The 141,444-nt window shown below is 49.6% G+C and overlaps 3 protein-coding genes across 9 annotated transcripts; 1 reads left to right on the top strand and 2 right to left on the bottom strand.

Annotated features, from left to right (window-relative positions):
- The first annotated feature begins 62,585 nt into the window (after positions 1–62,585).
- SOX13 (SRY-box transcription factor 13) lies at positions 62,586–107,145 on the top strand. Of its 6 annotated transcripts, none has more exons than XM_082612907.1 (14): positions 62,586–63,182; positions 95,287–95,485; positions 96,610–96,721; positions 96,807–96,893; positions 98,072–98,244; positions 98,703–98,771; positions 99,211–99,325; positions 101,765–101,850; positions 102,086–102,248; positions 102,659–102,768; positions 102,907–103,003; positions 103,321–103,464; positions 104,263–104,545; positions 105,215–107,144. In XM_082612907.1, the coding sequence occupies exons 2-14, from the start codon at positions 95,288–95,290 to the stop codon at positions 105,489–105,491; spliced, it is 1,914 nt and encodes a 637-aa protein (XP_082469033.1). In that variant the 5' UTR covers positions 62,586–63,182; position 95,287; the 3' UTR covers positions 105,492–107,144. The 6 variants fall into 6 exon arrangements, with proteins under 6 accessions (XP_082469033.1, XP_082469031.1, XP_082469032.1 ...); XM_082612905.1 differs by lacking the exon at positions 62,586–63,182 and adding an exon at positions 65,513–65,560 and having other exon boundaries at positions 105,215–107,145; XM_082612906.1 differs by lacking the exon at positions 62,586–63,182 and adding an exon at positions 65,513–65,560 and having other exon boundaries at positions 99,214–99,325.
- A 3,392-nt stretch (positions 107,146–110,537) lies between these two features.
- Positions 110,538–128,858, bottom strand: ETNK2 (ethanolamine kinase 2). Of its 2 annotated transcripts, XM_082614382.1 has the most exons (8): positions 128,391–128,851; positions 126,475–126,734; positions 123,375–123,497; positions 118,815–118,957; positions 118,137–118,220; positions 115,420–115,565; positions 113,660–113,733; positions 110,538–112,022 (listed from the first exon to the last, which is right to left on the bottom strand). In XM_082614382.1, exons 1-8 carry the CDS (start codon positions 128,646–128,648, stop codon positions 111,950–111,952), a joined length of 1,161 nt encoding a protein of 386 aa, XP_082470508.1. In that variant the 5' UTR covers positions 128,649–128,851; the 3' UTR covers positions 110,538–111,949. The 2 variants fall into 2 exon arrangements, with proteins under 2 accessions (XP_082470508.1, XP_082470509.1); XM_082614383.1 differs by lacking the exon at positions 123,375–123,497 and having other exon boundaries at positions 128,391–128,858.
- A 2,118-nt stretch (positions 128,859–130,976) lies between these two features.
- REN (renin) lies at positions 130,977–141,102 on the bottom strand (the record flags this gene model as incomplete). Its single annotated transcript, XM_082615157.1, has 9 exons — positions 130,977–131,138; positions 131,764–131,862; positions 132,152–132,296; positions 132,706–132,825; positions 135,204–135,400; positions 136,382–136,500; positions 137,111–137,234; positions 137,791–137,941; positions 141,023–141,102. The coding sequence occupies 9 exons, from the start codon at positions 141,100–141,102 to the stop codon at positions 130,977–130,979; spliced, it is 1,197 nt and encodes a 398-aa protein (XP_082471283.1).
- Positions 141,103–141,444: the final 342 nt, after the last annotated feature.

The raw sequence follows: 141,444 nt of genomic DNA, 5'->3' as shown, positions 1-141,444 counted from the left end.
GATCTCTTCCTTACTATCCCAGTAATCTAGGCAAGAAAAGATGATGGTAGCAGGGGAAGTAGCTGTAGGGGAGGAAAAAGTTTTCCTTGACTCTTTTAGGGTCCCTCGGTTGGGTCTGAAATTTAAACTGATAAAGATTAACAGGAGAAAATCATACATATTTATTTTACGTGACACAAGAGTATTCATAAGGAAATGAAGACCCGAAAAAATGGTTAAACCTGAGTGCCTTTAATGCTAGGTTTGTCGAGGAGTGGAAAGTCATGGAAAGATATGCTAGGACAAAGAGTCTGAGCTGCGCATAATAACCTGGAGAAAACTCAGCAAGTCTTGGTCATTCGGATTCTTCTTCATGTCCAAGTCCCTTCTCTTGGAGATAAGGACATTTCTTTCCTCTGGGTATAGGGAGAACACTTCTCACATGAGCATCTTGGGATCTGCCTCAGGGGGAAAGCGTGGGGGAGGCCAGAGTGACTTTCCCACTTCTGCTCTTTTCTCAAACCCCTTCAGCTTAAAATATTCAGTATGCCCAGGTGCCATATTTTGGAATAGTGTGTCCTAAACCCCATCATAGTGAAGATGGTTAGATTCTGGATACACTTTGAATATAAGCCCACTGAAAGAAATGGATATGGCATTTGAGATAAAAGAAGAAGTCAAAGATGACTCCACGGTTTTCTCTTGAACAACTGAACAGAGTTGCCATTGGCTGAGATGGGAGAGCCAATCTGAGGTGTATATTAGATTTCCAGGTGGAGAAGTTGAGCAAGCAGTTGGATATACAGTCAGGAGCTCAGGAGAGAGGTCTGTTGGCATATATAAAGTATTCAAAGCCCTGAAACTGAATGAGAGAGTGAGAGTAGAGAAAGACTAGAGGACTGAAGACTGAGTCCTGGGCACTCTGACATTTAGAGCAGTGCTGATGATAGAAATACAGTGTGAGTCAGGTCAGTTTTTTGTTTCGTAGCCCACATTTAGAAAAAGAAAAAGAAACAGGTGAAAGTAATTTTAAACTATATTTTATTTAACCTAAGATATCCAAAGTATTACCATTTCAACATGTGATCACTATAAAAATTATTAATGAAATATTTTGGATGCCCTTTTATCCTGGTAGTCTTTGAAATCTTGTATGTGTTGCATGCTTACATCAGTCTCCATTCAGGCTGACCACTTCTAGTGTTCTATAGCCCTGTGAGGCTAATAACTATGGTGTTGGACAGTGCAGATTTAGAGGTTTGGAAGAAGAGAGGCTAGCAAAGGAGACTGAGAGGGAAGAATCTATGAAGTAAAAGGAAGCTGAGACACCATGGCCTCCTGGAAGCCAGGTGAGTAGAAGTGGTGATAATCTGTAGAAGTGCTTTCATGAGAGTTTCAGTTTTCTTGGTGATGAAGCAAGCCAGGTTCACTGCCCAGGGTGAGAATGTGTGAGGAGGTGTTGGGGATATGAGGAGATGAGGGGAGAGAGTGGGAGAGGGAACAGATTAGGGGAGTAAAGGATGATTGCTGGACAGCATAAAGACTCACTGAAACTGATAATCATGAACTTAAAGTGAGAATAAGTCAGTGAGGTTGGGTGTTTTTCTCCAGTCACAAAGATTCAGGCAAGATAGACAGAGACCTGGATTTAACCAGGGTAATGGTTTATGTTCTCCATCTTGATGCCACTTTGTTTTGATTAAAGTTATTCTGATTGCAAATAACATAAATCAGCTCACATTAGGTAAATCAAAAAAGAAAGTTTGTTGGAAGAATTCTGGATAATTTTCAGAAATCAAAGTCTTCCAGGAGAGTCAGGAAGCAGACGGCAGTCAGGAACCACGTTCCGGGTATGGCTGCCTCGTCAGCCTCATCCAGCATGACTCCTCTCTTGCTTCTCTATCCACGATCCCACAGAGATGGTGACCCCACCAGTGCCACGTAGTTACCACCTCACCCCCAGCCTCAGAACTCACAAATGTCTTTGAATTTACATTACTAAGAGAGAGAATCTGATGGAACAAGCTTGGACCAAATGGGGTGTGAGTCAAGGAAAAAACCATGGGGAAAAGGCAATAATTAATCATTCAAAATATTATCCCATACCATACATTTGCAAAAACATATAGCATCAGAGACTGACTCCTAATAAATATTCATAACAAAGGAAGTTTTGTGGAATATTCACTGTTACAGGATAAATTTTTTAAAGATAAAATCATGATGCTCTTACAAATATAAAATGAACGCACCCAAAGATTTTATTTAACTCATTAATTAATGAAGAAATAAGTAATGTTTCAACAAGTTCAAAGGAGAATTCAAAGACCAGACATATATGTAGGCCCTAAAATGAATCTACAAATAGACGCAAAACTAGTTGTTGTTTTTTTTTTGTGGGGGGTGGGTAGGAAATCAAGTGTCCCTTCACTGGACAAGATTCACTTGCAACTGTATAAAGCAGAGTTATTGGTCTTCCCTGGTGGCGCAGTGGTTAAGAATCCGTCTGCCAATGCAGAAGACATGGGCTCAAGCCCTGGTCCTGGAAGATCCCACATGCCATGGAGCAACTAACCCCATGCACCACAACTACTGAAGCCTGTGCTCTAGAGCCCATGCTCCGCAAGAATAGAAGCCACCACAACGAGAAGCCTGTGCACCGCAAGGAAGAATAGCCCCCGCTCTCTGCAATTAGAGAAAGCCTGCGGGCAGCAGCGAAGACCCAATGCAGCCAAAAATAAATAAATAAAAATTTTAAAAACCAGAATTATTTGCATTGCTATGTTATCTACAACTTACATTGTTGTAAAATAGCTCAGAGAAAATGAAAGGTGCAAACCCCTTTCAAAGAGTCAGATAACCTAAAAGGGTGTGCTTTAGATAATGCATAGTTTCCAATTGAATACACCCAGTAACTCTTTGATCCATTTCAAAATTTTTCACAACTTTTCCTGAGAACTGAAAATGCCCAAATTGTTGGTAAACACATTTCTTCATGATTCTCTCATAGTCCAATATTTTTATGTGCTTAATATTATTTTGGTGCCCTTTCATTTTTAAAAATAAAGATTTACATTTAATTATTTAAAGTTATATGGTCCTCAGAATCATAATTACACACAATAAAACATCAGATACACAGATTCCTTGGGAAATGTGCATAAGTTGTAACCCTGTAAGTCCCAAAGTTCTATCATCTCATCTACTTTGGTTTTTCTAAGCCATATTAGATCTCTGCATCTAAAAAAGTATCAATGGGAGAACTATTAGTGATATGAGCAAATACTCCTGCAGATCAGAATATGCCACCCTAGGGTATGCCATTTTAGCATAAAGACTATTTTGAGCTGGAGGTAAGTGACAATCAACAGATGCAGAAAAAAGCCTTCTCAGAACTTTCTCTACTGACTAAAAGCAGACACTTCTGAGAAATGAGGACTGCTATAAATCTCTTTTTCTGGGAGTTTTACGGCCATGAAGAAGATGAAAAATCAGCACTGAGACAGGTCTGCAAACAAAGCTTATTGAAATAACCCTTATCTTCCATTCCTTTCTGTGTGTACTTACCTTCCCACAGTTTACCACTCTAAAAGCCTAAACTAATTTTCCTTTGTCTTATCACTTCTCTACAAATTTACTGTTCTTTGTTAAGGTGCTATACAAGCCCTGAGTTCTAACCATCCCTTTGAGTTACTCATCACTGAATTTCCCCTATGCGTATGCACTCTGCACATGTTAATAAACTGTTTTTCTATTGTTAATCTGTCTTTTGTCGGTTTAATTCCCAGGGCCCTGGCAGGAGAAAGGTCTTTTTCCTCCCCTCTGCTCACAAGATTAATGTTAAACTTTATTTTTTTAAATTAATTTATTTGGCTATGCCATGTCCTAGTTGTGGCATGTGGGATCTTCATTGTGGCATGTGGGATCTTTAGTTGCAGCATGCGAGATCTTTAGTTGCAGCATGCAGGATCTTTTTAGTTGTGGCATGCGGGATCTTTTTAGTTGTAGCATGTGGGATCTTTTAGTTGCAGCATGCAGAAACTAGTTCCCTGACCAAGGATCGAACCCCGGCTCCCTGTGTTGGGAGCATGAAGTCTTAACTGCTGGACCACCAGGGAAGTCCCTAATGTTAAACTTTAAAAAGCAGGATACAAAAGTGCTTATTCTAGTGGATCTAAACTTTTTCCTTTGTCTTCTTTTTTCATTTTGAGAACCTAAAAAATGCAGAATATAATTACCTATATTCTCCTCCCCAGAATTCATAGTTGCTAAAAGTCATGTTTTTCCAGTCGTTTGCCTCTTGTGGTAGATTATATTCCTGTTCCCAAATGATTCACCCCCTTTCCTGAGAGAATTATATGTAACTCCCCTCCTATTGCCATGTGAGTTTTAGGACACATCCCATGTATGGCAGGCTTGGCCACCTGACTTGTTTTGTGGGTTAAAGTCTATGTGCTACTCCCTAGCTGATGCTTTAATAACCATGGCACTCCACTTTTCTTTTCCCTCTGCTGAGAAATTAGTTTCTTCCCAATAGAAACTTTTGCTGCCACTTAAATCTCAGAATAAAGAAGCCATATAGAGCAGAGCCCTAGCCAATCTGCAGCTGAGCTGACATGAGCAAGAAATACACCTTTGTGATTATAAGCCATTGGGATTTGGGAATATTGTTCATTACTGTAGCATCACCTACCTATGCATTTCCTTTTTTAAAAATTACACATGTGCTCCCAGGGACGCAAGGATTTTTCAGTATATGCAAATCAATCAGTGTGATACACCACATTAACAAACTGAAGAACAAAAACCATATGATCATCTCAATAAATGCAGAAAAAGCTTCTGGCAAAATTCAACACCGATTTATGATAAAAACTCTCCAGAAAGTGGGCATAGAGGGAACCTACCTCAACATAATAAAAGCCATATACAACAAACCCACAGCTAACATCATTCTCAATGGTGAAAAACTGAAAGCATTTCATCTAAGATCAGGAACAAGACAAGGATGTCCACTCTCACCACTTTTATTCAATATAGTTTTGGATGTTCTAGCCATGGCTATCAGAGAAGAAAAAGAAATAAAAGGAATGCAAATTGGAAAAGAAGTAAAACTATCACTGTTTGCAGATGACATGATACTATACATAGAAAATCGTAAAGACACTACCAGAAAACTACTAGAGCTCATCAATGAATTTGGTAAAGTTGCAAGATACAAAATCAATACACAGAAATCTCTTGCATTCCTATACACTAACAATGGAAGATCAGAAAGAGAAACTAAGGAAACAATCCCATTTACCATCACATCAAATAGAATAAAATACCTCGGAATAAACCTTCCTAAGGAGGCAAAAGACTTGTACTCAGATAAGATGTTGATGAAAGAAATCAAAGATGACACAAACAAGTGGAGAGATATACCATGTTCTTGGATTGGAAGAATCAATATTGTGAAAATGACTATACTACCCAAAGCAATCTACAGATTCAGTGTAATCCCTATCAAATTACCAATGGCATTTTTCACAGAATTAGAACAAAAAGATTTACAATATGTATGGAAACACAGAAGACCTCGAATAGCCAAAGCAGATCTTGAGAAAGAAAAACAGAATCAGGCTCCCTGACTTCAGACTATACTACAAAGCTATAGAAATCAAAACAGTTTGGGAGACTTAACTGGTGGTGCAGTGGTTAAGAATCCACCTGCCAATGCAGGGGACATGGGTTCAATCCCTGGTCCGGGAAGATCCCACATGCCTTGGAGCAACTAAGCCCGTGCACCACAACTACTGAACCTGCGCTCTAGAGCCCGTGTGCCACAACTACTGAAGTCCACGTGCCTAGAGCCTATGCTCTGCAACAAGAGAAGCCATTGCAATGAGAAGCCTGTGCACCACAACAAAGAGTAACCCCCTCTCACCGCAACTAGACAAAAGCACATGCGTGACAATGAAAACCCAATGCAGCCAAAAATAAATAAATTAAGTTAAAAGAAAAAGAAATAAGGCCCTGATTGTTATAAAAAAAAAAAAAAACACAAAGAAACAAACAAAAAAAACAGTTTGGCACTGGCACAAAAACAGAAATATGGATCAATGGAACAGGATAGAAAGCCCAGAGATAAACCCATGCACCTATGGTCAACTAATCTATGACAAAGGAGGCAAGAATATACAATGGACAAAAGATAGTCACTTTAATAAGTGGTGCTGGGAAAACTAGACAGCTACATGTAAAAGAATGAAAATAGCACACTAGCACCATACACAAAAATAAACTTAAAATGGATTAAAGACCTAAATGTAAGGCCAGACACTATCAAACTCTTAGAGGAAAACATAGGCAGAACACTCTATGACATAAATCACAGCAAGATCCTTTTTGACCCACCTGCTAGAGAAATGGAAATAAAACAAAAATAAACAAATGGGACCTAATGAAACTTAAAAGCTTTCACACAGCAAAGGAAACCATCAACAAAATGAATAAACAACTCACAGAATGGGAGGAAATATTTGCAAATGAAGCTACCGACAAGGGATTAGTCTCCAAAATATACAAACAGCTCATGCAGCTCAACATCAAAAAAACAAACAACCCAATCAAAAATGGGCAGAAGATATAAATAGACATTTCTCCAAAGAAGATATACAGATGGCCAAAAAGCACATAAAAAGGTGCTCAACATCACTAATTCTTAGAGAAATGCAAATCAAAACTACAATGAGCTATCTCCTCAAACAAGTCAGAATGGCTATCATCAAAAAATCTACAAACAATAAGTGCTGGAGAGGATGTGGAGAAAAGGGAACCCTCCTACACTGTTGGTGGAAATGTAAATTGGTACAACCATTATGGAGAACAGTATGGTTGTTCCATAAGAAAATAAATATAGAACTATCATATGATCCAGCAATCCCACTCCTGGGCATATACCCAGAGAAAACCATAATTTGAAAAGATACATGCACCCCAATGTTCACTGTAGCACTATTTACAATAGCCAAGACATGGCAGCAACCTAAATGTCCATCAACAGAGGAATGGTTAAAGAACATGTGGTACATACACACAATGGAGTATTACTCAGCCATAAAAAAGAATGAAATAATGCCATTTGCAGCAACATGGATGGATCTAGAGATTGTCATACTGAGTGAAGTAAGTCAGACAGAGAAAGACAAATATCATATGGTATAGCTTATTTGTGGAATCTTAAAAAAATGGTAAAAAAAATTACACTTGTGCTATATGTAAAATCTTCTGCTAAACTTTGCATCCTACACTTTCTTTTTCAGGATTCACTTTTCTCCTTGTTGAAACAGTTCTTTCAGTGAGAGTCTGTGATACTAAAATTTCTGAGTTCTTTCATGCCTAAAGATGTCTTTATCTTTACTCTGGAATAATAGTCTCACTGGGCATAGAATTTTATATTTAACATTATTTTATTTCACCATTTTGATGATTTTATTCCATTGTTTTTTGGCATCTGCTGTTAAATATGAGAAAGTCTGGTATCAATCTGATTCATGTTTCTTGTTAAATAATCTGTTTTACCTCTTTGGTAGCTTTTAATATTTCCCTTTCTTGTTTTCAAGTGTGGCTATGAATTTTTAAATCTATTTTCTCCCTGATTTTATGTGTTTGGAGAAGGAGGAGGAAATTTCAACATTTGTTCCACCTCCTCTCTTGGCTCTTGCATTACTAAATGGAGTGAACTTGTTTTGATGACACATACTCATCATTTTGAATTGTCCATTTTTATATAATGTTGCAAAAGCCTGATTAATATTAATAAACAGTGTCTTTTTAGTTCTTGTATCTTCTTTTAGAGATTTCCCCCTTCTTCTCTTCTTTCAGGCTATCAGCTGCCAGTTCACTCTAATGTCCATATAACCATCCATAGCAATCTTCTGCATGTTGCTTGGCCTCTTCACTTCTCCCCAGCCACCTCAGAATGATTCCTCCTACTTTATTGTACAGAGCATTGTGTTCTCTCTAGCCCCTGCCTCCAAACTCAGCTTGCGACTTCACTTTGAAAACCTACAGTATTATTCACATGCTCTAGTACACAATGCGATATCTCTTTTGACTCCTTTTCTTTTTCCTAGCAGTTCAGCAAAGAAATGGTATAGAAATTTCTTTCCTCATTGATATAAATCATGCCACTGTATTAGTAAGACTTGTGTCTGAGTCCTATTAATAAAGACCCAAATTAAAGGGCTTAATCTAATAAAACTTTCTGTACCCCCCACCTAAATAAACCTCATAGGTAGGCATTTTGAGGCTAATATTGTAGTTCTTCAGTCATCAGGGACCCAAGCACTTTCTACTTTTCTCTTTGGCTTTCCTTAACAGGAACAGGGAGTCCTTTTCAAACTCCCTTCATGGTCCCTTCATGGTTTCAAGAAGGCTGCTAGATCGCCAGCCATCACAACCACATTCCAGCCAGGTCAAAGAGGAAGGTGGGAAGGGCAAAAAAGTATGCCCCTTTAGGAGAAGTTCCCAGATACCTCACCTCTTCTACTTATGTTTCATTGGCCATCCCTAGCTACAAGGGAAATATTTTAGTCTCGAGTAAATTGAATATATTGCCTGTATGCCATCACTTTTGGTTGCTCTACAGTGTACCTTAGCTTACAATGGTGGAACAGACTCAATTCTTTCCCTTAAGGAATGGGAAATTATTTTTGCTTCTCCTTATGCTTAAGAGTATTAAGAATTTAGAGATAATTTTGGCTGGAGAAAGGGAATGGAGAGAAAGGCAGGGCAAGAATCAGAACAAAAAAGAGCAGTCTTGGATTGAAAGTAGTGAAATCAGGAGGGCAAATTTGTCCTCAGGGTCCAGTAGTATTTTCGACTAACCCCAGACTGCCCCCTTATCTTCCTTTTCCCCTTCCTCCTCCTCCTCCTGTCTCCTCTCAGCCAAGCTTGGCTTCCATTCAAACTTTCCGGAAATCCCCTACCCAATTTCCAGCTTTTGAAACAATGACTCTCTGGAGACTATTCCCATTGTCCTTGGAACTAGAACAATGAGAGAGTAGAGGCTCCTCTCTGGCTTCAGGCTATGTCCCTGCTCCCAGCCTTCCCCCAAAGTAAAAGCTTCCTCAACTCTCCAATCACTGTCCTCTTCTGTATAGAGGCAGGAAGTTGGGGGAGGTAGACAAAAAGCACTTTCTATCAACAGCTTTTGATGACTGAAGTCAATGCCAGCCCCTTAAGTACAGCCGGGGGCCTGTCCCCTCTTAGCTGGAACTGAGAAGGAGGCTCTCTGCAGGGCTGCAGTTGGACAACCTGAGCATGCTGGGGGTTGGCAGGCAAACTCAGGACCTGAGTTCTGTATTTTCTAAGTCTCTTTTGATGCCTTAGTTTCCCCTGTCATTGAAGTGAGAGGACCAGAGGCCATTCTAAAGGAATTGGCAGTTCTGTCTCACTGCCAGCCTCTCTTGCACTCCCAACTCTGACCCTAGGAGACCCCGTCCCCTTCCTTACCCAGTTCTGCCAAAAGGGCTGTTAGGTGGGGGGAGGGGTGCAGGCGGGGCTTTTCCTGCACCATCCTGGCGCCTGACTGGATCGGGTTACTGGAGGCAGTCTGGATTTGAATGTGCAAATAAACAGAGGTCACTTTGATCCACGAGGCTGAGAGGGAGGGGGAAGAAAAGTGAGCGCCCTGGTCAGAGACGTGCATGCTGGGCACTTGGGAGAGGGCTTGGGGGAGGTGGAGTGTGAGCATGTCCTTATTACTCTGACTGGACCCAAAACCTATTTTTAAAAAAAGGGAAAAGGGAGAGAGATCCAGAAGGAGACAGGGACCCACTTTAGGCATTTCAGATTTCCTCCTGGAATCAAATACCCCACTGACCTTTCCTCACTGCTACCAGGAGGGGAATGGGTAGCTTGGACCCCACCCTCCCTCAAGGCCCTCCCACCTTTGGGATATCTTGGGTGCCACTTGGGAGAGGGAGAGCTAGAATGGAACCGTCTATACTATGGGGTGTGTGGTTCAGTGTGGGGCCATAGGTTGGGAGCTGTTGGGCCTATTGTCTCCTTGGGCACGAATCCACACCACAGGCAGGCTTAGAGAGGGAGAGACAAAGGAGGGAATGGGAGAGCACAAAGGAAGCAAGGAATGAAATGGTAAGTAAAGGCAAACAAAAGTGAACCGTGAACCGGGGGAGACAAAAGCCGGGAACAATATTCCCCAGGCAATAGGCTCAGGAACAATAGGGACACTGACAGCACCACAAAGACACCAGTGTCTCCAAGTAGACGTTATCTCAGGCAGTGGTTGGCAGCCCTTCTCTGGCTGCAGCTATTTTCAGTGCCGCTTTTGTGCCATGCTGAACAATATTCCTTGCATGGCTGCTGATAGAAAGATGAGAAGGTTTCTGTTTGATTCTCCTTTTCCTTCCCTCCCCCTTTCCCCAACCCCCACCAGCTCAGGCATTCTGAGCTCAAGCCACTGGCCTGGTTGGGGGGGGGGGGTTGTGTACATGTGTGTGTTTGTGTGTGTGTGTATAGGACCAAAGGGCAGGGTGGGGGGTGGGAAGGTCTCTATCAGGCTTTCCAGTTGCCCTCAACCTTACCAGGGCCACCATGGAAGGAAGAGAGTGGAGATTAGGGCTGGGCAAGTAGGGACTGGAGAACTGGGGTGTGTGGGGAGGACTGTTTGGGGAAGTGGATTCTGCTTTCACCAACAATCACAAGACCAGCCTGAGCTATTCACTGTAAAAAGGACAACTCAGCAAGTGTTTTCCTTGTTGTGGCCATCTAATCATTTCCTAGCCAAGGGGTCTCACCTGGTCCTTCTGCTGCTTTCCTCCTCTGGGCCAGCAAGTGTTCCCTGCCCCACCCCTCATAGACATTGCATTCTCCCATCTTTGTTTATAGTTACCAGTTTTTTGAGTACCTCTCAACTCCTCCCTCCCCCACCTTTGCCACTCCAAGTTGAACCTAAGGGATCAAGGTCCTTAGCTTGAAAGACTGTTTGGTAGCACTGGCCCTTCTGGAGGCCCTATGACTATTCCCATCTAAGCTCACATGACCCCAATCCACGGTGTTAGCCATTCCCTGCTAAGTATCTCCCCTATTCCTTCTTAGGGGAACTCTGACCCTAGATTATTGGGTCAGAGGTGTCCTTTCCCAGAGCTCCCTTGTGCATAAGGCTGTGTACTCTTAGTTTTCTCAGGGATGTAACCCAGTACAACTGACCTTGTGGGATTAGAAAGAACACTGCACTTTTTCATTGAACTGATTTTCTTCTTGTTCTTATTCTTATTCATCTGTTTCGGGTTAGTTTTCTAGGTGGCTAAACTACTACATTTCAGATTCCTGGCTTCCTCAAAAAAAAATTGAAATGAAACTTCTTGGGAAGGCATTGATATAAAAACTTCAGGTAGAATGCCTTCCTAGGAGTCCAGACACTCAGAGGTGGACCCAGAAGTTTGAGCCATCACTTAATTTGTGAGACTGTGGCTATTTGTTCAGATTTCTCAATATAAGTTAGCACTTTGAAGGCAGGAAACAAATTTTATACCTCTATTGGCTACCTCATAGCATCATGGCACACAATAAGTTCTTGATGAACACTTGCTGAATTGGACCAAATTTTGAGACTCAGAAGGGACCTTAAAGCTCATCTAGTACCTTGCTATTCGAAGTGTGATCCCTAGACCGGCAGCATAGCATCAGCTGGGAGTTTACTAGAAATGCAGAACCTCAAGCTCTACCGCAGAACTGCTGAATCAGGGTCTGCATTCTGATGAGCTACCCAAGTACTTCATATACTCCTAGAGAAGCACCGATCTAGCACAGCTTCTCCTTCCTTGCCTCCTCACAACTGCTGCCCAGTTCATGGCAGTGTTGCCATCCATAGCCTACAATCACTGAAACTGTGAGCTACACCATGCCATCCAGTCGGCATCTACAGGAAGACCTCTGTAGAGATGAACTTACCATCTGTGGTAACAATCTAGTCCACAGTTGGAATCAAGTCAGATTGAACAGAATTAAATTTGCATTCCAAGAGTCTTAGGAATGGGACCTTGTGCCTAGCGTAGACTCAGTCAAAGCTTGTTAAGGGAAAGGTTTAAAAAGTCTGTTATGACCTCCCTGGGTGATCCAGGTAGTAGGTAATTTTATGGACCAACTTGACTGGGACATGGGTACCCAGACATTTGGTCAAACGTTATTCTGGTTGTGTCTGTGAGGGTGTTTCTGGATGAGATTAACATTTCAATTGATAGACTAAGTAAAGCAGATTGCCCTTCCTAATGTGAGTGGACCTCATCCAATCAATTGAAAACCTGGATAGAACAAAAAAGTTGAATAAGAGGAAACTCCTTTTACCTGACAGTCTTGAGTTGGGACACTGGTCTTCTCCTGTCTTTGGACTTGAACTGAAACATCAGCTCTTCTTGGGTCTCAAGTCTGCCAGCTTTTGGACTGAAACTTACACCATCAACTCTCCTGGTTCTCAGGCCTTTGGACTTGGATTGGAACTTAAGGGAGATTCTGGTGAGATTTCAGATGGAAATGAGGAACATGTTATTGGAAACTAGGGGAAAGGTTATCCTTGTTATAAAGTGGCGAAGAGCTTGGCTAAACTTATGTTCTGATGTTTTGTGGAAGGTAGAACTTACGAACTATAAAATTGGATATTTAACTGAGGAGATTTTCAAGCAAGGTATTCAAGGAGTGGCTTGGTTCCTCCTGACTCATAGTAAAATGTAAAAGGAGAGAGATGAATTGAAGGAGGAATTATTAAGCAAAAAGGAACCAGAACTTGAAGATTTGGAAAATTATCAGCTTATTCATATTGTTAAAAAAAATGAGAAAGCTTGTGAAGAGAACACCAAGGGTGTGTGAACAACCATTTGATAAAGAGATCCTGGGCACAACTCATGGACTTAGCCATCTCAGTAAAAGCCAGGAATACAGATGTGATTATACCAGCAAAGACACTGCCAATGTGAACTAAAGGGGACAGAAAAAATGAGACAAAATGAAGGAAGGCTGTTGGATTTTTTAGGTTCTAAGAACAGGACCATAGAGCTGTTAGGCTGTAAATGTCTCCTATTTAGGGAAGAATGACTGCTCAGGTAATTCAAAGATCTTCAGGGCTGCCTCCTTGGTTTCAAATGGTGGGGCCATTGTCTTGGTTTCAACAGGCCAGACAGCCTCTGATTGAAGCCTCGAGGGTGGGGCTGCCAAGAGCCTTGGGGACAGGATCCCCAGTAGCAGAGCTGTGGAGGTGGGACCACTGCTCCAGTGGGTCCTGAAGGCAGGACAGCCACCTCAGTGGGTCTAGCAGACGGAGCATTGAGCCAAAGTGGATTATTCTCAAAACTTAAGAGCTAATGAATTTGACCTTGCTAGGTTTATACTTGCTTGGGACACATCAACAATTTCATCTTTTGGGTTTCTCCTATTTGGAATGGGAATGTCTATCTTACGCCTGCCCACCATTGTATTGAAGTGCATATTTTGGAAGTGCATAACTTGTCTGGTTTCACAAGATCACAGCTGGAGAAGAATTTTGCCTTAGGATGAATATACCCCTCAAGGGTCATGCATACCTGCTTTAGATGATATTTAGCTGAGACTTTAAACATCGGGGTTGACACTGGAAAGAGTTAAGACTTTGGGGGCTGTTGGGATGGAGTAAATGTATTTTGCAGGCAATAAGACATGAATCTGGGGGGCCAAGAGTGAAATGCTATGGGTCGAATTGTGTCTCCCCCAAATCATATGTCGAAGCCCTAACTCACAGTGTTTGGAGTAATGAAGTAATTAAGGTTAAATGAGATCATAGGGTGGGACCCTGATAAGTTTATATAAGAGGAGACACCAGAGAACTTGTTCTCTCTCCCCACCCTGTGAAGACACAGTGAGAAGGCAGTCATCTACAAGCCAGGGAGAGAGGCTTTATCAGAAACTGACCCTGCTGGACTTTGATCTGGGACTTCTCAGCTTTCAGAACTGTGAGAAAATATATTTCTGTCTAAGCCACCCAGGCTTTTGTTATGGCAGCCCGACTTGATTAATGCAATCGCTAGTGATGGGAGAAAGGAGAGGTCTCTAGGCCTGCACAGGGTGGACTGAAGGGCCCTGGAAGGGCCTCACAGTAGAGGACACACAGAATCTCATCATTCCTTCAAAGCGAGATGGTAACATCTCCTCGTTTCCTCTGATGTCCTCGGTGCAAACAGGACAAGAGCAAAGTGAGCTGTTTGGGGCTGCTGCATGCCCGACAACTCAAAGCAATTCCTGGGCAGAGGTGGGCACTCAAAACCATTATGATTATCCCTATTCAAAACTCTTTACTTAAAAAAAAAAACAACTCTTTACTTAGACTGAAAGATTTTGCTGCTGTTGTTCAGACAATGGTGCTATCTTCCCAATTTGCAGAAAGTTACAAAGGGATGAGTCAAATTTTTACAATTACAATTAAAAGTTTTTTCTCCCATTGGTTAGGAAAAAAAAAAACACCTTTGTTGGTGTCTACTTATAAAAAGCATTATTTACGTGGTTGTTTTAATCCTAGTATATTAAATTTCATCATCTTCTATAAGGATCATCATGACTCCTATGTACTCAACCAATTAAACAAATTTATAAACCATTGCAGAGAGTTTATTTGACGGTCTTACTCCACCAAACCCGTCAATTCCCTTCAATGAAATGAATAACAGTGTAATTTCTGATCTACGGGGAGTCAAGTGTTGGGAGGAGGGGAGAGTGGCTGGGGCTGGCAATCTACTGGCCAGCCAAACTGGAAAATCAGCTTTTCAGAAGTTTCCTCTTGACTTCTCCAGGCCATTTATCTCAGATATCCTCCGCCCCCCACTCCCCAGATTAGGGGAGGGCAGAGAAGAGAAAAAATATTAAGGTTTGGGATGAACTACCATTGAGCGTATTTATAATTAGTTCTGAATTCTCGGCAACAGAGGAAAGGAATAGAGGCATAATCATTTTTTTTTTCCAACACTCAGCAAATGGCAGCAACCGCAACAGCAGCTGTGTCCTAGCTCTTCTAATCCACACAGCACAGCCATCAGACAGGACTGAGATGAGAGCCCCAGGTGCTCTGTCATTCCTTCTGCATGTTGACGTGTGTCTTCTGATATGATCCGATCATCCCAGACCAGCTACCTGTGGTATATGGGAAGGTCCCCTGGCCAAAATGTACAGAGTGTGGGGACAAAGGATGACCTCATCTTCCAGAGTCTGAGAACAATCCTGTATGATCAAAGCAGCTGGTGCTAGGCGATGGCTCAGAGTCCCCAAAGAAGTTCAACAAAGTGGAAATTAAGTTACTCAGGTGGGACTTCCCTGGCAGTTCAGTGGTTAAAACTTCGCCTTCCAGTGCAGGGGGTGCAGGTTCCATCCCTGGTCAGGGAGTTAAGATCCCACATGCCTCAGGGCCAAAAAACCAAAACATAAAACAGAAGCAATATTGTAACAAATTCAAGACTTTAACAAATGATCCACATTAAAAAAAAAAAAAATCTTAAAAAAATAAAGTTACTGCAGGGATGACCTAGGATGGGGAAGTAGGGAGCCTACTCACAGAGTGTTAATGAAGTGTAGCAGAATATGCTGCCCGCAAATATGCCATATTGGCATAAGGATTATTTTGAACTGAAGGCAATTGAGAAGAAGCAGACATAAGAAAAGCTCTCTTTCCTCCCCTTATTTGCCTAAAAGCAGGACATACATTTGGAAAGGTGTCCCCACTCCCTGTTCTACCAAGAAGGGCAGAGGTAAATCACAACTCTAGACACTTATCAGCCCAGAGGTGGCACCAGAGGGATCTACATCACAAAACTTACTGAAACAACCCCTATCATGCATTAGTTTATTCCATATATTTACCTTCCCACCAATTGCTGCCTTAGAAGCTCAAAGCCCCTTTCCTTTGTCTTGTCACTTCTCCAAAAAGTTATTGTTAAGATGCTATATAAGCCCAAGTATTAACCACCTCTTTGAGTTACTCATCATTAAGAGCTCCCATGTGTATGTACCAAGCACATGTTAATAAACTTATTTGTTTTGTTAATCTGTCTTTTATCAGTCTAATTATAGGGCCCCAGGCAGTGAACCTAAAATAGGTAGACTTGAGAATGGACTTGAGGATATGGGGAGGGGGAAGGGTAAGCTGTGACAAAGCGAGAGAGAGGCATGGACATATATACACTACCAAATGTAAGGTAGATAGCTAGTGGGAAGCAGCCGCATAGCACAGGGAGATCAGCTCGGTGCTTTGTAACCGCCTGGAGGGGTGGGATAGGGAGGGTGGGAGGGAGGGAGACACTAGAGGGAAGGGATATGGGAACAGATGTATATGTATAACTGATTCACTTTGTTATAAAGCAGAAACTAACACACCATTGTGAAGCAATTATACTCCAATAAAGTTGTAAATAAATAAATAAATAAATAAATAAATAAATAAATAAATAAAATGGGTAGAGGGAAAACAGTTTTTCCGCTCCTACATTAAGGAAGTGCAAGGGCCTCTGGGGTCTTTAGGGAGATGATGGGAGGGTAAACCTACAAAAAATAAAAGAAAGAAAGAAAAAGCCTTCTGAGTTGTGGAAAGTGAAGAAGGGATTTCAGCTTCTGCTGATGAATACGTAAGACACATGTAAACTTGAGCTCTTATTTTTGAGTTAATAATGCAGGGTTTTGTTTGTTCATTTGTTTGTTTGTTTTGCCATAGACCCTAATTAGACTTCTAGAGCTAGTTCTAGCATTATATACTATCTGCAACTCCTCCGGCCCCCACACCTGATGCACACCTGGAAGCAGGGAGGTTGTCAGTCTCCCTTTTAAAGATTCATTTCAAGTGGTCTCACAGGAGAGTCACGGAGACTACCATCTAAATGATGCCTCCCAGAGTGAGCAGTGATGTGGCCTGACCCATTTTTGCTTCTCAAGTCAAGGCCCCATCAGTGAAGCACCAAAGTTACCCCACTCACTTCCCCAAACCATAACCTTTAGTGCCTAGATTGCTCTTATCACCTATTTTGTGGCTCTGCCTGCTGTCTTTGGAGAGAAGTATAATGTCAGCCCACCCTTCGCTTTTCAGGAGGTATTAATTTAGGCTGTGTTGGTGGACTAGGTGTCTAATACTAAGGACTATATTCCTTCTAGGTAAGAAGTTTTCAATTCTGAGTCAAAATGATCCTTTCTTCAAAATTCTGTCAAAACAGAATTAAATTCTAGAATTAAATCCCTGATTCAACCAGCCAGGCTGTGGTCACTGAACACTGCCCCTTTCTTGGGACTCATTACCTACTTAGCATCGCATTCATCTTTACTCTGAGGTTTTGGTTTCTCGTCCTCATTCCTGGTCTGAGTTTTCTTCTTGAGTGACCCTGCTGCTAGCATTAGGCGTTGAGCTATGAGATGAGAGCCCTCATCTAGTCCTGCCTCATGATAAAAATCAAATCAGCAAATAATTTTCAACAGCCACTGTATGCAAGAAACAGTCCTAGGATGAATACTGGAAGATGAGAAAAGAGATATTATGAGTTGGAGGCTACCCCCACCCTTACGTAGTTTATAGCTAGTTACAGAGATAGACATAATCACATGTAGAATGAACTGATATGAGATTTCAAGATGACAATAAAATAAAAGTGAGAGGGAAGCATAAGAATGTTCAAAGAAGATAAAGTCTATTTGGTAATAAAAGAGGCAATGGGAAATAAACCTTGAAGTAAAGGTGGAATTCGCCAAGCAAAGAAGACTATTATGGCCTTAGGAAATCACATAAACAAAGATACAGTCTGTTCTGCTGTAAGGCTTATTTTGAAAACATGAATTTGTTCCAACCTGATTCATATATTAGGGAGCAATTTGACCATAATGCAAATCTTGGATTTGCTTATGCTCCATCTTGCCCTGAAAAACACTAAGTGAATGGACAAAAATGCTCTTAACTGCACCAAGCAGGGTAGGAATGCTTGGTACAAAATATACACAAACACACCCCTCAGATTTCTACCACCTACCTAAGCTCACAGAGTGTGTTATAACTTTCTTTCCAGTTTCAGATAACCCCCTTCCACCACTCACAGTAACTCATAAACTACACCCCTTCCAACACCCACTTCCATATGCAAAATTCAGGTCTGTTTCAAGGTATGGTGCCCTATTTATTGTAGTATTCATGTATTTCTTAACGACTTAATATGTATAAATTGTGCTACCCTTTTATTAGGTTCTTGTCTTTTTTGTTGCTGTTACTGAGAAAGTTAAAGTTTGCTTAAGTTTTGTGACTGCTAATCCTATTTTCCCCATAAGCCCTGTGGTTTTTATTGCATGGCTTTTGCATAATGAGGTGACTTTTAGGAGCACATATATTATGTTATAGCAGAAATGACTGCACAGGCTTTGGAATGAAAGTGATTCTTGGAGAACTGTGAGTAAGATTAGGATTGGTAACAATCTATGTAGGAGAATTTTCAAACAGGAGGCTGAAATCAGATTCATTCATTCATTTATGCATTTATTTGACAAATATTTGTTGAGTGCTATCTGTCAGACTCTGTTCTAAGTGCTGGGGACATGGCAGTGAGCAAAATAGACAAAAATACCTGCCCTCCAGGAGTTTACATCCTAGTTAAGGAGGGAGAGAAGAACAAGATAAATAAATAAAATACATAGTATGTTAGACAGTAATCAATGCTAAGAAGAAAAAAATAAAGCAGAAAAGTCAATATGTGCCAGGGGATGGGTTTGGATATGGTGTCTATATTATTTATTGCTATATAACAAATTATTCCAAAACCTAACAGCTGAAGACAATAAACATTTACTATCTCACACAGCTTCTAACGTTAGGAAGACAAGAATGACTTAACAGGAGTGGTTCTGGCTCAGGATCTCTCATGAAATTGCATTCAAGGTATTGCCCGTAAGCTTCCATGCTCAACTCACATGGCTACCGGCAAGAGGCCTCGGTTATAGGACTCCATAGGACTGCTCATGACACAGCAGCTTGCTTTCCCCGGAAAGAATGATTCAAGAAAGAGAGAGAGATCACATGCTCAAGACGGAAGCTGCAGGCTTTTATAACGTAATCTCAAGTGGCGTATCATCACTTCTTCCATCACACAAACCAACCCTGGTACAATGTGGGAAGGGACAAAAGCACAACATAAGTGTATGAATATTGAGATGTGCGAGTCACTGGGGGCCATTTTGGAGGCTGGCTACCACAGTGACCAAGAAAGTTCATCTAAAATGACCTTTGGATTACTTTTGAGGGAAGTGCAGGAGGTGGCCATTAGGATGTTTGGGGAAAGGCCATTCTATGTAGATGGAACAGCATGAGCAAATATACATGCCTGGTGTGTTGAAGGACAGCAGGATGCAGTGGGCTAGCATAGAGTGAATGAGAGGGAGAGGAACAGAATATGTCAAAAAGGTGATGGGGAGAGGGATGCTTTCATCTTTACCCTCAGTGAGACACAAGTTCTGAGTCAAGAAGTGACAGGATCTGACTTAGGACTTAACAAAATGTATCTGGTTGCTGTGTTAAGAACAGACCAAAGGGAAGCAAGGCAGGAACAAGAAGACAAGTTAGGAGGTTGAGAGATGATGGCGGTCTAATTCTGAAGGTATTAGAACATGCTGCCTTCTACCTTCTAAACATGCTGAAGGTAGAACAGACAGAATTTGCTGATGGGTTGGCTACGGAATATGAGCAGAAGAAAAATCAAAGATGACACCACACTTTTTGTCAAGTAACTGAAAAAATGGAGTTGCCATTTATCTTGGGTGCTTGGTAAGGCTGAAGAAGGAGCAGGGTTAGGGTAAACAGCAAGCATTTACTTTTGGACATGTTAAATTTGAAATACCTGTTAGACATCCAAGTGGAGATGTAGAGTAAACAACTGGATAATCAAGACTGGAGCTCTGGAAAGAGGTTCAGGTTAGAGATGGAAGTTGGGGAACCATCAGATGTAGACAGAGTTTAAAGCTCTGAGGTTGGATAAAATCCCCTAAGGAGAGAGTGCAGCCAAAAAGCTGTGAGTCCCAAGGACTAAGCCTTGGGGCACTCCAACCTTTAGGATGGGCAGGTGCAGGTTGTGGGGAACCAGCAAAGAGGACTGTGAAAGGGTGGCCAGAGAGGTAGGAATCAAGCCAGGTGAGTGTCGTGTCCTATAAGTCAAATGAAGAGATCTTTCAAGGAAGAATTAGAGAGATTCCCTTTGTCAAATGCTGCTGAAAGGATGAGACATGACCACTGGATGTAGCATGTAGAGGGCATTAGCTACCATGACTAGAGCACTTCTGGTGGAATGGTGGAGGCAAAATCCTTTTTGAAGTGGGTTAAAGATAGAATAAAAGAAGAGAAAATGGAGACTAAATGTTCTTTCAAATAATTTTGTGTGAAGGGAGGAAGGGAATTGGGGTAATAACTGAAAGGGAAAATAGATCAAGAGAGGGTTTTTAAACTTTTTTTTTTTTTTTTTTTTTTTTGCGGTACGCGGGGCTCTCACTGTTGTGGCCTCTCCCGTTGCAGAGCACAGGCTCCGTACGCACAGGCTCAGCGGCCATGGCTCACGGGCCCAGCTGCTTCGCGGCATGTGGGATCTTCCCGGACCAGGGCACGAACCCGTGTCCCCTGCATCGGGAGGCAGACTCTCAACCACTGCGCCACCAGGGAAGCCCAAGAGAGGGTTTTTTAAAGATGAGAGATATAACAGCACATTTGTGGGCTGAGGAAACAATGACAGGGAAACACTAAGGGAACAGGAGAGACAGAGGGGAGAACTATGGGGGCAAAATCTTGAGTGGGTGAGAGTAGATAGAATCTAGCCTATGATTGGAGGGGTTGTCCTCATCAAGGAGGGTAGACAATGTATACACAGCAACGGGGAAAGGCAGAGCACAGAGGCACAGGAGCATGGAGGTGGGTAGGTGGGGGTAAGGCCTTTAAGTCAGAGTAAGGATGAAGGAGGAGGTGTTAGCATTTTGGAAGACAGAGGAGGGGATGTGGAAGTGTTGTCCAGAAGAGGGGGGAATATGGCATGATTGCCGTGCAGCATTAGGGGTCACATGAGATGAATGGTCCTGAATTTAAAGCAGACCAGGCAGTGTATCTGTGTGTTGTTCCCAGCCATGCTCAGCTGCATGGGAGTAGGTACAGAGAGGTAGGTGAGTTGGGTTTAAATGAAGCTGTGGTTTGGCTGAGCATGACAGTGAATAAGAGGTGTCATGGCTCTCCTTCAGGATGTTCCCATGGCTGTGAGGACCACATGTGCTGGTTTCCCAGAATCCTCCTAGTTTATGCCTGGTTTCCCAAGGCGGCTAGTAATAGTGCCCCCTTTCACTTTCAAAACTATTGATTTGGGCAATAAATGAAATGATCATTCTACCTAGAGCCAACATGGAGTCACTGAAGTTTTCTGAACAGAGTGTTCATCATTGTTTGACTTTTTAAAAACACTAAATAGATTGTAAATTCCTTGAGGTCAGTGTCATGTTTCATACGTCTTGTCTCCTGTTTCTAGCATAACTTTTATATGTGGTCTTCTCGTCTCTCAGTTAACCCAGTAAAAGCACAAGTGATTCAGAACTAGAAGAGCCATTGAGGATAATCCCAACATTAGTCAAATTTGCCTAAATCTCAAAACAAAGGAAGGGGATTGAGGCAATTTACACAACAAGAGGACTGTTCATAATCCTGCTCAGGAAGATTATGGGGGTAAAGTCTTGAGTATGTAAGAGTAGAAGGGAGGCCAATCAAGACTAAGAACCATGCAAGGGGCAGGCTAGCCAAAGGAAAGATTTCAGACTCAAATGTTCTGCTTATCTGTTGCTACATAACAAATCATCCTAAAACTTAATGACTTAAAAACTACAGCAATTCTTTTACTATCTCTCATGATTTCTGTGGGTCAGGAATTTGAGTAGGGGTTGACTGGGCAGTGGTGGCTGGGGATCAAGTCTTACATGGTTGCAGTCAACTGGCTAGAGCTGAAAGAGCAGAGATCTAAGAGTTTGGGGCTGGCAAGGCATCTGTCTCTTCATGGAGTCACAGGGTCTTTCCATGTGGCCTCCTTGCTTGGGCTGATTTCAGGTTGCTTCCAGCATGGTGGCCAGACTGTTTACACAGTGGCTGAAAATTTCTAGGATGAATGTGATGGAGATTTCGCCTTGGAAGTCAGAGTTCTACTTCTGTCACAAGACTGACTAGTGTCAGATGAAGAGGACATGGAAATTACTCTTCAATGGGAGAAGTGTCAAAGTTGCTTTATAAGATGATCACATGGGGTGGGCAGTATTGTTTTGCCCATTTTGGGAAAATATAATTGTGACACCAAGTCTGGGTTCTTCTATCTTACTTCCTTCCAAGGAGTCTTATTGGAAGACTCAAGACCCCATGTTTTTTTGTTTATTTGTAACTTTAACCACTTTTATGTTGAGGATGCTTCCCCAAAAGGAACTTCTTACTTAGTTCCCCTTCCTGATATGTGGTGATGTGTGTAAAGGGTTTGTCTAATGTCCAAATGGTTTAGAAAATGGAGGTTGTAAGCTGTACCTCCTTAGAGAGAAACTTGACAGTATAATATGAACAAACTGCTCCATTTCAGCAGTTCAAAAGAGTTATCAGTATGACATCACATGTTGTATTAGTTTTAATTGATGTGGATCAAGTTACTATAAGTTTAGTGGCTTAAAACAACACCCAGTTGTCATCTCATAGTTTCTGTGGGTCAGGAGTCTGGCATGATTTAGCTGGGTCCTCTGCTCATAGTGTCACAGGCTTAAACCAAAGTGTCAGCTGGCTTGTCCTCATCTGGAGGCTCAGCTATGGGAAGGTCCAGTTCCAAGCTCCCTCATGTTGTCTGCAGAGTTCATTTCCTTGCAGTTGTATAATTGAGATCCCCATATTCTTGCTAGCTGTTAGCCGGAAACTGCTCTCAGCAACTGGAGGTTACTCACAAGTCCTTTGCCATTATAGACCAGAGGGTATTTAAACATGGCAGCCTACCTCTTCAAGGCCAGCAGAAGAATCTCTTTCATACTTCAAATCTCTGACTTTTTTTTTTTTTTTAATCTCTGACTTTTAAGGCGGGGCTTGTCTCTTTTAAGAGCTTACATAATTAAGTCAGGCCCATCCAGGATAAGCTCCCTTTTGATTAACTCAAAGTCAACAAATCTGGGACCTTAATTACATCTGCAAAATTCCCTTCATCTTTGTCATATAACATAAGCTAATCTTGGAAGTGAAATCCATCCTACTCACAGGTCCCATCACACTCAAGGGCAGGGGATCATACAGGACATATACTCTGGGGGATGGGAATCTTAGGGACCATCTCAGAATCCTGCCTACTACACTTGATCTTGGGAGAACTTCTGGCTGGTGGGTGTCTTATATCAATGAGGTTAAAGATTTTTGAATCAGGAAGGGAATGTTGGGCCCATTAAAGGAAGCTGGAAGGGTAAACTAGAGGGAGAAAACCCTCCAGCCTCCTTAGCTTATGGTGTGGGCCATGTGTAACACAGCTCACCTTAGAACTGTGTTTATAACTCCCATTTAATAACTAACAGAAAAGAAGTTACTTTAAAAAAAGCAATTAAGATACTTCCCTGGCAGTCCAGTGGTTAAGCCTCTGTGCTCCCAAAGCAGGGGGCACGGGTTCAAACCCTGCTCAGGGAGCTAAATCCCACATGTCACATGGTATGGGCAAAATAAATAAATAAATAAAATCTAAAAAACAAAAGCAATTAATAATGAGATAAAGAAAAAAAGAGAAATAAATGAAAAATTAAAACTGTAGTAAAAGACAAGGTTAAAGTAGGGTAACCATAAAGTTAAAAGTGATAAAGAGAAACAAAAAATGGAATTGAGAAAAGTTTAAGTGAAATAAAAGAAAGAGGTATAAAATAGTAAGAAAAGACAAAACACATTCAAAACAACTAAACTGTGGCAAATCAGTCCAAGTTAAAGACCAAATGATTAATAGGACCAAATAAGTTTTAAAAACAAAAATGATGGAAGTAAACAAAATGTAAGAAACAAAGAAGTAAGGGGCTTCCCTGGTGGCGCAGTGGTTGAGAGTCCGCCTGCTGATGCAGGGGACACGGGTTCGTGCCCCGGTCCGGGAAGATCCCACATGCCGCGGAGCAGCTAGGCCCGTGAGCCATGGCCGCTGAGCCTGTGCGTCCGGAGCCTGTGCTCCGCAGCGGGAGAGGCCACAACAGTGAGAGGCCCGTGTACCGCAAAAAAAAAAAAAAAAAAAAAAAAGAAGTAAGGATCCCATGGTAAATGGGTCTAAATATGGAGCAGTGACACATTCAAAAACTTAGTTAGCAATCTTATGCTTTCTAAGTCAACCAGAATTCAAGCTGAAGCAACCATAAAATCCAACAAACCTATGTGGGTGTCTTTCTCAACCAGGGTTCCTTGTCTAAACTCCAAAACACAGAAAACGGAGCAATGATTTTCTCAATTCTCCCAAGGATGGTACACAACTAGTACCATTTAAATGCAAAGGAGAGACATTAATTCATTGCACACAGTGGGTGCCTAGAGCATTAGGGCTTAATTCTTTCACCAAACTGGCTAATCCATGTCAAAAAGTATGCAAATGAGAAAGGTTAAGTCTATTAGGCATAGAGTTCTGTGATGCTTTTTTTTTTTAAATTTATTTATTTTATTTATTTATTATTTTTGGCCGTGTTGGGTCTTCGTTGCTGCGCAGGCTTTCTCTAGTTGCGGTGAGCGGGGGTTTCTGTTTGTTGTGGTGCATGGGCTTCTCATTGTGGTGGCTTCTCTTGTTGCAGAGCATGGGCTCTAGGCGCATGGGCTTCAGTAGTTGTGGTTCGCAGGCTCTAGAGCACAGGCTCAGTAGTTGTGACGCACGGGCTTAGTTGCTCCGCGGTATGTGGGATCTTCCAGGACCAGGGCTGGAACCCCGTGTCTCCTGCATTGGCAGGCGGATTCTTAACCACTGCGCCACCAGGGAAGCCCCTATCTTTGAGTTTTTAATGAGTGCAAGATTCCTGGAACCCCACCCTGTTACCTTACCATCAATCGGAAGAAAGTCTGCCCACAGTGGGAGATAATGAAGACTCTGACCCCCTCCTCAAATGATTAACTGTGATCAACTTTTCCTTTCTCCCTTTAAAAGCTCTCATGGTCAAGCAGAATCTTCAGAGTTCGTTCTTGGACACAAGTCCTCCTTCTCTCCAGGTTGCTGACCTCCTGAATTAAGCAACCTTTCCTTCCAACCAACACTTGTCTCTCAAGTATTGGCTTTGGAGCAGCAAGTGGCTGAACCTGAGTTTGGGAACAAAGGGACTCCTACAAATGCTTAGTTAGCTTTCCTCAACTCTGGAACTTAGTACCTACCAGAAGGTAAATATGGATACAACTTACTGATTTCTGCTTGACTTCTTAACTGCATGAACATGTTTGATCATTCTTCCCTTGAAACACTTATTTCCTTATTGTATTAGTTATCTGTTGTCATGTAACAAATTACTCCAAAACTTTAGTTACCTAAAACAACATATATTTATTATTTCATGCTTTCTGTAAGTCAGGAATTCCAGAGCATCTTAGATGGGTGGTTTTGTTCAAAGTCTCTCATGTAGTTATGGTTGGGATGTTGGCCAAGGCTGCAATCATCTGAAGGCTTGGCTAGGGCTGGGGATCCACCAAGATGGCTCATACACTTGGCTTTTGGTAGGAGACCCCCGTTCCTCTCTGGTTCTCAGCTGGAAGCCTCAGTCCTTCATCATGTGGATGTCTCCATAAGCTGTTTCTGTGTCCTTACAACATGGCATAACTTCCCCCAGAAAGAAAGGAAGGAGGAATCTGTAGTCCTTTGATGACCTCACCTCCAAATTCACACACTGTCACTTCCACTTTATTCTATTTCTTAGAAGTGAGTCAATAAGTCCAGCCCACACCCAAGGGTATAAGGATTAAACTCCACCTTTTATTTTTAAATTTTTATTTATTTATTTTTGGCCGCACTGCACAGCATGCGGGGTTTGGCATGTGGGATGGGAATCTTAGTTCCCTGACCAGGGATCAAACTTGCACCCCCTGCAATGGAAGCATGGAGTCCCAACCACTGGACAGCCAGGGAAGTTCCTAAACTCCACCTTTTAAAGGGAGGAGTATAATAAGGGAGGAAAAAACTTTCTTCCTTTACCCTCTTAGGTTGATTGCCTGGGGCCCTGAAAATTAGACTGACAAAAGACAAAAGAGAAAGACAGAGTTTATTAATGTTTGCAGAGCTCCTACATTCAGGAAAAACAGTGATGAGTAACTCAAAGGGGTGGTTAGAACTTGGGCTTGTTTTTTGTTTTAACAAAAAAACAATAAATTTGTAGAGAAGTGACAAGACAAAGGAAAAGGGTTTCAAGCTTCCAAGAATGGCAAACTGTGGGAAGATAAATATATGCAGAAAATTCATGGAAGAAAGTGTTATTTTAGTGAGGTTTGTTATATAGAGACCTCTCAGTGCCGTCTCTGAGCTGATAAGAGTCTCCAGTAATTAAGGGTTCAAGCCTGCTTTTAAGCAAATAGTGGGGGAGGACAGAGAGCTTTTTTTGTTTGTTTTTTTTGGTGTTTGCTGTTTCTCAGTTGCCTTTAGCTCAGCATAATCTTTATGCCAAAGTGGCATATTTTGGGGTGACGTATTCTGATTCTTTACAGTATCAAAGAATTTGTGGACATGTTTTAAAACTGTCATACTTGTCTTCTGCGCAAGACAACTCTCCTGGTTGTCTCCCTATGTCTCTGGCTGCTCACTCTCAATGTCCTTCTATGGTTCCGTGTATTATTCCTGTTCCTTGAATGCTGGGTTTCTCGGGTCTACTCTACCAGAGTAGGGTCACCCCACTCTAACTTATATTGCCCTCTTCAGACCCTTCTCCTGGACTTCAAATGCATGCCCACCTGCCCTCTTGCTGTTTCTTCTTAGATGTCTCAGGGGTAGCTTCAACTCATCTCACCCTGTTGTTTTCATCCCCACGCCTGGCTTTTCTCTTGTGTTCTCTATCTTGTAAATGACAGATATCCCTATCTGGTCAGTTCCTGGAGTCTGAAAGTTGGAAGTGATCCCTGCTCATCCTCCCTCATCTCCCACATCCAATTAGTCAACAATTAGTATACTTCCTAAAGTTGTCTCAAATCTATCTTCTTGGCTCCATCTCCATTGCTACTACTCAGTTTAAGCTATCATTATGTCCTGCCTGAAATCCCACAATAACCTCCTGTGGTAGGCAGAACAAAGGCCCCCAAAGATGTCCATGTCCTAATCCCCAGAACCTGTGAATGTGCCACCTTACATGGCAAAAGGGACTTTGCAAATGTGACTAAATTAGGATCTTGAGATGGGAAGATTATCCTGGATTATCTGAGTGGCCCCAAAGTATTCACAAGGGTCCGTATAAGAGAGAGGCAGGAAAGTCAGACATGGAGAAAAGATGTGACAATGGAAGAAGAGATTGGCATGATACCCTCTGAATATGGAAGAAGGGGCCACAACCCAAAGAATGCAGGTAGCCTCTGGAAGCTGAAAAAGAAAAGGAAACGGATTTTCTACTCGAACCTCCAGATGGAGCCATCCCTGCCAACATCTTAGCTTTAGCCCAGTGAGTCTGACTTTGGACTTCTGACCTCCAGAGCTGTAAGATAATAGAGTCATGTTGCTTTAAGCCACCAGATTTGTGGTAATTTTTTACAGCAGCGGTAGGAAATGAATACACATCCTATTCCTGCCTCCAGCCTCGCTGTACTCCAGTCTATTCTCCACACCACCCCAAACACAGATATCATCTGTCCACATCCTCATTCAAAACACTTCCATGACTTCTCTGCATCCTTAGGATAAACTCCAAGCTCCTTATAAGATGCTATCTCCAGCCCCTCAGCAGTTTAATGCCCCATAAATTTATATAATAAATTTATATCATCATGCTCACTCCCCATTAGACTGAATGATGTCTCTATTTAGGACCTGTTTTCTTCCACTCTCTCACCTAAATCTTCCAAGTCAGTTTCCAGCTTAGACATCGCTTCCTTAGTGATGGTTCCTGCCCCCATCATGTGTTTAGATCCTCTGTTGGAGACATTACTGTAATTTCCCTATCACACCCCCGACCCACTTTACTGCTATGACTTGTGAACTCAGAGGCTGTACATCTGTCTTGTTTACCACTCTGTGCCCAGCACCTTGCAGGATGGCTGGCACATACCGGTGTGCAGTGAATACATAAATGAGTGAGTAGTGGGTCCAGGGAGACTTAGTGGAGGTGGTGGTGAGGAGCTCCAGGACTCCTCATCTCCCCTTAGAAAACTGGGAAGAAAAGCCCATGGGGGAGAGAAATCTGGAGCTGACTGGAGAGCAGGTGGGTGTCTGAATTGCCCTCATTTCTCTTCCTGCTCAGCCTGGTGGGGAAGATGCTGGGAAGGGGAACAGGGCGTCACTGCCCTCCTGCTACAATTAGCCGAGACTTTCATTCTCCCTCTACAAAGAGGAGAGAGCAAATCAAAGGAAGATAAAAGTGCACATCCCACAAAGGACATCGAGATGAGTGGGGAAGGAAGGGAGGGTGGTGGGAGAGAGAGGCAGAGGCAGAGAGAAAGCCCTGCGGCCCAAACAAAAGCCTAAAACCAGCCGATCCCAAGGATCAGACAGTGGAGACACAAGGACAGGAAGAGAACAGGCTGCATGGGGATCAGCAGCCCCGTCAAGCCAAGGAGGAGAGGGAATGAAGGAAGATAAAACACCTATGTGAATAGCCAGGGAAGAGGGTGGGGAGGGACCTCGAATGGAGTTGGGACAAAAGCATGAAAAGACAAGATTGCCACCATCCCATGAGCCACTCCGCGCCCCGGGGAAAGCAAAGGGGGGGAAAGCAAAGAGGGGCAGGAGACAAAGGCTAAGAGAGGAAGGCAGAAAGGGAGGGAGCACAGCACTGGTGACAGGGCTGAAAGCACGGGGGGTGGGGACGTCGCAGTGCATCCTCCATGGAGGTAAGCCGAGGCTCTGAGGGGGAAGAGGTAATCAGGGTCCTGGCCTGTATTTGCTGAAAGAAATCCTACCTGGTTATGTTTCTTGTGTTTGAACAATATAGATATAGATGATATAGATATAGATATAGATGTAGAGATAGAGATAGAGATATAATTTAAGAGATGAACAAAGAAAAGCAAGTCTTGAGTTTTCCAACAGGTATGCTTTCGTGTCTGGCTTCATTCTCTCAACATGATATTGCATGTAGTGTAGATAAGCCATTGTCATTGCTGTATAATATTCCAGTGTGTAAATACACCACAGTTTATATATCCATTCTTCTTTTCTCTGGTAGAGGATTTTAATTCTGGTCCACAATCTCTTACCTGAAACCTTGGGGTCAGATGTGCTTCAGAATTTTAGAAAGACCGTAAAGTGCATACATCCTTTGTTACACAACTCTCCATGCAGGGTTTGTAATAGTCCCCTGTAATCAAACACATCAATGCTTCTGCAAGGAAATACATGAATATTCCTCCTAGAAATAGCTTCACTTCAGTTCAGGTTGGGTTATGCCAACAAATGAGTTCCGGCCAGATCAGGTTATGCCTCCAAATAAGAGATGACAGCCTTCTTGGCTTTCAGGGCTTTTTGAATTTCAGCACTGAGAACTGGTCATTGTGAACCTATACTTTACTAGTCCCCAGTAAAATTTGCTTTGGGAAACCCTGGCAGAAAAATAAATAAGATACCACCCTACAGATATCAGCAAGAGTCAGGACAAAGGCCCAGTGATGTTTAAGCAGTAAGATGTAATTTAGAAGGGTTGTCAGGGTTGGCTAAATGGGGTTCAAACCCCGACACTGTGTGGGGAGGAGGGGAAGAGTAGCTGGCGGCGTACATCTCTGACTGCCTTGGTCTGTTCAAACATTGTGAACCTTCTTTGTTTTTATGAAAGCTCCTCATCTTGTAAATAGTTGGTTATATTTTGTGTGCAATTTTAAAGCTCATTTTTTTCTTTTAAGTTTTTTTTTTTTTTTGGTACGCGGGCCTTTCACTGTTGTGGCCTCTCCCGTTGCGGAGCACAGGCTCCGGACGCGCGGGCTCAGCAGCCATGGCTCATGGGCCCAGCCGCTCTGCAGCATGTGGGATCTTCCCGGACCGGGGCACGAACCCGTGTCCCCTGCATCGGCAGGTGGACTCTCAACCACTGCGCCACCAGGGAAGCCCTAACCTTTTAATCTGTTAGTCCTCTAGTTATGTTTTACTTATCTTGATTATTCCTCATCTCTGTTTTGTCCTTCATAATTTTATATTACATTCTTTTATTTCATCTTCTCATTTTTATTGTTATTGTGCTATTTTTTTAGTGATGGGGAAAAGACCCCTGGGGTTTGGAAGAGCAAACAGTGATAATTTATCCTGTCCCTTGAAGCCAGATTGCTCTGTACTCAGGAAAATTTCTTTTCCTGAGGAGATTTCTAAGGGGTGGGGAGCCCTCAAAATTTGAACTCAAGCCTTAACCAAGAATTGGTCCTAGCACTTTTGAAGCCTTGGAAAACACCTGGTCTCAAAGCAAGAAGCTGTTCTAAGTGGTGGGGATTTATTTCTGGGCAGATATATCTTTGTTCTAGGAGACCAGACCCTGGGCTTCAATAAGCTGGCATAGATACCCTTCACTGTCCCCACATACAGGTACTTATCATCCTTTCACGTGCTGCGGATGCAGCAATATGTGTTTAATCTCTCCCCGAGTTGCCGGCGTTTCTTTTCCACAGGGCTGTGGAAAGCGTTGTTCCTGTAAATCAGAGATGAGTGAAGATGTGTCCCATTCTAGCTATTGCTACATGGAGCACAGAGAAGAAGCTGCCAGGAGGGCTGGGCATTATATTCTCCCCATCTGGCACAGATGCCCTTGGACAGCCAGACTGAAATAACCTTAGAGCCACCAGGGGGGAATGTTGAAGTCTTCTCATGGGGTTACGCCAGACTGAGGAACCCGACTCTGGGGAATGTATGACATGGGGAGAGAGGCTGGTTAAACCCTCTCTTCAGAGCTAGGCCAAGTCCTAGACTAGCTCTTTTGTCCCAAAGGGGTGCACATTCTGTCAGTTACCCCAGGAAGCGGCAGATCCCAAGAGGGAGACCTGGGAAAAGTGGGCCTGAGAGTGCTTTGGGGCTCCGAGGAGAAGATATCCTCCCACTCCAGGAAGGAGAAGGCAGGCCTGGGGAGCCGGGAAGGGGCTGAGAATGGGGCTGGGGGCGCTCAGAGAATGTCCCTGCTCATATTGTGCGTTTCTCCTCATCCCACTGCCCCTCTGAGGGTCCCAAGCCTTCATGCAGGTTTTGTCTGGACGGTCCCACCAGATTCCAGCTCAGCTGTGAGCAGTTAGGGAGCTGCCTGTGTCCTCACACAGGACAGAGCAGTAGAGGGAAGACCCATATCCCCAGCCCATCCTCTGGGCAGTGCTGTTGGGACAATGGGGACTCCATGGGACTAGAGGCCATCAGCCTCAGGTCAGATGGCCACTGGAGAGCTGTGGGCTGAGTTGGGGGTTATTTTTAGTTCATTTCATTATTTAGTTGCACACTGCTTTTTACATCATTTTAATAATCTTTTTATTTCTTTTAAAGTACTTAATTTTTTTAATGAACTGCTGTAATATTTTCTTTTCTCTTTGCTTTCTATTTCTTCAGCTTAATAAACTGAGTGCTGGGGGCCCAGGCCTCAGAGGAGAGCTATGCGGCAAGCCAAGCAAAGAAGGCTGGATGCTCTGCCCTCTCTGATTGGACCCCCAGTTCCCCTTACCAGATGCATCTTGTCCCCAGTAGCCCCTCCTGACTCTTAAAAACTTCTCCCTGTGGAATTCAGGAGCCCTCAGGCCAGAATTCCTCCCGAGGGTGATAATAATCCCTATACTGATAATACCTCTGAACTAGGGAGATGATGGTAGCACTTACTATGTTTAAAATTAGAAAGGTAGTACGTGCTCATTATCAAGAAATGCAAATACACAAGGGTATGAAACTAAAAACTGTGTGTCCCCCAACTACCCCAAATCCTGGCTTCAGACTCAGAGTAACTTTGCTAACATATATATGGAAATATATCTGTGGCATATGCACATGTCCATTTAAAATTTGGTAGGTAATGTCAAATTGTGCCCTCAAAACCTCTAGGCCAATTTATATTCCTACCAACAGCTTATAAAAGGGCCCCTTTCCTTTGTCCACACCCTCACGAGCACAGCAGAGAGTCTAAACCAGACCTTTTGAAATTCTTTCTGTATCAGACTGCCCCTGCCCTGTACCCCTCCCCACCCCTTTCTCAGGCTGTTTGGATTCAGGAAATGGGGCTGAGATGAGTGCTTGTCCATTCATCTCAGGAGATACAATGTCCTTGGTTAGACGAAGCTCCTGCCCTGGCTCCACCCTCCAGGCAGGCTGTGTGCTATCACCTTGAAGGTCCAGATCCGGAAGCACATGCCAAGGGGCTCCCTTTAGCTCAGCAGAAGCAGTAACTTACCTACTCAAGCAGGAGACCCCCAGGCATGCTTGAGAATGGGTGGGTGCCTATCTTCTTGCTCATGTGGGCAGACAGCCCACTGAGCACCAAGTGTGAGTTATACTTGAAGGTCCATCTGGGTTCTTCCCAAAGCCTAACCCTCTCCCAGCGGGAGTGGGCAGAACCTTCCCCTCCATACTCTCCCACCACATCTGACAGCGTTGCATTGCTCTGGAGGATGTTCCCTGTAGCGTGTGTACGCCCAGCACTGGACTGTGGTTAGGATGCTGGGTCTCCCTGCCAGCCCACCGCAGTGGGCTGCACAGTAAGTGGGTGAGCAGGAAGGAGGTGGGTGTCAACACTGTCAGTTTCAGACGTACTCCATCTGCACGTGAGAGAGATGAATGAGAGGGCGGTCCAAACTAAGGTGTAGCTAGCAGGTGGGACAAGGTGGCGGCAGAGCCAGAGATGAGGAGAGAGGAAAGTGGGCAGAGCTGGCTGGAACGAGGCCCTGATGTACCCCCGGACCTGGATACCAGCTGTCTCATCAAGGCCTAATGGCTGGTTGAAAGATGAGAACTAGTGGCCATCCCAGACAACTGATTTGATTACTTCCTCTCTGAGTTAACTGAATATATATCTTTCACCTCAAAAAACAGCCCTGGAACTTCCCTGGCAGTCCAGTGTTTAAGACTCTACCCTTCCACTGCAGGGGGCACGGGTTCAATCCCTGGTCAGGGAACTAAGATCCCTCATGCCATGTGTGGCATGGTAAAACAAAACAAAACAAAACAAAAAAATAACCCTAAGTTTCGTTACTTGGAAGTTAACACAGACTTCATCTTCTTCTCCTGCAATGGTGTGGCTCTATGCGACAGGAGCCCCCAGAGGGGGAGATGTTAGTGGGCTGTAGCCCATGGTGCCAGGTACTTGGATAGATCTAGGGTCTGCCTGTTGTGGTTGGTGGGTGAGGGGACCCTGACAGGGCAAGAGGTCCCTTATACCCCAGCTGCCCTCGAATGGAACAAAATACCTCCTTTAAATAGAGGGAATTTGAGTCAACAAGCATCCCTTTAGCTATAGACTGGCTTATCCCACACCCATTCAAAACCTCCTTTCCCCAGCCAGTCTCCACTCTAGAGGTTGAAAAACGAAAACCATCTTTTTATCTTCCGTAGCTGTAGGTGACTTTTGACAGTGTCCTGGCCCATTAGACATAAGCAAAAACCTGTCTGTGTTTTGGGAAACCCTTGTTTTTTAATAAATGGGATAGGTGTATCTGGCACCATTCTTTCCCTCTGCTTCCCACCTTGAATGGGGGATATGATACCTGGAGCTACAGCAAACATATTGTGACTCTGAGAAAAAGGCCAAGAAAAATACAAGATGTTAACCCTAATATTATAGTGCTCTAAACCCATGCCAGCTACTGACAACCTCCAGTAAGCAAAATAAATCCCAATTTATTTAAGCCCTTATAAGTTAGCTTTTCTGTTTCTTGTTATTGAAAAGCATTCCTAAGTGATAAACTTGTTTATGGATGTTTTCAAAGGAAGGAGGCTTAAAGGAGCCCCTCAGACTTTACAGTTGAACAGGGGAGATGAGTCAGCACAGCCCTCCATCTAGGAAGGGAAATATACTGAAGGATCTCTTTCCAGCATGACCTGGACCTCCTAGCCCTGCTCAGGGGCCCCACATTTGCCTCATCAACCCCCAGGTGAAGGGCCCTATATTGTTCACTCAGTGCAGGATAAATCTAGGCCCCTGGGCTGAATGCCAAAGAAGTGAAAGAGACAGCTTTACCCTGATTGTCCTTTTGCCCCTCTGTTCCCTGAGGATCCCACGTGTGCTCCTGAGACGTGAGCCAGGTCCTGGGCGTCACAACCAGGTTGACTCTGTAGCTGCTGTGGAGGCAGCTTTTGTCTGCCGTTCCCTCAGCCCTCCTCCTGGGCATCCTCTGAGCACTGAGCCCCATCTCATGAGGGTTTCCAGACAAACTCTGGTGATCCAGGCAATGCAGAAAATAAAGAGCAAACCCAGGGATAAGCAGTGAAACAAGAGTCTTCACTGTGTTATCACTCTGCCACCTTTGTAAGGGGATATTAATCTTCTAGTTAATCCTTACTAATGTTTCCTTCTCTCTCCTTCAAAGGTTCCTCTGCTTTTCCTTCTTGGCCTGCCCTCCAAGTATCCTCCATCCTCTATTCTTCTCACTCTCATCCTTTATTCATTTTTATGGCTTCTAAATCTCCTGAAACCCTGGGTCTCTTTCCCCAGCCCAGATGTCCTCCTAAGCTCTAGCCTCAAATGCCCAGCTATTTCTTGCACATCTGCACCTGGGCTGTAGAAACTTAATATATCCAAAACATAAATTTTTCTTGTCCCCAAATCTTCTCCTACCCCTTCATGTCTTAATGGCACCAATACCCACTAAATTAATTTCCTGTTGCTGCTATAACAGATTACCACAAACCTAGTGGCTTATAACATAGTACATTTATTATCTTACAGTTCTGGAGATCAGAAATCCAAAATGGCTCTCACTGGGCTAAAATCAAGGTGTTGGCAGGGCTGCATTCCTTCTGGAGGCTCTAGGGGAAAACCCATTTCCTTATTTTTTTTCCAGCGTCTAGAGACCATCTGCATTCTTTTGCTTGTGGTCCTTTTCCATCTTCAATGCCAGGAATTGTATCACCTTACCCTCTGTATCTGTCATCACATCTCCTTCTCCAAAAGTCTGGCTTCACTCTTTCACTTAGAAGAATTCTCTGGATTACATTGGAGCCACCTGAATAATCCAAGATTATCTCTCCATCTCAAAATCCTTAATTTAATTATATCTTCAAAGTCCGTTTTGCCACTTAAGTAACATTTTCATAGTGTTCAGGGATTAGAATGTGAACATCTTTAGGGGGTCATTATACGGCCTATCACACTCACCTAGACTCTTCCCTTTAATAATAATCTCTACCATTTACTGAGCTTTTTTTGTAGTTTAGGCTCTGGGCTCTCTTTTTTTTTTCCCCCTAAGTATTTTCATATACTACAGAGACAACACAAAATGAAAAGAGCCCTTTTGACTCCCAAAATTCAACTGGTAGGAAGCAAGCTAGGAAACTACTCAGCTGCAAACACATGATAGCTTTCATGAAAAATGAAGGATGACACAGAGGTCAGAACCAAGAACTCAGAGGGGAAAGCCAAGAGCCATGAAGAATTATTCCATCTGCCTGGCAGGATTTCAGAATTGCTATGGACCACTTTCCCCCTTTTTGAATAGCTATTTTATGCCTTTCCCAAAGTGTATATTGGGTGTGTAGTGGGGGCGGTGGTCAGATAACTCATCTCTTTGTTTAACTGGTCAAGAGGAACCTTTCACGTACTGAAGGAACTGCACCAGAGGAGCCTTATCTGCACCTGGACTTGATTTAGATGATGAAATACAGCTGATGCTATAATGGGGCAAGACTTCTGGCTCTTGGGGGAGGGTGTGTGAGTGTATTTTGCACGTGGAGGGTATTTGAACACCAGGAGCCAGAAGGCAGAGGTAGCCAGCCTCCACAATGGCCCCCAGTGATCCCGGTTTCCTGATGGTCACAGCTTTGTGTAGTCCCTTGAACACTGTGCCAATAGCATATGGCAAAAGTGATGGAATGCCACTTCTGAGATAGCTTATCAAAAACCGTGGCCATTGCTTTGGGTGTGCTATCTTTCTCTCTGTCTCTGTCTCAGATTACTCACTCTGGGCAAAGCAAGTTACCATGTTGTGAGTAGCCCTATGCAGAGGCCCACGGGGTAAGGAAGAGAGACCCTGAGCCAGAAACACCCAGCTAAGCTGCTTCTAGAATCCTGATCCTAAGAAACTATGTGAGATAATATGTTCATTGCTTTATGTCACTAAATGTTGGGGTAATTTGTTATGCAGCAATAACTATTTCAAGGAGCTAGAGAAGTAGGAGTGAGGGGATCATTTAAACCGATTCCACTGTTCAAATGTCCTCAAACATCTCTGTTGACTGGGGCCTCATTTGTAGCTGTTTCCACTGCTGGGATGCCTTATTTTCACATGGCCAACTTTCTTATTCAGTTCTCTCCAGAAAGGTTCTTCTGGCTGCCCAACCCAAAGTATTGCCTCTGTTACTCACCCACGTGCCTTCCTGCAGTGATTCTCTGCTTGCCACTTATAACTCTGATATGTTTGTTTGCTTGGTTTTTAGTCTCCCTCGCTAGAATAGAAGCCCCATGAGAGCAGGGAGCTAGTCTCACAACAGTGCTTGGTATAAATAAATGAGCCCAACCAGCTCTCATTCCCTGCCAGCACTTTCCTACAGCCATCCCTCCTGTTTGACCGAACTGAACTACTTGACATTTCTTTTCAGAATGCTTTCTCCCTTCTTCTTCAATTGACGAAAACCTACCCATCTTTTAAGGAAGTTCAGCCTCCTGAGTCAGGTGTCCCTCCTGCTTGCCCCCATATCATCCAGAGCTTTCCCACCCTAATATTTACCATCCATAAGGTGTGATCAAATGTCTCAGTGTCCGTGCCCTGCCAGAGGCTGAACTCTAAAGGGCCTGGGCTGTGTCTCCTTCACCATTGCATCGCCAGAGACCCAGCAGAGTGCTGAGCCTGTGGCAGTACTCAGCAAGCGTTTGACAAGTGGAGAGATGAATCACAAGAGAGGGAAAAGCCCTGTGAGAGGTGGCTGGCATTGGCATGTACCCACACCGTGTCCTTGCTCCTAGGGCCTCGCTCCACCTAAGTGAAACTCACTGTGTGAAAAGATCCTTGAGAGAGCCAGGTGAATTGTGGGCATTGGAAATATCCCTGGGGGTGGGCAAAGGAGTGACCTTGGTGGCCAGGCACTCAAACCCCAAGGTGGGATGTTGCTGCTTCACCTATCCCCCAACGCTGGATTGGATGGGTTCTGTGGAGCTTCCAGTTGTCCTGGGACTTCAGTAGACTAACAGACTGCACTACCATCTTCCCTGCTCTCCTACCACATAATGGTTGGAAAGCTAAGTTGGGGGGGTGATGGCATTGGTGATAGGAAGGAAGGTATGAATTAGACAGAAACAAAGTGGGGGAGAAGAAGAGCCACTGCTGGCTTGGATGATTTAAGACTCTCCCACTTTGAAACTCCTAACAGCCCCATGGATGCACAACATTCCTCCCAACCCCAACATAAAAAGCCCTTTCTCAGAACAAAAGCCCTGTCACCGAAAGCACTTATTTAACAACAATAACAGCAAAACACACAAGGTACAAAAACATTTTTCTCAACTCAACAAATATTTATTTTCCTGAAAAAGCAGAGCTATATAAAGAAATAGAAAAATGTGGATTTTTTTTTCTTGTTTTTGATTGAAAAGCCTATTGGCACAACCAGGAGAACAACATTGCCCCAGTGAGCCAAAGCACAATGGGAAAGCATTTTTAAAATAGAAAAGAACTCTCATATATAAATATACCAAGGTAATTTTAAAACATGGTAGAGCCCCAATGCTTGAGTACGGGATGGGTCTCATGCTCACAGGCAACTTGTGTTGTGAGTCCCCAGTGGGCTGTCTGGGGATACAGTTTAATCCAGGGTGAGCCTCCATCGTCATGTGAATAAGCCATGTGATATAGGGGCACATGTAAAGCTATCATAATAAAGATATACCTAACTAGCAAAAAACACTGAAAAGTCATTTAGAAAGCAAATGAGAGTCCAGACAGCCAGTTTTGGGTTGGGAAAGAACACTCAGTTTCCCCATCTGTAAAATGGACTTGGGGACCTTTACTGTTCCTTCAGATGCTAAAAGGCTGTGATTCTAAAGGGTTTACTCGGGAATCCAAGGGCAAACATGGTGGAGGAGATATAAAAATCCCATTAGGGTCCTTATGGGCACCTCTATTAGAAACAAAGGACCAGGCCAAATGAATTGCAATCCCAAAACTCCTCTAAGGAAAACCAGTGGGCCCAGCCCAAATCCTAGCAGGAGTGTGTAACCTGTGTGACATGATTCCTTCACAGGTTTCAATCATTTGTGAAATTGATCTCTGCCACTGCTGTGATATATTTTAGTGATGTATGTCATGCAGAACGTGGATCTGGGCAAGTTGGGTGAGACGGTACCAGGCCTATCGCCAAGTGGAGGCAAGAGGCTTTGCTGAACATGAGAGAACTTTGCCGGGATGGTGTCAGAGAGAGAGAGACTACTGCAGTGGTGACAAGCGGGGTGAGTAGGAGATGACTGCAGATACTTTCCTGGACTCTGTGTCTGCGTGGACTGCGATGGTGAATGCAATAATTAAGCTGACGTTTAGTGTTGTTTTGAGTTCTTTCAGTCCCTTCGAGGATACTGCCAACAACTGTAGTATTTGAAAAGGAGCCATTAACAGCGTAAAGAACGCCTCGGTAAGAGGGCTCCACAGAGGACAGCTTTCCCCAGGTACCTGCCTTATTGGGCAGGGAATGAGGACCCTCAGGGCTCACTCTTGTTTTCTTCCTGGCCCTGGAGCTTTTGTCGGCCTCAGCTGCCTCTCTACCTCTTCTCTAGTCTCGGTCCCCAACCCTCACCCAACCCACACAGAAGCACCAAGGGGGACCTGCCACGCCCTCTGTCTCCCCTGACTCCCCCCAACCCCCGCCCTATACCCACAGACACCTCTTTCGTGAAGACTATTCCCTGGCTTAATTATTTGCAGATCTTCTTTCTCTTTTGAGTCTCTCAAAGTCCAAAGACTCTTCAGATAATTAAACCTGGAAGGACAGGAGGAAGAGACCCACCCCCTGGGCCTTTGAAATGGGCTGGGCGATTAGGTCATAACTGATCTTTATTGTTGCAGCTGAAGATTATTTAGCTCACTCCCAGAGGAGTTTGTGTCACCCGCCTGCCCCACCTCCAGCTCTGCGGAGCTGAAGCTGACCTGCCTTGGGCCTGGAGCCCTGCCGTCAGCCTCCAATGAGAAACCAGGGACAGTGGCTGGCCTGTTTACTCATTTTCTCTCCTTGGGGGCCTCAGCAGTTGTGTCCCCGCCCCTCATCCCAGACTTTACTGCATTTCTCACTCTCCTTGTCTCTGCCACACCTTTTGTCTTTCTGGCCCTGGGCCTCCTCCCCTGTTCAGTCCTCCTGGGGACCAAAGCCCAAGGGTCAGAGAGAACTGTTCAAGCACATCCCTGCAGCAGCCTCTGAGCCCAAGTTCAGAGAGCTTTCCCAGGCATGCCCTAGAAAGGAAACCAGGGCGGGAGGAATGAGTTTCCCTAAAAATATATCTAGATTTCCCAGTGGAGGGACGAGTGGGAGGGTGGAAGGCAGGACCATGGACTCCACTGGACACTCAGCTCCTCTCTGAACCCGAGGCGAGGAGGCTACTACTGGAAAAAAAAAACCTCCCTGGAAAAGAACGGAAAGAGAAAAATTCTTCTACCCACAGATAAATCTCCAAGGGCTGTCCTGGGCCATGGAGATTAATTATATTATTATTTGTGATAATAATACACTGCATAGAGTACTCTAAAATATTTTTAACTGATTTCATTCTGCTCATCAGCATGACCTCATTTGTCTGGGGCTATGAGGCAGGCAAAGAGGAGCTCCATTTCCTAAAAGAGAGAGCTGGGGACAAGAGCAGCTAAGTGACTTGCCCGAGTCAAAACCAGAACCCTAGTGCCCTGCCTCTTCACCTCAGATCATTTATGTGGTTTCCTTGTGACAATACGGGGGTCTCCTCTGGGAGGCTGTGACTTTCACTTTGCTGGGTTGAAATCCCCTGGTAAGATCACCTGGAGATGCAGAGCTTTACCTGACAGGGGATTCAAAGTCTCCAACTTCTTTTTTTTTAATTTATTTATTTAATTTACTTATTTTTGGCTGCACTGGGTCTTCGTTGCTGCGCGCGGGCTTTCTCTAGTTGCAGCGAGCAGGGGCCACTCTTCGTTGGGGTGCGTGGGCTTCTTATTGCGGTGGCTTCTCTTCTTGCAGACCTCGGGCTCTAGGTGCACGGGCTTCAGTAGTTGTGGCTCGCAGGCTTCAGTAGTTGTGGCTTGCGGGCTCTAGAGAGCAGGCTCAGTAGTTGTGGCGCACAGGCTTATTTGTTCCACGACATGTGAGATCTTCCCGGACCCGGGCTGGAACCCATGTCCCCTGCATTGGCAGGTGGATTCTTAACCACTGCACCACCATATCCTACTTCTTTTAAGTGGCAGGCCGTTCCTGGGCCCCCACCCTCATCCCATGTCCTCTTGCTTTAGAGAGCAGTAACGCCTCAGAATGAAGGACTGACCACTGCTGCCATTCATTACTGCACACCCGTAGTGTGCCAGGGTCTGTGCAAGAGTTCACATGAATTATCCTACTTAATTCTCCCAGTAACTCTGGGTAACTCTGATGGGATCAGAGACGTCAACCTTCCCTAGGTCACACAGCTAATAAGAGGCAAGATTTAAGCCCAGGACCTCCTGGACTCTGGAGCACATGCATTTACCTGTGAAAGATGTACTGCAGAGGAGAGATGAGAAAGTGGAGGCCCACAGAGAGAGAGGGATTTGCCAGACGTAGAGCCAGGGTATCCTGGCTTCCAGGACCAGAGCGGTCCCTTTGCCCCATCTCAGGTCGTTGGCAGTTTCCTCCTTCAGAGTCATAATTTTATCCCCCACTGCCTGCTATGTCAGATGATCTATGACCATCACCCATTTTCAGTTTATAAAGAAACTTCTTACTTTAAAAACAAACCCCCAAAACTCAAGCAAACAAACAATTCCTCAAATAATGAATGAGATCTCTGAGTTATCCTCCTATCAGTGTCCTCATAGATGCCTGATATGTTCAACTCATGTGGTCTCCCAACCCCATCCCCAATCCTTGTTAAGTTTGAACCAGGCCAAAGAAACAGCAGAGCAGAAGTGGTCTTCAGCACCCAGCTGGAGTTTTTGTGTTTGGCTCCCATCCCTCAGAGCCCAGTGTGGTATAGAAGAGACAACTCTTCTCCTAGCTCCAGCACTGAGTCCAGTAACCTACATCTCACTGGCCACTCCTGCCCCACTACTGCCTGGATGGGGGCCATTAAGTGCTCAGGCCTCCAATCCCCAGGGGCCTCTGTCCAGAGGGCAAATAAGCCACACCTGCTCAGTGAGACCTGGATGGGGAGTGCAGTGGGGTCAGAATAGCACTGAGTGAGGCTTCTGCAGAACCTGTCTGAAAAACCAGCTCTCAAAAAAAAAAAAAAAGTCCTGCTCTGTAGAGATTTCTGATTTCTGCAGTTTTAAAACCCCTATGGCAGCTGATTGCAAGCTACCATTGGATTTAACACTCCTGAACATTGAACACTTGGCTCTTGTGATCCGGCATAGGCTGGCTCCAGCACAGGCTGGCTCCAGCACACCACTGCCCCCTCCTATGATGCCCACCCTTGACTCCCAGACGTCCTTGACGCAGGGGCAGTTTTTACGTTTTGTCTCAGTCTCTGGCAGGTGTCTGACAAACAGTCTAGGAAAACTGGGTCCCAGACTGTACATCTCCTCAAGCTCCCAGGTTCCAGCCACAGTGCAAAGAAGCAAACAGTATAAAGCCTTGATGTCTAAAAGTTTTTTTCTTCCAAGGAGTTCAAAGCAGTTGCTGTGTCTGATCGTACCTTATCCTCCCAACACCCTGGGAAAGTAGAGACACAGCAGGAATGATTTTGGTATCCCTTCCCGAAAGTTGGAGACACTGAGGTCCAGAAAGCTTAGCTTGGTCAAGGCCACCAGCAGTTTGGAGCAGAGGCTAGAATGGGAAGCCCAGTTATGCCTCCCATTCTCAACCTCACAGCCCCTTCCCCCACTCTGCCTTCTCATGACCCCATAGCAGGAGGCGGATGGGGATGGAGAAGCATGAGATCTCCCTGTGGTTTTCCCAGACAGAACAGAGGTCTCTACTTCCCAGCTCTCCCAGTCTCAGACCACACACCCTTAGCTCCTCCAGGGGAGCTGGCCCGACAGGCTTCCCTTGGGGCTGTGCCAGCTCTGTCTCCGCTCATTAGCAGGTCTGTTTCCAGGTGGATCCACTGTGGGGTCATTAAAGCAATAAACAAGTTCCCGATGGTGGGCTGGACCTGGCACCCACTGATCCCTGCATTGTGCAGAGTTCCAGCGGGCCCACACAGCCCCCGAAACAATGCCTCACTTCCTCCCAGGAAGACGCAGACCTGAGCCAGTCTCCTGGGCTCGCCCACGTGCTCTGGCCAAGTCATTGTCTTCAAGTCGGAAGGGTCCAGCCATTCCCATGACCAGGGTAATTGCATCCTCTTTTCTGTCCAAAAGTAGGAGGAAGACAAGGGGCTGGGGCCAAAGAACCATAGCTCCCCTAAGGATGCTGTTGCTCAAACCCCCCCAGTTTCTGGTCCTCATTGCCCACCTGGATTCCACGCTTTAGCCTCTTCCTGGAACAGGGGTGCAAAGAAGACTCTAGAAACAAATGCAGGACAGGAGCCCTAATCAAGCCTCTCAGCCCTCTTGGCACCCTTTTTATATGCTTAGCTAGGATTGTTTCCTTTGTCTCCAAATGGTTTGTATATATATATCTCCCCAGGGGAGGGAGGGGTGAGTGGTGGCAGGGTCCGTGAATAATGTGAGCAACAAGGTCATCCAGCCTTGCAAAGAGTCATTCGCCTGGTGGGGAGGAACACTGGCCAGCTCAGGCTGTTCTTTCTCAAGGGATTCTAATGGGTCATCAGTGGGACCCCAAGCCACAATCACTGCCAATCTGGATTTCTTTCTTTTAAATAGTTCTATTTGGGATTTCCTAGGTGAAATGATGTTTTAGGGGCAGGAGAGGACCTGGGACAGAAGGAGCTAGGATCCGAAAAGAGGATGAGACTCCGGTGGAGAAGAGACCAAGAAGCCTAGGCCAGGAACTTCATGTACAGGCCAGAGAGCCTGGGCCTGTGGTCCACAGGATAAGTGTGGAGGTCTGGAGGCGGAGGTGCCAGAGAGTCTATGTGCAGTCTCTCACCCTTGCCAAGACCCAGTGAAAGCTGGTGAGGCTGATGTGTTTAGTCGAGGGCCAACTCTGCATCAGCTGAACACAGTTTGCTAAGACTGGTCAGCTTTGACCTCAAGCCCTTACCTGGGAAAACACAGAAGGCTTATCCTTAAAGCCAGCTGGTCAGGGGTACAGGAGGTTCTGGATTGTGGAGGCTGGTGAAGAAAGGCCTGGCTGGGGGTGGCAGGTGGGGAGGACATGATGGGAAAGAGACCTTTCCCAGAGAAAGGAGGCCCTGCTGTGGAATGGCTTTGGGGTAAAGATGTTGGAAAAGGGGGATGCTGAAGGGAGGTGGGAAGATAGAGACTGAAACCAACCTCAAACTCTACTCCTGCAATGTAGGATGTGGCCAACGTTGCCTTTTTTTCTTTTTAAATTAACTTTATTGAGGTGTAATTTACTTAAAGTAAAACATACCATTTTTAGATGTATAGTTCGATACGTTTTGACAAATTTTTAAACCTATGTAACCACCACCACAATCAAGATATAGAACATTTCCATTGTCCCCAAAATGTTCCCTCCAACCACTGGCCCCAGGCAACCACTGATCTGTTATCTGTCACCATAGACTAGCTTTGCAAATTCAAGATTTTCATATAAATGGAACCATGGAGCACGGACACTTGTGTCTGGCTTCCCCCAGTTGTTGCATGAACCTGTAGTTCTTCTTTTCATTGCTGAGTAGTATTCTATTGTGTGACTTCACCACAATTTCTTTCTTTATACTTGTTCATGGACACCTGGATTATTTCCAGTTTGGGGCTGTTATGAATAAAACTTCCTTCAACATTAGTATAAAAGTCTTTGTGGGGTTTCCCTGGTGGTGCAGTGGTTAAGAATCTGCCTGCCAATGCAGGGGACACGGGCTCGAGCCCTGGTCCGGGAAGATCTCACATGCCGCAGAACAACTAAGCCTGTGTGCCACAACTACTGAGCCTGCACTCTAGAGCCCGCGAGCCACAACTACTGAAGACTGAGTGCCTAGAGTCCGTGCTCTGCAACAAGAGAAGCCACCACAATGTGAAGCCCGTGCACCGCAACAAAGAGTAGTCCCTGCTTGCACAACTAGAGAAAGCCCATGCACAGCAACAAAGACCCAACGCAGCCAAAAATAAATAAATAAATTTATACTTTAAAAAAGTCTTGCAAAATAAAAAATTAAAAAAAAAAGTCTTTGTGGGTATATATTTTCATTTCTCTTGGGTATATATCTAGTAGGGGAATTTTGGGGTCATATGCTAAGTGTATGCTAATTTTATAAGAAATCATCAAAATCTTTTCCAAAGTGGTGCATTTTATGCACCCATCAACAATATATGAATGTTCCAGTTGCTCTGCGTCCTTGCTCACACTTTGCATTGTCCATCTTTTTTCTTTTAGTCATTCCAATAGGAGTGTAATAAAATCTCGTTGCAGTTTTCATTTGCATTTCCTTGATAACTAAAGATGTTGAATATGCCTTATTGGCCATTCACAGATTTTCTTCAGTGAAGTTATTGTTCAAGTATTTTGTCCATTTTTTAAAAATTGGGTTGTTTGCCTTATTATTGAAACATAAGAGTTCTTTATATATTCTGAACACAAGTCCTTTGTCAGATACATGTATTGTAAATACTTTTTCCCAGGCTGTGGCCTGTGACTTCCTTTATTGTTTTCCCAAAGTGTCCTTTGAAGAGTAGAAGTCTCCAATTTCAATGGAGTCAAATTTATTGTTTCTTTTTTGGTGTCCTTAGAAATCTTTAATAACTCCAAGGTAATAAAGATTTTCTCCTATGTTTTCTTTTAGAATTTTATTATTTTTGCTTTTATGTTTAGGTCTATGATCCATTTCTAGTTTATTTTTGTATACGTTATCAGGTTGTGGTCAAGGTGTATTTTTTTCCATAAGACTATGCAGTTGTTCTGGCTTCATTTGTTGAAAAGATATCCTTTCCTCTTTAAATTACTGTGGCACCAAGGAGCCTGCATGCTGCAACTAAGGAGCCCACCTGCTGCAACTAAGACCTGACACAACCAAATAAATAAATAAATAAATAAATAAATAAATAAATCAAAAAGTAGGCTTAGCATCATATTAAAAAAAAAAAGTCATGGGAAAATAAATAAATAAATTCATTTATTACTGTGGCACCCTTGTCAAAATCAATTGACAAAACATGTGTAGGTCTATTTATGGACTCTCTGGTCTGTTTCACTGCCCATCCTTACACCAACACCACACTGACTCCATTACTATAGCTTTAGAGTATGTGTTGAAGTCAAGTCCTACTTTGCTCTTCTTTTTCAAGATAGTTTTGGATGTTCTAGGTCCTTTGAATTTCCATGTAAATTTTAGAATAAGCTTGTCAATTTCTGCAAAAATTACTGGGTGATTATCTTAGTCCCTGGGGCTGCTAAAACAGAATACCATAGACTTACCGTAGGCTTAAACAACAGAAATTTATTTCTCAGTTCTGGAAGCTGGGCAGTCCAAGATCAAGAGACTAGCAGATTCAGTGTCTGGTGAGAGCCTGCTTCCTGGTTCATAGATGGCCATCTTTTTTTACTGTGTCCTGACACAGCAGAAGGGGTAAGGTTTCTCTCTGGGGACTTTTTATAAGGGCACTAATTCCTTTTGTGAGGGCTCTACCCTCATGACCTAATCATCACTCAAAGGCCTCACACCTAATGCAATCATTGGGATTAGGATTTCAACATGTGAATTTGGAGAGGGGGAGACACAAATTCAGTCCATAGCAGTGATTATGACTGGGATTGCATTGAATCTATAGGTCAGTTTTGGGAGCATCAACATTTTAACAATATTAAGTCTTCCATCCATGAACATTGCATATCTCATTTTTTTTTAAAGGTAATTAACATTATTTATTTATTTATTTATTTTTGGCTGCGTTGGGTCTTCATTGCTGCACGCAGGCTTTCTCTAGTTGCACTGTATGGGGGCCACTCTTTGCTGCGGTGCGCCACCTTCTCATTGCGGTGGCTTCTCTTGTTGCAGAGCTTGGGCTCTAGGCATGCAGGTGTTAGTAGTTGTGGCACGCAGGCTCAGTAGTTGTGGCTCGCAGGCTCTAGAGCGCAGGCTCAGTAGCTGTGGCGCATGGGCTTAGTTGCTCCACGGCATGTGGCACCTTCCCGGACCAGGGCTCAAACCCATGTCCCCTACTTTGGCAGGCAGATTCTTAACCACTGAGCCACCAGGGAAGCCCTATTTGCAAAAATTTTGTTAAGGCTTTGTGTCTATGTTCAAGGGATATTACTCTGTAGTTTTCTTTCCTTGTAATGTCTTTGGTCGTGGCATCAGTGTAATGCTGGACTCATAATATGAGCTGGGAAATGTTCCTTTTTCCTCTGCTTTCTGAAACAATTAATGTATTATTAGTATTATTTCATCCTCAAATCATTGATAAAGTTTTGCAAGTTTTTCAAACAATTATGAACTCAAGTCTTTAATAGATAGAAGGCTATTCAGATATTCTATTTCTTCTTGGGCCAGTTTTTCTAATGTATATTTCAAGAAATTTGGGGCTTCCCTGGTGGCGCAGTGGTTGAGAGTCCGCCTGCCGATACAGGAGACACGGGTTCGTGCCCCGGTTTGGGAAGATCCCACATGCTGCAGAGCGGCTAGGCCCATGAGCCGTGGCCGCTGGGCCTGCACGTCCGGAGCCTGTGCTCTGCAAAGGGAGAGGCCACAACAGTGAGAGAGGCCCGCGTACCGCAAAAAAAAAAAAAAAAAAAAGAAATTTGTTCATTTCATGTAAGTTGCCAAATTTATTCTAAAAAGTTGTGAACAATACTCCCTTCTTATCCTTTTAATGTCTACAGGATTTGAAGTGATGCTCCCTCCTTTTCATCCTGATGTTGGTAATTTGTGGCTCTTCTCTTTTGTTGTTGATCAGTCTAGCTAGAAGTTTATCGATTTTACTGATCTTTTCAAAGAACCAGCCTTTACTTTCATTGATTTTCTTCATTGTTGGTCTGTTTCCTATTTCACTGATTTCCACTCTTATCTTTATTATTTTCTTCCCAACATTGATTTTTGAAGGTCATAGAAGGCATAGGTTCCCACTCCCATCTTCAATCACAAATCATGGAAGGTCTGAATGGAAAGGGGTCTTAGTCATAAACTTGTCCAATCCGTTCATTTTATAGGTGAACAGAAATCTGAGGGGGAAGGAATTTTCCTCAGGCCACTTAGTTTTTTTTCCAAGGCCAACTCATTTATTCATTTATTTATTCCTTCCTTCATTAATATATTCTTATTCATTCATGTAAGACATATTTGTTGATCTTGTACTATGGGTCAGAGACTGCTCTGTTCTAAGAACAAAGTTGAATAAGTCACAGTCTCTGCCTTGAAAAATCTCCCAGCCTAATGATGGAGAGAGCAAGTAATCAGACAGTTACAATGCAGTGCCAAGTGCCATATCAGAGGTGTTTTCAGGGTGCCATGGATGGCTGGTGTGAAGATAAGGGTGGTCAGTAAAGACTTCAGATAAGACATTTTAAATGGAGTCACCAGTCAAAATAACTCTTCTTCACTCCAGAAAGAGCTTTGCGAATCTACAAACTATTTGTTTTAAACAAGGCAAATAGAAAGCAATGCAAATCTCAATAAGCAGTCATCAATTAATCAATTAGCTAATTTTGTGTCCAGCATCATGATATGAGGTTTGGGAGAATACAAATTATGCAGATGATTAAATCATGCTTTCCAGAGAATAAATATTCTCTCAGATTCCTGTTTACATATTGATTTTCTTTTTTGCAGATGGCTGATCCCATCCATAGGTGGTAAATATATGTCGAAGCTATGGAGTTATCTTACTGATACTGACACCTTATCTATTATCTCCTTACCTATTGCTGCATAAAAAATTACCCCCAAACTTTGCATCTCAAAATAATAAACACTATTATCTCACACAGTTTCTGAGGTTCAGGAATCCAGGTGTGCTTAGCTGAGTGATTCTGGCTCAGATTCTCTTAGGAGGTCTCTTGCGAAGTTATCAGCCAGGGCTGTAGTCTCTGAAGACTTGACTGGGGCTGGAGTGTCTGCTTCCAAGCTCACTCACATGGCTGAGGGCAGGAGGCCTGAGTTCCTTACCACATGGGCCTTTCCACAAGGCTGCTTGACATGGCAGGTGACTTCTCTCAGAGTGAATGATCCAAATGCCAATCTGCTTTTTATGACCTGGTCTCCAAATCACATATTGTCACTTCTACCTTATTCTGTTCATCACAAATGAGTCACTAAGTCCAGCTCACATTCAGTGGAAAGGGATTACAGCAGGGCAAGAGCATGCACACCTAGAGATGGGCATCACTGGGAATCCATCTTGGAGACTTACTACCACAGATATCTTCACAGACTGACTACAATTTTAAGAATCTAGAAGCTTAGTGACATTGAGATTGAAACGGCCAATTCACCTTTGCCTCATTTTCCACATAGAACTGCAAAAAAGGCCCTAATTCTTAGAAATGAAATTAGTTCATAGATCTAGTTATATCCTAAAATAAAAAGTAATAGGGTTTAGGGCCAAGACAGAGGAGCAGGAAGACCCTGAGCTCACCTCCTCCCACAGGCACACCAAAATTACACCTATTTACTGAGCAGCTATTGATGAGAAAGACTGGAAGACTACCAGAAAACAACTTCTGCAACTAAAGATATAAAGAAGGAACCACAACAAGATGGGTAAGTAGGGCAGAGATGTGGTATAGTCAAGACCCATACCCCCAGGTGGGCAACTCACAAACAGGAGGATAATCACAATTGCAGATGTTCTCCCCGAGGAGTGAGTGATTAGAGCCCCACAGCAGGCTCACCAGGCTGGGAGTCCTGCACCAGGAAGACAAGCCTCCAGAATGTATGGCACTGAAGGCCAATAGGACTCATTTCGGGGGAGAGCCAGGGGGCTGTGGGAAATAGAAACTCCACTGTTAAAGAGCACACACAAAATCTCACATGCTCTGAGACCCAGGGCAGAGCAGTAATTTGAAAGGAACCTGGGTGAGACCCACCTGCTGATCTTGGAGAGCCTCCCGGAGAGGCAGGAAGAAACTGGAGCTCAACCTGAGGACAAAGACACTGGCAGTAGCCATTTTGGGGAGTTTGTTCTACCATGAGGACCCTGGCGCTGGTAAGTGCCACTTTGGAGTCCTCCTTCTAGCCTATTAGGGCTGGGACCCAAACCTACCCATCAGCCCGTGGGACCCAGTACCGGGATGCCTTAGGCCATGTAACTAGCTGGGCAGAGTCTCAGCCCCATCCACCAGCAGGCCTGCTGCCTTAAGACTCCCTGAGCCCATAGCGGCCCTGGAACCTGGGCCTGTGCAACAGAGGGCCCAGGACCCAGCACCACACACCAGTTCACTGGCACTAGCCCTGGGACCCGTAGGGTCCTGCAGCCAGGACACAGCTCTGCCCACCAGTGGGCCAGCACTAGCCCCAGGACCTGGCCTCACTCATCTATGGGCAGGCACCAGCCCTGGGATCCCACGGACCTTGGCCCCACCCGCCAACAGCAGAAACCAGCCCTAGGATTACCATAGCCTTGCAGCCTCCCAAACCAGGACACAGCCCACCCACAAGCAAGATAGCACCAACTCCAGGACCCCCTGGGCCCCAGCCCCACCCACCAGTAGGCCCATACCAGCTCCAAGACACCTTGGACCCCTCAGCCAGCTGTCCCAGGATCCAGCCCCACTCACCAGCAGGCCAACACCCCAGACCCTGCAGCCAGCCATGTCAGGAACTGGCCCTTCCCACCAGCAGGTTGACACCAGATCTGGGACCCTCAGACTCACAACCACCCACTGCAGAACCCAGCTCTACCCACCAGTGGGCCAGCACTAGCCCCAAGATCCTTCAGGGCCCTGCAGCCAGCACCCTTGTGACTCAGCCCTGGCAACCAACCAGACCAGGGGCCAGCCATGCCTACCAGACTGCCCACAGTAGTCAGCCCGCCACCAGAGGAGGACCTGTGCAGCCCAAATATAGGGCACCCCTGGAACAGATAGCTCTGATGATCACAAGGGAGAGCACTGCTGGAGTGTATAGGATCTTCAAAAGGCCATTTCTCCAAGGTTGGGAAATGTAACCAACCTACCAGTTACATAGAAATAAAAATAGCAAATTAGGCAAAATGAGGTGACAGGAATATCTTCCAAATGAAAGAACAAGGTAAAACCCCAGAAGAAGAACTAAGTGAAGTGGAAATAGGCAATCTACTCAATAGAGAGTTGGAGGTAATGACTGCAAAGATGTTCAAAGAACTTGGGAAAAGAATGGATAAACAGAGTGAGAAGTTAGAAGTTTTTAACTGAGTTAGAAAATATAAAAAAAGAACCAAACAGAGATGAAGAATACCATAACTGAAATTTAAAATACACTAGAAGTAATCAACAGTAGATTAAATGATACAGAGGAACAGATCAGCAAGCTGGAAGACACAGTAAGTGGAAATCACTGAAGCTGAACAGGAAAATGAAAAAAAGGAATAAAAAGAAATGAGGACGGTTTAAGAGACCTCTGGGACAATATCATGCACACTAATATTCACATTACAGAGGTCCCAGAAGGAGAAGAGAGAAAGAAAGGGACAGAGAGCATATCTGAAGACATAATAGCTGAAAACTTCCCTAATCTGGGAAATGAAACATCCAGGTCCAGGAAGCACAGAGTTTCCCAAATAGGGTCAGCCCAAAGAGGACCACACCAAGACACACTGTAATTTAAAATGAAAAAAAAAAAATTAAAGATAAAGAGAGAATATTAAAAGTGGCAAGAGAAAAGCAACAAGTTACATACAAGGGAAACTATCAGGTGACTTCTCAGCAGAAACTCTGCAGGTCAGAAGGGAGTGGTAGGATATATTTAAAGTGACGAAAGGGAAAAACCTACAACCAAGAATGGTCTACCAGGCAGGACTTTCATTCAGATTTGATGGAGAAATCAAAAGTTTTACAGACAAGCAAAAGCTAAAAGAGTTCAGCACCACCAAATCAGCTTCACAAGAAATGTTAAAGGGACCTCTCTAACCAAAAAAGAAAAGGCCATGAGAAACATGAAAATTACAAATGGAACAATCTCATTGGTAAAGGCTCATATACAGTAAAGGTAGTATAAGTCAGCCATGTATAAAGCTAGTAGGAAGGTTAAAAGACAAAAACAGTAAAATCAGCTATATCCACAAGAAGTAGTTAGGGGATACACAAAACAAAAAGATGTAAAATATGATGTCAAAAACATTAAATGTGATGGGGGTGGGAGGAATAAAAAGGGAGGGTTGTTAAAGTGTGTTTGAATTTAAGAGATCAGCAACTTAAAATAATCATATATATATATATATATATATTGCTATGTACAGTGTGGGGAATATAGTACATAACTATGTATTACCTTTGTTATAGTGACATATTGTAACTAGACTTATCATGGTGATAATTTTGAAATGTATAGAAATACTAAATCACTATGGTATGTTGTGTTACAGGAACTAACATAGTGTTGAAGGTCGTCAATTATACTGCAAAAAAAAAAGGCCGGAGCAGAGGGATAAATTGGGAGATTGGATTGACTTATATACACTACTATATATAAAATAGATAACTAATAAGAACCTACTATATAGCACAGGGAACTCAACTCAATATTCTGCAATGGCCTATAAGGGAAAAGAATCTAAAAAAAGAAATGGGTATATGTATACGTATAACTGATTCAGTTTGCTGTACACCTGAATCTAACACAACATTGTAAATAAACTATACTCCAATAAAAATTTTTTTAAAAAGCAAACAAATTCATAGAAAAAGAGAACAGATTTGTGGTTACCAGAGGCAGGGGTGGCTGGAGGGGGAATTGGATGAAGGTGGTCAAATGGTAGGAACTTCTACTTATAAGACAAATAAGTACGAGGGATATAATATACAGCATGATAAATACAACCCACACTGCTGTATGTCATATATGAAATTCTTGAGAGTAAATCCTAGGAGTTCTCATCACAAGAAAAAAAATTTTTTTTGTTTCTTTAATTTTGTATCTATATGAGATGATGGATGTTCAATACATTTTGTGGTAATCATTTCACGACATATGTAAGTCAAATCATTATGCTGTACACTGTAAACTTATAAGTGCTGTATGTCAATTGTATCTCAATAAAACTGGAAGGAAAAAAAAAGTAATAGGAGTTTTTACTGAGAAACCTATCCAGCCCCGTGCTGGGAGAACTACTTTAGATATTAGGAGGCAACTTCAAGGAATCTTCTGGAAGGATGTAACTATTATCCTTTGATAGTTTAGAATTATACAGGCTTATGACTCAATTTATTTATCTTAAGAACTGAAGACAGAAAGGAGTGGGGATGAGGGGTATTATGGACTGAATGTTTGTGTCCCCCCAGAACACACATGTTGCAGCTCTAATCCCCCAGTGTGATTTGGATGTGAGACCTTTGGGAGGTAATTAGGTCTAGATGAGATCATGAGGGTAAGCCTCCATGATGGGAATTAGTGTTCTTATAAGAAGAGGAAGAGAAGAGAGAGGAAAGCTCTCTCTCTTCACCAAGTACAAATACAGGGAGAAGTCAGCAGCCTACAAGCCAGGAAGACAGTTCTCATCAGGAATTCAATCGGCTGGCACCTAGATCTTGGACTTCTAGCCTCCAGAATTGTGAGGAATGAATTTCTGTTGTTTAGGCCACCCAGTCTACAGCATCTTGTTACAGTAGCCTGAGCAGACAAATACAAGGAGTTACTGTCACCTGATTGAGTAGAAGCAAGACTAAATTCATAGTGTTAGGATTCTACTGAGCTTCAGTGGTGGAAGAATCTGCAGGCTTTCACAGAAGCCTGTCTGTAGAGGGGCCGGGCTGATGGCAGGGAGCTCTAACAGCTGAAGAAGTAACTGAAAGTGTGACTGGGGAGCATGAAAGTAACCATTTTAAGGGCCAACTTGGAGTTCTAAGCCAACAGTAGAAAATTTGGAGAGGAATCACATTGCTGGTAGAGGGGTGGGGTCAGTATGGTCACTGGTGTAGATTCCTCTGATGAAAGATGGTTTTTAACAGAATAGGTTCTTCTGTTTGCATAGTTTTTTCATGAAAAGGATTTTTAAAGTGGGAACAAGAGCTAAGACCTAGCTTACTTTTCCAGGACTCAAGAAAACAGAACACAGCGAGGAGGCTTGTACAGTCATGAAATGTGGCAGCTCATCCACCCTCATGCACCCTGGTGACAAGGAAAGGTTCTCTTTCCTGCCTACAGGAGCAACCCAGCAGGGATATATCTAACTCTTCTCTGAAACTTCTCAGAAGGACATGATTCCAGGCTCACCTCAAAAGAAGTGAAAGTTTTGGGGGAGACCTACATGCTAAAGAGAACCGATTCAGCTACTGTAACAAAAGGCCAGTGTCACAGTGTCTCGGTTTATTAGTCTCTCCTGTAATTTTCCAAAAATAAGCTGTACAGAGCTTCATGGGGGCTCTGTAGTATCAGAGACCCAGACTCCTTTTTTAATGCCCCATCTCATGACCTGAGATACCTAGTACAGCTCCTGCCACCATAAAGGAGAAAGAATGGGCAGATTACTTCCTTTCTTGTTAAGGACATGACCAGAGAGTTGCATGTATTACTTTGTGTAGGTCCTATAGGGCAGAACCTAGGCACATGGCCATGTTTAGCTGCCAGGGAGACTAGGAAATGCAGCCTTTTGATTGGCAGTTAGTTTCTCAGCAAAAACTTGTATTATTCTAGAAGAGAAAAACATCTTGTGGGACAACTAGCAGTCTCTGACACAATAACCTCTTTTCATCTTGCATGGAAGCAGGGCAAATCAGATTAGTCATAGGAAAAGATACTTTTATTAGACTATAAACTTAATGACGGCAAGGAGCCTAGTTCTTTTTGCTCTTCACTTTGTCATCATTGCCTAGCACACAGTTCATGCACATAGTAGGGTCTCAATATTTATCAAATACATGAATGAATGAGAGGCAGCTAAGATGTAAGGACTTCAGAAGACCCTCCACTGTGCCTCTTCCCAAGGACTCTTGTTGCAAGGATCCAGAGAACTTGGTTTCTTGTCAAAATTAAAAACCTGAGGAGTTGTGCTAGGATTCCTTCCCGAAGCAAAATTCCTACCCACCACAGCCACCCTTACAAATAGTGTGGTTTCTTTACAGCCTTGGTCTAACATGTAGTGATGGTTAAGTGTTAGATGAGGCAGTGCACATGGAGCAGTCTGATGGCATCTGCTGTGAGAAAGCTAGGCTCTTCCAACAGTTCTAATGTGCTATTACTATAAGCAAACCTGATATCTTCCGGGGAGAATTTTTTCCCAAGGTCTCTTATATTACGCAGATTAATTCTTATAGATGGGAGGAGCCAGCTTTGGAGCAAACTGGGCATCTATTGGGAATTGCTGGTAGGGTCAGCTCAAGGAGGTAGAGCCCCCGCCCCAGCCTCCTCAGCTTGGGGGCTGGGTTAGCCTCCCAGCTCTCCCCTGAGGGCTGTGTTTCCACCCTCGGCATTTAATAAGCTGAGAGAATCGAAAACAGTAAAACATGGAAGATAATACAACAGTCAATAAAAAGATAAAGTAAACTAAGAAGAAATAAAAAGATGGTAAGACCAGTTCTAAAAAAAGGCAGCAGGCAAAGTGATAATATGAACTAAAAACAAACCAAATAAACTAAAAACAAATTAAAAGATGGAACAAAGACACAGTAAGGCAAAGGTTAGAAATAGAAGATGGAAAATAAAAAGATAATTCAATAACAATAAGTCTAGAAGATAAGATGAGGTAAAAGAAAAGAGTATAAAATATCTAGAAGAAAGAAAAAACAGAGATTAAAAATGACTGAGATAAGTAAAATCATTAAAACCAGAAAAATAAAAGACTAAAGGGATTAAAAACAATAAAACGTGTTAAACCAATACCAGAAGAAATAAAAAATTTAAAAGACTGGTCTATGAGGGAAGAGAGTAATAGATCAGTTTTGTTTCAAGTTAAAATAGTGCTGCAATGCAAGTGCAAAAGCCTTCCCCTTCATGCAGACTCATTCTCTGAGTCCAGGCAGCCTCAAGGTTGTGCAGACCTCCCAACCCCTAAGCATCCATAGTAACTTGCTAGGGCTGGTCTAACAAAGTACCACAGAGTGGGCGGCTTAAACAGCAGAAGTTTATTTTCTCACAGTTCTGGAGCCTCGAAGTCCACAGTCAAGGTGTTGGCAGAGTTGGTTCCTTCTGAGGGCCACAAGGGAAGGATCTGTCTCAGCCCTCTCTCCCTGGCTTGGAGGTGGCCATCTTCTCCTTGTCTTTCCTCTGTGTGTGTCTGCATGCAAATTTCCTCTTCTTATAAAGACAACGGTCCTATTGGATTAGGGCTCACCCTAATTACTCCATTTTAACTTAATTGCCTCTGTAAAGACCCTGTCTCCAAATATGTCACATTCTGAAGTATTACAGGCTAGGATATACGAATCTGGGGAAGGGCCCATAATAGCATCCCTAAAAGGAGTTCCTGGGAGGATACCCTCCAGGCAGAGAGATAAAAGCAGAGAGCAGAATCTTTGACTTTTTGCCTAGTTTGGGGCCTCTGAAGGAGCTGAATTTTTTTCTCCTTGATTTGGATTTCTGATTAATATTCTTCATTTCACTTGAACCCACAGGGTAGTAAGGCTGAGCCCGAGAAGGATAAGACTCTGGAGTCCCTGACCCATTTTGTCTCATGACATTAGGGCTGCTGGGAGCAAGAAATGTCCTGGCAGCCAGTCTCCTGTGCCTAACGGAGAGGCCCACCCACAAGGCTGGGCTGGTGTGCCTAGCTTCTCCTGCCAAGACACTTCTGCTCTGGCTACAAACACTTTGTGATATGGAAGGTGCCTTCTAATTCCCTGCAAACCCACAGCAATGATCTCCAGCTGGGTTTTGGTGTTTGTACATCGTTGTCTTCTGCCTTTTCCAAGCAGGGAAGCCTTGGAGAGCTGGGCACGGGAACACCCCACTCTTAGGAATGAGTGTTCTGTACTTGGTTTCTCTCTGAGGTGGAGCTCAGAACTGTGTGCAGTGGAGAGAAGCCTGGAAAGTCCTTCTCCTGGGGAAGAGGAAGCCCTGACTCACAGATGACCTAGCCCAGATCAGCTAGTTCAATCTCCTCGTTAATGGATGAGGAAATAGAAATCCAGGAAGGAAAGACTTGCTCCCAAGTGTTCTCTCCCTCCCCCCTCAACACGCACATTCACTGAGCGGGCAGGCAGAGCCCAGCCCCCAGGCTGCCTTCTGACAGGGCCAGCTTCCAGGGCCTTCAACCTGTGCAGCCATACATGCCCTGTGCTTGATTTAATGCTCTGCTATCGCCATCTTGAATTCTTAATACTTTGAAACAAAGACGCCACGCGTCATTTTGCAGTGGGCCCTGTAATTTGTGGCGGCCAGTCCTGCCCCTCGCCCCACTTCCCACTGTGCTCTGATGAGGAAGGAAGCACAAGCCACCCAAGCTCTTTTTGGCCACGAGCTGTCTGGAACAGAGACTTTGGGTACAGTTCTTAGCACAAGATAAACCCTTCAGAGAAGGAGGAGGAAGGGAGGACGCCTTTGCTTCAGGTCCAAGGCTGTCCCTCCGGCCTCGATTCCTCAGTGAGTCCTCAGCTGGGGCACGAGCCTCAGTCACCCACCTCGAATCTGCAGCCTGCAGACTTGGCCTGTCCTAGCCCTGTTCTCTTCAAAATCCCCTCAGTCTCCCCGGCAGAAACCCAAGGGGGCGGGAGAGGGGAGGGATGAAAGGAAAGTGAAAGTATCAGCCTCTCTGGATGGCCCTTCTCCTCCTCCTCCTCCCTCCTCCCCCCCCGTTGCCATGGAGACCAGAACAAAGCCTCTCTTTCCCCTCTTTTCTGGATTGTTAATTGTCTTTACTCCATGGTGCCTTTGTTAATTGTTGCCAGTCCCTCCCAGGATGAGGATCTAGGTCTCCTCAAGACAGGAAAGAGAGTTAAAAAAAAAAGTTAGGGGGTGGGGGTGGGGCAGTGTAAGCCCCGGGGTGGGGTGGAGGTGAAGAGGAGAAGGCTGCAGCAGGATTTTCTAACTTGCCCAGGCTTCTGGGAAGCGGACACCCTCTTTACCTCTTTCACTCCGTCCCTCAATCAGCTGCCTTTTCAGGTGGGGCCCAATGGCCCCCCCTCTGAAGGAGGGGATGGGAAAGAATAGAAAGACAGAAGAAAAAAACAACCATTGTGTGTACGTGCATGTGTGTGTGTGCGTGCATGCATGCATGCGTGTGTGTGTGTGTGTGTGTGTGGCAGGTGCCCTCTCAGAGGGAGGTGGCTGTCATTGCACTGCACCCATTCCAAGTTGACCATTGAGACATGTGGCCTGCTTTTTATCCCCGGCACTTAGGACTACTGGTAATTAAATTTACAGAGAGAATGCGTGCTAGTTCTGGAGGTGAGAATGACTACTCCAGCCCTCTTCCCCCTGCTCGATTCCCCATAGTAGCTACACACGTGAAGGATAGAGCAAAGATGTTTTAGAAGCACGCACGTGCGCGTGTGTGTGCATGTGTTTGTATATGTACAGGACTCAAGTCGTCAGCACGAGCGCACTCAAGAGCACACGCACTGAGTGGGGTCCCTGTGTGTGCACACATGCAGTTGTGTTGGGGGTGGTGGTGGTGGTATGTGTTGAGACCTCTGTCCTTCCTTGGGAGAAAGTCCTCCACTTGGGGGACAAGAGGCTGACCGTCAACGTAAGAAGCAAAGAGCTGTTTCTACTTCTAGGGTCTAAGCTAGAATCTAGGCTGTTAAATAATACTCAAGTGTTAGTTTGTATGGTTCAGAGTCTAAGGACCCCATAAGAAGTGAAGCAAGGTGGTATAGTAGAAAAAGCATGGATTTGAGGGCCAGAAACTTGGATTCAAATGTCAACTCTTGCCCCTTCATTATGTGGTCTTGGAAACTTCCCTTCCTCACTCTGAGTATCATTGCCCTTATCTGTAAAGTGGAACTGTTCCCATCATCACAGAGTTGTTGAGAGATTAAAGGAGATCACGTGAGACTTCCCTGGTGGTCCACTGGCTAAGGCTCCACGCTTCCAATGCAGGGGCCCAGGTTCAAACCCTGGTCAGGAAACTAGATCCCATATGCATGCCACAACTAAGAGTTCTCACACCACAACTGAAGATACCGCATGCCACGGTGAAGATCCTGCATGCTACAACTAAGACCTGGCGCAGCCAAATAAATAAATAAATAAAAATTAAAAAAAAAAAAAAAAAAAGGAGATCATATGTATAAAGTACCAGCCTTGGTACCTCTCCTTTCTGTGCACAAAGAGAGGACCGGAGGAGATGGTTCTGGGAGGCTGATTCCTTCCAGATCTTATATTCTCAGATTCTGATAGGCAAATGAAACATTCTATGAATCCACCTGTTATCTTCCTGATCAGCTTCCATACTAATCAAGACCGAGGGCGACTCTGGAAAAACTTGGGTTAAACTGAGTTAGAGGCCCACCAGCGTCAGCTGGAAGGGAGTGCCTTCTCTGAAAGCCGAGGCCCACCTGAGCGAATACCCCTGATTCACTCCTGACTCAAATGTCTGACTATAGGGATCTAGAAAAGCACTTCCTCGGTCAGTAGGAGGAAGAGCTGGTGCCCAGACAAGCTCTGCTGGGCTGGGCCTACCCTGACCCGACCCAAGCTACAAGCTCCCTCCTCTAGGCTGCACAGAGAAAATGGCCCTTGGGAGGTGCCGGTGGTCTTGCGGGAAACAGGAAGGGCTTCAGGCAAAGCAGCCAGACAGGGATTTCCATGTGGTCTCAGCTCACTTCCTCTCCTGGAGCTTCTCCCCCAGGCCCTGCTCCTGTAACAGTGAGGAAAGCAATTCACAAGATTCTGTGAATTTAATCCTTTTATACTTCTCCAACATGCATTTGCATTTTACACTTTGTCTCTAACCTTGGAGGTTAAAGCAGTGTGGAGAACCTCAGCAACCCCGGACACTGCAGCCCCCACCAGTGTCTCAGGAGCAGGTTTGCCACCACACGAAGTGGATTGGAGACCACACTCACTGAAGCCAATCAAAGTCATTCCTTCAGCAAATATATTTTGAGCATCTCCTATGGGCTCTGGAAATTAAATGGAAAGTAGAGCAGACAAGTTTCTTCCCTCACAGAGCCTACAATCTAAAGTGGAAACAGAAAAGCACAAGAAAACAGAAAACTGATAAAATAAGTAAATATCAATTGTTGTAAGTGATATGAAGGCGGCAAATGGGGCCTAGAAGAATAAAGGTGGGAGATGGGGGTAGGGGATGACTGTAGGTGGGGAAGGAGGAAAGATGAAGGAAAGGACATTTGTGTTGAGAGCAGAGAATGAAATGGAGCCACTCTGGGAAGGGCAGGGTTTGGGGAGGCACTTTCCAGGTAAAGAGATATTTATAGGGTTTGAGGTCTGGTTTAAGGCTGATACTTTAATATGGGGATTGGGCAAATTTTGTGAGATTACCATTCAGGATTGGAGGACACAGCAAGGGGAGGGTCTTGAAAAATAAACAATTGTTTGATAAGCTAGTGGTTTGCCATGTTAAACAAACTATTGTCCTGAGAAGGGGGCTGTTTGAGCAGTCTATTGTTCAGATAAATTGATTTTCAGGAAGTTCCTGAGGCAAATAATGAAGTTATTTACTGGTTTACAGTCTTATCTTCCCGGGCAAGAAATTTCTGGAACAAATATTAAAGTCACGTCAATGTAAGCAGCCTTAGTTAAATTATGTGGCTGCAAGTAGTCTCAGTTCTCAGAAGCAGCAAGGCTGTGGTAGTCTAGCTGAGAGATGACGATGGTCTGGGCTAGGGTGGGGACAGTGAAGACAGAGAAGTAGATGGATTGGAATATATTTTTGGAGACAGATCAACAGCACTCACTGAGTAGATTAGAACAGAGAGAAGGAATCAAAGATGACTCCTAGGTTTTAGGCTCAAGCCACTGGGTAGGTGGTACGATTTGCTGAGATGGGAAAGATGGTACAGGATATAAACAGGCTTAGGGGGGTGGTTATAGGCTCAATTCTGAACATGTTAAGTTTAGGATGTCTGTGAGTCCTTGGGTAGAAATGTCAAGGGTATGGTTGGATACATGGGTCCAAAGTACATTAGACAATCCTGGAGACTTAAATAAAGAATTGGGAGAATCATCAGTGCCTCATTTGTATTTAAAGTTATGGAAACAGTTAAAATTTCACCCAGGGAGAGAAAGTAGAGAGAAAGGAAAATGGGGTACAGGAGAGCCCACAGGACACACCCACCTGGAGACAACGGTGGAGGAATAAATATAAACAAGGGAGGCTGAGAAAGGGCAACCAGCGAGGTCGGAAGAAATTCAGGAGAGTGTGGAATCCTGAAGTGTTTTAAGGAGGGAGTGGTTAAATGTGTAAGTTTGATTGGTGTTCCCAGGAAACAGTGCGGTAGTATAGAAAGACCTAGAATCTTCAGAGTCAAATAACTTCCTCCCATCACTTACTGGCTATGACTTTGAGCTTCATTTTTCTTACCTAAATGGGGATAATGATACCACCCTCACAGAGTTGGGATAAGGTACAAATCGATGTTATATATGAAAATAGTACTGTGCCTAAGACACAGTAGGCAGGTACTATAAAGATCCCAATTCAAGTGGCAGTGATTGGGAAGGGTGGACACCAATGAAGTAAGATATAGTAGGTGGGGATATTGGAGAGAGGAAAGCCCACTTCCCACCTCTCCTTTCTTCCTGTCTCAATTTGCCACAGCTAAGGATAGCTACAAGGAGGGATCCACAATGAGACTGCCCATTGAAGCTGATCAGGGGCCAGAGAAAACAGCCTGACCTATGGAAAACACAGGTATGCTGGCTGGGAGGAGGAAAGACTTGCTGGTACCTGGCTTCATAGTTTCTGAAAGGGTTTCATCCACAGTTGTCCAAAAGCCGGACTCTGAAGAGTTAATGTTGACTTCCCTCGTCTCCTTACCCCCACCTGTTTCCTCCTTTCCATCTTCCTTACCCCCAGCTCAGGCCCACCTTATTTTTACCCTGGTTACCGCCATTGTCTGGTCACTGACCTCCCTGCCTTCAGTTAGACTGATCTCATCAGAGGCCCTGCTTAGAATTCCTCAGTGACTGATTGATTCCCTTCAATCAACCAACTGATCGACAAATATTTATCAAGGATCTGCTCTTTGCCAAGACCTGGCTAAACACAAGGGATCTAACAGTGAGCCAGAGAGACACATCCCTTCCCTTGTGCTGCTTACTGGGGAGTCAGACAAATGAACAGTTACCATATACTATCTATGACTGTGGGGCTTCCCGAGCCCATACATAGGTGGGGTACCTGATGCAGATTTGGCCATCAAGAGAGGCTCTGGAAGAGTATATATCTGGGCTGAGACCTAAAAGATGAATAAGACAACTTAGCCAAGGAAGGTGGTGGGGAATGATGAAATCCAAAGCCTCAGAAAGTCTTAAGAGCCTGGCTGACCATCACCTGCTGAGATGCTGGCCACCTGCACTGTGGGCACAGTGTTATTTGCAGATCCAGGGTTGCCACGCCTTTAATCTGCTCTACTTTCCAAGATGCAGTTCAGATGACACCTCCCCCAAGAAGACTCTGATCTCTGTCCCAGACCCTAGTGCTGGTCGTGATGGTCTCCATGCCCCACGTGCCTGGCTGATCTCAGCACTCTTCCACTTCACTGCAATCATGTGTTCACTACCTGTCTCCTTCCAGAAAGGGCAGGGCATTTCTCATTCATCTTGGTGTCCCCAGCACCTCATACCTGGGCAGTGAGAGTGGGCAGAATCCACCTCTTTCTTCTATTCCTTCCATCCCCTCACTCCACTTCCACCCACCTCCGCCGCCCAGGAACCTCAGCTCTTTCCTTTCCAACAGAGGATTCCGGCTGTTGATGCCTGGAGGGACCTGGCTGCAGGGAGGAGGAGGGAACTCTCCGTCCGTCCCTCCCTCCTTCTCCATCTCCCCACCCTTCCTCCCTCCTCCTCCCTTCTCCTCCCCCTGCCAGCTCTCTGTCTCCCTCCCTCTTTCTCCTCTGAGGCTGTGGAGTCGCCTCGCAGCAGCGAGCAACGAGCGCCCTGCTCCCAGTCCCGGCTTGGAACTTAACTGTATGAGTGCGGGTTCTGGAACCCCGGCCCCGGAGCTGCGAGTCCGGGTCTGAACCTGGGGCACAGCGGTCAGCCTCCGAGGCCCTGATTTGGGACCGAGCCGAGGCGCTGAGCGCGGAGCGGGAGACCCGGGCGGGCCGGCCGGCGCAGCAACCGGCTGGTCAGGGAGCAGGACCGCGGAAGGCAGGGAGACGGCCGTGAGCTGAGGGCAGAGGGCAGAGTGCAGAGAGCGACCTGGCTCGGCGGAGGGCGCCGCCCGGCCGGAACCGAGCTCTCCGCCCCGGACGGCGGCCAGTAGTGGGGTGCGGACCCGGGGTCGCCACGAGTCCCGAGCGACTCCCCGGCCGACGGCTGGGGGCGTGCCTCCTCCCAGCCCAGCTGCCCCAGCCCCGCGCGCCCGTTCGTAGCGTCGCCGGGGAATGTGAGCGGGAAGCCCAGGCTGCCAGCCGCGAGGACCCGGACGGAGGAGTAGCAGGAGCGCGGAGCCGCGAGCCGCGAGCCCAGCGCCCGGCTGAGTAGTAAGTGCGCCCCCTCTGTGCCCAGAGCGCGCCGCCGCGCCCCCCTCTCCAGCCCTCCGAAGTTTTGACACTCGCGACCTCGCGTTTCTGGGCACACGCCGGCTCTCTTCTCTGCGAGTTTTCATCCTTTGCAAAGTTTTTCAAAAAGGAACGGACCCCCACCTACCCCTCACTACTCCGGCGGTGGCGTCTGTTCGCGGGCAGACCCGGGTCCTTGTGGAGAGGGGTGGCAGCCTGGTAAGGCCGTGGGTGTCTGTGTCTGTGTGCGCACCACAGGAGCCGGGCTTGGGGTGCCCCCCCCCACGGCCGCTTCTCGCCCACCGGCCGGGGGCACTAGGTCTTTCTCACCAGCCCGTCTGTGCGCCCAGTTCAAGGATTTCCCAGCGGGAAGCCGAGGCGACCAGTGCGCATCCGGCTTGGGGCTCCGGTGCCCGCACCGAGGCGCGGATCAACCCCTGCCCTGGTTGTGTGGGGTGCCGGGGGCCAGCCACGCAGCCCCTCTCGCCCTTCCAGGTTCGTTTCCCAGCGGACCAGCCGGGCGCTGCATCCTGTTTGTTTTCTGCTCTGGCTGCTCCAGTTTCAACCCCTCTCGCCTCCCACCCTAGCCTTCTTCTTACCACCCCTCCACCTCCTGCCTTTGGATGTCGGAGGTGAATCTTTTCATCCCTGTCTCTCTGCAAAAGCAAATGTGCCTGGGGGTAGGGAGGTACGGAGGTGGGAAGGGGGGCTAGTCGCTCTGTTCCCAGAGGCTCGCCATTGTTTTCCCACCCCGCGCGTTCTGTGCGTAAACACACACACACACACACACACACACACACACGTACACACACACACACGTACATGTACACACACACGTGCGCGCCGGCTGCTTCCAGTCCCCAGACGCGCAGGGATCGCCCGCGGGATTCTCCCATCTGCCCGCCTGGTCTTCCAGTCTGGAGGTGCTCCATTACTTAACTGGAGCTGGGGAGGGCAAGAGACGTGGGGGTTGCCTGAGAGTCCCGGGCGGAGCCGCGAGCTGGGCCTGGGCGGGAAGTGAATTTTGAACTTCAGCCCTGGACCTTTCCGGGAGGACCCCGAGCGCACGAGCGGCGGCCTCCAGCCCTGGAGGACTGACGGCAGCTGCAAGGACTCCAGCGGCGCTCTTGGCAGCCGCCTCCGTGACAAGGGCTAGGAGGAAGCCGAGGAGTTTTCCTGGGAAGTTTGCTTTGACTCTGGGAATTTCCGGGCAGGGCGCCTTGGCGCTGGCGCTTGAAGGGGTCTGGCGAAAGACAGCCAGAGAAGATGCTGCTGCTCTGGGCTCTGGGCGGAGTTTCCAGAGACCCTGCTTTCTACTGTGCGCCCTTGGGGAGTGGCGCTCGAGATGCCGGGGTTCAGCATACTTTGGTCCTAATTTCCCGTCTATGGACAGTGTGAGCTTGGGCGAGTCCCTTAACTTTTCTAGATTTTCCCCTATGCAAAATGGTCAGAGTTATGCACACATCTTTGAAACTGGCATCTAATGATCAGTTAAGGGATACTGGTTTGGAAGGTATGAATGCCAGGATGGTAGTTGGACCACTGCAAGCCTAGCTTAGGGTTAAGAGACAGGGCTCTGGCGTTGGATCCCAGATACTGCCACTGGAGACATGATCTTGAGAAGTTTAATCTTACTGCTCTGTATCTGCTTGCTCATCTGTAAAATGGGTTTAATATGAACAGTACCTACTTCATGGGGTTGTCTTAATAAAGTGAAGCTCATACAACAGTACCTGGCATATAGTAAGTGCTGGAGAAATGTGACCTGTTATTGCCATTATTACTTACCTGGCTTTGTACAGACCCCAGAAGAGCATTTTGGGGTTGTGCTCATTTAATCGATTATAATAATTGTCCACTTCTGGGAAGGAAGAAACCTCACACTTCTTCCCACCCTTTCCTGATTTTAGCACCTCCCTACTCCTTGTATAGTTCCATCTTGTGAAATCTTTTTTTTTCTTTTTCTCCTTCGTCTCTTCTTCCCTCCCTCCCTCCCTTTACAACTTTTGTGAAAGGCATTTTATTCCCTCCTTTTCCTCATTCTTAAAAATAAATCTTGGCCCAACTGTAGTGTTCTCAGTGCAAATCAGGCCCCAGGAAGGAAGCATATCCCCAAGAGTGTCCTGACCCGGGCTGCTGGCTCAGGATTGGATGCGCATTTGTGTCTCTGGGGCTGGGTGAATTCATGGAGAGAGGAGCCCCAGTGTCTGCGGCCCTGGGGGAGAATCAGGTGGGATGGGCTGAGGCTGTTCCAGGGGGAGCTCTGCTTCGGAGGTGGCATCTGTGTTGCCTGCTGCCGGGGCTCACTTGGGAACCTGGAATATCCCAGCTGCCTGGGCAGACTGGATGTGGGATTTGGGGTAAGTAAGGGGCAAAAGTTTCACCTTCAACTTTCCACTTGCAATTGGAGTGTTTACTAGGAATTTGGGTTTGTCATAAGTTCCTTGTCTGATTCTGGACCCTGCAAATGCACAACACAAGTAAGGGGTAAGCTGTGTGACAGTGAGGAAGAGCAGGCAGCTGCTGCCCACCCACACTGCCTTGGACAATGGGCTCCTCTCTCTCTTTTCTCTGACCCTCTAACCCCATCCCCAGTCATGGGAGAGGATGGCCAAGAGATTGGTTCTTGGAGCTTGGAGATCCTGCAGGTGGGCTCTCAGTGATGAGAACCAGCATTGCAGTCACCCTCATTCATCCCTTTAACAGAAATTTGTTGAGCTCCTATTATGTGCCAGGCCCTGTACTAGGCAGCAGGGCTTCAAGGGTGACCAAGACAGGTAGTGTGCCTGCCTTCAGAGAGCCTTCTTTCTAGAGGGGGGAGACCGGCAATAAATAACTTGAATAAGTAACCAAGACAATATTAGATCCTATGTGATTTTCAGAAATATGACACGGTGATGTGATAGACAATGTATGTGTGGGGACAGGCAGGGGAGATCCTAGATGGTGAGGCCAGTGAAACCTGCCCTGGAGAGAGACTAGCTCAGTCCAGGCCTGAAGGATGAGAAGGAACCAGCTGCACAAAGACCTGAAGGAAGGGGGTTCCAGGCAGAGGGAACAGCAAAAGAAAAATCCCTGCAGCCAGAACAGGGTTGGCAGTAACAGTGGGGCTGCAGAGGGAGACTGGAGAAGCCAGGAGGGCCAGAGCCTGGTCGCACGGGACCTGGTTAGGAGCCTGGATTTTACGGCCAGGGCCATGGGAAGCCATTGGAGAGTTTTAAGGAGGGGAGTGACATGATCTGCTTTACGATTTTAAAAGATTATTTGGTACACAAGAAAAAAACCCAGCTTATTTGGTAATCAGAGTTGCCCCAGGGGAGGGAAATGGTGGATGAGGGATGGGATGAAGGAAAGATGGTGTTTTCAATGTAGATTCTTTTGTCCTTTCCAAATGTAGTACCATGTGCATGTATCAACTATGCCAAAAAAAAACCCAAACCAGAAAGCATAGTTGAAAAAGAATAGCTTAAGCCTGGAAAATGTATATAATAAAAAGTTTTTAAAAAAATCTAAAACTGGTACTATTGTAGTACCAATTTTGTAAAGATAATGATACGTACATGCACGTCCATCACGCACCTACATAGATGGAAGACTAGATGGCTGCCTCCGTGTTTACAGAGGTTAATTCTGGACACTGGGCGTATGGGTGATTTTTATTTTCTCCTTTATCTTCTGTTGATTTTTCCAATCTTCTACAATGGTCATGAATTACTTTTATAAGTGGGAAAGATGTGAAAAAGAGACATCGCTTTGGCTACTACATAAAGAATAGTTTGAAGGGGAGCAGGAATGGAAGAGAGGCTGGCTAGGAGGCTGATTCTGAGTTGAGATGATGACTTGGATAAGGCGGGCTGATGGGAGATCATTCTGGAGGTAGAGCCAATGGGTCTCACTAGCACACCGTTGCCTAACACGATGCACTGCTCTTGCCTAGAGAGGGCATTCCACCCCCAGCTCAGATTTTGTAGTCAGGAATGCTGGGATCAGTAATGGTGACAGACTATTTCCAGTGCCGCCTTGGCTTTGGAAATGTCTTGAGTTTTATCCACAGCCTTATTTCCATCTTTCCTCCTAATAGGGAGAGCCCCATCCTGAACATTTTGCTACTATGATAATTAGCAGATTCAGGGCAACATGATATATACAATACAAAGGATTTAGAGCCAGGAGAGATGTTCATCACATAACATTTCTGAGCTTCCATTTCCCCATCTATGAAATGGGGTAACAGCAATACTTATCTCTTAGAATTTGGGAGGCTCACGTCTGATGAAGTCCGCAGCAGTGCTCCATGAATGGTAAGGGTCTGGGTTTGCTGTTGCCAGACAAGTGTTTGCTTGAGCGAGGCCTGCTCCTCCAGAGGATCTAGGTGTTCCTGTCCTTGAGGGGCTGACACCTGATTCTACACAGGTTTTCTCTTCTCTGGGGGTGCTTTTTGAGATTGGCCCTTATTGGGCAGCTCCTTGAGTAGGTCGCCAGGAAGCTGATGCCACTGGAAAAAGTGGAATTCAAATGCAGCTGTGCCCACACGCCCCCTTCCCCAGCCTTATTCAGGGGTGAAGCTGAGTGTTTGAAAAGGGCTCTGTGCTGGGAAGGCCTGGCCAGGCCCACAGTAAATCGTGCTTTGAATGGGAATTATTTTTGTGCTCTGTGTTTGCTTAAGAGGGCTCACTCCTGCCTGAACTCGCTGCAGTCCTCACCCTTTGCTAGTCCTCTTCCTGGAACCTGGATATGTTAGCCGGGAAGGCTGTAACAGTGCCTGTCACCACTCGAGGGACCAGGACCCATGGAGGGTTGCTTTCATATCTCCTGTCATCTCCCTATCTCCCCACTCCCAAGCAGGAAGGCATGCCCTGGATGGGATTCTTTGGCTGGGTGACAAAGAACCCCTTCTTTGGGTGACTGCCCCTTCCTTGGTCCTCCTTCCAGCTCCTTGGGAAGACTCAATTAGGAGATTTGTTACAGGCCAGCTCAGCAGGGCCACCTTCAGCCTCTGCCAGCTTCTCTGATCAGGAGTGACTCTGTTCCTTTTAAAAATTCAAATACTTTCTCTAAGAAGCAGTGATATGGTAATTCCCTCCTAAGAGAGGGGTGGAGTTGGGTGGATGGGGCATTCACTTCCGCTCGAGTGCCTGTTACATCCATGGGTCTAGCCAGAGACCCCTGAGACTGGACCTGCTCAAGCCTTATGATGGTGAAGGCCCTTGTGGCTCTCCTAGGAGCAGGTTTCTGTCCAGAGTGACAGTGGTCAGAACTCTGAGAGGCTGTGAGGTGAGGAGGAAGTGGCTGGGGTTTCCCCTGCCTACTCCCAAGGTCATCAATGGGTGAATCCAAGGCCTGGGCATGGCCCAGGATGTGCTATATGTGGCCCAGCATCTCAGAGTGTGCACATGAGGGCAAGATAGGAGAGCAGCAGGGACTGAGATTTGTACCCAAAGGTTGAAGATCCCAGCCAGGAGCGTTTTTAGGGGGGAGGGGTGTGTTGGGGGGTAGAGGAGAGAAAGGAAGAAGTGGGGACAGTATCTCTAGCTGCCACCTTTTTTCTTAAATAGCATGATTACCCAGGCTCATTTGGCCACTCAGGGAAGCCTGACACATGCCATCAAATCTGAATTCAGTTCTCTTGATACGCACAACAGACTCCCCTCCCCTCATCAGTGGCCTTAGCATTTAAATGGCCTTGGCACAGAGCCCCATAAGCAGCCCTAGGGATTGTGGCCAGGGCGGAGGGAGGGTTTAGTGTTACTCCCCATCTTGTCCCTCTGTGTCTTCTGGGGACATGTCCGAGGTAGAGTGTCAGTGTTTTGGCTTGAAGAGAGGGGAACGGGAAGGGGCCACAGATGGGGCAGAAACACTCAGGCTCCCTTCTCCCCTGGTGGTTTGGGTCTGTAATCCCTGCCAGGCCTGGAGCTCCCTGGAGGATTCGCCCCAGAGGAGGCCAGACTGTTCCCCTCCCCTCAGCCTTACCTCCCCCAGTCCCCACCCCCTGCTTGACTCAGAATGGAATGTGCAGCCTGTGGAACAGGATGGGGTGGGAACTAGTTCCCAGAGGGCCTTGGTCCCCATCTCTCCCCTCCCCTCCCCTCCCCCCACAAATCGGGTAGGAGCCTCAGGGCTGGGTCCTGCTCCTTGGCAGGGCCGGAGGTGCCCCGCTCCAATCCCAGGCCCTGTGCTAAGTGATGACAGAGGCGGGTACCACGGCAACCCAGGTCCAGCCATTTGAAGGAGCAGCCAGGGTGGGGGGATTTCTTTAGAAGTCCAAGACGTTGGTGGGTGGCCAGTTAGAGTCCAAGGGGTGTAGCAAGCCAAGCAGACCCATCCCCAGCTCTAGTAGCTGGGGGTGGCCTACCCCAGACCTCCACCCTTTGTTGACTTCTGTTTTGTTTTAATTGCGGCTTATATTTTCTAATTCCTATTTTCTGTAGTTCCCAAAAGTAGTACAACGATGTGTATTACTTTTGTAATCAAGATGGAAAGGATTTAAAATATATGTAGAATTGCCAGACAGGGAAACAGACAAAGTAGTCAGTGTTTCTTCTCTGGAAGACTGGGAGTCAAGGCTTGACCAAACAGTAGAATGTTCTGCAGAAAGAGGGGTCCCTGGCAGGAGGGGCAACAGTTGGAATATGATAAGAAGGCCTGTAACACTGGACTGATACCCTTTCAGGATGACCATTGAATAGGCCTATGAATCCCCCTGGTGGGCTCTGGGAGGGGGGCTCTGGGCTGGGGTGGGCTGTCCAGGGACTGGGCTCAGAGGCCTCCTACATTGGCTCTGGCACCTGGGGGGAGGCAGGAAGGGGAGTGAGCTTTGGCTTAAGCTGCCCTCACGCTGACTCAAAACAATTAACCCCTGCCTGGCCACACAAGACAGGTCCCTGCAGCCCCGAGTGGAGGGTGAGGAGTTTCCTGTCTCACTGTGAGGTGTGAAGCTCTGGAAACCTTGCTCCTACTGAAACACAGCCCTTCTGAAGGAGCCTAAAGTCATTCACCCATTCCTGTGAGGCTTTGGTTCCTGGCTTGTCCCTCGAAGGGTGGGGTGGGGGTGGTGAGGAGGGAAGGACAAATAAAAGATTACTGGGAAGGGACTGGAAGGAAGCCTGTGTGCAGGTACAAGCAGGCTGTCCGAGGCCAGTGGGGAGAGGAGAGTGGGGAGTGAACAGGGAGCTGTTGAAAGCAGAGGGGAGGGGCCCCTCCAGCCCCTGACATTTCTCTGGCTGCCCAGCTCTCCTCTCTGTGGCCGGTGGAGAGGAGGGAGGGTATGTGCGTGTAAGTGTGTGTAAGTGGCCAGGCGGGGCCTACACCCTGAAGACCTTGGTCAGCCCCTGCTGGACCCCAGGGGACAGGGCTGTGCCTCTAAGAGCCCCCAGGGGACAGTGGAGACATTAGACCAATGTCAGGAAGGCAAGGGGAGAGCGGACTGGGAGGCAGAGAGAGAGCCTGGCCGGGGCGCTGCTGAGGAGGCCCGCAGAGCAGAGCGAGGCCTCCTTTCATCCCTCCTCCCTGAGCTTCAGTTCTCCAGAGCCTCTGGTGCCTCACACAGATTGGGGGTTCGATTCCAGTCCACCTGGTGAGGGTGGGGCAGTGGGTGATCACCCTCCACCCTCCTTTCCCTCTCTACAGAGATGCAGTCTCCTCCTACTGTGTCATTGTGAGCATGGGACTGCAGTCACCCCGCCCCCCACCAAGCCGGGATGAGGGTGGAGAGGGTCGGGGAAGAGCTCTGGACACTCAGTGGGGTCCTCTAGCTGGGGCTGGTGGGGCCGGGAGAGGGAGGCCTCTCCTCTTAGTCTGGGTGAAGGGCTCAGCTGTCACAGGTACTGGAGCCAGGAAACAGGGCAGAGAACAGAGAAAGGGGATCTGTCACATCTTGCCTGGGGTAGAGGTAGGTAGCAGAAGAGCTTTCTCTTTGGTATTTGAGGAAGTCAAAGGATGAACGTGACTGTCAAGTTGGAATAAGTATACAGGTCTGGGTGAATGAGGTTCTTGGAGTTGTGCAGTGCACAGTCTGCACAGCTGTACATGCTGGCCCTTTTGGAACTGGTTCAGAGCATCAGGTCCCTGTGGTTTTCACAAAGTAAGTTCCTTCCTCTTCTACCAGCTCTGCCTGGCCTTAGGTCCATACGCCTCAGCATGAGACCCTCAATTTGGAGGTGATCTTTGGCTATGTGTTACCCCTTTCTAGGTGCTGATTGACCTGGAGTTTGGGGAACCAGAACTGAGGAGCGGGCTTGGGTGTGAGCAAGGGTATGGGTGCGTTGGGCAGTTTAGAGAGGGTCTGGAGCGTTTGACTGCCACCACCCTCCTTGTGGAGTCAGAGTCCTGTTTGGATAACTGGCCACAGGCGCAGCGAACCTCCTGACTCCTGAGTGAAGGCTGGCTGGGTTTAGGAGTTCTCAGATGGGGCGGGCAGGTGGGGAGGAGGGCAGGGCCCTGCCTCCCCCCGACAGTAACCCTCCCCCAGGCGCCTTTGCTGGCCTGCGACCCACTGGGTCCTCTCTATGTCCCTGCCTTCCTCTCTCCCCCTCCCATCACCCAACTCACTCATCCCTTGTCCTTCAAGATCCTGCTCTTTGATCTCTGAAGAGATGACTGGCTAATCGGATTTACCAATCTAAATTCATGTGCTGGTGGCAAGTTAACAGGTAATTCTTGAAGCTCTTTTAACTGGCCACCAGGCCTTATCAATCCAAGGGGGGACTGTCAAAGTGGGAACCTAAGGGGCCTCCCTGGTGGCGCAGTGGTTGAGAGTCCGCCTGCCGATGCAGGGGATGCGGGTTCGTGCCCCGGTCTGGGAGGATCCCATATGCCGCGGAGCGGCTGGGCCCGTGAGCCATGGCCGCTGGGCCTGCGTGTCCGGAGCCCGTGCTCCGCAACGGGAGAGGCCACAACAGTGAGAGGCCCGCATACCGCAAAAAGAAAAAAAAAAAAAAAAAAAAAAAAGTGGGAACCTAGGGTGTGGAGGTGGGGTAGGTGTTTGGGCCCGAGGGGGCTGTTCCATTGCCCATTCACTCAGCAGGTAGGAGGGGAGCACCTTCCTCAAAGCTGTGCCCTGTACGCTGGGGCTGAGAGAGACCAGTGCAGCCCTTACACAGTTTTGAGGAAGATAAAGATTAGATATTCACTGACAAAAGTGAAGGTAGGGAGGTGCAGGGGGAGGGCTGTGGAGCATCAAAGCATCAGGGAGGGGCCCCACAACCGGATTTGGGCCATCAGGAAAGGCTCCCTGTAAGAGGAAACATAATGACCTGGAGGGTGAGGAAGAGATAGCTTGTCAAGAGCATGTCAGAGAGAAGAGAAGGTTGTAAGGACAGATACCCCCCATGTTTTCCAGGGCCCCCACCTGGGTCTCCAAGGGCATATCCAATGGTCCTGTCCCTCACCAAGGACCCTGGGGCATCATGACTTTGCGGGGGAGGGTGATTGGTGGGCACTCAAAGACAGGGTGGCTAGGGGCTCCTGACAGCCTTGTTCGACTATGAATTGTGTATGGCAGCATGGGGGAGCATGGGTTTTGGGGTGCACTAATAAACATGGGGTGTGCGGGGGTGCCTGTGGTGTGTGGCCCAAGTGACCCAGGGATTGGAAGCCCAAACCTCTCCCAGGCAGCTGCGGTGGGAGTCGGGGGGCGGGGATGGGGTGCAGGATTGCTAGGACCAACTGCAAATTAGCCAGGCTGGCGTTAAATGCCTTTGCTGCTTCTCTCCTCCCCTCCTGTCCCTCCCTGCCCTCCCGAAAATCAACAACTGTGTCAACAGCGGGGTAATTGTGCTTGGCCAGCAGCCTCTGGGGCTTCCAGGACCAGGCAGGTGCTGGCAGGGGCTGCCGAGCCCCACGCTGGGAGCAGGCTGGGTCTGGCTGCCAGGGCTGCAGGATAAACAAGGCCTCACACAAGCTGGCTGGGAGGGAGGGAGGCCGCAGGCAGGCAGGAGGGAGAACAGGTGTCTCAGGAGCATTGCGGAAACAAAGGGCCTCTTGTCTCCTCCTCTCCGGCCCCAGGGAGCAGCCCCCTCCCCCCCTCTCAGGCCCAGCCTCGAGACCAGTGGCCAGGTCAGCCAGGGGGTGCTGGGAATGAGGAAAGGGCAGGTGCTGACCTCCAGACTCCCCTGCATCTTGGTGCTTGTTTTTTCTTGCTTGAGGCAGAGGTAAAACCAGTCCTTATGAGGCACGAGCCCTGGAGGCAGGATACGTGCCTCTGAACAAATCCACTGGCCATGAGGCCTCTGCAGGTCTCAGTTTCCCACTGGAAAGACAGAAAGACCCTCACCGCTGCTGGGGCACCCAAGGAAGAAATGGATGGGAGACAGGAAAAGGACCTGGAGCTTTTTAGAAGAAAAAGCAGCAGCAAATGTCGGGAGTAATGGAAGGTGGGGCAAGAAGTAGGGAGACCTGGGCCAAGGTATTCCAGCTGGGATTTGGGGTGGAGTTGGCTGGGGTGCAGCAACACCCTCTTCCCTCCATAGCCCTTAACGAAACAGACCTTTACTGAACACCTGCCATGTGCCAGGCACTGTACTAGGGATGGGGAGGCAAGGAAGAATAGCATAGTACCCGCACAGACAGACGGACTGGAGCCAGACTGCCTGTGTGGTCTTGGGCAAGTAACTTAAAACCTCTCGGTGTCTCAGTTTCCTCATCTGTAACATAGGGGTGATAATAGCCGCTGCCTCATGGGACTGTTATGTTGGTTAAATGTGTGAAGAGATGCCTATTGTATATAGTAAGGGATACATAAGAGAAGGCCGTTATTGTTCCGCTATTGTCCTTGTCCCTGAGAGAGTATCAGGGGCTCAAATCTTGCCAGAGTGCAGGAAGCAGACAGGTAAACAAATAATTGCAGTCCAGTCAAGTGCTAGAGACTAGGGATGTCCAAGGGCTCTGGAATGCCCTGGAGGAACAATCAACTCTTCTAGGATTATTAGGGAGTGATTCATAAAGGAGGGGCAACATTTGAACTGGGCTTTGAGTGAGGTATAGGAGTTTTCTGGTCAGGAATGTAGGAAGGGCCTTCCAGGCATGGGCACCGTGTGAGCTGCAGCCCTGAGGTGTGAAGGCGCCTGTTTGCACCTGCATTAGGGTCTGTGAGCCCGACAGCTGGAGGGTGACTGGGCTGGGCTGCAAAGGGCCTGAGCGGCAGGGGGTTTGGGCTCATCCCTAGCCTGTTCCAGGGTCAGGTGCCAACTTTGGTCGTCACTCAGTATCTTTCTTCCTCCTCCCCACACCAATACATTATGAATCACTCAGTGTAACGCTGGAATATTCTTCAACTTATAGAGAAGCGGGATGGTTTGGTGAAAACACCATGGGGTCTTAGAGTCAGAAATTTCTGGATTCGAAGTTTTTGGATTTTGAATCTTGATATTGGGCCATTTACCTAATTTCTTTGAGCTGCATAAATTGGGGTCATGGCTTCTCCCCTCTGGCAGAGTTATGGTTGGGATTGGAGGAATTTTCTAGCTATACAGCATTTGCCCAGTAAACGGGAGCTCTTAGGGTTACTCTCTGTGTGGTCTTGCCAATGCCATAAACCTTTCTTGGCCTTGGTCTCTATCTGTAAGGGGGAAACAGTGGCCTGTCTACTTCCTTCCATGATTTTCAAACTGGTAATGGGCCAGGCTGCCCATTTCCTGGGTACATCAGTCAGGCCCAAGACCCAGAAGGATCAGCTGGCAGCCTTCCCAGAGCACCAGCTGGTCCTGCTGGACTGAGTGGAGGGAGCTGACCTCCGGTGGTCCAGCCCAGGTGCTGCTCCCTGTGCAGCAGGCAGTGGGGCTCCACATCCTGCCTTTCCCACAGGGGTGAAGCCCTCCAGGCTTCCTCTAACAATTGCTGTGCTGGTGTTTGAGGGGCCGATGGGCAGTAGAAGCCAGTGGGCACCAGAGGAAACCAAGGCCCTGGTCTAGACTGTGTGTCCTCAGGCCTGTCACTTCACCTCTTAGAATCTTGCTTTTCCCATCCGCAACTTGGGGAGGACCATTTGGACCCCTCCTGGGATAAAACGAGAATGCTGTGTTGCTGTGGCAATAGAGTCAGATGAGGACGATGACAGCTACCCTAGTAATTTTTGTTGCAGTTTCAAAATCCAGATATGGAGTCAGACACTTAGTCACACTCCCTCGTGTGTACCTGGTGGTGCCCTCCACGGTGTGCTTCCCTCCACGCAGCTCATCTCAGGGGTGCCTCATGAAACCTTGTCAGTTAGGAAGGGCAGAGAGTATCTAGCCCCCCATTTTTTTTTTTTTTTTTTTTTTTTTGCGGTACGCGGGCCTCTCACTGCCGCGGCCTCTCCCGTTGCGGAGCACAGGCTCCGGACGCGCAGGCCCAGCGGCCATGGCTCACGGGCCCAGCCGCTCCGCGGCATGTGGGATCCTCCCAGACCGGGGCACGAACCCGCGTCCCCTGCATCGGCAGGCGGACTCTCAACCACCGCGCCACCAGGGAAGCCCCTAGCCCCCCATTTTGTGGATGAGGAAATTGAGATTTAGAGACAGGGTGGTGGGACCTCGTAGTTCCACGCTGACTGTGGGTCTGAAGGGACGAGGCTGATCCACGTGACATGTCTGACCATGCAGCAGCACAAGAGGGAACCCACTCCAGGATCCTGCTGCAAGGTCCCCTGGTCTCCTGCCCTGGCATGCTGCCATTGGTTTTGAGGAACTGGTGATGGGACAGGCTAGGGGCATCGAGGAATGCCTGGAGTCCGTTTCGTCTCCTGACAGTTGCAGGGAGCCCATCCCGGGTCCAGATCTGGAAGGGTGTTTGCCTTGGCGAGGCCACCATCCTCCTCTCCTCCCTCATTTGCTACCTTGGTTGTGCCCATCGTGGGCATGACCCCATTTTCTCTTCCTTCTCTGTACTCACGTTTCTCCAGTGGCTTCAGGATGAGGTGGGGTCAGGGAGAGAAGCTGATTCAGGAAGATGGGGCTGGGACAGTCCTCTGGGGTCTCCTGGCCAGGTGGTCAAATAGCTTCCTAGGTAGCCCTGGAAACTACCTGAGTAAGACAGAGGCAGAAAGAGCAGCAGTGACACTTGGATTTTTCCAAGGGCCATGTACATGTTTACATGTAATTTGCATATGACGAATACACTGAACACAATTTTATAATCTATCCCCAGGCGGATTTGCCTTTTACTATTGTTCTTTTCAAAGATGGCTGCTCCTGGCTTTTTACTCGTGTCCGGCCTCACTTCTATTCTGTTCTCCCCATCCTCCTCACAGAGGGCAGGTGATGGGGGTAGGGGGGGGCGGGGGGGGGCAAAACGACACAGACAGAGGGTCAGGTTTAGGTCAGCCCTGCTATTGATCGCCCTCCCTGGGGTGAGCACAGAGGGTGGCCCCCGCCACTGAACACACAGGCCTGGCCTCCCTGCCGCTCCCCAGCGGCCCTCTCACCTATGAATGTGGCTCAGGGCACCTTCACAGGCAGGTGCACAGAGTTTGGCATTTAGCAGGTGCTCAGTAAATCTCAGGATAAATCGAGATTAGAGACAGGCAGGAACCTTGGAAAACAAAGACATACCCTGTTCAGGCTCCTTGGTGCCCAGCTTTTGTGCCCGTGAAGGACGAGGTTGATGGGGAGAAGTGACCCTCTGAGGAGTAGATTTCTCTCCTGACTGTGGCCAAAGGAGGCATATCTTTCTCTCCTTGGCCTTGCAGGAAATAGTGGTGGGGATGAGAGGAGCAGAAAGAAAGGGCCAGGCCTTCTATTATTTTGTTTTTCAGATTGAGAGTCTGTTATTAGCAATTTATGACGACCAGGTCTGCAGCCAAGCACATACTGTTCTCCACTGTTGTGGGGAGACTCGCAGGGCCATGGCAAGAGGCTGGACAGGAAAGACAACCAGGTCAACACTTTTATGATTGACCGTTCGGTGCCTCGGCCTGTACCCGGGGCAGCTTTAGCACGGGGCCAGTTTGAGCCCAGTCCTGTGTGGGGATGGCATGGCCTCCCCATGTGAACCCAAATGGCTTCAGTAAGTGGGGTGAGCTCCCCTCCCACATCATGCTCACTGAGGCTTGGGCTGCAGATTGCTTTCTGTGAAATGGTGTCAGGGCAGTGACTCTCAGAGCAGAGTCGCTATAGAGTTTCTCAGGATGGCAGGGCCTGGAAAGAACCCTACAGAGAAAAGGACAGCAGCTGTGTGGGAGAAGACCCCAGAAGAGGGGGAGTGGGCAAGATGACCACCCTCGTGGAAAGAATGGTGCACAAGCAAAACAACCCCCTCTCTGCAAAAGAGCTGAGCTGGTGGAATTTAGCTCCGCGGCTGCGAGATCGGGGCAGTAGATAGAGCTCTGCGGGCGCCTGGGCTCTGTGTGTGCAGGTTGTTGTGTGGGGTCCCGGAAGACAATGGAGAGGGCAGGAGCAGCACCCGTGGCGCCCCCTCCACGAGGCTGGCCTCGACGCTTCCCTGGACTCATCACCAGTCCCCATTCCTGGACGCAAGCCCCCTTCCTCCATCCACTCCTCCCGTAAGTTGGTTTCATTCTTCCCTTGATTTCCCCTCATTCCCCTCCCAACTGTTTGGCTTTGACTAGAAGTAGCTACATTAGCCATTCTTCAAGGGGTCAGTGTTCCCCCAGGGGGCCAAGGTGCCAAAGGGCAGAGACCTTTGGTTGGTGGAGGGCTTCTCAGGGTTAGGGGCGGTGGTGCCTGATCCCCGGGCCTCTGCTTCATGGCTGGGAGGAGCCCAGGCTGCTTCGGGGAGAGTGAACCAGCCAAGTGGCTGTTTCTCGCATCCCAACTATGTCCCCAAGCTTGGTGCCGTTGGATGGTTGTTGAAGGGCAGACTCTCTGGAAGGATAAGAAGCTTTTGTGGGAGTCTGGAAAGAGCCAGAGCAGAGAATGTAATGCGTTGGGTAGTGGGGGAGAGGGATGTTGGGCAGTGAGAGAATGGGCCTGGTTTCCAGCTGTGAGGATTGGACTATTATCTTATTATTATCCTCCCACAGCTGACAGCCACTCAGTCCTGAGACGGGTTCCTTGTCCTCTGTTCTATGGGTTGACATCCTCTTGCCCGGCCAGCTCAAGGCTCTTGCCAGGGGTTCATGAAAGGATGAACTCTGAGATTTGATCTGGCATGGATAAGTTCATTAGGTGTGTATAGAGCACGTACTCTGGGCCCAGCGCCAGACTCGGGGCTCCGTTAGCAACCCCTGTGTCTTGCTAAGACAAATGTTAGTAGGGCTCCTCTGTGCCAGGTGCTGTAAGGAACAACGGGGACTAAGCTACCAGCCGAGAGGCTAAGGAGCCCTCGGGGGGCGGGGGGGGCATTAGCTTATAGTTCAGTTAGGAAGAGACCTCCAAGGTCAGAGGGAGCCTTGAATGCAGGCCAAGGAGCTAGGACTTTGTTGACAGCGAGGAACCAGAGAGTGTCTCAGAGAACTTTCAGAATGGGTGGCTCATTCCTTCAGGCTGAAACTTCTCTCTCATTATCCTGCAACAAACTTCCAACAGAACCCTGTGCTTTTTCTTTCCATTCAAAGACATTTTTGCTGCCTTCGGGTCGTGCTGAACCATCTGGTAATCAGACAACTTCCCTTCCCCTGCAAGGCTGCGACTTCCCAGGGTGTGAGGCCAAGCCTGGCAGCCTGCGGAGGGGAGGTCCCTTTTCCTGGTCTGCCCTGACCCACACTCACCCCGGCTTTGGTCCCACAGGGGCTCAAGTGAGTGAGAGTGGCCAGCTTTCCTGGGATGTGCCATTCCTCGATGAATGAGCAAACTTACTTTGTTCGGGATTGATCAATATGAATCTCTGGATGTCTATTTTAAAGGCAGTGGTTTGATACATAGTTTTAACAAATAAGCTATTCAGGGATGAATAAGCTCTACCAATTCCTTATTATGTGAAGGCACTGGGTGTGTGTGTGTTGGGGAGGAGACCAGACCCTGCCCACAGGGAAGCTGTAATCTGTCTGGGGAGGTGAGACAGGATCATGGGAAATAGCTGCATTGTGGGAACAAGCCCTTTCGGCTGAGTTGGCCTGGGCACCAGGACTGCTGGAGACGTTTCTGTCTCCATGGGCTTGGTTTCGGAGGCTACGTACAAGGTGGAATCAGACAGATCCCAGTTTGAGTCCTGGCTCTGCTTCTTCTGAGCTGTGAGATTTCTGGCAAATACTAGAACTTTCTTAGAGCCTAGTTTTTTCACCTACAAAGTGGGAAAAGATGAATACCTACTTCCCAAGGTTAAAAGGATTCAGTGAAGTGATGTATATATTACAGTGCTTCGTTCGGGGCCTGCAGTATAGGAGACTCCAGTAAGTGGGAACTGGTATTAGTATCGCGGCCACTGTGGTGGTGGTTGTTAGGGCTTGTGCTGGAGTGGGACAGTGCGGCTCTCCTGGGGCCTGTATGGATGTGGGGCAGCTCCTCCCTTGGGTCATGAGCATGACCTCTGTGGATCTGGGAAAGGGGGAGGAGCACCTCTCCAGAGTGTGGTGAGTACAGACTTGGTCGGCTCTGACACCTCTCTCGGCCTCCCACTGTATTCTTCCTTCAGATTTGGCACACAAATGTGCTGTGTGACCCTGGCCAAGTTACTTAACTAATCTGTGCTTCAGCTTCCAGAACTGTAAAATGCTGCTGACAGTCGTACCTGATACTGAGAGGATTAAATAAAAAGGGTTATATGGAAAGTGTTCAGACAGTGTCTGGCACAGGGGTGTGTGTCTTATCCAGGCATTTACTGCTGTAATTATCGCTGTGGTTATTCTGTTACAGGAGTGACCCATGCACTCAAAGAAACGAGGGAATGAGCTGCTGCCCCAAGTGTTCCAGGAGCTTGGAGCAGGGGTGGGGGTGTGGGATGGAGGTGGGCCGGGGCGTGGACCCCAGTGTGTGGACCCGGCTCTGCTGGCGCTGGGGAGCAGCCCAGAAAAGGGGGTGAACTCTCTCACACACTAGCTGCAGGCAGGGTGTTGCCAGGTATAGAAGAAATGATATGGCTCAGAGTGCACTGCCTTTTGTCCTTTGCCCAGTGTTGTCCCTTAAACCGGTCACTAAGGGGACAGTTCTACACCAAGTAGAATGGATTTTTGCAAAACTGGTGAAATTCACGTATAAGTTGGGATCGCTTGGAAGCATGAAACCACCACATTCACCAAACCCAGCTGCTGGTGAATTTTAATAATTCATAGTAACAGACAGCCTTTAACTAACCTTTGGACTCTGGACCCTTGGGAGCTGCCTGCAGGAACCCGGCAGGAAGTGGAGGCTGTCCCCCGGCACCCAGCCCCACAGCCGAGAGGGCTAATTGGGTTGGGAGTGCCTGCGGGGAAGCAGCCTTTTCTCCAAGGTCCTTGTGCTGTGGTTTTGGACTTGGAGTCAGGTGGACCTTCAGTGGGATTTTGCTTCCACCCCTTAGCTTCAGATGCTTCAACTATAAAATGGGTTTTGTTGCTGCCAAAAATACCTGTGAGGTGCTTAGCTTGTTGTGCCCACTCGAAAAATGGCAGGTGCTGTCACGATCTTTCTGCTGATTTGGGCTGCAGCCTGAAGGTAGGAACCAGGGGCTTAGCAGCACTTATATTTCCGCAACATCAAAAACCTTGGACCCCCCCCCCTCCGCCAACCCCAAGCTTAAAGTTTTATCTCTGAGAGAAGAAGTAATAATTCATCCCATGTGCAAATGGAAAAACTGAGACCTTGCAAGGTTGGGTGGTGTGTCTCAGGTCCCACAGTGAGTTACAGGCGTCCAAATCCCGTATACTTATATGGGGCTTTCTAAACCATCAAGTGTATTAACTGCTTTGACTTTTAGAAAATCACTACGCTGAGGCTCCAAGCAATCTGGTGGGGTGTATTTTGACTCCCAATTTACAGATAGGAAAACCGAGGCTCAGAGAATTAAGACTTGCCCAGGATTGCACCTTGATTTTGTGGCAGAGCTAGGGCTCAAACTCAGACCTTCTGCCTCCAAATCCAGGGCTCATTTCCACTGTGCACTCAGAATTGTCACGTGGGTCTGTGTGATCCTCCCTGCAATAACTTTTTCCCTCCATACCCGTAGATCTGCTAGGTGGATAGTCATGAGCCAGGAGGGGAGAGGGTTAAATTCCTTCCTAAGCGAAGGAGCTGGTTTTGAGCTGGGCGCCTCCAGTGACCCCATCATTGACCCTCACCCCCTGGGTCAGGGCGACAGGCTGTGGGGGAAGGGAAGCTGAGCAGCTTTAATGGCCCTGTGCGGGCAGAGGGAGGGCCTAGGGAGGCAAGAGCAGGGGAGGGGACGCTCATCTCTCTTATTCTTTGGACAAAGATGGACAGAGATGCCAGTGGCTTTTTTCAGTTTCCATAGAAAACCCCTAAGGTTCTCTTGCAGTAGAAGGCCATCAGCGTGGCCTGAACTCTTAATCAGGCCCTGGAGCACCGGCAGCTTTTAGATACTGGAAACGCTGGGATGTGTTCTTGGGTAAGTGCGAACTGGGATAGTTTTTACCGGTAAAGGTACCAGTAATAGAAAACGGAAATATCAAATGAACCTTAGGGCAGGATGGGACTTTGGTCCCAGCCTGTCATTCACTGAAGAGGAAAAGGATGATTCGAGTGGCCCACAGAAACCAGCACCTGTGCCGTAAGTGGATGACTCTGGAAACTGGGAAGGCTGCTCCTTTCCCTCCTTCTCTCCCCAGGGGGCCCCACCGCAGTCACCCCCTCTGTTAGCTCAGACCTTCTGCTTTAGAGTCTTTGTTTGGATTATTGTCCCTCTGTCCTCCCCAAATAGACCTCAAGGAGGTCCAGAGCTGTAGAGTAACTGCCCAGGGTTGTTCAGCAAGTCGGGGGTGGGGAGGTGGGGAGAGAGCTGTTCTGGAAACCAGGCGTCGGTCGCTTTCCTTGAAACCGCCACCCTAAGAAGGACAATTGAGGCAAGGATTTCCGGGAAAGCCAAGGAACTGACTTAGAGGAAGTGACCGAAATCTCTTCCTCTATCCCCATCTTCCTGCCCCCAGATCCCTTTCCCTCCCTGCTGAGGAATCCTCAATACACCTGTCTCTGCATGGCAGGTAAAAGCCTTTCATTGTTCCTAGAGGTGAGGGAGGCCCTGAAAGGAAGGCCTAGCTGGTGGGGCGGGTCTGGCACTGTCTGGCTCTGGCCTTTTTAGACACTTCAATTAGTTACGTTAATTATGGCTTTGTGAGCAAGGGGTTCTCTAAAGGCAGCCAGTCTCCAGCCTGCGAGCTCCCTGACCCCTGGCCGGACATGAGTCCCCAGCCTGTGAGTCTGTGTTATGCTCTCACCTCTGCCTGTCTGCAAGATTAATGGTGCCATGAAGGTATAAATTATTAGCAGTTTCATGTTCTCCATCTTTTTTTTTGTGGTAGCATATACAATAATGAAATTTACCATTTTAATCATTTTTAATTGTATAGTTTGGGGGCATTAAGTACATTTACATTGTGCAACTGTCTCTACTGTCCTTCTCCAGAAGTTTGTGTCATCCCAAGCTAAAACTCTGTATCCATTAAACAATAACTCCCCCTTTGCACCGCTCCCCAGCCCCTAGTAACCTCTATTTTACTTTCTGTCTCTATAAATTTAACTATTAAGTACCTCGTATAAGCAGAATCAAGAAATATTAGTTTTTTTATTATTTCACTTAGGCTTACTTCACTTAGCGTAATGTTTTCAAGGTTCATCCATATTGTAGCATGTGCCAGAATTTCCTTCCTCCGTAAGGCTGATAATATTCTGTTGTATATGTATACCACATTTTATTTTATCCATTCGTTCCTCCACAGGCACTTGGGTTGTTTCCACCTTTTGGCTATTGTGAATAATGCTGTATGAGCACGGGTGAGCAACGTCCCTTCAAGGCCCTGCTTTCCCTCCTTTGGGTATACATACCCAGAAGGGGAATTACTGGATCATATGGTTATTCTATGTTTCAGTTTTTGAGAAACCACCATATTGTTTTCCACAGCAGCTGTATCATTTCACATTCCCACCAGCAATTGTCTGCATCCTTGCCAACACTTCTTTTTGCTTTTTCTTTTCTTAAAAACAATAGCCATCATAAGGGGTGTGAAGTGGCATCTCATTGTGGTTCTCCAACTTTTTATGGGGAAGCCAGGCCCCGAGAAACGCTGAGATGTGTGCTCCCCATTGCAGAAGCAGTCAGGCCCTGGGCCCACGCTTCCGGGCCTCTGTCACAGCCTCCATGTTCCGTCCGGTACTCCTTTTGCTACATACTTGTCCCATCAAGAGGAGGCAGGTGAGGGGAGGGGGTATAAATTCGGAGTTCGGATTAACATATACACACTACTGAATATAAAATAGATAACCAACAAGGACCTACTGTATAGCGTGGAGAACTATACTCAATATATTGTAATAACATATAAGGGAAAAGAATCTAAAAAAGAATATATATATATGTATAACTGAATCACTTTGCTGTACACCTGAAACTAACACAACATTGTAAATCAACTATACTTCGATTAAAAATTTAAAATTAAAAAAAAAAAAAAGAGGCAGGTGAGGTCCTTCTGCTACCTTGCTCTGTCTGCTGATTGTCAGGGCCCTTTCCTTCCCATCTGTCATAGGAGCAGAATGGCCCAGGCCCACCAGAAGTATCTGGAGGGTAGATGACCTTGTGGGTGAAGAGGAGGTTTCAGTAATATGAGATTGAAAGAGTTGTATTGTTTTAACCCTGGGCATTGGATAAAGTAAATTATGGTACAGCCACTGAAGAGATGTGCAACCATTACAAATGACTTCATGAAGAATTTTCTTTTCTTTCTTTTTTTCTTTTTCTTTTTCTTTTTTTTCCTTTTTTTTTGGCCGTGCGGCTTGTGGGATTTTAGTTCCCTGACCAGGGATCCAACCTGGGCCCTCGGCAGTGAGAGCGAGGAGTCCTGACCACCAGACCGCCAGGGAATTCCCTAAAGAATTTTAAATAATTTCCAGTTTTTAATAACATGAAAACCTCCCCTGATATATTATTAAGTGTGTGTGTGTGTGTGGGGGGGGAATAGTACAGAAGCTTGCTTATGAGCTGAATGATGAAAAAGAAAACGACACACAGGAAAAATATTTGATGGAGAGAGGCCAAATTGTTATCAGTTGCCACCTCTGGATTAATGGAAAGTGACTTTAATTTCTTTTTGTCTTTATGTTATTCTAAATTTGCAGATTTTCTACAATGAGTACACATTCCTTTTAGAGTCAGAAAAAAGTTGGTAAGAAAATAAGATGACTGCAACAATAGTTAGGCACATATGTTGGGGAGATCTATGAAGTGCACAGCTCTGCTTGCTGCTGTTGGTGAGAAGCTAAGGGAGAGGGAGTGGAGGTGTCGGGGTAGAGGGCAAGGAAGGATGGCCAGGAAACAAAGAAGAGGTGATAGCTTAGGGAGCTCAGGGACTGGGGCAGCCCTGCGCCCTCCAGTGCTGCCCTGAACTCACTTGGAGGATGCTATGTTAGGACCCTGGCTTTGAGTCATTTGATGTCTGCATGTGGCGTTTGCCTTTGACTTTTCTAACATCAACTGAGCTAAGACCTGCTTGGGTCCCTTGACCCCGCATCATGAGAGCAGCAGAGGGCCAGCAGAGGTTGGGGTTGAGGGGCAGGTGATCAGGCTCCAGGTGATGATTTTCCATGGCTCTTGGGACCTCAAACAAGTGGAAGAGAAGCCAGTGTAATCCAGTGCTTGAAAGAAGGGACTCGACAGCCAGTCTCTGGGTCAGTGTCTTGCCCACCACTCACTGGCAGTTGCTTAGCCTCCTTAAGCCTTTGTGTCCTCATCGGTAAAACAGATGATAACAGTAACTATTTCACAAGGCTGGGGAAAGTATTAAAAGAGCTAATGCCTATCCGTAGCCTTAGCTTATTGTGTGCCTGATTCCTGATGTCTGGTTGAGAGGTGGATTCTGACGCTAGACGGCCCGGGCTCAGATCACCTCTGCGCCTCGGTTTCTCCATCTGTAAAATGGAGATCATAATATCATCTACCTCAGATGGTTATGGTGAAGATCGATTCAAGTGATCCAAACAGTGCTCAGCACATAGTAAATACTCAGAAAATGTTAGCTATGATCAGAGGGGTACACACCAGAGTGGCAACCAGTAGTGTGTGTCTGGCATCTGCCAACTCATCTGATTGTCCCAAGAGTCCCATTTCACTGGTTAGTGCCCATGATTCAGTTGTTAAATACTTTGAATGTCACCATTGTTATTTTATTATTATTACCATTTGGGGCTCCAGATGTCAAGATCCCTCCCAGAATCATACCATATCCCACCCCTTTGCCAGATCTGGCTCTTTTCTGCCTCAGTTTCCAAAGGGTGCTGGTGCTGGAAGTTGGGGTCCCAGGCAGACTGGGGTGCAGGCTGGCTGCTTTGGGGATTGTTGGATGAGCATTTTAGATGATATCAAAGACTATGAAACTGTTCTCCTCCCCTTGCTCCCCTGCCCTTTTGAAAAGGAGCCAAAGCCAAGAAAAAACAACCACTCGTAAATAAAGGGGACCATGAAAATAACAAAAAGAAAAAAGAAATCTTTTGTGGCAGTCTTGTGTGCCGATGTGGTAGATAATGGGAGAGGAAACATGGCCTTTGCAGAGAAACAGAACGGAACACTTTGTTCACTGGAAGAATGAATGCTGCTTGAGTAAGAGCTGCTCAACTGGGGTTTCCTATGAGTGAGCTTGTCTTGGGGGAGATGGTGGTGATTAGGTTTTCATAAGGCACAGGTGGCATCCCGCGCAGAAACCCTGGGTTGGGGGAAGGGGAGGCTATGGGGGAAGCAGCAGACCTGAGCAGGGTGCCCAAAGGTGAGGCTAATGCATCCCAGTTCAGCCCACGGGCCCCGCCCGGTTCAACCCATGGGCCTCGGCCATCATGACTGCAGTGCTGCCAGCCACCTTGTTGCTCCATTGTCTGCCCAAGCTGGGGAGTTGGATGCTCAAACCCCTCTGGAAGCCCCCAGACCTCCCCTCAAGGTGTATCTTTTATGGAGCCTTAGGGAGGTACATCCCAGGGAGGAGATGAGGCCAAGTGTATTTGCTGAATAATTGCACGCTGAACTTCTGGGTCAAGACTGTGTCCTGTCAACACTTGCTTGCCTGGTGGCCTTTCTTGGTGACTGGCATTTATCTTTCTTGTACCACTTACCTATCTTGATCGCTGCCCCATTTCCCCTGCCCCTGCAATGGCTGGCTGAGGCAGGAAGAGGGAGAAGAAGTCGGGAAGGAATCAGATACTTTTCCTGAGCCCTCAGGGACCTGAGGATGTGGTGTGAAGGTGCCCACTTTGAGAGGGGGCTGTGGGCTCGCAGATGTGTGGAGGCTGATTTTTTTTTTTTTCTTTCGGTACGCGGGCCTCTCACTCTTGTGGCCTCTCCCGTTGCTGTGCTCCGGATGCGCAGGCTCAGCGGCCATGGCTCACGGGCCCAGCCGCTCCACGGCATGTGGGATCTTCCCGGACCGGGGCACGAACCCGTGTGCCCTGCATCGGCAGGCGGACTCTCAACCACTGCGCCACCAGGGAAGCCCTGGAGGCTGATATTTGAAATACCTTTAAGAAGGGCCTTCACAACGTTCACTGGCTTGGGGCAGAGAGCTCTGGCTGGCAGAAGTTCCCTGGAAGCACAATCACTCGTTCATTCGATCACGATAACAAAACTAAGTGCCAGTCTGCTTTGTGCCAGGCATTGCACTAGTATTTTATATCCAATACTTATAAACTCTCCAACAACCACGAGAAGTAGCTATTGTTGGTCCCCTTTATAGATAAAGAAGCTGAGGTGTGTAGAGGTTAAGTCTCAAGTATTCACTGGGCTCCCTCTTGGAGCAGCGAGGAACTGGCTGACTCTCCACTTCTCAGCCGTCACCCCCAGCTCCAGATCACAATGGTTATACCGGTTACAGCTGTTTAGCACGGCTGTGTTCAGGCACTGGCCTTTGCCTGTTATATTGTTTACTCCTCACAACCACACTAGTGGGTATCTATTACTGATCCCATTTATAAAGAAAGTAGTAGGTTTGGAGAGTTGAAGAAGTCGGCCTATCCATGCCACTAGTTAGAGGGCTGCTGGGGTTTGGACTGACTGTGCATGTCTCCAGAGCCTCCATGTCACCATAGACCCTGAGAGCCTAGTTCACATGGCTTGGACTTGTCACCAAGCAGAAGCCAAATGCTGCCTGGCCCACACCAGCCCCAACAAAAGGGATGTCTGCAAAGAGGAGACTTTGTTCAGCCTGGTGTTTACAGGCCATTCCCGCTTGTCCTTTTCCCCCTCTGCAGTCATTCTTCTAGTCTCCACCTTCCTGTCCCCTCCTAGGGTTGGCAGGGGATGGCAGGGGTTAATGGAACAACACTTTACCCTCTAGCTCCGGCTCTGGAGGAGATGAGGGAGCTTGTGAGGGTCTGCAGAACTTCAGTGCCGTCGGGAAGGGAAGGCACGGGGGGTTGGTCAGGTAGGCCGTGACACGGAGGATGCGGGTTTCCTGGGCAAATTCAGGTCCTTGTGGCCTGGGTGTCTGGCTCAGCGTAGGCACCGGCCAGGGGAGATTTCAGGGTGGTTGGGGACACCGACAGAACATGCAGACAACCTAAGTAGGTAGTGAAACAGCGCCAATGAGAGGGGGACCTACAGGGGACAGGTGGAGATGGAAGAAGACACTTCCAGTTGTCCTTTGGGTGTGGGTCATCTGCGTGTTTGGCTTGCAGGGGTGGGGGAGGCTTCCCCAAAAGGTGAATGAGAGGGTTCAGTGAGCAAACTTTTTTTTTGTTTTTTACAAACATCACATTCAGTCTTCTCAATAATTCTACGAGATAGTTATTATTTGTTCCATTTTAGTGATGGAGAAACTGAAACTTCCCCATAGTCACACAGTAGTATATGGTGGAGCCAGGCTTCAAACACAGGTCTGGGTGACAATAAAGCCCATTTCTTTTAGCCATATCAGGATGCCTCCCAGCAATGCCAGAGGGTCACACATACCTGCCAGCCTCTGGAAAGCCAGGGACATGCAGGGATAGGTGTCTCACTCTGGGTGTTCTGGGGGTAGGGAGGGAAAGACAGCCTCCTTGCTTTAGGTTTCTCTTCCTCTCTCCTTCCCTGAACATATATTCTGTACCAGATTCTCTAAGCTTGTGATTACCTTCTAATCACAAAGTAGGTATTGGAATTTCCATTTTACAATGAAGAAACTAAGGTTTTCAGAGGTTGAATCTTTCCCCTGAGTTTCCAAAGTGGCCTTGGTTTCTTTCGATTAATTCTTCCTTGACCATGACTCAAGTCAAAAACAACTAGAATCCTGTAAGCAGCAAAGACAGTGGCAAATCTGTCTTTGTTAGACCAGATCCTGTTATCTGGGGTAGAGGAAGAGCAGCCAGGGCACCAGCCGACAGATGAAAAGACATGGGTTCGGGCATCAGTGAGGCCTGAGTTCAGATGGCTCCACTGGGCCTTGGTTGGGTCGGAAAAATGAGTGGCGAGCCCCTCACCCAGTGCTCTCAGCCAAGTGGGCGTTCTGTCATTGCATGCTCTTTTACCTCCTTTCCCTTTGGTTAATGTTCCGGGCTATCCCAGAAGGGAGGCCTTTGACAAGGCCAGTCGGCCTCAGCTGCACCATTTCTGCCGTGTGCCTGCTCTGGGCTGGGCACTGCTCGTGTAAAAGGCCAGACACTCCCGAATCCAGGACATAGGCTAGGACCTGGCCACTGGGAGGTAAGGCTAGCCCTGCGGCTGCTTCCTAGCCTTGTGGGTGGGCTGCTGATGGGGCTTGGGAGGGGCTGGAGACAGCATCAGGTCCTGAAGGCAGGAGGACCCCCAGAGCAGGGAATCCTGGAGACACAGTTTACCTCCTCAATTTTACTCAGGCCCGTGGGGCAGGCACCCATCCTGTCGGGAACCTCAGCAGTCCTTCCACGCTGCCCTCTCTGTCTCTTCCTGGACTCTCCAGGAAGAGAAGACTCAGAAGGGGCTGTGAATGGGAACAGCACAGCTAGTTTCTCCTCGGCTTCTTCAGTCCTTCGTGCCCTTGGGCTGGGGTCAGCTGAATCTTGGCAGCTTCCACGGCTCTGTCTGGAGCTGGGCTTCTGGGCCAGAGGTGCGGGGGAGGCTGCCTCCTCTTGTTGACCGGGAGGACAGGAGCTCTTGGGGGTTCAGCAAGCCTCAGTCTGGCTGGTCTTATCCGCTTGATCAGCCCAGAAACAGCCCAGGAACGGGGGGTGTTGGCTGTGGCCTCCGCCTGAGCAGGGCTAGACCAGGCTGGGCCACGCCATGGATCTGATACCCCAAGGGCCCACAGAGGCCGGAGAGGGTGAGGGGGCCTCTCAGGAAAGCTTTGTTCCAAGCCTGCAGCCAGCCCAGCTCTCAGCTCTGAGTAAACAGCAGAGATAGGATCGGGCGTAGCCAGGAAGGGTGGCAGGGTGCGGCCTGGGAGAAGAATGGCAGGATGTGGCACCGGGGCACCGTTCTGGGCACCCACGCCTCGGGCTATTGTTTAGGGCTGCCTGAGGCTCTCAACCCTCTGGGGCTTTGAAAGGAAGTGACATTCCCCTGGGACTCAGGCCCTGCCCTTCTCTGCCACATGGTTCTCTCCCTGGCAGTGCCCCTCGGCACCACCTACTCAGGGTCAGCTTGGGAGTGGGAGTCTCAGTAGAGAGGTTAGGTGTATGCCCCGTGGAGAAGTGTTGTCATTGGCCCTCCTGGGAGGGTCTGCCTGTCCGTTCAGACTGTCTTCCTGTACCCCTGGGTCTGAGTCACCTGTCATGCTCCGATGACTAGAATTTATCTCTATCTTTATCTGTATCTAGATATTTCTGGGGGGGAAAGGGCTGTCGTTGTGGAGGGAGAAAGGTCTGAGAGTAAGAAGTCCTTTGATTCCAGTCCAGCTGGGCTGTTGTTGGCTGATTGGGAGAGGAAGTGGCTGGTGATTTGTCTGGGGGAGAAAGAGGCTTGGTGTGTGTGCCCCTGGGGTGGGTGGGGGTCAGAGGGGCTGGGAGAGGGTTGGTTGTGGGGAGGAGAAAAAGGGAGATCAGCACCTGTAGTCTGCTTTGTTGCATAAGAACCGTGCTTTGAGCCATTGGCCCTCTGTGGAGGGCAGGCATCTCTCTATGCCTTGTCCTAAGCCCTGGATTTGGGGGCCCAGGGCCTCACAGACAGCAGCTCAGAGACTCAAGACGCTGCGGCATCCAGGTTGAGGCTGGCCAGAGCTCTCTCTCCCTAGGGGCCTTCACCTCCTACAGATGCTCAGGTGAGGTAAGGCCAAGGAGAAGAAGACAGCAGAGGGTCTATGGGTTAGGTTCCCCAGATGGAAGGGAAGGCAGAGCAGGAATACTGTTCCGTGTCCTAGCCGGTTGAAGGTCTTCTGACTTTGTATTCCTGAAACAGTACTGCCCAAACAAGCCACGTGAACTTGACCTCTCTGGGCCTCAGTTTCTCCATTTATAAAATATGAGTAAGGCTGGGTGAGAGGGAGGAGATGGGGTACATGGGAGCACTTCCAGCCGAGTGAGAGTCCCACTGGAGAGTCCTGTGGGCTTGTGGCCTCTGACCAGGACCTGGGTGGGAACTGGTGGAGCCTAGTAATTCACATCTCCTGTGTACTAAAAAGAGTCTTTGACTTCTGGGCGTCTGGGGAGAGGGGAGGATGTGGCTGCTGACCTTAAAACCTCCTGAAAAACCATGTGTATGATTGAAGCATGGAACATGCTTTGTAGGGAAAGGGTAAGAAGGGAATTTTTTTTTTTTTTAAGTCCCTGGAAGAGACTTAAGGGAAGACTCCCCAACAGGGTCTTTAAATTCAAAAGGTGGTGTGGAAGATGTTTCTTACCTGTCCCAAGGTAGGAACAAAAGGGAATGGACTTGCTTTGCTACTCATAGGAAGAACTTAGATGCAAGGAAGATGCAACTGAGGATAACTGGGTGTGGGGAGGTGGAGATGTGGGAAATAAACCACAGAGAGCAACATCTATCTAATAATGTTGGTAATAATAGCTGTCACTTATTAAGCATTCAGGTCTGCCTTGTGCTGTGCTGCTGAACTATATTCAACTCTCTGAGTGTTGTACAAGGATTTATTGAGCACCTGTATGTTCCAGGCACTGTGCTAGACTCTGGGGCTACAATGAAGAGCAAAAACAAGCACCTTTCCACGGTGTGAAGTTGGATGCGTTCTCAGGCTACAGGGCGAGTCAGAAATAAAACATGTGAAGGTATCATTGCCAACTGCGAAAAGTACTTTGAAGGCCAAGTTTCAGGGTGCCAAGAGAATGTAAAACAGTCACATCTCATAGGGTCTGGAGTGTTAATGGAAGGCTCATCCCTTCATATTGGGGGTTTTTATTCCCATTTCACTGAGGAGGAAACTGGGGTTTAGAGAGGTTATGTCACGTGCCCACCGTTGCAAGGCAATTAGTTAATCAGAGTTGGGATTCAAATGGACTCAGGTCTATCTGACCCCAGAGACTTTTCTCTCAACCACCTGGCTCTTGGAGCATCCTGGGCTATATGACAACTTAATGGATGCTCACCCTGTATTATTTAATTTTCATGGACACCTGTGACATGGATTATTACACTCATTATATGGATTAGGAGATGGAGGCTCAGCGTTAACTTCCCAAGGTCACACAAGTCAGCTGGTGGCAAAGCACGGATTTGAATCCAGATTGTTGAACCCAAAAGCCTGCACTCTGCATCAAGCCTGGGCTGTTGCTTCTCCATAAACCAATGGGTCCAGAGAGGGGACCAACGGAGAGCCAGTGCCAGTGCCTGAAGTAGAGCCAGGCGCCTGTGGGGATAAGGGCCCTTGTCTGGGCTGCTAGCAGGGTCTGGCAGGGTTATCTGGTGGGTACCACGCCCTGGTGAACAGACTGACACCTCCACGCTACCTTGGCTGGTCACCAGGAGCCATTTTCTTTGTTACCAGGTGCTGTGCCAGAAGCCAGGGTGAGCTGTTGGGAGCTCCAGGAGGCAGGCTCCCCAAATAAAGATAATCCCAGTACCCAGGTGGAAGTACTCTTGGGGGTTAAGTGTGGGTAGAAAAGGCCATCAAGCTCAAAGGGAGGAGATGTCTTAGTGCAGCACGCTCAACAGAAATATAATGTGAGCCACATATATACTTTTTTTTAAAGACTTTCTTTTAATGTGGACCAGTTTTAAAGCCTTTATTGAATTTGTTGCAATATTGCTTCCGTTTTATGTTTTGGGTTTTTTGGCCACAAGGCATGTGGGATCTTAGCTCCCCAACCAGGGATTGAACCCACACCCCCTGCACTGGAAGGCAGTCTTTAACCACTGGACCGCCAGGGAAGTCCTCACATATATACTTTTAATGTTTTCTCGTAGCTACAATAAGAAGTGCAAAAAGAAACAGGTGAAACGAATTTTAACAATGTATTCTATTTAACCCAACAGTATCCAAAGTGTAATTTCAACGTGTAATCAACAGCCAGTTATTAATGAGCTGTTTTACATTCTGTTTTTGTACTAACCCTTCCAAAGTAGGGATGTAGTTTGTACTTAGCACGTTTGCATTGGGACCGGCCTTGGTACAGGTGCTCAGCAGCCGCGTGGCAAGTGGCCACGGTACTGGGCAGTGCGGTCCTGGAGTTCATTAGGGCAGATCATCATCTCCTCTGCCTCCGCCTTCAGCTGGGGGGGGGGGATGCACAGCGGGTCCGCTGGGGGGATGCACAGCGGGTCCGCAGCTCTGGGTGGGCGGCTGGCGCTGGGGGCCCAGCCCGGTGTCCAACGCTCCCGTAACTGTGCGCCCTGCGGCTGCCTCCGGGCTGCAGTGGGAAGAAAGGCTTTGAGGTAGGCGCTGGAAGGCCATGAAGTTGGGACCGCCGGGAGGAGAAAGCCCTCCGGACCCCAGTCCCGAGCGAGGAGGCCACCCGGCGGCTTGGCGGGCGCAGTGGCGCGGTGGGTGTGGGCCCGCGGCGCGGAGGCGGCCGGGGATCAGAAGCCCACAGGCCCGCATTGTTCGCCTGTCACACTTCCTTTGGCTTTATTGCCTTTGTCCAACACCCTATTGTCTGGTTTCCTTTTGTCCCCATTTCAGCGCTGCTGTCTTTTATTTTCCAGCCAGCCTGGTTGTTTTCATTTCTTTTGTCTGAAGTTCCTGAGAGGAAGGTTTTATTTTCAGCGGTTTGATTAATTCACAGCTTGAGCCCCGGGTTTGTTTGTTATGTAATTGCTGCCCTCAGCTTCAGGATAATACCACTCCCCGACTTCCCCTCCCCCACGCCCAGCCCCCCTGCTCGGGGCCTGGCTCTGCGCCCCTCCCTGTGCCCGGATGGGCCGAGCGCCTGCTTCCTGGCCGCTCTCCGGGTCCCTGGGTGGTGGGAGGGGACCCAGAGCTGCACCCTAAAGCCTCAGGGTGAGCTGGGCTGGGGTGTCTTCTCCTGGGCTGACGTATGCCTCCTGTCCTCATCCTGCAGTGCCCTGTCCTGGGTCCCACGCCAGCCCCCCGGGCACCCTGCCCTTTGAAAGTGGCAGGAGAGTTTAGTCTCGTCTGATCTGTAGGATGGCATCAAATCAAACACATTCAGTTATTTCATGTAAAACACTGTACATGTATTGTACACAGTGTATACATCTATTGTACATGGCACATTGCGTCATTCATTATACAAGAAACATTTTATTATACAGAGTTGATGTAATATACAAACATTATACTGCACCTGCAGTTGAATTTAAGGGATGTCTTACTATATATAATTTTTGCCTTACACTCCCCTCCTAAAAATTTAATGCCCATGTAAGCGAAGTTTTAAAAATTGTTTATTTAACAGTGCTTTCAAACTAGTATGTATCAGAATCACCTGGAGGGCTTGTGAAAACAGATCCATGCCCTCCTCACCCACAGAATTTCTGATTTGTAGGTGACCCATGACTTTGTCTTTCAAACAAGCCTCCCACACCCACCTCCCCAGCTATGCTGAGGCTGTTGTCCTTGTGCTGCATTCCACCCTGCAGTGCTTTAACAAAGGCTACTTCGGTGCTTACTAATACAAAGCATTATTCTAAACACCTTGTAAATATCAGTTCATAGCCCTCACACCACCCATTTTACAAATGAGGAAACAGGTGTGGAAAGGTTAAGTAACTTGCCCAAGGTCACTGAGCAGCTAGTGAAGTAGCTGAGGCAAGACCCATGCCTACTTGGAACCTGCTGTGTGTCCCCACCTGTCTTGTCTCAGTCACTTTGGAGGGTGAGCAAGTGAGCTCTGGGCAACTGCTACTCTGGCCTTGAGCTTGGCATAACCACTGAAAACTACTCCCAGGATCCTGCTCACCTACGTAGTAGTGATCCCACGCAGTGGGGAGTCAGCAACAGGAGGCAGGGGATGCAGTTTCTGCGTATGTTACACCAGGGGCTGCAGAGGCCCACAGGGGCCAGACTCTAATTGAGAGACTCTAATATAAGAAAATATTTTTCTGAAAGCTACTCATCTCTCAGCTTACTTCATTCCTCACTTTTGGTAGATAGATACACGGGTATAAAAAACTGTTCCAAATAGTTCACTTTTATCTTGCCTCTACTCTAAAGAAAACAAAGAGTAAGTGTATAGGGTAGTTGATAGTTGGTTTCCCTTTTGGGGAGTAGGAGGGAGTGGTGGAGAGTAAGGCAAAGTGGCTTGTTCATAGAGAGTAACTGCTGCTCAATTCCAGCCAGTTATTGCCACAGACCAACTTCAAGAGAAGTTCAAATCCAGATTTTTATGGGATATCTCTTGATTTTTAAATTTTGGTAACTAATTACAAATACGTACATACACAAACATACACAGACACGTACTGTATATATGATCTTGGCTTTATCGGGCTCAGAAGGAGCCAGGTAACAATCTCTAGCCTTCTCAGGGAGACCCATCAGCCCACTAGTTCCAACATTGCAACAGGCAGGGCATGCCAAATGTTGGCCCAGTCTTCTCTAGACCTTTCTGTTAAAAAAAAAAAAAAAGAAAGGTGGGTGGGGGGGGGACAGGAATCTTTTCTAGTTTGTCACAGTGAGTTCCAAATGGAAGCTTGCCTTTTGCATGAGTGTACCTGTTTGGGCCTGGGGGAACAGTCACTGCCTCGGGGTTCAGGACTCGCCCCCCTCCCTCTGCGCCTCCTCCCTCAGGATGTCCATGAGGAGCCCCGGCTCTGCCCAGCTGGCCCTGGATGACGTTGGCACCATGGTGAACTGTACTGTCAAGTCAGAGGGGAAGAAGGAGCCCTGCCACGAGGCCCCCCAGGGCTTGGCCACCGCAGCTGAACCCCGGCCCGGAGATCCAGCCCGGGCCCCCCAGGATGGTGCTGACCCTCAAGCTCCAGCCCAGGTGCCCAGCACTCTCCTAGGGGCTCCTGGGTCAGTGTCCCCACCCTGCCTCTGTAGCTCCTACGCCTGTGCCCTTCCCCCTTGTGGGTGGAGCGGGCACCCACCAGCCTAGCTGCGCAGAGGGGCAGGCAGAAGCATTCTCCTCTGGGGCAAGACTTAGGTGGGTGAGTGGGTCAGGCTACCTGTCTGAGCAGGACATGGGCTCACTTCTGCCCTCAGTCACCTGATATGAACTGCTCACCTACGTGTGAGCAGTCCTTACCCTTGAAGGCTAGTTGAGAAATAGGATACACACGCTCACAGGCTGGCTTAAAGATAATCTAGCTTTTTCATATGATTCGAGAAAAGCAGCCTTGTTAACCAAACCAGAGTTAAATTGCTATTAAAGACAATACAGTTCCTCATCCTTAAAATGAAGGAGCTGAACTACATGAGTGGTGAAGATTCTTGCAGCTCTTAAAAATTCCATGATTCCATGCAAGAGATGTAAAAAGGGAATACCTAATCAAAAGCCAAATGAATGAAAGTGAGAGTTTTAGGGATCTGAGGAGGGGTCCAGCCAGGGGGAGTATGTGAAAGGGGGCTCAGGGGTAGGGGTGGTGATCGAGGAAGACCTCCTGGATAAGTAGGGCTTTAAGCTGGGTCTTAAAGAATGGAGAGGACTCAGATGAGAAGAGGAGAGAGGGGACAATATCTTAAAGAGGGTGGGGTGGGGGCCTTGAGAGTAACCTGCCGGGCTGGAGTGGTAGGTGCATACAAGGGAGTAATACTTAATAGCTGGCTTTTGGCCTCTTAAGTCCTATAGCAGGGACATATTAGTATTTCCATTTTCGGAAGAGGGAGGTCAGGTTCAGAGAAGTTCAGGGACTCGTGTGGGCTCAAGCACCTTGTGAATCACTGAGCCCAGGTCTCTTGTCTTGAAACCTTGTGTTCGTTTCACCAAATCTATCAAGCCAAGTCAGAGCAAAGGTTGGGAAGGTGGGAAGGGAGGGCCCTACTGGAGGGTGGGGCTGGGTAGATTCTGGAGTTCCCCTAGGATACATATCCCCGGGGCGCTCAGCCTCCCACACTGCAGTCTGCCCCCATTCCCTTGGGGGTGACAGTGACATTCAGTGTGTCTTACAGGACAGCAGCTCCCTGGAAAGCAATGGGTCCCCAGAACCCAAGAGACCAGGAGGCTCCGAGGCTGCTTCTGGAAGCCAGGAGAAGCTGGACTTTAACCGAAATTTAAAAGAAGGTAAGACGTCTGCCCTAGTTAGAGACGGGGGCCTGGGTGGGGAGGTGTTAGGACAGTTACTCCTTAGCCCTTTGGTATCTTCCAGTCGTGCCGGCCATCGAGAAGCTGCTGTCCAGTGACTGGAAGGAGAGGTTTCTGGGAAGGAGCTGTGTGGAAACCAAAGATGTCAAAGGTGAAGGCCCATATGGGTGGGCAGGGGACAGATGTCTGAACCCCTTTCCCTTCTCCAGGCCTGGCCCTGCAGTCTAGGCCTGTAGGGCAATTTCTGGGGCGCTTGGTGCCTTCACACCTGGCCTGTGCCACTCTGGCTCCTGCCTGGCCCTAGGGGTCTGCACCATCCCTCAGCCGGGGGGTCCAAGCACTAGGCTTATTCCCGTGCAGCAGAGGCCTGGTGGGAATCAAATCCCCTGGGACCCTTGAGACCTTGGGGATGTCTTAGCCACTTCTCAGATCTCACTATAAAATGAGCCTTACATTCCCTTTCACTGCTGGAAATTAATTCTAGGCCACCAGGACCTCACTAAGTGAATTAACGTGTTGTCGCCTCGGTTCATCAGGGTGATAAGTTTCCCAGTGTGGTTAATCACATTCCCAGAGGAATCTTTAAAACACTGCAGATCCCCAGGTTCCACCCCCACCTACTGAATGAGAACCCCAGAGGATGGGGGCCTGGGCATCTGTATTTTTCAAAGGCTCCCCGAGTAATTCTGATGCAAATGGTCTGCATCCTGGCACTTAGGAGTAACTGCTGCATCTGACATGAACTGGATTAGAGACAAGGAAGCACTGACATTGCTAGTTGAGGACCATGTGCCAGATCCGGGGCTAAGCTTGACATTCAATACCTTTAACCCTCACAGCAACCCTGTGAAGTGTCGATCATTGTGCTCATTTATAGATTCAAAAAACTAAAGTGCAGAGAAGTTGGTAGCTTGCCCAGCAGCTCCCAGGAGGGATGAGTTAAAAGGGGAATTTGAACCCAGATCTGTCTTGCTCCAAAGCCTAAGCGTGTCACTCTGGGCCCTCCTGTGGGTTCGTTATCCACCCTGACCCAGTGGCTCTGGGCACTTGAGGACATCCCAGAGGTGGGCCAGGTCTGAGATGCCCCACCATCAGCATTTCCAGGGCCTGGAATCAATGACTGATGGTGGGGACCTTCTAGAGCAGCTAGTTGTCAGGTGACAAGATGAGGAGCCCCCCCTCCAGGGCAAGGACTGTATCTCAATCATCTCTGTGGTCCAGCCCCTGACAGGGGCCTGGGGCATAGCAATTGTTCAGTGTCATATGGATGGACTGGTAACAGATGAACAAACAAAAATTCTCAGTGGTGGTTGCTTCACTGTGGAGCAGGGACCCAGGAGAGCCTGGCAGAGAAGGAGCTCCAGCTGCTGGTCATGATCCATCAACTGTCCACCCTGCGGGACCAGCTCCTGACGGCCCACTCAGAGCAGAAGAACATGGCCGCTATGCTCTTTGAGAAGCAACAGCAGCAGATGGAGCTGGCCCGGCAGCAGCAGGAGCAGGTAGGCCCTGCTTGGTGTCTGGCTTTCTTTCCAGGGACGGGGGTCTGTCAGGGCATAGAGAGGAGCATGGTGGGGGCAGGCCTAGCTGGTGCAGGCTGAGGCCTGGGGGCAGGCGGGGAGGGGGCCGTGGCAGGGGCTGGGCATTCCCACCTCTGGCGGTTCATCAGCCCTTGTGAGGGGCCAGGGCATGGAGCAGCGCTGCGGGGCTCTGAGTGAAAGCAGCTGGCTGCTTCCTGCCTAACCTCCATCTCTGGTCTCTGAGGAAGGGGTGAGCTCTCCATAAAAGGAGAATAAATCCTGAGGTTGGCTGTTCGGCTTCTTGCCCTGTCCAGCTGTCCTCCATGTCCTTGCACTAGGCATGGGAGGCAGGGTGTGGATGGGGCCACAAAGGCTTGTGGGAGGTGGGATCCTGGGGCCCAAGGTACATGTTCCCATCACCTACTCTTTCCTTCTGCCAGATCGCTAAGCAGCAGCAACAGCTGATTCAGCAGCAGCATAAGATCAACCTCCTTCAACAGCAGATCCAGGTAAAAAGAGAGGAGGGCTGGGTGCTGGGATCCAGGTAAAGGCGGGGGAGGTCTGGGCTCTGGGGGGGGCAGGGGCTTGAGGGTTGACACCAGTGTGGAGAGTTACTGGAGACAGGGAAAGGCAGGGAGTGTGGACTGAGCAGACCACGCAGGCATGACCCTAAGGAGGGGGGCTCATTTCTGCTCTAGCCCCCTCCCCTGTTTTTGTCCCCTGTTTCAAGGGCAGGGCCCAGAATATCTTCCTCCCAGCTGGGACCTGAGGGCAGGAAGACAGAGGCCCACAAAGGGGGCATAGGGTCAGCTGGATCCTTTTGAAAACTGTCCCTGCCCCAGACCTGCGTCTCTCATCCCCAGGTCCACCCTCTGTGTCCAGGGATGACCACAGCTGAGTAGCTGGTTGGGCCCCCCAGGGACTCACACAGGGTTTCTTTGCCCTCAGCAGATCAACATGCCTTACGTCATGATTCCAGCCTTCCCCCCAAGCCACCAACCTCTGCCTGTCACCCCCGAGTCCCAGCTGGCTTTGCCCATTCAGCCCATTCCCTGCAAGCCAGGTGAGTGTGGGAGGGGAGGGTTGACCTGAGGTCAGGGAAGGAGCCCAGGAGCCACTCTCATCCATTAATGTGCAGTGTGGCCTTTCTGGGCCTCACTTTGGGATCTGTCTAGTCAAAGAATAATCCCTTCTTTCTGAATTTCACTGGGAGAATGAAAAGAAATAGCACATTGAAAACCATAAAGTGTTTTCCAGACATAAGAGGATGTTGCCTATCTAGGTCTAGTCCCCCAGTTCTGGGACATTTCCTGTACCAGAATGTTAATGTTTGGAATGTTAACTGAGATTTATCCAGCTCCCAAATTCATGCTCGTGCTCTGCCCTGACCGTGGCACTGCTGCCTTCTGCCCTGTCACTGAGACTCAGTGACCACAGATTGAGCAGCAACAAGCGTCAGGTGCTGACTGGTTGTTGGGCAGCCACGAGGGTGATAAAATGTGGACTTTGAGCTCAAGGAATTTACGGTCTGGGGAGGGAGACAGAAGGATACCAACAGCCGGGGAATCTGGGAAGGCTTCTTAAGGAGGTGGTGCTCGCTTGGGTGCTGGGGGAGTAGACTTGTGAGGGTGAAGCTGGGAGCTGAGGGTGGAGGGAAGGGGCCTGGATCCTGAGGCAGAAAGCCCAAGGGGGTGTTGGAGTTGAGGGGAGCACATGGCAACTAGTGGGATATGCCTGGGGAGGGCAGTCGGGGCTGAGCACGGACTTTGGGATTTATTTTGTAGAATGTGGGATGCACGGGAACATTTCAGCAGAGGATGTGTTGTCACACTGGCTGTGGGTGGTGGGGAACACAGGGGTACCAATTGGAGGTAAGACGGGGTAGGGGCTGCTGAGGGGATTCTAGAGATGGAGGATGACAGCCTGGACTAGGGCAGTGACCGTGGGATGGAGGCAGAGATGGAATTATTAGGCTACGATCATTGATTCCTTATGAGAGGTCCTGGGGAACAGGGCAGAGATGCTGCCCATAATTGATCCAGGAGGGGAAAGGGTTTTAAGTCAGCTCCCTTTGATCAATGCTCCCTGTTCCATGTGAGAGAGAAGGCAGGGGAAATCTAGCCGGGTGAGTTCCTACGGGTCCACCAGCAAGGGCTTTGGGCCTTGGGCACAGTTCATGGGCCAGCACCACTGACTCCTGGGTGGGGGAAGGGAAAACAAAGGACTGAGAAAGTCAGGCCCTACTTTGAAGGCAGTTTCTAATTTGGGGTGAAGGAGTGGGGACTGGGAATGGGGAGGGGTGAAGGGGGAGGACAGGTTGCACAAAACCATTGCACCTACAGGTGTCCATAGAGCCAAGCTGCAGGGGTGAGGAGGGCAGGGGCCTAGTTGTGGGGAGGGGCCACACCCTTGCTGGACAAGGGGGGCAGGAAATAAAGTTGTGGAAGACCTGGACTGGCTAGGCTGTCCCCTGCTTTGTTTGCTCCTGAATCCTAGTAAGCAGGAAGCCTGTGGCTGCCAGATGCGCCACCACCTCCTCCCCGGCTAAACCCCACCCCCCCACCCCCGCCCGACTGAGTATGAGTAACACCTCTCCCAGGTCACAAGCCTTAGGTGGTGCCCGGGTGCCTATAGCATAGGGTCCAAACTCCCGGGCTTAGCCTTCACAGGCCCCGAGCCCTGCTTGCCCATCGAGTGCCAGCCTCATTTCCCACCTCCCGCTTTCCCACCTGCCCGCCTGCCACGCCCGCTCACGCCTCCCCTCCCCCCAGGAAGCCTGCTCCAGTCACCCCAGCTGAACAGAGTTCCCTGGCATGCCACCCATGCAGCCCATATCACCGCCAGCCATGTGGTCAGTGGTTTGTCTACGTGGCTTATCTCTCCACCTCAATTGTCAAGTCAGGGATGCTGGTCCTCCTTGAGGGAGAATGAAACCAGCTAGGTAGCAGAGAGAGAGTGCATGTAGGGGGGAAAGGTCTAGAGGATGCGGCTGGGTTCAGAGTTCAGATCTCAGTGCTCCCATTTATTAACTAAATGGGCACCCATGTAACTTCTCCCAGTCTTCATTATCCATAAAATAGGATGATGTATTGAGTACCTATTATATGCCACATACTAGGGATTACGTTGAGATAATGCACATGAGGCCGGCTACAAACCAGGCAGCTGCTTTTGTACCCTGCATGTAGTAGGTACAAAACACAAGTACCTGTAGAAAGAGTAGATGGTGTACCTGATCTCGTTTCACCATCGGGTGGGAACTCTGCGGTCAGTGGGTTGGGAAGGGCGGGAACAGGGTGAAGATGCCGATCAGTGTGCCGGGCAGCGGGGGACGAGGGCACAGGAGGTCCTCAGCAGTGCTTTGGGGTTGGGAGGGCAGTGGTTGGAAGCAATCTGGGCCAGCTCTGAGCCTCTGCCCACTCTGCTGCCGGGACCTCGTCAAGCAGGGCGTCTGCTGTTCTGTGCTCATCCAGGACTTTTCTCCTTGCCGCCTTTTCCGTAGTGGAGTATCCGCTGCAGCTGCTGCACAGCCCCGCCGCCCCAGTGGTGAAGAGGCCTGGGGCCTTGTCTGCCCACCACGCCCTACAGGTACTGCCCCCACCCACTGGCCGGGGGCTCCCGCCCTCACCTGTGGTGGCTGGCTGCCCGCCTAGGGGACCATGGGGTCCTTTGTTCTTGTTCTCCTGCTTCTTCTATCTTCCTTTCCTGTCTCCTTGTCTCTTCTGGGTATGCTTGTCTCCTCTGTCCCTCTGTCACCCTGTGTCCCCCCAGTCCCTCCGTGGAGGTGTCCTTTGGTGTCTCTAACCCTCTGGGTCTCCCTCAGGAGCCCTCCCAACCCCTAAACCTCACGGCCAAGCCCAAGGCCCCCGAGCTGCCTAATGCCTCCAGCTCCCCAAGCCTGAAGATGAGCAACTGTGGACCCCGTCCTCCCAGCCATGGGGCCCCCACACGGGACCTGCAGGCCAGCCCCCCCAGCCTGCCTTTGGGTAAGCCCCCCCTACACCTTTCCCTTCAGCCCTCTTCTAGGAGAGAACTAAGAGGGTAGGATATGACCCTGAGCGTGTCCCTTCCCCTCTGTGGGTTACAGTTTTTATAAAACAAGGGGTTAGACTTGCTCTCTTTGGCCCCTTTTAGTTTCAGCACTCAGTGTCCTGGAAGAAGAGCCCCTTCCTGCTCTCCCCGCTGTGTCTGGTTGGGCACGCTGAATCAGGGATTCAGGCCATTCTCATTTCCAGTCTACCGTCACCAGGACTCCAGTGTAAATGGCGCCCCCTTGAGGATGTGCAGTGCAACAGAGGGGAAGAGGGAGCACCACCCCAGGGTGGCAAGACATGAACTGGGTGTACCTCCCTCAGTAGCCCCTCCTTTCCCTTCCTTTCCTTCCCCTGTCCCGTAGGCTTCCTTGGTGAAGGGGATGCTGTTACCAAAGCCATCCAGGATGCCAGACAGCTGCTGCACGGTCACAGTGGAGCCTTAGAAAGTCCCCCCAACACCTCCTTCCGTAAGGTATGGGCTCCCACTACCCTGCACCTGGGTGGGCAGGGGTTGGAAGACACAGTGTCTGAGGCTACCAAAGGGAAGAGCAGGGGAGGGGAGTGGGGTGCTGCAGAGGGGGCTGATGTACAAGTTGCCCTGTCTACCTAGGACCTCATTAGCCTGGACACATCCCCAGCCAAGGAGCGGCTGGAGGAGAGCTGTGTGCACCCACTGGAAGAAGCCATGCTGGGCTGTGATGTGGACGGTGAGGGCTCTGGGTACTGGGCTGATGGGCAGGAGGGCCCACCTCTGCTTCCCACCAGGGCCAGGGTGGGTCAGGTTGTGTCTGTCTCCAGTCCCTTCTCTCCCTTAGTCTGTCTGTGGAGTCCCCTTAATGTATCTGTCCCTTGCCTGTCTCTGGGCCCCTGCTGGTCTTATTTCTGGCCATCCCTGGCCCTGTGGGAGCCTCCCGGCGCCCTCTGGTGGTCAAGTAGGGGATGTTTTTTTTCCTCCAGCCCTGGAGGACTCTTCCTTACCCCACACTGGCTGCCCTGCCTGGCTGACTCTTCCCCTGCTCCCCAGGCTCTCGCCACTTCCCTGAGTCCCGGAACAGCAGCCACATCAAGAGGCCCATGAATGCCTTCATGGTGTGGGCCAAGGATGAGAGGAGGAAGATCCTCCAGGCCTTCCCAGACATGCACAATTCCAGCATCAGCAAGATCCTTGGTAAGGGCCAGTGGGCGGGGTGGGGTCTCGGGGGGCTCTAGGGGCTCCAGGAGCCATAGTCCAGCAGCATCTAGTTGCAGGAGTCAGCTGGGTCTAACTGGGGCTTTCTGGGTGATGGTCCACGCCGTGGTGAACTCCAGTGGAGTCTGATGGTGCGTGGGAGGCAGGCAGGATGTGGGACTGCTGGGTCCTGGACTCTGGTACCATTGTAGGGCTCTTCTGCTAGCACCTGCACCGAAGAACTCAGGCGGGAGAGAGAGTGTGTGTACATTCTTTAGCTCCCCCACCCCATCTCTCCCTAACCTGTTCCCCTGTTTGCCCAGACCCTTGGAGCTGGCTCTGGCAGGAGACAGGAGAGACTGGTATTCTTGGGCTTTCAGTAGAAAGGTTTTTGAAATTATATGTCCTCTTTGGAGGCCAAGGAGAAATGTGGGGCAGGGCAGGTGGAGCTAGAAGAGGGCAATTGTTTCCAAACCTCAGCTCCTCCAGTTCAGGTCTCTTGTCAACTGAGACACCAGGTATTTTGTCCTCAGCAGGGAGCCTCTGGGGATTGTTGGGGGCCTGGGTGGCTACTCTTTTGTTTATGCAAAACATGCAGACCAGAGGCCTCCCAGAGTCGCTGTGTAGTTTGGTATGTGGGTGGGTGCTGTGTCTTAAGCTAGCAACTGGATATCCTTATACATGCCAACCTCATTCATTTGCTCAGTATCCATGGAGCACCCACACTGGGCCAGACCCTTGCTGTGTATAGGTGCTTGCACATGTATCTGGGGACCAAAACCTTCTCGGGGCCTCCAGGATCTGCAGGGGGCTGGGGGTATCAGCAGAGCCCAGCTGACTGCCTGCCCCTGGGGGCTGGGCCAGGCTCCCGCTGGAAGTCCATGACCAACCAGGAGAAGCAGCCTTACTACGAGGAGCAGGCGAGGCTGAGCCGGCAGCACCTGGAGAAGTACCCTGACTACAAGTACAAGCCACGGCCCAAGCGCACCTGCATCGTGGAGGGCAAGCGGCTGCGGGTGGGCGAGTACAAGGCTCTGATGAGGACCCGGCGCCAGGATGCCCGCCAGAGCTACACGACCCCGTGAGCAGCCCTCCTCAGCGCCTGAGACTCTGTGTGTGTGTGTGTGTGTGTGTGTGTGCAGCTCTTGTGAGTGGCAGGGGTTAGCGTGTGGCCTTAGTGTGGGATTCCAGGGGAGCTGTGTGTGTGCACGCATGTGTGTGCATACATTTGTGTGGGCATTATGTGTGTGTGACTGTAGTGGTGACTGTGACTATGGTGAGTCCCTGGTGGCTCAAGATATAGATTTGTGACTGACTGGGGACTAGTGGGTATCTGGAGAAATGTATCTGTGGGTCCCCTTGACAAACTCAATAAAAATTCAGGGGTACTAAAACTCAAGGTACTAATAATCATACAGAGGATTCCGGAGTTGACCAAAACAAGCATGCTAGTGGATTTCTTTAGATAGGAAGCTCCCTGGGGCATATGAAATATACAAGTTCCCAAAACTGGATTTACACACGATCCTCTGGGAATGTCTGGACCCGTGGCCCTGGGGCTGCATGTGTGTGGGGGTTTGTAGCTGACAGTGAATTTGCCATCAGAAAGCAGCCAGGGAGCAGGGTGTATGTGTCTTGGAGCCGAAAGGGTGGGAGCTTGGAGGGCACGCCCCGCGGAGGACCGGAGGAGAGCAGGGCCGGGGGTGAAGTGCGGGTGCATCTGTAACCATGCCTTTCTTCTGTCCCGCAGCCCGCAGGCCAGCCAGGTGCAGATGAGCCCCTCAGATGTCCTGTACCCTCGGGTGGCAGGCGTGCCCCTGGCACAGCCCCTGGTGGAGCACTATGTGCCCCGCAGCCTGGACCCAAACATGCCTGTCATCGTCAATACCTGCAGCCTCAGGGAGGAGGGCGAGGGCACAGAGGACAGGCACTCGGTGGCTGATGGCGAGATGTACCGGTACAGCGAGGATGAGGACTCAGAGGCCGAGGAGAAGAGCGACGGGGAGCTGGTGGTACTCACAGACTGATCCCGGCTACGTGGGCCTGGCCCTCCTCCCTGGGGACGACCAGGCCCCACGCCAGCAGGCACAGCAACCCCACCTGGACTACGTTGGTACTTGGACTTGGGCATGCCTGGGAGATGGGCACAGCTGTGCATTTGTAGATACATTCATGATGGGAGATGCCCCCTCCCCACCACACCTGTGGGCACACCTGAGGAGCTGATGATGGCCTGAGTGGGTCCTGCGTGGCGGTGATGGGCTGGGCTGGCTGAGCTCCGTGGTGGCCCTTGGGGCTCGTGGCCAGGGGACACTGTATGACCCTCCCCTCTTGCAGGTCTGCCCATCCCAGGGGTATGGCAGCTACAGACCTGTTCCCCTAGGGCCACATGCTTTGTTTCCATTCTTGTCCTGGCTGGACCAGCCACCATGGGACCAACACGCACCGCCCCACCACAGTACCCCAGATCGCTCCTCTACCATGAGGATCGCTTTGTACTTTGTGCAGAGAGGTCTGGCTCTCCTCCATGTCTCTATCTTTTGCCAAGCCTTTCGTGCCTCTGGCTGGTGTGTGTGTGTGTGTGTGTGTGTATGTGTACCCATGTGCGCACGTGCACATGTTTTCATCTGTTCTTTCATTGCACAAGGTATTTATTGAGTGCCAGGCACTGTCGCTGAGTTCCTGTGGGTGTGTCTCTTGATGCCATTCTTGCTTCTCCGGGGGGCTCTTTCTGTGCTTCTCTTTGTCCCCAAATTGCTACCTCTTTGTCAGTCTGGGTGTCTCAGGTTCTGTGTGTCCTTGGTGCATTTCTCTGTCCTTGTTTCTCTGCAGGGCCTTTTTTTGTGTCTCTCCCTTCCTCCGTGTCTGCCCTTGCCCCTTTAACGCCTGCTGGGTCTCTGTAAGCCCCTGGTCTGCCCTGGGCTCCCCAGCCATCCTGACCTCCCCTGCCTGCCCCTTCACTCCCTCCCTGACTCTGCATGTCAGTTCCCATGGAGCCATTTTTAGCTCCCAGCAGCATGGGAATGTGCTCAGCCTCCAAGGGGCTCTGTCATGGTGCCCCAGCCCCTGGTCCCAACCTGAGTGCCAGGAGTGGGGGCAGGAGGACTGACGGTGCCCCCTTCTGTAAGTGACAGAAGCCCTGGAGAGGGGGCTCTTGTGCAGCTGGTCTCCACTCCTCTGTCCTGAGTAGGGGATGGGAGCTCCCCACTCCCACCCTGTCCTTGGAAGGCTTCATCCTCTCCCACCCAGCTCTGCCCCTACACCTGCCCGCTCCTCTTCCCTCCCCCACTCTATACCCGTAATTTGCCTCAGCTCCGGATCCCTTTCACAAGGTCTTTCCCTAGGAAAATCAAATCCCGTTGGCACCTGACTCCAAAGATCCAGAACAGCCCTGGGGCAAGGTGGGAAGGGAACCCCAAATCCTACAGGACAGATGTGGAGTCTGTGTCCGTTCCCCCATCTTCTCCCCTTCTACTTCCCCGAACCCAACTTCTCTCCAGGCTGTTTCTTTTTTTTATGACTGTAAACATAGATAGTGCTTTATTTTGTTAATAATAAGATAATGATTAGTAACTTAACCAGCACATTTCTCCTATTTACACTTGGGGGAATTTTTTTGTTTTCTGTTGACATAATAAAGACAGACCATTTCAGAATCTGGCCTTTGCTGGGACGGGACGGGATGGGGTGGTGAGGCTGGCCCAAGTCCAGAATTCCTAAATGTGCCAGCAGCCCGGGCACCACTGCCCCCGGTGGCAGCTCCATGGAACTTCAGGCGTGGAGCCAGGGAGGAAACATCCTAGGCAAGGGAGGCCCAGGCCAGACGCCACCCCCAGAGCCCACGATCGAGTAAGACCCTGCCCCTGCTTCAAGGAGGTGAGCAGACCTCACCACAAAGCGCCCACCCAGGTCCTAAGAAAGGAGGCAGTGGTTAAGAGCACTGTAATAAGAGTCAGGAAGCTCAGGTTCTCTCCAGAACTAGCCACATGGCCTTGTGTGTGTGTGTTGGGCGGGGGTGTGTGTGTATGTCAAGTCTCCCCTTTGGGCCTCATTGTCCTCATCTGAAAACAAGGAGGTTATGCCTTAGCCATGGCTCTTATCTTCTTTTGGAGAAGGAGCCCTTTGAAAATCTAATGAAAGCTGTGGACCCTCATTCCAGAAAAGGGCTCACATGGGCACCACAAGCCCACTTATAAGCCCCCCAGGATACTGATTAATGAAGCAGGGTCTCTACTTATGTACTTCAGGGCTCTGTGACCTTACACTTTGAAATGAGATTTCAAAGACCTACGTGTCCCACTAAGAGAAATAACAGTCCCGTAGACCTAAAAGAGCTGGGTGACTGAAACTCAAAATGTAACAAGAGTTGATAAAAAGACCAGCTCTTGTAGCTGAAAAATTAACCCCATCAATATGGAGTGGGGGCAACAAAGCTGAACAGTACCGTGTCAAAGAGTTGGACTTGGGTTGGATTAACAGAAGCATGTGTTAACAAGCAAGGTGATGGGCCAGTGTACACCACACAGTCCTGGCCTCAGGTGTCATGCCAGTCCCAGGCCCCTCAATAGAAAAGGCGATTCTCACACTGGAGGGGCCCAGAGGCAGGCATCCTGTACAGAGGACTGGAGGGAGCCTAGTGGATGGACACGTCCTTCAAGGAATGGTTGAGAGGGCCAGGGATGTTTAGTCCAGAAAAGAGGAGACTAGGGTAGGGCAGAAAGGACAAGATTGCTTTCTTCAAAGCTGTCAGGCGGGCAACACATAGATATTTGATGTAGCTCACGAGGTAGCACTAGCACTTGGCCTTTTGATGAAAGTCGCAAGGGTCAACATTTTTGGCTTAACATAAACTTTTTGACCAAGATGGTCAAAAGCGGTAGTGAGCTTCCCAACACAGAAGGATTCAAGCAGAGGCTCTTGAATGCTGGAAATGGATTTTTAAATTGGAGAGGGTAGTGGTGAGAGAAGGTAGGTATGGTTGATTCCCGGGCCACAAACTTGGGAGTAAAGACACCCCCAAGAATTAGGGTCCTGATCTTCTCATCTAGGGAGGATCCTGGCTGCTAGCCTTTGCTGGTTTCTCCCAGCCCAGCCTCCCAGAGCTTTGAGTCTCCTTCTCTTTGCCCTCCCCACCCCAGGTCACCGGCAGGGCAGTGGCAAGCAGCAGAGCCCAGCCTCTTGGGCTCCTTGAGGAAAAGATGAAGATGCTCTTTGGGAAGAGGAGCTTGGCTGACTGTGGCGCCTGCCCCCTAGTGGTCACAGGGGAGAGTTGCTCATTTCAACTTCCCTGTCCATCTCCGCAACCCTCCAGTCCCCACCACCCCCTCTCACTATGTTCCAAACTAAATCTGGGCAGTCTGGTCAGGACACTCCTGGCCAGGCTCGCCCTCACCTCCTGCCAGTCCTGAGTTCCTCTCACTTCCCTATTCCCAGGTCCTCTGTGGCCTCAGGAGAGCCTGAGGCCACTACTGCCCACCCCCTACTCCCTCCAGCAACCCTTGTCCTGTCCTCCTCATTCCAGCTGCTGAGAGAGAGTCACGTGCCCTAGGGTGGGAAAAGCTCTGCCCAGGAACCTGTGGTTGGTGCCCTGGAGCCCCACCCCCCTGGGCCCCGGAGAGGTGGGATGGGGTCAGATGGGTTAAAAGGCCAGGAACAGAGCGTCCTGGACATTACCATTACTGGGAAGGGTGGGGCACGAGCTTGTTCTCTGCCCTCTCTGTGCCTCTCCGGAGATTAGGGGTGAGAGCCCAGCAGAGGTGAAGAGTCCAGGAGTGCTTTGCCCGGAGAGCCTGCTAAGTGTCAAGAAGTGGCCTGAGGGAGTGGAGCCAAGGCCACCCTGGGAGTCTCCAAGGCCTGGTGCTGAGCCCGGTGGGCAGGGGGGCTGGTTAGTGCGGGGTGGCAGTGAAAGGCGAGACGGTGGGCCTCCAGGCTTTGTGCGGGAGGGGTGTGCCTAAACTCCCCTGCCCCCACCTGCCCACTCCCCTGGAGAACTGGAGGAATGAGGATACTTTCTCGAAGGCGGTAGTGGGATGGTGCCTGCAGGTTAACGCCTTTGGTGCTGGTGATGGCCGGGCCATAGGGGCACAAGATGATACCTGGGGGGCCCTGTCCCCGCCATTCCCTGCTCACCGCTGTACCACCATCTCAGTGCTGTGGCATTAAGGCCCCAGGAGGCTGGAAACGAAGCTGCCTTCACAGTGGTTTTCTGCCCTCAGCTCCAGAGGTGAATCTGAGAGGAACAAGGAGGGTGGGCACTGCCATACAGTCCTCAGGAAGGTGGTGCCCATGACCACGTGACCCCACAATGACCTTCAGAGGCCCTACCTGCCCAGCCCTGGCACCCTCCCTATGCCGGGGCAGATCTTTCACCCATGTCCTCCACTAGCACCCTTCCTAGATGTGATACTGCTACCCATCAGGGGCCTGGCCACCCTGGATCACCATGGCCTTGAACAAGGCCCCAACTGCCAGTGCCAGCTCAGCTCCAGTGGTTGCCATGGCACCCTGGTACTTTTGCAGGCAAAAGCCAAACAGGCAGAGTCCACCTGGAAGGCAGCTGCTGATGTTGCGGTTGCTACCACTAAGGGTAACAGGCGCCTTCTGGGGGCCCTGGGAGTGCAGCCTGGGAAGCTGGGAGGGTGCCCCACTCACCTCTGAGCCTCCGTTCTCCCTCCCTCTGGCTTTCTGAGAAAGTGACATATTGGGTCCAGAAATCACCCTTGCCTGCTCCCAGGCACAGCAACCTCCCGCTCAACTCCCTTAACCGCTTGGGGCCAGAGGACCAAGGAAGAAGTCCTGAGCACTTCCATTTGGAGTCTTACTGGTCCATCACCTGGATAGGCCAAGTTCTTGGAATCCACCGTCCAGTTCCGTCGAAGCTGTGCCCTCTCAGGGTCAACACATTCTAGCAAGATGGTCAAAAGCAGAGGAGCTGTGAGACCACCAGCTCTGCCCAGGTCTACCCCAAATCAGGACCCCAGGCCTTGTGAGCCAGATAGATGGAGGGTGTGGTGCAAAGTGTGCAGCCCAAAGGGACCCCAGAGAGGAGGGACTGGAGCACCCTGCCACCGCCCCCCCCACCGCAGGAGAACTAGTCACACCATCTGAGTCAAATCCTACCAGTGGCACTCAGACACAGAGTGGTCCATAAATGGCCGTTTTAATGCAGAAAACCATGATAATTTACAAATGAATAATTTTTTTTTTTTCGGTACGTGGGCCTCTCACTGTTGTGGCCTCTCCCGTTGCGGAGCACAGGCTCCGGACACGGAGGCTCGGCAGCCATGGCTCACGGGCCCAGCCGCTCCGCGGCATGTGGGATCTTCCCGGACCGGGGCACGAACCCGTGTCCCCTGCATCGGCAGGCGGACTCTCAACCACTGCGCCACCAGGGAAGCCCTACAAATGAATAATTTTATAGGCCAGAGCCAGAAAGGCCTGAGAGGCTGTGAGGGCAGAAAGGAGGTGGAGGCCATTGAGAGTCGAGGCAACAGCTCCTTCAGCACCTTCACGACCGACCCCACCCAGGCTCCTGCAGGCTGGGCAAGCCCCGGCGGTCCCTGGCCCCTGCCCTTAGACTCTCACTAGTCATTCCCCAGTGTGGAGACCGTGGGTCAACTTCAGAAGGTGGACATGGAGAGACTGTTCCTTGGAAGTGAGGGCCTGGAGGGCAAGGGAGGGAACAAGGCAGGAGGCTGCTGGCTATTGTCCAGCCACCCCACTGCTGGCTCTGTCCCCTCTGGCCAAGCCACAGCATGAAGCAGAGCCAGGCTTTGGTGGCCCATTCCTTTGCCTTCCCTCCCAGCAGGCGGCAGAGGTACAGAACACAAGCCTGGAGCAGAAAGGGCACTGGAGGAGAGCACATGTCCTCAGGCTGAGGTTTGGGGAGGGGTTATTTGATTGGATGTGGTTTGGAGAAAGGGAGTAATCTCAGATGAGGCGGCTGCTGGGGGAGCCATCAAACCCAATTCTAGGCCCCACCCCCCCAAGATATGTACATCCATCTGTCAGAGTTGGCAGGATACTGGTTTGGGCTCAGCACCTCCCACATGGGGCATGCAGGGGTAGATAGGTTGGAGGCTCAGGGCCCTGGAGGTAGAAAGGAGCCCTCCCACCTTCCCCCTTCCCCAAGCCAGGAAGGTCAAAGACACATCTAAGGCAGCCCAGATGCCAGGATGGCCCGGGGCTGGGAATGCTGGCCTTTCCAGGGTGGTTGTGGTCTGAGCCCTGGCTGGCTGCAGGCACTCCCCCCGACCCAGTCTGGCAAGGTGAAGAGGACCCCCAGAGCTGGGGCCTATCAGCCCCTCCAAACATGAATGGTCACCAGAAGCATCAGTGGGGGCTGGCGACAGGGGCAGAGCCTTCTCCTGGGACACCCACCTGTCCCCTCGCCCACCTTGTCCAAAGGTGAAGACCCCAGAGCAGAATGGAGCCCTGGAGAACCGGTCTGGCCAGGCAGATGGGAGGGGAGGGATGGGAACTCTGGTCACTTTGGCATCTCCAAGGCCGACACTTGAGGCTTCACCTTGAAATACTGGTTGAATCGGATCACTGCATACCTGCCAGAAGACAGGAAAGGGAAATGGGGGTGAGAAGGGTAGCCAGGTGAGCCCTGCTGGGGGCACTCACACCATGAGGAAAGTTTCTCACCAGCTCAGCCCATCTAGGTCTGGGCAAATGGACCCTAGCCCAGGCTGGGGTTTTTTGTTTTGTTTTGTTTTCACTTCAACTATAATTTTATTTTTCTTCTTAGATTAGACTGGAGCAACCCCTCCCCAAACATATTGGTTTGTTTGTTGAGTCTTTACAGCTCAGTGTGGTCAGTACGTTCACCTTGTTGAGCAACAGATCTCCAGGACGTTTTCATTCTGTAAAACTGGACTCTTATCTCCCCCACACAGCAACTGCCCAGCCCCCAGCACCCATTATCCTACTTTCTGTTTCTATGGATTTGACTACTTTCGTTACCTTATCTAAGTGGGATCATATAGTATTTGTCTTTTTGTGACTGGCTTATTTCACTCAGTACAATGTCCTTAAGGTTCATCCGTGTTGTAGCATGTGACATAATTTCCTTCCTTTTCAAAGGAATAACATTCCCTTGTGTGTATAGACCACATTTTGTTTATCCATTCACCCATCAACGAACACTTGGGTTGCTTCCACCTCTTGGCTACTGTGAATAATGCTACTATGAATATGGTTGTGCAAATTCCATTGCACAACCAACTTGAGACCCTGCTTTCAATTCTTTTGGGTATATACCCAGCAGTGAGATTGCTGGATAATACAGTCATTCTATGTTAACTCTTTGAGGAAGCACCGTATTGTTTCCCACAGAAGTTACACCATTTCACATTCCCAACAGCAGTGCGCAAGGGTTCCCATTTCTCCACCTCCTCACCAACGCTTGTTATTTTGTTTATTCAAAAGTAGCCGTCCTAATGGGGGTGAGGCAGATGCGATTGTGGGTTGGACTTGCATTTCTCTAATTTTTGTGAACACTTTAAAGCCAGCATAGTGATTCCTTTTCAGCTGAGGGTGGGTGGGCAGGACAAAGACAAAGAGACTGGACCAGAATGGAAGACAAAATGATTCCTGGTTTTAGCGACATGTGTATCTTGCACGACACGCACGCCTAAGTAGTCAATACTCAAGTACAGTCTCGATACAGCCCCTAGTATATCACTAGGGGCCACTAAAGGAGCAGTTGGGTCTGATACCCCATGCAGGGAGGCAGCATAGTCAGCTAAACCAAGGGACCTCAGCCAGTCATCCACCCCTCTGGAACTCTGGTCCCTCTGCTATAAAATGAGGTTTGGACTCAGGGTCTTTCAGACTAATTTCCAGCCATTCCCCTCAGCACCGGGCTCTGTGGGGAAGAGCACCGGCAGAAGAGCCGGGCAGTGACGCAGACAGCAGGCTATTATAGGGAAAGAGGAACCAGGAGGCAGGGCGCAAGGGCTTCCGACTACTTCCAGAGAGGGGTTCTGGGCACACGTGCTTCCCCAGGCATCCCTGGAGCAGCGACCCGCCTCGTACAGGCTGGCTGGAATGGGGATGGTGAGCAGAGAAGAGGAATGGACCTGGACATTCTGTTTGGGGTGTCCTTTACCCCCACGTACTGGGCTCAGGGCTCTTCCTTTCCTCCACGCCCCCCACCCCCACTGACTTTCAACTTGCTCCCTGCACTCACCTGAGGAAATTAAAGTCGATGGTGGAGAACTGGCTCTGGATGAGGGCCCAGAGTGCCCAGAAGAAGTGAGACGCCTGAAAACACATCAGAGAAGATCAGTGTAGTGAGCCCCCCAAACCTGTCATGGACCCCCATAGCTGGAGGGACACAGGCACTGTAGAAGACACAGAACTAAGACACTAGCAGAGACACAGTGGGGTCTCCCCAGCACAGGTGGGGGATATTCCAGAGGTCAAGTCACTGGATGGTATTTGGGGACTCCACTCCTAGAAAAAAGGCAAGCAGAATAGGTTCTACTGCCCTCAGGCTTAAGCAGACTTTCAGCTTGTTCCCCAGCCTAAGCCAGACCTGAACTCCAGCCCTGGCCGCTCCCCTACCCAGGAGAATCTTCAAGCCCAAGGTATCCAGGACAAGAGAAATCCCTAAGGCAGAGCTCAGGCCTCGTTGCCAGTGGAGCGGGTGGCACCCCATCTGCAGTGCCCTGGCCACATGGGCATCAGAGGTCCAGTCGCTGGAAGACTTCTAAAGTGACTTCTTTCACCCCTTACCCTCTCTTCTATCACAAGGTGGGTGAGGTTAGACAGTGAGTGTAGACATGAGCCGGGCTGCTGACCAAGGGTTCAACTGCCTCCCCAGAACCCCCCCGGGGCCCAGGCCACCCTAGGCTCAATAAACTAGAGTGCCGTGGTTCCTGCTGCTCCAGCGACCCCAGGCCAGGGCCCCCACTTCTGTGGCTCTCCTGCCCCACCCCAAGTCCTGCTCACTCTAGAGTTGGCTCTATAGTACCTCCCCCCATTTGATTCCCTTTTCACGACTTAAAAGGGGCAGAGATCAATTAGCAAGTGGGAGTGGTTACTAAAAATTTAGCAAGATGAAGGCATAGGTGGAACAGTTAAGAGGAAGAACCTGAAAAAGAATCACTTGGTTGTACAGCAGAAATTAACATAACATTGTAAATCAACTATACTTCAATAAATTTTTTTAAAAAAGGAAGAACCTGATAAGAATCAGTTTTACACCAATGAGGAAAATAGAATAGGCAATTTAAAATACAGGTAATTAAAGATTTTATTTAAGTTCTCTGATATATTGTGAAATTCAGGGCAGCTGACTTGCCTTCTTGCTGACATTAGTAAGACTAGTTAGCAATCCCCTTGGTGCATTCCAGTGGAGACCTGGCATGAACCATGTCCCTTGGATAATCAGCACTCAAAATCGAGGACTGACAGCACAGTAATTTGAGAAGAAAGAGCCTGCTGGGAAAGGCTTACATAGAGTTCTGAGTGAGTCAGTGGAGACAGTCAACAAGGAGGATGAGAACTGACATTCTCTATCTTCTCCAAAGACAAAAAAAAAAAAACCCCACAAAACTTAAGGGATATATTTAACTGTGGCATGAAAGGCTAAGGTTAGACACTAGAAAGAACTTGTCCAAATGAGAGAATTGCTAAAATAGGAAGCTGGGCTCTTTCTTGGAAGTAGTTCTCTAGGAAGGAGAGAACCTGGACTTGATGGAATGGGAGGAAAGCAGGGAATAGGGTGTCAGTATTAAGAGGATGCCCAAGATGGCTCTTCCCAGAACCCCCCTCTAGGCTGGGGTTCGGGAGCATATGATGGGACTCCCCCAGGACCTCACCCCTGACCCTGGGCTCTGCTTCCTCCTCCACCACAAGGCTGTGAGAAGGTAGGAGCTGGGGGTGGGCCCTGAGTCCCTCCTCCCAGCTCTCCTTCCCCCACCCCTTCCAGTCACAAGCACTCACCAGGGCAAACTTGTTGACTTGCACATAGAGCCTCTGCACCTCCCTGGGGGTCACAGCCGTCCCCTTCTGTGCCTGCAGGTAGTAGCGTAGCCACTGCAGCTGGGTCTCCCGCGCTGGGTACCAGCAGTAATCGACCTCATTCACACCTGATGGGGAGGCAGCCGCACAGAAGTTGCTGGGAGACGGGCCCCCCTGGGGGTCTCCTCCAGCTCAGTAGGTGTTCCCTGATCCCCTCAAAACCTCCATCTCCAGTGTCCTGTGGGGCTGTGCAAAGAATGCAGCTTCTTTGACCACCAAACTCTAATGTGTGGAGGGTCGACCCCCATCCCAGCTGGGGGCAGTGCTTTCAGTGGGCTGAGCTGGAGGAAAGCACAGAGAGAGGCAGACTTGTTGAGGGGCAAGGCACAGTCCTGGAAGTGATGGGGACCCCCTAAGACAGCACCACTGTATCCCTGAGCCCTTCGCAAATCCACGGCACACTGGAGGCGCTGGGTCAAAGCCCTGAATCAGGAGCCTAGTTGTCTTAGATCTGATGCTAACCTCCAGTTAACTTCGGGCAAGCCCTTTCCTTTCACTGGCCAAAATCTCATTTGTAAAGCAAGGGCTGGACGTAATGCACCTCAAATACGGCTTCCTGAACCAGTGTTGAGCTGGTTAACCTAAAAACATCGCCTGGAGTGCTTGGCGAAAATACAGATTGCCAGGCACCCACCCATGTCCAACTCTCCAGATGATTCGGAAACACAGCCAGGCTTGGAACCCCTAAGCTACATGGCCTGGACTCCTTCTAGTCCCACCCTTCCTTGAGTCCTCAAACTGCCAGCCCAGTACGCACCAGCCACATCTTGGGCATGATGGCAGAGAGCCTAGATTCAGAGCTGGTACAGAAAGAAACAGTTTATTAAAGACAGGACTAGGACTGGGCCACCTTGTCTGGTCTCTTCCTCCCTCTTCTTTTCTTCCTATCTTTCCCAAGCTTCCCTTATAACCCTGGAGAAACACACTCAGTCTTCTGGGCCCCCAAGAGTATGGCTGGGGAAGAAGGTCCTGGCACAGATGTAGACACTAAGGCCCAGGTAGAAGAAAGCTGTTCAAGGTCACACAGCCAGTTAGAGGCTGGTTCTTAGCTCCCAGCACTGGGTCACCCTGCTCCTGAGAACACAGGAGATGCCTCTCTCCTCTACTGCCCTCCTCCTTCCCCCACGCTAGGTTCCTCCTCCTTCATTCTCAACTTGGAAGCAGGATGCAATCTGCCCCCTTGGAGAAATTCCAGCTGGACTTTGCTCCAAGCGCTGGGTGAGAAGGACTTAAAATGCTTAAAAATTATCCCTTTTGGAAAGGCCAGCGGGTCTGTCAGCTGAGCAATCACAGGCCCCGTGCCGTGCGGGTGCCAGCCTCTGCTCCAGGCCACACCCCACAGCTCAGCTGCTCTGCCCAGCTGAAGCCCCATCTGTCCCTTGGGTGCCTAGATGCAGCTAGCTGGTGGCCACCCTGGGGAGTCATACCTTCAGGTACAAGCAGTGCTTGACAGCCCTGGTCACCTGGGGTTCCAGAAGGGGCAGGATTGGCCTGTATTGGCCTGGGGAGTGCCTCAGGCTGGCCCAGGTGCCGGCTCTACAGTTGGCCTGGGCGTGCCTCACCTATCCTAAGCCATAGGGACTGGCCACATCACGCTGAGCACCCCGCACTGCTAGCCTGGGGATGTCCCTCCAGCCCCAGTGTCCACCTCCATCCACCAGTTGCCTCTTTAGCCCCATCGAATTGTTTAACAATTAAGCCCTCGAGCTGGAAAAACCTGCCCTGCTTCCTTTACACAAATGATTCTATTGTACACACCTACCTTTATGGAAGGACGGCCTACACCAGGACACACTCCAAATCCAACCTCTTTCAGGACACACCCCAAATCCAACCTCTTCCATGGCCGCTCCAGCCTCCCTCGGAGGCAGAAAAGCTACCCTGCCTGACATCAGCAGCAAATACCAACGTGGAGCTTAGTATGTGCCACACTGGTGTGTGTACCGCATATCAATACTGTGAAGTAGGCACTATTATCATCTCCATTTTACAGAGGCACAGAGAAGGTGAGTAACCTGCCCCAAGTGTCATGCAGCTAGTAAGCAATAAAGCCAGGATGTGAAGTAGGGGAGTCAAGTTGCAAAGTACACACTTTTAACTAGTTCCACCATGATTAATCTCATCAGGTCACCAGGCAAATAGCTACTTGCAGCTTGTTCTGCCCCTTATCTGCCTGCAGGGCCCCTATTTATGACTGCACGGGTTGACTGGGCATAAAGGAGCTTGGACAGGGGGTGAGTGGAGGCTGACATCAAGCTGAGCTGGGCCAGCTGGCGTGGGCTGTGTCTGCCCAGAGGAAGGAAGGGGTCTCTTTAGAATTCACATGCCAAGCTGAATGTCCTCAGGGATCCTACAGAGGGCACATTTTCCTAATTTGTACCAAAGTGCCATATAGGCTAGCAGGGGCTTGCTCTGTGTATGTGGGTCTGCCCTGCACCGCCCCCCACCCCACCCCTGCCCATGAGACCTGGAGCTTTCTCAAGGCAGGCTGTGCCTGGCCCCTCCCTCAAGCTGTGATATCTTGAGGACAGGGCTGTCCAGCCTCCATTCCCCATGCACAGAACCCCCTCCAACACTTCCCCTGGACCTGGCCCTCCATCACAAGGAGGATACGGGCCAAAGAGTAATGCCCCTCTCACCTGCAAACTCATTGAAATGGTTGCCAATGTCAAAAGCTTGGTAGTTATAGCCGGCATATTCATAGTCAATGAACCGTACATGACCTGTGAGGTAGAGGAAAGGCAGTGAGGGTTGGCCCCAGATCTGGATATAGGGCTTGGTCAAGATTTCACAGACCTCAGGAATGCACCCACTGACTCTCACTGGCCTCTGCAGCAACCCAGCCTCACCCAACTTCTCAGTGGCAACTTTCTTCTAAGTTGCTTCCTTCCATCTTTCCATCTGTCTGTCTGCCCTTTCCCCAGCTCCAGCTGTCCCTCTCACACAGCTGGGTCCTCAGACTCTCCCCAACTAAAGACATCTGTCCTCAGCATAGCTGAGGACCAGAAAATAAAGGCAAGTACTCCATGGGGGTGAAGCTATCATCAGGAACACAGGGAAGGCTCAGGGCAGCCAAGACGTCCTTGTTATCAGGGGAATGGCTCCACAAACCATGATTCTGAGCTCTTTCTTGGCAAAGAGTTTTCTAAGTAGGAATTTGTTTCTTTTTCATTTCTCTCCTACAAATTAACTTGAGACCTACACCAGAAGGTCTCACTTTGCTTGTCCAAGTACCAGCCTGAGGAGTAGACCCCAACGCCAGCTGATCAAGCAGCCTGAGCCCTGCTGCTGCCTGGCCAGGGCCGGGGAAGCTATACCTTCGGTGCTGTCGTAGATGATGTTCTTGCAGAGCAGATCATTGTGGCAAAACACCACAGGGGATTCCAACTGAGGCAGGTGCTCCTTCAGCCACGCCAGCTCCTGTTCCAGCACCTCGACCTTAGGGACATCTGCAGAAAGGCTGGACAGTGGCAAGAAAGGTGGCCGGTGGAGGGAGGGCTGATAGCAGACAGGCACATGCTTGGCCTCAAAAGCCCTGGGCTCTGGCCCCATCACTACCTCTTATTGCAGAGGGACCTTGGACAAATGGCTGACCTTTCAGACCCTCACTTTTGCCACTTCTAAAATGGCACTAACCTTTCTTGTCCTTCTGACTTCCTGTGGTTATTCTAAGAAGCTGATTAAAACATGGGCATACGGCTTCCCTGGTGGCGCAGTGGTTGAGAGTCCGCCTGCCGATGCAGGGGACACGGGTTCGTGCCCCAGACCGGGAAGATCCCACATGCCGCGGAGCGGCTGGGCCCGTGAGCCAGACAGTGCCCTGGGAGTGGCGGCAGCACTGGCACCCTCTTGAGGAGACAGACAGACGTTCCTGTGAGTCTCCCTCCTGCTCTGGTGGCTGGCGTCATGGTTGGAAAGGACTAGAGATCATCTAGACTAGCTTCCCATCGCACAGCGAGACCACTCAGGTCTACAGAAGAAAGCAAAAAAAAATTGCTTCTTGGGCCCACTCCTACAAGGTCAAGGGGATACTAGGGCCTTTCAATTGAAAAGCACTTGCTCTGTTGCGGCTCAATAACTCACCTCTTCCCCCTTGAGCTATGGGTGTGTTTCCCTGCCCTGGCCCCCTGCTTGTGTAGGAACAAAGATGCATGAAGGCCACCTGTCCCTCAGCCCACCCCATCCTGTGGCCCACGGCAGGCATTTCTGCTAAAAGTACATGTTGAGGAATGAATGAACAGGTCAGTCAATGCTGTTCTCAGAGGTCATGGGGAAGTTGGTGAGGGTGCACTGTGCTCCGAGGCTCTGAACTTTGCTCCCAGGAAGCACACAGTTCTGTGTATACTGAAAAACCAAATAGTTAGCAGAGCCCTTAAAACCCTAGCCTCCTCCCCTCCACCTATTGGTGCTTCCAGGGTTTTATCTCCATTCACATGACTCCTGTTTGCTTTCTTGTCCAGGGCAGTGAGGCTACACGCGGGAGGATGTGAATGAGACACGTCTTCTCTGACCCTCCCCCAGGATGCCCCATTGCCCCTCACCCAGCCCAGAAGCCAGAATACAGGGAAGAGTAGTCAGCGACTAAGGCATCCCCATGTTCCCCTGGAAAAGGGTGAGCAGCAGGCTCCCTCCAGGCTCTGAGAAGGTCAACGCTAAAGAGGATCTTAGGTCTCCCGTCTAACCCCACGCGGAATCTGAGGCGCAGGGGAGGGCAGAGACTTCCTCCCGCCTCCAGATGCGTCTCACACAGCTGGACACCCTACTCCCTCACCTAAGGAAAGCGGTCCTCAGCCTATCCAAGGATCCAAGATCAAGCTGAGCCTCTGAACTGAGGGGGCCTCAGTGCCCCTCAGGGGCTCTGCACAGGCCACTCTGAGTCTAGGGGGTCTATTAGGGGTGGGATGGGGGAGGCCTCCCCTCACCCTCACTGGAATTTATCTGTGTTGACAGGTCTGCATAAGATACATTTTAATCTGGGCTTTTCTTAAGAAGCTATCTTTTCCTTTAAGATTCTTTTTCCCCCCCTTGGACTGAGACCATCCAAAGATAAGAATTAGGAGGCTTCCTTTGGTTTGCCCAGGTCTTAGCCTGAAAAACATGTCTTTGACATCCAAGATGCCTGCTGCCCAGGCCCTGACCTCTGTCTGACCCCTACCCTACCCACCCCAAGGCCACACAGCTGGTTACTGTGGGAACAGTCCAGGCCTTCTACCTCCCTGCGCAGCCCTGCTTCCCTCCCCTGAGCGCTTGAAATGTCACCAGCTTTGCTACCTTCAGCCCTGACATCACTCGACTCTCTCAAGGCTGTGGGGATGGCAGAATAGTACCCATCACTGCATCACAGAAACTTCCACATCCCAGGCAGAACAGCTCTGTCCCTCAGAGGAGTAGGAGGGGGTGAAGGGGCTGGGGGCCCTCCTCAGGGAAGCCTGGGGGTTCCCCTGAAGGGACTGCTGCCTGGAAAGTGTCCACTCGGCCTTCAGGATCTGGGCGGGGGAGCGGGAGGAAGTACCTTCTCCCCACAGGGAAAGGACTTGCTAAGTGTTCAAACTTACTGACTCATCACCTCTGCCCTCATACCAATCAGCCCATCCGAAGCTCCTCTTCATGCCCCTTAAGCAGTTATCAACCCCACCTTCCCCAGCCACGCTGGGTTCCTCCATGTCCCACCCAACACCGAGACTATCAAATCTGTTTCCACAAGATCTGACTCATCCCCCTATTCTCCATCCCTCCATGAAGCTTCCCTAGGGCAATGTTCCTCAGAGCATGGTTCCTTGATCACCTGCCTCAGAATCACCTGGGGAGCCAGTCAAAATGCAGATCCCTAAGGTCTAATGCAAGATCTCCCAATCAATCTCCAGGGTTAGGCTCGGAATCTGTACTTAACAAAGCACCCAGGGGAATCTCATGCTCCAATTTGGGAACCCTGAATTACAAGACTCCCCCAGCTGGCCTCCCTGCCTCGAAGCCCCCAACTCCCACCCAAATCTGTCATTTACAATGAACCCCTAGCTCCAACACCTTCACATTGACTCTCCAGTGCCTGATAAATTAATCTGGGCTCCTTAACCTGGCACTGAAGGCCCCTCACAGTCTAGCTCCAACTCACCTCTGCAGCCCCATCTCCCACGACCCATCCCCAATCCCTCCTGAAGATCTGCTCCAGCCAGGCCCTCATCTACTCAGCATCCACAAGCAAGCTGTGCTCATGCTGTCTCCTCCAGCCGGAGGCTTCCCTTTTCATCTCTGCCATACTACCTCTGCCAAGAAGACTTTCCCTGGTGCCCCCACCCCTGCATACATCACACACACTGCATAGCTAGGTCCTACTTACACAGATGGAAGGACTGACTAAATCAGGGTTATTAGGCAACGACTGGAGCTCAAGTGCTTCACCCCATCTGAGTGATGGCTCATCGCTGCCCTGCTTGCGGCAGGTTAGACAGTTTAGGGCAGGCATCATCCCCTCAAGAGGCTCAATTTAAGCAAATTGATTTGCCTTAGGTCAAAGGTGAGACAAGAGAAAAGGAAGTTGGCCAGCTCTTCCTCAGGGCACACTCTCCTCCCAACAAGGTCACGTCCCCCGAGGTTACACAGTGACAGTACAGTCAAAAGAAGCTGCAGTAACAAGGGTCATGCCCGAGCATCAGGCCTGGACTCTAGTCCTTGATTTGCCACGGTTCAGTAGAACCTTGGGCAAGTCCCATCTTTCCTCTGGGCCTCCGTTTTTCCATCTGTCAAACAAAAGTGGTGGGCTGGATGATCAGAGGGTCTTGCTCTCCATGTGCTGTTCTAGTCCTAAGGGGGAAAGCAGTCCTTGTCCCAGAGCCATTTGACATAGAAGGTCTGAACATAGGCCGTCCTAGACAAGTAGTCCCAAAGCGGTGCTTAATAATCTCTGAGAGGGAGGATCTAGATAAAGTCATGTGTGCATGCATGTGACAGAGACACACGATCGCGATGGTTAATTATTACCATCTTAGAGGGAGAAGGCGATACCCTTCCTCCAAACCTCTTCTGTGCCCTGCTCCCACGAACATTTGGAGAAGAGTGATGTTCAGCCCCAGTGGGGATCATGGAGGGATCAGAGACCCACTATGGCCTTTTTTGGGGGGGCAGGGATGATGACCTCAATCTTTTCTCCATGCCACCATCCTTTTCTCAGCACTCAAGGCTATGCTGGGGAGTCAGGCATCTGAAGGCCAGAGGACTCTCAGGGTGCTGGTGAGAGCATAAGGATAGGTCCAGGGAACTGCGTCTTACCTGGGAAAAGGCAATGTCAGGATGGGTAGAGTGCGCCCCTCCCCGGGAAGAGCGGTGAGAAAGCAGCGAGCTGTCAGTTTGAACAAGGTGAGGAACTGGGGCCCCAGAGCCATGTGGGGACACGAGGTGCCCAGGCAAGTAGCAGGAATCTTAAAGTCCGAGGGCTTGTCAGCTGATGAGCTGAGTTCTTCTGACTGACTCTGAACTCAGCTCCACCCCATTTTCAAGAAGGCCGGTCCCTCCCTTCTCATTGCTCAGAAGCCAGCTCAGGTAGAAAGGGCCCTGTGTGGAAACAGAAGCCCTGCCTCTGACTAGTCCTGTGACACTGGGCAAAGCTTACTCTGAGTTCAGTATCCTTCAATTGAAATGGGGAGATGCTGACCCTAGTCCCCGCCACAACCAGAAAACGGAAGGAGAAATAAGCACATAGGTACAAAACTGCAGAAACAAGTTCCTGAGATTTCGTCAATCAGCCCAACTCTGCTTGGAGACAGAGGCTCAAGAATCAGGACTGAAGCCACTAAACCTTCTGTCGGGGCGGGCTGGGGAAGGGAGGTCATATTAAGGCAGCAGAGACAGCGGTAGCCTTGAACCCTCTCAGATCTTTGTACCTGGGGTTGATCTCGTTCTTCACAAGGGTGAAGTAATTGTGCATCTTGTGCCAGAGGATGGGCTTGGGCAGGCTGCTGTTGGCGTGGATGGTGTGAATCTTTGCCATTTCTAAGGCAATTAGCCTACAGCAGAAAACAGGAAGAGTAGAGTATGAGTGTGGGACAGGCCCTCCCCAGCTCAGCCACTCCTGAGCATAAAGAAATGGCCCTACAAGGTCCACTGGGGCCAAGTGTAGGACTATTACAAATCTCTTAGGAGCTCTTGGTCCTGCAGAAGCAAGGTCTCAGCAGAAGGCGTGAAAATGAGATAAGGCCTTCAGCTCAGCAGCTCCCCTTCCAGAACCAGAGCCGGGGGAGCTTCAGGGACTGAAAGGGCAAAGCAGTGGGCCGTTGGCCACAGGTCAGTGACCCTGCCCCACCCCAAGGTTGAGTGCCTACAGCAACCCCTGAGGACAGAGGGGTCACCTGGGGAGGGGGGCGGGACCCCTCCCACCCCCCCACCCCCGCCCCGCCCCCTTGGACTCAGACCCACGCCCTCAGGGGGAGGTAAACGCAGGGCACCAAGGAATCAGGGGGTGGTAATGCCACGCAGGGAAGAAACGCTTGTCTCTTATCAGCCTGGTCAAGGTGGGGAGGGAAGCAGCCTGGCCCAGGGCAGCCCCTTCCTCTGCGGCAGGGAGTTGATGCTGGCGGCTGGGTGCCAAGGACGCAAAACAAACCAGCGTTCTATTTTCAAGTTCTCCTGTGGACATTATCCAAGGTCCCGGGAGAGAAGGAGGGGGCGGTGGGGAGAGGAGAAAGCAGAGCTGGGGAAGGTTGCTGGGAGAGGGCGGGGGTGGATACAGGACTGACCGGGCAGAGAGGGAAGGCCTTGATAAGGACCCCAGCGTCTGAGGCCCTGTGTCCCAGCTGGGCTCCCCCAGTCCTCTGCCTGCTCTCCCTTCTGGAGCCCCACCCCCCACTCAGCTGCCAAGCCTCCAGCATTCAAGCTTCCTTCGCCTCTGCCTGTTGCTCGAATAATAATCACTGGGAAAGACAACAAAGGCATTGGCTGTCTGAAACCTTGTTACCCAGCTGTTCCAGGGACACCCCCTCCCCTGGCCAGGTCCTTGGAAGGGACAGCCATCGCCCAACAGGATAGCAGGGCAGACTAGGGGCTCCTCCAGAAGCCCCCAAGGCTCCCACCTCCTAAAGGGTGGAGGGGGCAGGGGGCGTGGCAGCGACCGAGTGGGTGAGAGATGAAGGCTGTGCTTTCAGAGGCGAGAGGCCCTGGGGCAGGAGGGAGCCCGCCAGGGCTTGGGCAAGGCAGGGGAGCAGCCCCTGACACCCGGGGTTCCCCTACCCAAAGGAAGATTCCGAAAAGAGCCTAAACAGAGTGTTTCCTTGAATATCAATAGGGCTGTTGTCTGGAATAGCAATGAAAGTAACCTCAACAGTCAGCGTTTTTATGCTGCAAAGCCTCGGCAGGAGGCGGAGGTCGGGAGGTGAGGTTCAGGGGAAGCTGGGGAGGTGGCTCCTGAGGCCTCGTCCTCCCCGCCTTTCCCTCAGAGATCCACCTTCATCCCAGAAGGATAATGGTCTATCCTGGGAAAATCATCAAGGAAGGGTCTACCTCCCATACTTATCCCAATTTCTGGCTCTCCCCCAGATGTAAAGTTCTTCTTATTATCAAACCTAAATCCATCTTCAATCTTCCCGACAATGGTAATTGTTTCCATGAAAGACTGAGTGTCAGCATCAGATTCCCAGAGGTGGCGGGAGACTGGGAGTGGTGCGGACCTGACAATATCTGAGCTTTTTTGCACAAGACTGAGGGAGAGCTGGGAGGGGTACTGTGGGAGAAGTCAGGACAGAGTTCCCCCGGCCCCGCTCTGACCTCACATCTCTAGCTGGGTGCATTCTGAACTACCACCTGGAGCCTAAGACCCTCGCACAGGGCTGCATGTCCCACCCCCACCCCAGATACACACACCTACAGCTACAACATACAACTCCACCTGAATATCCTGAGGCTCAACCAGCCCGAGAGGCAGTGCTCTCAGATTTCCTTCTTCTAGGTCCCTAGAGGGCCTGCTAGGGGTTCACTGCAAATAGGGCCAGGCGCACTAGCTTGAGGTCAGCTGGGTAGCAGGTGACAGCTAAGAAGCTTCGTGGTCTACTCCCTGCGCGGGCTTTCCTGTTTCCCTTCAAGATTTGAAAGGCCCCTTCCCCTTAGGTGGGACAGGACAGATCCCAAGGGTCTCAAGCAGACCCCCATGCTGTTGTTCCCGGTGTCAGGGGTAAATTTCGGTTTGCCTCAAGCCTCACTACAGTCTGAGGGCCCTGCACATGGGCGTGGCATTGTGGGGAGGAAGAAGGATCCTGCCTGACATCCCTGCTCAGCATGGTCAGAGGAGAGCATAATATGGGCTCTTCTTTGGTTCTCCCCCTTCCAGACCCCCAGCAGTGGCATCCACAGGGCTTAAAGGTTAAGTCCAGTTCCTGGGTCCTACACATCCAGGCGTTTAATAGGAGCAGCTCCCTGGGGGCCATGGGTCCTCGTGAGCCTCTGGAAGGAAGCCTCAGTGGTTCCCCAAACCTGGGCTCCTACCTTGTCAGGAAGCCCAGAAGGAGCTCAGGCTGGGGTGGGGAGGCATCTCTCTGGGTTGGCACAACCACACTCACCCTGGATAAGGCCCATTTTCCAGGAATGCCTGAGCCCTCGGCAGGAGGGGAGGCACAGGAAACCCTGAGCACTCTGGGGATTTCACTTACAAGGCTCCGATATGTTTCCAGGTCAGACTTGGGATGGGTGGAGGACTGAGGCATGGGCCAGGAAGCAGATGCCCCTTTGGTCCCATGTTCACCAAAATTCTCACTTGCCTCCCCAAGAACACATCCTTTTAGCAGACCCCACCGAAAATCTACACAAAACTATAGCTCCTCTCTGCAGAGCAAGGCACATAAACACACACACATTTTTCATGCCATTTCAGGGAGTTCACAGATCTTAAGAGTCTCTTTCATGGATGCCACTCCACCAGGGAAGCTGGCCAACGATTTCAAAGCCCAAGGCCTGTGGAATCATGGAGGTGAATGATACACTGGGCACCCTCCTCACCTGAAGAGCCGGGGCTCACGGATGTGCTCTGGCCCCAGGGCCATGCCCCTCATGTACTCGTAGCACAGCCCATTCTGGAAGGTGCAGTAGAGTTTGGGGGCACAGCCATGTGCTCGCAGCAGCTGGAAGTTCCTGACCTCATTCTCCCGGTCCACCAGCAGCTCCGTCCGCTCCCCGTACACCCGGACCAGCACACAGTCCTGCATGTCTTCCTCCACGTAGCAGGCCACCAGCTTGTTGGTAATGCCATCAGTGAAGCGCTGGCATGGGGGAGAGGGCAGCGCAGGGATGTGTGGGGCAGGGACTCTGCTCTTGCCCCGTGGTGACCCAGCTCCAGCACAGGGTGCTCGTTTGAATGCTGAGCACAATCACACAGAACCCCCGTCCTTTAGCCCTCTCACTTACTAAAGAGCTCAGCACCGCTCCGAACCCTCCACCCTCTCCCAATGCTTGAGGTAGACCAGAGAGTTCAAGCAAAAAATGGCAGCTTGGGTTCAGCCCAGGCATGCTTCTCCTGGGTCTGCCTCTAGTGGATGGGATTTGTCGGTGGAGGAATTTTCACACCACTTACCCCTCCCCCCCACTTTTCACTCTCCCATCAGGCCCTGAAAGAAAACTCCATGGACCAGGATGCGGCAGAGAGAGGGGAGTCACCTAGGATGGGTACAGCCTGACCCAACTTGCCTCTCACCACCTGCCAGGCAGAGGGCTCCTTGCTGTCCCTCTTGCCCCATGCAGCGGCAGAGGTACAGGAGGGTACTGAGGTTGGCACCCACCCCAGGGCCAGGTGGTCAGAGCTCCTTAGGGCCAGAAGAGTCAGAGACAGTAGATCCTGGGCAGGTTCTCTGGGTAGGGCGACAAGGTGGAATGAACCATGGAATTTATGGGGCACAGTGAAAGAGCTGCAAGGGGCCTTAGGGACATTCGAAGTAATAAAAGGTGGGGAAACTGAGGCCCAGAGAGGGGAGGGACTGGAAGACAGCATATTAGGCCAGTGCTGGAATTAATCTCAGGCCTGCTTGATGCCCTGACGGTTTCACACCAAAGTTGTCTTTTATTTTGAAAATGTTACCCACTCACCCCTCCCCCAAAAGGGGTCTGTCAACCTTCACACATGGTCCTGAACCTCACCTTTCCCCACCCAGAAGGCCCACCAGCATGGAGTCCCTACCACTCCAGCACAAGCTGCAGGTGCCCACTCAGGGCAGCATCCTCCACAGGCAGCTCCCAGAGGGAATGGGACAGCTGAAGACTCTTTACAGAGGAGGCAGGTCTGCTGGGAAGTCGGCCTGAGGCTCCTCAGGGGGAGCCTCTGCCCACGTCTGTGTCCCTGCCAATGTGCCCAGCAGAGCGAGGAGGTGCCCTGTGTAGGGGGAGCTGAGGCAGAGCTAGGGGCGATGGTGAGGCTTTCCACGCAGCTCAGGGCTCGGGGCTAGCTGGAATTCCTCAGGGTGGCTCCTGGGACCAGCAGTAACAGCTCGGAGCCCGGAGGCTTTGCTCCCACTATGGGGTGTGTGAGTGTGGGGGGTGCCCTTAAAAGTTCCTGCCTCCGCAGGTTTCAGAGCCGGATGGCTACTTGCTTCTGGGCAGCGAGGGGCACCGGCGCACAGCGACAGGGGGGTGGGGCCCGCACGCACAACGTGCTGACAGTGGGCAGGTGGATCTCCCGCGTGCCCGAGAGCCCCAGGAGGAGGGGTGTGTGTGGAGGGCCGAGGGAGGCGGGAGCCTAGCTTTGCTTAGGGACCAAAATAGATGGAGAAAGAAATACATACGCAAACCACCATTTCAACCCTCTTCTGGGCAGCAGCCGCGCACCCCTGGGACCGACACCCGGAAGGATGCACGAACACACGTCCACGCATCCCTGTTCCAGCCCCGGCGGGGCCCCATCCCCTGCCCCGCGCCCGCTCTGCTACCTTGGTCCGAACTTGCTGGGGCTTCCAATGCGGCCGCAGCTCCCGGATGAGGCGCAGGGCTCCGGGGAGGATGTCGTCCTGGTCCACGGATATGCCGAAGCACGGGACGGCGGCGGCCCTCGGGGGGCCCGGCGGTTCCCGGCAGCCCGCGCCGGCCGCAGCCTTCTCCTCCATGCCCCATGAGCACTGCGGGCAAGGCGCCTGCCTCCTCAGGTAAAAGGGCGAGCACGGCAGGGGAGCCGAAGGGGGTACAGCCATTCCCTGCAGCCCCACCCCCTCGGAGCCGCCGCGCGGACGCTAGCCCCCGCGGGGGGGCCCGGCGCGGGAGTGGGAGTGGTAGAGGAGGGGCCAGGGGAAGTCCATGACTCAGGAGCCAGCGGCCCGCTTCAATCGCCGCCTCGCAGCCGGGCGCCCGAAGCCGAAGCCGACCCGGGAACGCCGGGGCCCGCCGCGATTGTGACATCACGGGCCGCGGGGCGGGGGCCGCGGGAACGCTCCCACCCCACCCCGCCCCGGCCCGGCCCGCTGGCCGGGGTAGGGGGTGCGCTGCCTGCCACGGCGGGCGGCTGCGGCCACAGTTACCTGGAGAGCCTGGCGGGGTGACGCCCCCGGAGAGGCCGTGACGCAGGGGGCGGGGGCGGGGCCGGGGCGGGCCCGCCCCCACCCGGGTGGGCCCGCCCGGGTCTCAGGCCCGGTAGACCCCGGTTCACTCTCCCCGCTTCCGTGGCAGCGAAGTGGCCTCCTCCTTCCCACCTCGGCTGGGGCCGCTCTCCCTGTGTAACCTGGGGCAGGGCTGGGGGAAGCGTCTTCCCGTCCCCCACTGCGTCCTGGAGTGTGTAGATTCCGCTGCTCCCAAGAGGTCAGCTTAGGCTAGACCACCTGTCCCCCAGCTTCCTGCCCCCAATCCCTGGACTCCTGGAAGAGGCTCAGTGGGAAAAGGCCTTTTCCGATGGCGAGGGGACTTTGGGGGATGCATTTTGGGGGTGGGTGTGCCAATGGGGACCTCACTAGCCACCTGGCCGTGTGGAAGAGCTCTCACTGCACCACCCAGAAAAGTGCCTATTTCCCCAGGTTGACCCTTTCACCTATTCAGGAACCTCTCAACCACAAGCTTCCTGTCCTGATTGCTGTCCAGAATCCAGCTCTGACCAGTGGAACTTCTGCGATGATGGACATGTCCTATATCTGTTCTGTCCAGTGCAGTGGCCACCAGCCACATGTGACTATCCAGCAACTGAAATGTGGCTAGTGTGACATTTAATTTAATTTTATGTTTAATGTAAATAGCTATATATGGCTGTCTTATTGAACAGGGTAGGAGATGATTGGGGGGCCTGCCTACTTAAGGTCATGGAGCCCCAGTATGTTGAGCTGGAAATGACACTGACTCCAACCCTTCCTGCAAACAGTGAGGAGATAAAGCTAAGCAGGCAAGAAAACTCAGAGAATTGTGCTCTTGGCTCTGCACTGGGATGCTGGAAGATGTGGGAATGCTGCCCTAGAGAGGCCCTGGTGTTCTATACAATTCCAAGAGCCTGTAATTCTAGAGGTATGAGCTTTGCTGGGGCCTGGGTGGGCCACTCAGTGCCTCACCTTTTTCAGTCAAAAGAAGGGTGAGCAGCTGCCATGAAGAGGGACAGTGTCAGTTGCTTCATTCAGGTAGATGCTGCCTCTCATTCCCCAAGCTACACATCTCCTGCAGATCGTCCAAGGGGTCAGAGTGGGAGAAGACATCAGCCTGAGTCCTAAGTCTTGTGAGATAGAAGACAGCAGTGCATACATCTGTGTGCTTGTGCACCTGGCCCCATACCAGGGTGGGTGAAGCTCTGAACCTGTGAAGGTACAACTGTATGTGGTAAGGTGGGAAGCCCCCAGACCTGAGTCAGACGGGCAGCCTTCTAGTCTTGATTTTTCACACTTCACTGAGCACTCATGGCCAAATGCTTTCATTCTCTGAGCCTCAGTTTCTCCACATGTAAAAAGGGAGCATCGGTCGGATCTCTGGTGTTCCACGTTTTTAGGTGTTGGTGCCTTAGACTGCATGGGTAAATGGCTATGTGGGGTGGGGGGTTGCAGTGCCTGAGCGCAGAGCCTGAGCTTGAGGCTGGCTTCCATGAGCTGGGACCATCTTTCTGGCCCACAGTCCACTGCCACAGTGTTAGCCCTGGTCCTCAAGGGGCTGGCTCTCTGCAAACTTCCCACCCAAGGTTGTGTAAACCTTCAACTCCACTCGAACCCCGCTGATGTCAGATGGATGGCATCAGCCCTGCACGCAGGAACCTGTGCTTGTGAGTGAACGTAGTTTGTCATTCTGTCACGTTCCTGTCTGCACATGATCTCTTGGTTGTGCTTCCCTCTGTTTCAAACCCTAGTGAACCCAGGTACAGTGGGGTTGTGAACATGAAGTCTTTATTCTGTTTGTCCTCAAAGTAGGGAAGAGCTGGTGCTGGGGGCAGGGCGCACATCCAGGAGGTGCTCCATGCCCCTGAGTGAGGGCACAAGCACAGGCAGGGGTAGGAGAGTCCCAGAGAGTGCTCTAGCTCTGGGCTAGAGCTGAGGGCAGGACCTGCAGGGCAGCAGAGGGCCTCAGCGGGCCAGGGCAAAGCCAATGCGATTGTTACGCCGATCAAACTCCGTGTAGAACTTGCGGATGAAACTGGCACCCAGGACCCAGACTGGCCCCGTGGGCGGTGGGACGTCCAGACCATGGAGGGCCAGTGTACACAGATCATCACTATTGTAGGGGTCCTGGCAGGAAGCAAGAGGGTTTCCACACTGCCCAGCTGATAACCACGTTGCCTGACTCCAGCAGCCATCCTCAGCAACATCCCCCCCACCAGTCCCCCATCCACACCGGGCCTCTATCACACCCTGGCCCTTTGAACCATCATGGATCGCACCCCTCCGAGATGCAGTCACTAAGCTGGATGCTGCTAACAATGCATCAGGCACAGCACTGCCTTCAGGAGCTTACAGTCTGGCAGAGCTTCTGGTCCTAGACAAGGTATTTAACACCTCCAAACCCACTGGATATAAAAAGCAGGTAAGAGTATAGGAGCATAACATTACTGGGGGCATTTGATGAGAATGGAGATCAGGAGATGAGCCCAGTGATCCTCAAATTTGGATCCAAGTTGGAATCACCTGGGGAGGTTTGAAAACATTGACGCCCAGGTACCACCCCCAGAGGTATCAATAGGTATGGGATGTGGCTTATTACTGGGATTTTTAAAAGCTCCCAGGTGACCCTAATGTGCAGCCAAGTTTGAGAACAACTGGTCTAGCAGGTAATCTGTGCATAATGACTTGTCTCTTTTTGAGGGCCCCTGCCCACCCTCCCTCCCTGTTGCCGAGGGCCAGACTAGAGTCTCACCTGTAATACATAGTCCGCACTGGTGAGCGTGTAGGCTCTGCCTCCGAGGTGGAAGGAGATGTCAGGGAGTGTGGGCACTTGGTTACAGTTCACGACATACTGGCGGTGGGGAGGGTCAAGGGAGCCCCTTTGAGTGTGGGAGATCCCCCCCAGCAGACACAGCCCTGTGCTTGTGGCCTGGCCCTTCTCCTGGACAGGGCTGCGCACAGTCCCCAAGTCCCCAATCCCCTCTCCCAGGGACCAAGCCACACATGGGAAGAGTGTGAGAGGCAGGAGAGGAAGGCCTGAAATGGTCTCATTTGGGACCGAATGTTTCCTAGGGTCATTTGGGGGCCTGGACCGGGTGGTGCTCCCCCCACCCCTAGCACCCTCCCCGCCAGCTCCTTACTTCATCTGTGCTCAGCTCCTTGGCCCCCAGGGTCTCCATGAGCAGCCTTAAGGAGCTGGTGGGACCCGAAATGTAAGATGCACCGGTATCCACCACTACCATGCAGCCCTCCTCACAGAGCAAAGTGGTCGACCTCACAGACACCCTGGGGGAGGCCACACAGTCAGACAGACAGACGGACAGCAGGCTGATGGGGCACCACCAGGCTGCATGGCTTTCCTGAGTGAGGGCAGATGATGGGAGGGAGTGCTGGTGGTCCAGTGATGCAGTGAAGGAGGGGTAATGCGTGAGCTGGAAGAAGAAAGGTGCTGCCCCCTCCCTCGGCATGTGGCTTAGTGACCCTCCGCTTCCTCTCAGTAGGCCCCCTCCCCTCTGAACCGTATATCTCAGTGTTCCCCATCCCTGGACAAAGCAGGCAGAGAGCAAGTGTTGGCCAGACCTTAAGAAACGGCTGCATTAGGAGAGAGGGCAGGATGGTAACCCTGCCCCTTCCAGACCCCACCCACAGCAGCAGCAGCATTTTTAGAGAGTGAGGAGGGTTGAGGATTCCTGACCCTTTCATTCTGATCTGCCAGGAGCCAGTCTTGCTGACGCTCACGTAGTGGAAATTCTCTTGGTAATACTGGGGGTCGCTGCCTCCCAGCACGATCTCTCCCCCCAGCAAATGGGAATTCCTAGAGAGAAGATCAGAGGCTCTTGGAGACCCACAACCTCGAGACTCAGTAACCCCAGCAACAAGAGAAGTTGGGCACAGGTGCAGGGTGGAGCAGAGGAAGGCGGGGCGGACGGCAAGGCTAGGGAGCTGCAGAGCATGCTGCTTCTCCACCTTTCTTGCCCCTTCCCAAGCCCAGTCAGACATGGTTCCAGGATGGTCCGGCTGCGCCCAATAAAGCACCCCCAGAGAGGTCACAGAGAAGGAACAGGCACACGGACAGTGAGTAGAATGCAAACAAGACACAAATCAGCCCCACCCTCACTTGGGTTCGGGTAGCTGTGTGCTGCGCAGGTGCATGGGACATGGGATGGGCCTCTGGGAGCTGTCGGGTGGGGGTGGGCAGGGACATGAGGAGAGCGGGAAGGTGGAGCGGAGAGCTTGGGCCTCCAGCGGAGCCTGGGTCTGCTGAGGTGAGTTTTGGGCAGGTGGCATGTGTGATTCTGGGCCAAGTGCTCTGGAGGGTCAGGGCCAAGTGGGGGGTTTCCGCCTCCTTACTTGGAATTTCTGCAGAGAAAGAGACACAGCAGAAAGGAAGACTTTGTTTCAGGTGAGCCCTGCCAGCCTGTTGTTTGGCAGGGTGGGTATTACGCACTCTTTTTACCCTACAGACAATGGAGTCACCAGGAGGTGAAGTCACTTGCCTGAGTGGGGGACTGGAGCCAGGGCTCCTGGTGCCCAGTCCGAAGCTGATGCCCCTTGCTTTCCTCTCCTCCAGGTGGCATGATGCCTCCCAAAGCTGAGGGCCTACCTTAGGGCTGCTTTCCTCTATGTGTGTGTGTGAGAGAGAGAGAGACAGAGACAGAGACAGAGAGATAAAGAGAGAGAGAGAGATGGGATTTTCCAGCATTCATAGTAGAAGGCAAGTGTGCATGCACATGGGTGCACAGCGTGTAGGTTGCACATTATTGGTGCAAGTGCAATTAATTGCATTTTTATAAATCCAGTACATATGCATATGTGCTAGCACAATTTCCCTCTGCCTCTCTCCCAAAACTTCAAGATCTCTCTGGATGTTCCCTCCTTCTCATCCCAGTGTAAAGGAAGAGGCAGGCCCTCTCCTCAGCAAGGCCCGCCTTCCTCCCGTTTGCTGGGATCCTACTCCCTTCCATGGCCTCCAGGCTCCTATACCCTCAGTTATCTCCTCTTTTTTCCCACATTTTCAACCTCTCACTTTCCACTGACTTCTTCCTCCACCTGCAAGCATACTCAGGCATCCTCCAGCATTTAAAAACACCCACCTTTCTTTTCCCTGCTTCTCTGTGCATCTCTGTCTGCACCCCACCTGGCATTCCCTCCCCTGACAAATTTCTCAGGGCAGCCTACATCTGCCTTTGCCTTCCTGACATACGTCCACCTCTTCACTGCTTGCCATCTGCCCTTGCCTGGCCTCTAAAACACCTCTTCCCAAGACTGCTCCTCACAGCCAATTGGTGGCCTTTTCTCAATCCCTCCCTTTCTCTCATCAAACCAGACACTCCTTTTCATTTCATCTCTGTGATTTCTCTGGACACTGACCCTCCCCTCTGTCCTCGCTGCTGCTGGCCTCCTGTTCTCACCCTTATGATCTCTTGTCTCCAGCTCATACCCAACAGCTGAGAGCAGATCACATTTCTGCTCAACAGCTGATAGCAGCTTCCCCAAGATTGGCTGAACTGCACATAAGCTCAGCCTAGAGTTGAAAGCATGGGGTTTCAGCCTCATGTCCCCTGTTGTTGCCCATCATGTTGTAATGTTTCTTGTCTTCCCTGCTGGACTGTAAGCTCTGTGAGGGCAGGGACTCTGTCTTGTACACTGTGTTCATGGCTGTACCCCCAGAGCCTCGCACAATGCTTGTCATATCAGCGCCCAATATTTGTTGAATCAGTGAATGAGCAGATAAATGAAGGGATTAATGAATGAATGAAGTCAGCTGTCTATGTGAGAGAAGCCAGGGCCCTTACAGGGAGGTCCGCCAGTCACGGCAATGCCTTACTTCCCATCACCCCCACCCTGCATTCTCCTCTTGTTCTAGAGCAGTGCTGAACTGAACGGAAAGTAAAAGAACTTTCCACAAAGATGGAAATGTGCTACACCTGTACTATCCAAAGTGGTAGCCACTAGTCACTGTGGCTGCTGAGTACTTGAAATATGTAGTGTGACTAAGGATTTGAATGCCTAATTTTAATTAATTTTAATTTAAGCATTGGCTTCCATATTGGATAGTATAGCTCTAGATATGGATTGAATACCACCTGATCCTGAATACATCAAAATCTTGGCCCAGAACTCTCTTCCTACTCTCCCAGCTCTCCTGCCTCCTTCCCTCTCCCCGCCTCTGCCCCTGGAGTCCAGGCCTACCTGCTGTAGTAGACAGAGAAGACATCCTCCTTCAGCACCCTTTGGGAGAGGATGTGGTCAAAGACGGGGGTGACCCCCTCAATGGCCTGTGCAGGGAAGCCCATGCCCAGAACACCATCAAACTTGGCCAGCATGAAAGGTATCAGGGGCAGCTCCGTGACCTCTCCAAACGTCTGTGTGACTGTGATTCCACCCACCTGTTGGAGGAAGGACCAGAGGAGACCAAGCCCACGGCCTGTACCCTGGCCAGGGTCTGGTCTAGGCTTCCACACTGGGGCTCCTGGGCACACACAGGCCGCAAGGTGTGACAATCTGGGGTAAGACCATTTCATCAACACCACATGCATATCACCTGTCCTAATAAACATGTAGGTGGCAGATCCCAGAGGGACTGGAGGGGCAGAGGCTGAGAAGGTGGTATTGCCAAGCAATAGTAGTAGAAGAGAAGATGCCAGGAGCTCCCCAGTGGCCCAGCTTTCCCATCGGCAGGACTGGGTTTTGTCCCCTACCCCCATGATGGGCCGAGGATTTCTCCAGCACAGCCAGGCCTGCCCTTCATGATCCTTTTTCCCTAATTTCACGGACAAGGGGGAGTAAGGGCTCACACTGATTTCCTCTCAGTTCCATATGTACCCTTCCCCTAACTCTGTCAGAGCAGTAGCTGGAGAAACCCAGAAATGGAGGAGGGTCAGACACAGGCCAAGTGACAATGAAAACCAGGACTGACCTTAATCCCAAACTCTGAACTCAACTATGACCTTAAAACCTAAGCCTGACTCCAAAAGTGACGCTGACCATAAGCATGACAATACTTCTGGCCCCTGACCCCTACTTTGACTCTGGATTTCAGTCTAGGATCTAGTTAAGAGCCCAGTCAGAGCTGGGTGACCTCGGGCAGGTTAGTTGACTGCAGGCTGTGGGGCTCAGGACAAACCCTATGAGTGCATTAGATGGAAAGGCCTCCACAGATCACCCAGGTTGAGCCAGGAGCTCAGGTCTGCTCTGCCCCAGGTGCTTCGCAGCTCTGGAGGGAAGTAGCAGAGGAGGGTGCTCTTCAGCTCTCCGGGCTCCAAGGTGGACTGGCCTGCACCTTCCCCAACCACAGGCCCTAGGGTGGCAGGAGACGTCTAGGGACAAGAAGGTCAGGAGGTCAGATGACCTGGGATGGCCTCACTTACAGTCACTAGGTCCTGGCTCAGGAAGCCTTTGACCTTCCCAGATCCATAGTGGATGGTGAATTCGGTCCCATTCTCCACATAGCTGGAGGATTCCGAGGAGTCGTAGAGGCTGTGAATCTCTGGCAGGGAGACATAGGCTCAGGGCCAAGGGAGGCCCAGGCAGGGGGCTGGGGGGCAGGCGCTGGGTATGGCCCATGTGTTGAGGCCTGAGTGCAGAGACAGGGTGGTCTTGAGCTTGGAGGCTTGGAAAATGTGTTTCATCCATCAAGGACTGTGTACCTCGGGCCCCTGTAATGTGCTCATGTCTCTGAGAATTTTGTCTCAAATGAAGTATTTTAAAGTAATTGCTAACACTAGGGTGGGGAGAAGATTCTGGTCACAGTAAGCATTCAGTAAGTTCACTGAGGGTAAGGACAGCAGAGCCCAGGAGCCTGGGATAGGTCTGAGAATTCAGTCCTCTCCCAATCTCAGGAGGAGTGAGAAATGGCTTTGTGGGTGGGCTGGGGGCTCCTGGAGCCTGCTTTTTTTTTTTTTTTTTTTTTTAACCTTGGTGGCCATATAAGAAAAATGGAGGATATTTTCTTCTCTCTTCTCAGAGGCAGTGGGAGCAGAGATGGAGAGGAAGCAGCTCAAGTGGTAGCAGGAGGGATTTAACTGGCTGTGAGGTGGGGCTGCCCAAGCATGACAGGGCAGGGGCTTTGAGGAGGCACCCCAGGTCCCGGGTCTCACCACAGGCCATGTAGAGAGGGCTGCACTTTGTGGAGGGCACCCAGAGGTTGGCTGAGCCCGTGTCAAAGATGACTTTGAAGGTCTGTGGTGGGGTGCCAATGCCGATCTCACCATAGTACTGGGTCTGCAGGGATGAAACGAAAGAGGTGTCTTGAGGGGCTCAGGGAGGCTTGGGCCTTGGGGTCTTTCCTGATACCCCCTTTGGCACTTGGGGCCAGATGAGGCAGATCATGCAGCCTCTCTGGGCTTCCATTTTCCAGCAGGGATGGGGTGGGAGGCTTAGCACTGTCTTATGACTTCCCAGGAAGTGGGAGGCTTGGTGAGACAAGAGGGCAAAATAAAAGTACTGCAGATGAAGCAGGAAGGTGCCCCAAGCCTTAAGGAACCACTGATGCAGTAAGTAGTCAAGCTGCACTGAGCCTGGTCACAGAAACCTGCATCTGAGGTCATACAGCCCTCCTGCCCACCCCTGACACCTGGGCTTGGGGCCCAGAGCCTGGATTCTTGAGTCCCAAACCTGACCCTGCCTCTGGGCTCCTTCCTGCCTTCTGTGCCTCAGGCTTTCCTGCTGTGAAATGGGAATTTTGTGAGGTGCTCAAAAAGGGCAAAGAAAGCCTTAGGCCCAAGAGAAAAAGGAGAGGGCAGGTGGTGGGGGCCAAGGGACCGAGCTGGGCACTCACATCCAGGTAGTTGGTGAGCACCACAGGGGAGGTGCGGTTGCCAAAGGAGTGTGTCTTGGTGAGCTGGCTCCACTCGGCACCCAGCCTGGCCACATCCACGCCTCTCTCCTTCAGGCTTTCCCAGATGGAGGGCATTTTCTTGAGGAAGATCCTGGCCCATGACGGAGTAAGAAAAAGTAGAAGGGCTCTGTCCTGCCCCATAATAATGGTAGAGTTCCGGAAGCTTCTGATACAACTACCCCTAACCTTAGCCCAGGCACCTTAGAATCACTCTTGAGCCCTTAGGCCTCTAAAGGAGAATTTACAAAGCTCCATGGTCACTTATGCTGGTATTAAATAACCCTCAACTAACTCCTCCTGTTGTCTAATTTTGATCCTTATCACTGCAAGGCCATCTGTTTGTTCACTCATTCCATAATCACTGGTTGAACCCCTACTCTGTGCCTGCACCGTGCTGGATACTAGAGATATAAAGATCATCACTGCCTTCAAGGAGCTCCAGCAGGCCAGGAGACAGAGGAGGAAACATCACTGACTTCCCCTCTAAGGAGAGGACGGCTGGGACTGCCCCTCTCAAGGCTGGGCAGGAGGGAGCAGTGCCACATGGGGCCTGCAGGTGGCAGCAGACACCCCCAGTGGCCTGTTGGGGGGGCTGTGAGTTGCTGTGGGCAGGCACCCAGCCAGGACCGTGGGTTGGAGTGGAACGATTGAACTGGGTGCCGTGGGGGAGAGGTCGGCATCTCCAGAGTGCCTGTGCAGCCTGTCCTTGGAAAGATGTGCCTTCTGGAGCCTAAGTCCCAGTCCCTTGGCTTCTTGTCCTGACACTTTCCTATCAGCTTTGGGAGGCAGAATTAGACCTGGGAAACTCACAGCATACTGAGCTGCCACCACATGAATGGTGCATGCCACGCCACCCACGTAACCCTCATGACAACTCTGCAAGCTGGCTGTCGTTATCCTCACTTTATCATAAGGAGTGAGGTGCCTCAGAAGCGATGGAGCAGACATTCAAAGCGGCGTGATCGGCCCTGTTTCCCATATAGGGTCCCCTGGGCTCTGACATGAAGGCTGTGTGCCAGAGGCTGGAGGATGTCCTGAGCTGTTGGGGGGGGATTGGGTCCCAGGGTTGCAGCCCAGTGTCTGGAGTATCCCTCTTTCTCTTTCTGTACTTGCACTATCCTTTCCTGCTCACACTCCGTGTATTCTGTGTACCCCATTATGTCCACAAACATGAAGGCAACGTTCATGCCTGTCGATATAATATTTTAATGGAAATGACTGTCAGATTCATAACATAGTCTGCTCTTCAACAAAGTATTTTCACAATTATGATCTTCTTTGATTCTCAGCCATCTCATGAGCTGGGTAATTTTACTATTCTCATTTTACAGATGGGAAAATGGAGGGGCAGAGAAGGCTTGACCCCAAGGAGGGCTCATTTTCCACTATTTACTATGAACAGCCTCAGCTCTGGACCTTTATTTTTACCTTTCTCCTTTTAGAAAGTCCCTTCCTTTTCCCCTTCCCTCCCCACACTCCAGCACATTCATCCTTGGAAGCCTAGCGTGCACCCCCGTCCCCGTCCCTGGGAAGCTTGCCCCATGAACTCCCTCCACAATGGCCTCACCTTTGCTTGGGCTCCTGCTCTGTTTTTGCCGGGTGCTCACAGCCAGCACTGCACAGCCTCATGCTGCCTGCTGCTGAGGGCATAGTGGTTGTGGGGACATGCTTGAATCCCTTCCTACCAGCGTGATTCTGAGCAATTTACCTAACCTCTCTGGGTCTTTTCTGAGCCCCCATTAACTCCTCTATAACAATGGACTGAATGGTAGTACCTACCAAGGAGAAGCACTTTGCAGATTAAGCAAGCTGCCCACTGCTCGGTAAGTAAAAGGCATTTGTGTATGTAAAAGGCAAAGACACACCTTGAGAATGGGGTCTGCTGTTTGGATCTCTCAAAGAGCCTTGCATCATGCCCTGCACATGGCCGGTAGCAAAATTTCTGTAAGTATGTTTTAAAAGCCTGACTCCCTCTTTACCTTGGCCCAATTCCATTCTTCTTCTCTTTCTGAAGAGAACAAGGGAGAATGTTTCTACATTTCCCTGCCTTTATCCTGGCGGTGGGGCTGCGCTCAGGCACACGCTGCTGCTGGGAAGCCCCCCGCTCTGTCACACCATGCCGCTAACCCAGAAGCTACTCTCCATGAGTCTCGGAGCAGGGGAAACCAGCTTTGGAAACAAAAGGCCCAGTGTGTGCCCAGGCTCAACCTCTTACTTGTGACCTCCGGGAGCCTCAGTGTCCCCAGCTGCAAAATGGGATTGCTGAGTTGTTTGGAGGAGGATTTGAGATGAGATACGGGAAAGGATCCTGTGAATTCCTCAGCATTTTACAGACTTAGCAACTATTACTGTTATTAAAAACCTGCCCTCTTACCTTCAGGTCTTCTGGTCCCATCTGCACTCCCCAACCGGAAACCCTTTCTCCACAGGCCCCCCACACCCCTGCCTCTCCCCTTCTGCAGCCTTGAAGAATTGCTTGTTCCCACAGGGCCTGGCACCAAACATGGATGTTAGGTCTCTCTCCTCCCACCTTTGGGCTGCCTTAAGCCTTTCTTTTAACAGTTGTGATAATCCACCCTGGAGTATGATAACAGCTGGGTTTTTACAGCGTGGCTGCACCAGGCTGAGGGATTTACATGCAATATCTCATTCAGTCTTCAAAGCAGCTCTGTAAAATAGGTGTTTTAAACATGGTAAACTGAGACCTGGAGAGGTTCAGTGTCTTGCCTGTGGTCCCAGAGCTACTTGGCTCTGCTAGTGGAGCAGAATTTAAACCAAGACTACCTAGTTCTGGAAGCCTTGCATTTAATCACTATGTCATGCTGCTTCCCTGGTAGACTTAACCGTACTGCGCCCTTCTTAGTAATTAGGCTGTGAGCTCCTGAGGGGCAGGGACTATGTCTCAGTCATCCCTGGGTGCCCCCACTGCCTAGCATGGTGATCTATGCAGGAAGTGAAAGCTCTGGTCAGGGATCAAAAGACACTGCTTCCAGGCTTGACTAGTGCCACTGCTGGCTGAGTGACATTGGGCGAGTCACCTGACCTCTCGGAATGGAACCATAAACCTTGCTACCCTGCTGGTCGTGAGGACTGGGTGACATCACATATCTGAAAGCCTAGGTGTTAGGAAAATGAGGATCCCTTCTCCCCTGCCACCCTCTCTCCCAGTTACCGTCTGAAGGCGCCAGTGTCTGCGGGGAGACCGAAGGTGCAGGAGCCCCAGAGCACCAGCAGGAGTCCCCAGCGAGGCATTCTGCTCCACTGGTCCACGCTTCCCCTGGGTCCACGCTTTGCCTGTGTCCCAGCTCTCTCTGGGATCCACTGAAGGACCCTTCTCCTTTTGTACGCTCCACACTTGGGATGGCTACGATGCTGCTCTGCCCTAATTTATTACCGTGGGGCAGATGGCAGGGCAGCCAGTAATAAATCCCTCCGTGGGACTGAGCTAAGTGGGTGAAGGGTGATCAGGCTTCTGACGCGGAGCAGAGGGGCCAGAGGAAGGAAGGTTGTGGGAAAGCAAGGCTGTGCCCAGTGACGCCAGTAGCCCTGTCTTGGCCTGGCCCTGTGACCCCTCAGGGAAGACAGAGGCTGATG

The sequence above is a fragment of the Mesoplodon mirus genome (assembly GCF_964341445.2).
Source record: "Mesoplodon mirus genome assembly, chromosome: 3".
Lineage (NCBI taxonomy): Eukaryota > Metazoa > Chordata > Mammalia > Artiodactyla > Ziphiidae > Mesoplodon > Mesoplodon mirus.
This window is presented reverse-complemented; position numbering and strand designations above follow the sequence as displayed.

Excerpts from the sequence above, each read along its gene's own strand:
- ETNK2 (XM_082614382.1), bottom strand. The coding sequence starts at position 128,648 with ATGGCTGTACCCCCTTCGGCTCCCCTGCCGTGCTCGCCCTTTTACCTG. Across the intron at positions 113,734-115,419 it reads AAGTCAACAAGTTTGCCCTG|GCGTCTCACTTCTTCTGGGC; the intron begins GTGAGTGCTTGT and ends ATGTGTTTTCAG. Across the intron at positions 112,023-113,659 it reads ATCGACTTTAATTTCCTCAG|GTATGCAGTGATCCGATTCA; the intron begins GTGAGTGCAGGG and ends GTCTTCTGGCAG.
- SOX13 (XM_082612905.1), top strand. Across the intron at positions 95,486-96,609 it reads ACCCTCAAGCTCCAGCCCAG|GACAGCAGCTCCCTGGAAAG; the intron begins GTGCCCAGCACT and ends TGTGTCTTACAG. Across the intron at positions 96,722-96,806 it reads TAACCGAAATTTAAAAGAAG|TCGTGCCGGCCATCGAGAAG; the intron begins GTAAGACGTCTG and ends GGTATCTTCCAG.